At 38.5% G+C, this 144,179-nt stretch overlaps 1 protein-coding gene and 1 long non-coding RNA gene across 3 annotated transcripts; one reads left to right on the top strand and one right to left on the bottom strand.

Moving 5' to 3' along the window:
• Positions 1 to 46,934: 46,934 nt before the first annotated feature.
• On the bottom strand, positions 46,935 to 54,039 carry Bmp4 (bone morphogenetic protein 4). 2 transcript variants are annotated; one of them, XM_027929721.2, is made up of 4 exons: positions 53,979 to 54,039; positions 50,478 to 50,602; positions 49,027 to 49,353; positions 46,935 to 48,056 (listed from the first exon to the last, which is right to left on the bottom strand). In XM_027929721.2, the coding sequence occupies exons 1-4, from the start codon at positions 54,026 to 54,028 to the stop codon at positions 47,200 to 47,202; spliced, it is 1,359 nt and encodes a 452-aa protein (XP_027785522.1). In that variant the 5' UTR covers positions 54,029 to 54,039; the 3' UTR covers positions 46,935 to 47,199. The 2 variants fall into 2 exon arrangements, with proteins under 2 accessions (XP_027785522.1, XP_027785518.1); XM_027929717.2 differs by lacking the exon at positions 53,979 to 54,039 and adding an exon at positions 53,769 to 53,959 and having other exon boundaries at positions 49,027 to 49,406.
• A 169-nt stretch (positions 54,040 to 54,208) lies between these two features.
• On the top strand, positions 54,209 to 105,420 carry LOC139704475 (uncharacterized). The gene is made up of 5 exons (XR_011706363.1): positions 54,209 to 54,309; positions 74,204 to 74,378; positions 77,444 to 77,558; positions 79,655 to 79,836; positions 104,875 to 105,420. It is a non-coding gene; the product is annotated as an uncharacterized lncRNA (long non-coding RNA).
• The last annotated feature ends 38,759 nt before the right edge of the window (positions 105,421 to 144,179 follow it).

The raw sequence follows: 144,179 nt of genomic DNA, 5'->3' as shown, positions 1-144,179 counted from the left end.
ATAATTTGTAGTGATTTTTCTATAGAGGAAACAAAAGAAAATTAATGTTTTCTCTGACATCTTTGAATTTTTTAAATTTTTTGATAATTTAGAAGAGTTACTTTCAGTGTTACAATTCATTATTTGTAGTGTCCTATACCACATAATTAAGATTGTCAAACATGGGAAAATTTCTACCAAGTGTCCTATATATGTGAGCTCTATAATCATAGAATTCTTTCTTTTTTTAACAAAAAACTTCTGACTTCATGCATTTCACACTTTGTTTCTCTTCCCCATGTATGTCCAGTTCCAGTTTCAGAGGACAGCTTTTGCTAGCATTTGACATCTGGTCCTGTGTCTTCATGACACTTGAGTCAGTACAGAGGTGGTGGGAGTGCTTCTGGAAACCATTCCCACCTGAGGACACCTAGTAATAGTTTATATAGAAGCCACTGAAATAATTCTGTGTGTGTGTGTGTGTGTGTGTGTGTGTGTTCATATTTATATAACCCACTATACCATGATTAAATGTGTTTATAAATCAGTTTCTCCTCAGCTTTATCCCCAAATGTCCTGAGTCTCAACAGAAGAGGAAAGGTGATGGAAAAGAAATCAAGAGTGGAAAAGTACAGCTGGCTTATCTGGTGAAGTTAAAATATCTTGCTTTGTAAATTTTACATAAAAATGTGACTATGTGAAATACTGCTTGGTCCCTTCTCAATTCTTTGGAAGGGGATCACACTACTGAGGGGTCCTAACACATAAGTTTCATGATAAATCTACATCTATCTGCCCAAAGAGGGTGATCTTTCCCCCTAATTTGCACACTCCACATAGTTGAGCAGTGTGATCTTCATCAATCTTAAAAAACATGAAAATTTACTACATAGATGGCTACTTAAAAATTGGAATTTACCCTTGCGATTCAGTGACTATAACTCTAGGAGTAAATCCTGGCATTTCTCCTGGTTAAAGCAAAACAAACAAACAAACAAAACATCTAAGCAATTACTGTATAAACCACCATTTTTGCAACAACTTCTAAAACCAATTATGCAAATTTTGCAAGAAAATTACCAGAACTTGTTTAAATAAAAAGAGATGACTTGATTATAAATGATATATAATGACAATGACTAATGAAAGAAGCATGTAGATAATTGCTTAAGTTTTCCCTCAAAGTCCATTTTGATTTTGGAGTCACTTTAGAAGGAAAGCTTGCATAGTAGATAAGAACTCCACAAACCCCTGACATAGCCATGGCCAAATCTGATTTTTAATCAAAAAGAATATTTATGAGTGAATTGACAAGATGTTCTGACATTAAGCCCTTTCATCAAGATAAGATGAAAAAGAAAAAATGGCAGGAATTACAGATGAAATGATTGTTTTCAATCTATATTTGCCAATACAGATTGGCAAAATGTTGATAATTACTGAAGCTGGGTGATGGATTCATAAAGGTACATCATTTTTTTTATATTTTTTGTTTATTCATAATAAAAATTGCTTTTTTTCAAAAAAAAAATCCCTTGTTGAATTGGTTGTGGTGGCACACGCCTGTAATCCCAGCAGCTCTGGAGGCCCAGACAGGAAGATTACAAGTTCAGAGCCAGCCTCAGCAACTTAGCAAGACCATAGCAATTTAAACAAGACACTGTCTCAAAATAAAAACAGGTTGGGGATTGCAGAACCCCTGAGCTCAATTCCCAGTATGGACCAAAAAAAAAAAAAAAACTTTGTCGCTTTGTTGAAAAGATTTTAATAAAGTACACATTGTAATGTGCCCAAAAAAGTAGATTTAGGATTCAGAGGATGTGAATAATCTTGTTCTTGACTTTACAATTGAGGAAAGAATAGTCATTACAGACTTGATCAGTGCATTGTCCTTCACAATGTATACAATATCTAGTAGTAATATCTAAAATGATGATGAGGATGAGGATGGTGATGATATTTTGTTGTTTTTTTTTTTAAGGGGGATACTAGGGATTAAACTCAGGGGCACTCAATCATTGAGCCATATCCTCAGCCCTATTTTGTATTTTATTTAGAGATAGGGTCTCATTGAGTGGCTTAGTGCCTTGCTTTTACTGAGGCTGACTTTAAACTTGTGATCCAGCCTCAGCCTCCCAAGCCACTGGGATTACACTTAGGGGCCACTGCACCTGGCTTGATATTTTGTTCTTCTTATGTTAGCAAAATTATATTAACTTTCAGCAAAATTATATTAAATTTTAACAAGATTAGTAACAAATACCTGATTTTTGCTACTTCTTCCAGCCATTCCCCATCTGCCTTATAGTTACCACCTAGTAGTCCATTCATTTATCAATGGATTAATCCAGCAACTGGATCAATCCACTAATGAGGTCAGAACCCTAATCATTGCCTAAAACCCTGTCCTCTGAACTGGAAACCCTGATTCCACTACATGAGCTTTTGGGGACATTCCAAATTCAAACCATAACATCTACTTGTTTGTATTACTCTGTTCAAATTGAAATCTCTAGTGGGAAGATCCTATTTCCAAGTTTGTATAATGTGTTCATGTCTTAGCTGGTTAGATTTAGCTTCCAGGATAGGAGATAAGGCTAAAAACTTACATAGTAGTGACTGCCTATTTGCATAAAATGGGTTTAGATAGTGGGCAATCAAAAGCAAAGAGCCAACACCTACTACTTTGCTTTTATTACACAAATGTATAATAATCTTACATGCAATTCTGAAGGTATATTGCACTATACATGAGTTAGTTAAGCCAGAAGATGCTCATTAGAAAACTGAAACAAACACAACAACAAGAAAGCTACCACTCAGGTTGAATTGTCATTTTTCGTCATGAAGGATAGTGAAGGAAGACACTTTAAGAAGACTAAAAAATCTAAACTAGAAGAATAAATTCCATACTCATTTTAATGACTGGGTGCTTACATGGGTGATTTACTTAGCAACATTTTTCTATGCTAGATGCTCTCAATCAACAAGAGCAAGGCACAAACAAATACAGTACTTCATATGTACCTGATTGATAAAATGGTTGAGAACTGCATGAACAGAGATGATTAGAAGGAGTATCATTATGTATGTTATTAAAAGTCAATGTTAGCAGGACTGCTCCCACTGACTCATACCAGAACCCAGGCCTAGATCAGGTCCTGCTGAACTCTGTGAGAACCCAGGCCCAGGATCACCCCTGCACAGAGTAGAGGATCATGCTGGGGCCCCCATTATCAACACATTGCTCCTCCAGCCTGCCTCCATCTCGGGACACTGCAGCCATTATCATAGCCCTCTCCACATAGTAACCAGCACCTTGGGACAATAAGCAAGGCCTGGAGGCAGCTGCATCTCCAAACAGGCAGCCCAAAGCCATTGTAAGGCCCACCATTTTGGCCCCATCTCTGAAAGTGATTGCATCCGTCTTGGGACACCCACACTGCTATCTTGAGTTGCCTCCTCTATTGCTTCCACCACCTTTATTTGTAGTAGCACCCATCTTGGGACACTAGCTGGGGACTGGAAGCCCAACATCAAGGTGAGGTACAGGTAATCTGCATGGAAACTACAAGATTATAGGGTAGAAACTGTAATATATCATATCCACCCTGCGAGAAAGGAAGACACATAGCCATCCTGAAAAAACAAGGAAAGAAAATGCCCCCCCAAACAAACCAAGATACTACAATAATAGAATACATTGACAATGCAGTTGATGAAATGTCAGAGAAGGAGTTCAGAATGTACATAATTAAAATGATCTGCAAATTAAAGAATGACATAAAAGAGCAAATACAGGCAAAAATTAATCACTCCAACAAAGAGATAAGAGCATCCATTAATCATATCAACAGAGATAAGGGACCAAATACAGGTAGCAAAAGATTACTTCAAGAAAGAGAGAGAGATTCTGGAAAAAAAAAAAAAAAAAAACAGAAATCCCTGAAATGAAGGAAACAATAAACCAAATAAAAAATGCAATAGAAAGCATCACCAACAGACTAGATCACTTGAAAAACAGAACATTAGATAATGAAGACAAAATATACAATCCTGAAAATTAAGCTGACCACACAGTGAAGATGGTAAGAAACCATGAACAGAACATCCAAGATTTATGAGATAGCATCAAAAGACCAAATCTAATGTTGAGTCTGTGGGTCAGAATGAAGCCTGGCATTTGCCAGAGGGAATGTTTGAAAGGTGATGCCAGCGAACCATTGAGATGATGATTTGAGTTAAGCTGTATATAATTGCTGTGATGCTGGATTGATTGTATTGTATATTTGATCTTTACTGTCGGGCAATGGGGCGGCTCTTGCTGCCTGGGGCGCCCGCTACTTTGGAGTTCTCACGAGGATTCCTGGAGAGTTCCCATTGGTTGGGGAAGTGCCGGAGGAGGGATTTCCGGTGTGGGGTTTTGCTGGAAGGGCCGCGTGGGTGGCGTTGGCGGAAAAGCGCGCATGCAGTGCCTGTGAGAGTTGAAATAAAGTAGTTGCTGTTTAAACCTACAAGGCTTTGTGGCGGCTCGGTTATTCGTGCCCAGCCAGACTGCGGCATTTGGTGGCCCATACGGGGAACGAACCCGCGACCTAGACTGCGGCAATCTAAGATTTCTTGGGATAGAGGGAGCCACAGAGATTCAAACCAAAGGAATGCACGATTTCTTCAATGAAATAATATCAGAAAATTTCCCAAACATGAAGAATGAATTGGAAAATCAAATATAAGAGGCTTAGAGGACACCAAATGTACAAAATTACAACAGATCTAAACCAAGGCACATTATAATTGAAATGTCTAGCATACAAAATAAGGAGAGAATCTTAAAGGCCACAAGAGAGAGGAATCAGATTACATATAGGGGGAAACCAATTCATATCTCAGCAGATTTTTCAACCCAGAACCTCAAAGCCAGGAGATCCTGGAACAGCATATAGCAAGCTCTGAAAGAAAATGAATGCCAACCAAGAATCTTATATCCAGAAAAATTAAGCTTTAGATTTGATGATGACATAAGAAACTTTCATGATAAACAAAAAAGAATTTACAGCAAGAAAGTCTGCACTACAGAGAATTCTCAGCAAAATATACCATGAGGAGGAAACAAAAAACAACTATGAAAATCAGAAAAGGGAGGAACTACACAAAAGAAAAGGCCAATCAAAGAAGAAACCATGTCAAGTTAAGAAACAAAAATAAGCCAAAATATCTGGAATACAAATCATATTTCAATAATAACTCTGAATGTGAATGGCCTAAACTCATCAATCAAAAAACATAGGCTGACATATTGGATTAAGAATAAAGACCCAACAATATGCTGCCCTCAAGAGACTCATCTCACAGGAAAACATCCACAAACTGAAGAGGAAAGGGTGGGAAAACCCATACCACTCACATGGACTGCATAAACAAACAGGGGTTTCCATCCTCATATCAGATAAAGTGAACTTCAAACCAAAGCTAGTGAAAAGGGATAAAGAAGGATATTTCATACTGCTTAAGAGATTCATATATCAACCAGATATAACAATCATAAATATCTACACCCCAAACAATGGGGCATCTATATATATCAAACAAACCCTTCTCAACAAGAATAAAACAGACCACAACACAATAATACTGGGTGACTTTATTTCACCTCTCTTACCACTGGATAGATCTTTCAAGCAAAAAATAAACAAAGTAACTATAGAACTCAATAAAACAATCAGTAATTTAGTCTTAACAGACATATATAGAATATTTCATCCATCAACAACTGAATATACTTTGTTCTCACCAGCACATGGACCCATTTCTAAAAAGACCATATGTTATGCCAGTCTTAGCAAAGCAAGTCTTAGCAAAGCAAGTCTTAGCAAATACCAAAAAAATAGAGATACTGCCCTGCATTCTATCTGACCATATGGAATAAAATTAGAAATCAATGATAAAATAAAAACTAGAAGCTACTCCAACACCTTGAGACTAAATAATATGCTATTGAAAGATGCATGGATAACAGAAGACATCAGGAAGGAGATTAAAAAAAATTCTTAAAGGTAAATGAGGACTCCGATACAATATATCAAAAATCTCTGGGACACTATGAAGACAGTACTAAGAGGAAAGTTCATTGCATTAATCTCATTCATTAAAAGAAAAAAAGTCAAAAATAAATAACCTGACATTATATCTCAAAGCCCTAGAAAAAAAGGAACAAACCAACACCAAAAGAAAAAGAAGACAAGAAGTAACTAAAATTAGGCCTGAAAACAATGAAATTGAAACAAAAGAAACAATTCAAAAAATTGACCAAATAAAAAGCTGGTTCTTTGAAAAAATAAATAAAATTGACAAACCAATAGCCACCCTAATGAAAAGAAGGAAAGAGAAAACTCAAATTACCAAAATTCATGATGAAAAAGGAAATATCAAGACAGACACTAGTGAAATACAGAAGATAATTAGAAATTATTTTGAAAATTTATACTCCAGTAAATAGAAAACTTTGAAGATATTGACAAATTTCTAGAGGCATATGATCAACCCAAGCTGAGTCAAGAGGACATACACAATTTAAACAGATCAATTTCAAGCAAGAAAATACAAGACACCATCAAAAGCCTACCAACCAAGAAAAGCCCAGAACCAGACGGATTCACAGCTGAGTTCTACAAGACGTACAAAGGAGAATTAATACCAATAATCCTCAAAGTATTTCATGAAACAGAAAAGGAGAGAACCCTTCCAACTCATTCTATGAAGCTAGTATCATCCTGATACCAAAACCAGGCAGAGATAAATCAAGGAAAGAAAATTTCAGACCAATATTTCTGATGAACATAGATGCAAAAATTCTCATTAAAATTCTGGAAAATTGCATACATAAACACAGTTAAAAAAAATAGTGCACCATGATCAAGTGGGATTCATTCCAGGCATGCAAGTTTGGTTCAACACACAGACATCAATAAATGTAATTCATCACATCAATAGACTTAAAGACAAGAATCATATGATTATATCAATTCATTTAAAGAAAGCATTTGACAAAATGCAGCACCCTTTCATTTTCAAAACACTAGAAAAACTGGAGATTTTAAGAACACACCTCAACATTGTAAAAGCTATCTATGCTAAACCCAAGGCCAACTGCTGGGAGCCATTAGCCAAGTAGGTATGACAATTTCCTTGCCAGCGTACCCCATGTTGCTGACATGTTGCAGCGACATTGAATGTAGGTGACCTTGCTCAAGGACCAAGGCAGATTAGGGTGTTCCCGGTTTTAAGATAATCCTGTTTAGGGCGTTCCCAGTTTAGGTTCCAGGTTTAAGGTTTAAGATTATTCCTCCCGGGAATAGGGCGTATCCTGCTGCCTGAGTTCCCCTTGAGTTCTCACGGGATTCAGACAGTATATTTTGGAGATAGAAGCCCAGTGGAGGGGATTTGGGCAGAGAACGTGGATTTGGGCAGAGAACGTGGATTTCCCCAGAACGTGATTGTAGACGGCTGGTGTGAGTTCGGGAATAAAGAGTTGCTGTTTGAATCTACAAGCTGTGTGGTGGCTCGTGATTGTGTGCCCAGCCAGACTGCGGCATTTGTGCCCAGCCAGACTGCGGCATTTGTGCCCAGCCAGACTGCGGCAGCCAACATCTTTCTAAATGGAGAAAATTGGAAGCATTACCTCTAAAAACTGGAACAAGAGAGGGATGCCCTCTTTCACCACTTCTATTCAACATAGTCCTTGAAACCCTAGCCAGAGCAATTAGATAGATGAAAGAAATTAAAGAGATGTGGATAGGAAAAGAAGGACTCAAACTATTATTATTTGCTGATGTCATAATTCTATACTTAGAGGATCCAATGAACTCTACCAGAAAACTTCTAGAATTAATAAATGAATTCAGCAAAGTAGCAGGATATAAAATCAATACCCATAAATCAAATGCATTTCTATACATCAGTGATGAATCCTCTGAAAGGGAAATTAGGAAAATTACCCCATTCACAATAACCTCGAATAAAATAAGATACTCGGGAATCAATTTAACAAAGGAGGTGAAAGACCTCTACAATTAAAACTATAGAACACTAAAAAAAGAAATTGAAGAAGCCTTAGAAGATGGAAAGATCTCTCATGCTCTTGGATAGGCAAAATTAATATAGTGAAAATGGCCATACTACCAAAGTCTATAAAGATTCAATTCGATTCCAATTAAAATACAAACAACTCAATCAATAAGTGGGCTAAGGATCTGAACAGACACTTCTCAGAAGATATACAATCAATCAACAAATATATGAAAAAATGTTCAACATAATCAAAACTACCTTAAGATTTTATCTCGTACAGTCAGAATGGCAGTTACCATGAATACAAACAACAATAAATATTGGCAAAGATGTGAGGGGAAAGGCATTGCTGGTAGCACTGTAAATTGGTTCAATCACTCTGGAAAGATGTTTGGATATTCCTTAGAAAACTTGGAATGGAACCACCATTTGACCCAGCTATTCCACTCCTTGGTCTATACCCAAAGGGCTTAAAATCAGTGTTCTATAGTAACGCAGCCACATCAATGTTTATAGCAGCTCAATTCACAATAGGTAAACTGTGGAACCAACCTAGAAGCCCTTTAATAGTTGAATTGATAAAGAAATTGTGGTATATATACACAATGGAATATTACTCAGCATTAAAAGAAAATAAAATCATGACATATGCAAGTAAATGGATGGAGTGAGACAATATCATGCTAAGCAAAGTAAGCCAATACCCAAAACACCAAAGGCCAAATGTTCTCTCAGATAAGTGGATGCTGATCCGTAATGGGGGAGAGGGTGCATGGGAAAAGTGGAGGAACTGTGATTGGACAAAGGGGAGAAAGTAAGGGGGCATGGGGACAGGAAATATGATGGAATGACATGGACATCATTACCCTAGGTACATGTATGACTGCACATAAGGTTCAATGCTACATTGCATACAACCAGAGAAATGAAAATTTGGGCTGCAATTGTATACAATGAATCAAAATGCATTCTGCTGTCACATATACCTAATTAGAATAAATAAATATATAAATTTTTTTAAAAGAGAAAGGGAAAGAGAAAAACATGTATCAAAACCTTAACAATCAGTGAGTAGTATTAAAAAAATTGATTATACTATTCCTGTAATTTTCTGTAGAGATTTTTTTTCCAAATAAAAATTAAACTAAAAATAAAAGAAAACTTAAAAAAAAAGTCAATGCTATCCAGGCTCAGTGGTGCAGGCCTGTAATCCCAGCAGTTAAGGAGGCTGAAGCAGGAGGATCACAAGTTCAAAGCTAGCCTCAGCAAAAGTGAAGTGCTAAGCAACTCAGTGAGACCCTGTCTCTAAGTAAAATACAAAATAGAGCTGGGAATGTGGCTCAGTGGTTAAGTGCCCATGAGTTCAATCCCTGGTAGCACTCCCCCTCCCCCCAAAAAAAAAAAAAGCAGTCAGTGCTAGTATAAAAATAAAGACATCCACAATCATAATTCATCATGAAAAGCAGTGCTCAGAGAAGCATTTTCCTGAAACCATTATTGAGACAGACCAGTGGTTCAGATAATCTTGCAATTCACCACTTTACATAGGAAACAAGCAGTTGGCATTAAAATACATTTATCAAAATTCCATATGAAAGTAACAAAAGAATGTTCAGTGTCATTAATACTTTGGCAACATTCTAGTGAACTCTCATATTAATACTTCCCTAAAGTAGTAAGTATATTTTGAAATTTATATCCATTTGTTCATGTGAGTTATTGAAAAATTGTGACACCAAGAGAAAGGAGAAAAAGTGTCCAGAGACTGAATCTGATGCTCCATGTTTGCTCCCTTTTTACCAATGCAAAATTTAAAACTCAGGACATTCAAAGCGGGAGGATTTTATCTATTGGCTGGAAAATAGAAAAAGCTTCCTGAAAGAATTTAAAACAGTGTTTGATATTAAAGCAGGTACACAGGTACTATGGAACAGAATGCAAATAATTTTCTTACTCTGATGAGCCTGGGAGATTTCTTCTGCTGTTAAGAATATGGTAGTGGGAAACATACTTTGGAGGAAGCATTGCTCCCCATAATCATCAGAAAACTTGATCAACATGAGATTAATTCACTAACACAAAACTAAAAATGACAGGCTAGCAGGACTCAGGAGCTGGGTTGGATGAGAAGGTCATATCCAAAACAGAAAATGTACATTCTGACACAGGTTAGGAGAGAAAACTACATCTTAATTAATATTCTTGCTGAAATGGACTCAGGCAACCTGTCATGCTCACCTCATCTTGAAGGTGAGATCATAGAGTTCGTTGTAAGTTGGATGGAGCCCCAGTTTGGAAATTATCATCCCAATTCTGTATAACCATGGATAGGTCACTTACTCTTCTGAGATACTGAGGTGTTGTACTCCCCGCCACCAAAACCCTGTTGAAATCCATGATCACCAAAATTGGCTCTTGCTCCAATATCCATGGTCCTATGGTCATGTCTGTTTTTTAAATTTTTCTCTTATTCATCTGATTCCTGGTAGATGATCATTCATACTGTAGATGTAGGGTTGACCCTTCAAAAACAAGTAGGTAAAATGTGTTGGCATGTCTTTTTTTCCCACTGAGATTGTAAACTCTTTCACAGTTAGCAAAGTGTTGATCCCCTGGTTTTGAACAAATATCTAATTGTTTAAGTGAATCTGTGAGTATCCATAAGTGAATCTTGCCTCCTGATCAGATTTCTTTTTACATATTTCTTATATTAAAAATCTAGGCTAGGGGTGGAGTAATAGAATGCTTAGCATGCATGAGGCCCTGGGTTCAATCCTCAGCAATAAAATATAATAATATATTGTGTTATATAATATATACAGTGTTGTCCTGTAAATTAATTTTAATATATTATTTGTAATATATTATATTATATATATTATATGCTGAAATAATATTTTGGAAACATTGGGTTATATATTAAATATATAATATATCAATATATTATATATTTAATATATAACCAATATTATTAAATATATTATATATTATATGTATTTTATATATATATTATATATTATAATATATTTAATATATTATTAAATATATTATAATATGTAAATATTTAATATATAACCCAAGTTTCCAAAATATTATTTCAGCATATAATTCACATAAAAATTCATAATGAGACATTTTTACATTTTTTACCCTAAATATTTGAAATTGAGAGTGCATTTTATAATTATAGCACATTTCTGTTTGGTCTGGCTATAATTCAAGTACTCAATACACAAGTAGCTAGTGGCTACTGTTTTGGCTAGCAGAAATTAGAAGGTATAAGGTCAGTAGATGCATAATGAAAGATGTATGTTATCTTATAATTTCACAGATATTTCTTGGGGGAAAAAAGCATAGGTTTAAAAGGCACATTTAAAGAAAAAAGATCAAAGGCAAAGAGCCATGAAATTCTGACCTAAATATAGAATCCTGCAGAGGTAAAAAAGTAATGCCTGATTTGTCTCTACTGGGTGTTGGTAAAGCGCCCCAGCACCCAGGCTTTGGACTTGCTGAAACTGTGTTCCTATTTGAATAGACAGTTTCTCAGGAGGTGCCCGCACGTGTCTATCAATATAGGTCATCCTTTTTTCAAATAAGTATCCGAAGATCCATACATTGGTGATGGCGTTTATAAGGAGTTGCTGATTATCTTAGAGATAACTGGGACATCTAGTAACAAAAAAAAATTTTGAGCCAAATTGATTTCAAATCTTCTCAACTGTCACCATCACCACTTCCTTACACATACAGAGTAGGCTGTGTCTTGCCCTCAGGACCCTCTTTCCCTTCAAGCTTGCCTCCGCCCTAAAAGTTTGCCCTGGAGAGGCAGAGCAGGACTTCCCAGAACTACATACCTTCCAAGTGAAGTTTTGTCATTTTCTGCCCCTAATAGCCTATAGGTCAGCTTCTCAGTAACCTTTACAATGAGGCTGTTCTCCCTCCTCTGGTCTGGTTTCTTTCCCATCCTTCTTCCTGGAATTCAATCTCCGAAGGACTGTTTGTAAAATATGGAGGTAGTTCTGAAAATCGACAAGCAGTTGAGACTAGGGGACCGGGATGGAAAGGATCTGAAAGAGAGGGGCAAAGTGGGAACAACTCCCAGCACTTCACACTGCAGAGAGGTCAAAATGTGGGCTACAAATCAAATTTGTCCTTGGCTGGATCCACAATTATAAGATACCTGAGCCCAAGGGCTTTAGAGCATCTGTCTGCCATTTGAGCCCAGAACAAGCTGCCTGGATATGGAGACTGGTCCTCCAATTAGCTACAACTGAGCTCAGGATGAGAGCTGTGCTCTCCTTTTTCCTCTCCTCAATTTTGTTATTCTAGCAGCTGTCATCACCATTCACATCCACTCACAGACTGTACATAGTAAAGGAGCTCCATTCAAGTCTCATATCCAGATTAGCTTTGCAGCCCAGCTAATGTGAATTTATGGGAACCAATGGTAAATAGAAATGCTAGCTGCGCTCCCACTCACCGTGGGATGTTAGGAGATATTTACATTTAGAAGTTTAACACATCCTGGCTTTAATCCAATATTCTCTAACATTTTCTAAACAGCCCCAGTTTTCTAAACCCTATGGTTAGCAAATATAAAGAAAAGACCAAAGGTGGTGGGGGACATTAGGAAGCAGTTATAAATATAAACCACCTTTTAAGATTTACACAGAGATTTTGTTAGTAAATTTAAAGAGTTGTGTATTCTGGAACTAAATTTTTGCCTATACACTTTGAAACGAACAGAAGCACACAGGGCAATAATGTGTTTCTTTGGCTTCCCCCACCACTTGCCACCCATCTTTTGCTTTTGAATCAGAATGAGAAAGAGGCAACCAAGAACCAAAGACAGTCATAACTGCATTAGTTTTCAAACTTAACCACCAGTGAAATACACATGGAGAGTAAAAACCAAAAAAAAAAAAAAAAAACCTCCTGGGCATATCAGTATTTTAACTTTTTCCCCAAATGAGCTTAAATCATTAAACTAAATAACAGCAGCCTAGTCAACTTAAGTCATATAAAACACTCTCTCTTCAAGATTGTTTTAGCCATTCAAGGGCCTGTGCTTTTCTATATACAGTTTATAACCATCATGCCAATTTTTATTAAAAAAAATAAAAATAAGAAGAAGAAGAGGAGAAGGAGGAGGAGGAGGAGGAGGAAGAGGAAGAGGAGGAGGAAAAAGAGGAGGAGGAGGAAGAAGAAGAGGAGGAGGAGGAGGAGGAGGAGGAGGAGAAAGAAAGTCCTGTTGGAGCTTTGGGCTTATGTGGACTCTAGATCAATGTGAGAATTGACATCTGGATAATACTAAGCTTTGGACCCACAAACACATGTGTATTTCTGTTTAGTTAGGTCTTCTTTTATGTCATTTTTGTAGTAAAAGCCTGATGCCCCTTTTGTTAAACTTATTCCTGAGTATTTTATGGTTGGGGTGAATGGAATATTTAGACTATTTGAAGTTTCCTATTCAAATTTTTGCCTCAGAAAAAGTCCTCAAGACCCTCTGAGCCCTTTTGCAGTCACTGAGCTGGACACCTTCTCTGCTATGACCCTTATCCCCTCCTGATGACCTTGAAGGCCACTTTCTGCCTAGCCTCTTTGGCCCTATTTTCTCCCCATCTGTAACTAAATCACTCCAGGGTACAAAATTTTGCTGATCCAATCTCCTACCTCCAGTTTGCTGCCAGCTGCTTGGGTTTTTGTTTGGTTTGGTTTTTGTTTGGCGGGAGGGCATGCACAGGCATCCTCAGGTCAGATGAGAAAGATTCAGAGCACTGCTGTAAGAAAACAGCAGTCAAGTAAACATATTCAGCTACATTTAACAGATGCATGCTGGAAGCCCATAATCAAAGAAGAAAATGTCCTTTCATAGTCATTGAGTGTGTTGTGGACACAGCCCACTCCCCACAGCATGTGTGCCCCCAGCATACCTCTTGGCTACCTCTGTTCTCAGGAACCATGATGCAGCTACACCTTTGGGTAGCAGGCACTAGACAGATAGAACAGAGCAAATCATGAAAGATGACATAGCGTTGCTGGGGTCTTGAGTTTACATTTCAAAGGCCAAAATAAGGTTTGTTCATCTTTTTCCAGGCAGATCATTTTTCTCCAAGGTCTCAATAAGAGTCAACTGAGAACCAAGACAGAGGCCCCTGGTCAATGGCATCGTCTTACATGGCACACATTGATACAGATGGCTTCATTCACCCAGTGCTGATGTAGAAAGGACCCTCCTTCCACCTCTCCCCTCTATCCACACACACACTCATACTCACACACATTCACACACACACACACACACACACACACACACTCACACACATTCACACACTCTCATAGACACTTCTCACACACACATGAGAAACTGGACAGGAGTAAGTAGCTTCTCAGCTCCTGCTCTTCCCAGTCCCACCTGGATCAAAGCTGTCAGTGATACCACTCTGTCAGGGATGCTGCTTGAAGTTTTGAATCCTCAGGGAAGGCTCCATCTACCTTTCAGTACTCTGGGTTCTGAGCCTTGACAGCATTCATCTAACATCACAGAGAATCCTCTTCTGGAAACTGGCTCAATCTCCAACTTACATTTGAGATTTGAAAGTAATGCTTATTACCACCATCAGCATCTTCATGGCCCCCAGAGGTAAAATTATTCCACAATGAGAAAAACTAGCATTTATGAAGTACTTATGGTGTACCAGGCCCCACTCCAGAAACTACTTATAAAGCCAGCTTAATGCTCACAGCTGCACCAGGAGACAGAGACCATGAAAATCCTTATTTTATAGATGTGCAAATTGAGGCACAGAGAAGTAACTCACTCAGGGTGCCATATCTAAAATGTAGCACAGTATCAAATTCAAGTTCTCTGCTTTAGAGTGTCCATTCCTAAACACTATATGACCTTGGCTCTCATGATATGCAAAAACAAACAAACAAATAAATAAATAAATAAAAGCCTATAAAGTTAAACCATTTAACTTTCCCTTTATGTACTTCATACTTACATTCATAAGCAATACTGTCACTGACATTTGGCACCAAATGTAGAATCACTGCAAATATTTTGACCATGAAGAATCAGAATGAGGACTGTCTCTCCAATTTCTCTGTTCAATGCCCGGGGTCAACATGGAAAAGAGAACACAGGAGAGTGAGAGAAAGGGACTCCCTTTGGTCAAGAGGGAGGCAGAGACATAGAGTAGATGTTTAGAGACGCGCAGAAAAGTGCGGACCCCTGTCACTACCACCTTCATGGTCTCCAAGGCCTTGGCCCAATTGGGAAGGGTCAGGGGCTTCCTTCTTTGCCTACAATATCATCTTGATGAAAAACCAGTTTGTTAGTTTCTTTAAATAATAAATATGCAATTATCACATGACTTAACAACTGTACTTTGGGTCATCTGTCCCAGAGAAACAGAAGTTTATGTTTACATAAAAACTTAATTGAAAATACAGGAGTTTTATTCATAATACCCCAGACTGGAAAAAATAAGATGTCCTACAATGTGTGGATGATCAGATGTCCTACAATGTGTGGATGATCAGACAAATTGTGGCAGGTCTATACCAGCAAATACCTCTCAGTAACAAAAGGAACCAACTCTTGATACATACAGAAATTTAGATGATTGATCCTCCAGAGAATTATGCTGAGCACTGTGTTAATTACAGTAGTTTTACAATGTCTTAAAATCAGGTAGTATGCATTCTCCAATTTCCTTATTCTTTCTTAAAATTGTGATTTCCCCCTTGAAATTCTAGTTATTTTCATATCAAGTATAAATCAGAATATAAGTTTCTATAAAATTTTTAGTTTTTTATAAAATCAAAACCCAACTGAACTTTTGATTGATAATCTATGGATCAACCTGAGGACAATTAAAATTTGAAAATATAAAGTTTTTCAATTTATGAATGTGATTTCTCTCTCTCTCTCTCTCTCTCTCTCTCTCTCTCTCTCTCTCTCTCTCCATTTATTTAGGTCTTCTTTTTCCATTAGTGTTTGATATACAAATCCTGCACATATTTTGTTAGATTTTTGACCTAAGTAGTTTGTGCTGTGGGTGCTAATTTAAAAGGCACTCATATTTTTTAATATTTTTTAGTTGTCAATGGACCTTTATTTATTTTTATTTATTTATATGCAGTGCTGAGAATCAAGCCCAGTGCCTCACACATGCTAAGCAAGCTTTTTCTACCACTGAGCCACAACCCCAGCCCCATAAAAGGCACTCATTTTTAAGTTTCAATTTTCAATTACTTTTGGCTGCTACATATAAATACTACTCATTTCTATATATTTATCTTTTTTGATCTTGCTAAACACATTTATGAATTCTACCAGAAATCTGTTGTTGTAGATTCCTTTGGATTTCCCATATATGATCATCTCATCTACCAAGGAAGAGAGAGATTTCCAATTTTGTTTCATACTCTTCTCAACCACAAGGTGGAATTCAGACATCTACCTGAGGATAGACATGACTTTCAGAGCCTTAATAGGACTGGGCTTAAACATAACATTCCTATTTTGTAGAAAATCCCTTGTTCCCTACCTCCAGCTCCAGCTTAGTCTCTTTGTGCCTTTATAAAAAGATACCTGAGACTAGATAATTTACAAACAACAAAAATTTTCTCCTCACAGTTTAGTAGACCAGGAAGTCCAAGATCAATGAGTTTGTAGGTGCAGTGTCTGGAGAAGGTCCATTTCTCATAAGTGGTGCCATCTAAGTTTCCTCACATGGCAGAGGGAGAGAAGGGCAAAAGAGGCCTAGCTAGTTCCCTTCGTTGCTTCTTTTTTTTTTTTTTTTTTGGATTGAACTCAGGGGCACTCAACCACTGAACCATGTCCCCAGCCCTACATTGTATTTTATTTAGAGACAGGGTCTCACTGAGTTGCTTAGCACCTCACCATTGCTGAGGCTGGCTTTGAACTCGTGATCCTCCTGTCTTGGCCTCCCAAGCTGCTGGGACTACAGCACAGTGCCTGGCTCCTTCATTGTTTTTATAAGGCTGCTCATTTCATTCATGATGGTGCCTTCATGATAATCATATCCCAATGGCTCCCCCTCTTAGTACTTTTGCATTGAGAATTACATTTCAACATGAACTTTGAAAGAGACACAAACATTCGAACCACAGTGCCCCCTCACTGAAAGACTTTTACAACTCCCATATTAGTGCAGGAAGTGGAGAGGGATGGTCAGTTGTCAACTCTCACTGGAATCTCTGACTTCTGGTTTTTACCTCTAACTACCAGTTCAGTCTATGAATCATTTAGAGGGTTGATGCATGTTATCATTCCTCCATAAAACATGAAAATATGTAAATCACATAAAATACGATGCATGTTATCATTCCTCTGTAAAACACTCCTCCATAAAAGCTCTGTTGGATTTCAAATAAAAGAGTAATTTTTAAAAAAATCACATGGATTTACTTAAGTTTTGGTAAAATGAAGAAGATTTAAGTTGGAAATTTGCAAAACAACATAAAATTAGAAATCAGTCACCCTTACTCCTAAAAGTTCTCTTGGTTGCCACCATTGTTAATGCCCAGGCTACTCCAACAGAACATGCCAGGTTTCCTCCTTCATTGTCCTACATCTGTCCTCCACCATCTTTCACTCCCCACCAAATGACTCCAATTAAAATCTCCTGTGTGATAGGGTAAGTCTAGCATCACAGACTTACCTTTAAGCACCAAATAGTCCTGTCCTGCATATGAACATGACTAGACACTTCTTCAAAACAAGTTTTGGGATGCCAGTTGAACTACTATAACCCCTAAGTTAAAAGAGAAAAACACGACCTGTGATTCCTCCTTGACCATGATGTTTCGGTTCTTCCAAGAATCAAAATTTGTATTTCCATTTAACCCCTGTGTCATAGACTGGGATTTTCCAAATAGTGGTCCATGTTTGAAAAGGTACACTATAGTCCTAAGGAGCAAAAGAACAACTGGACTTTAAAAATTGGAATCAATGTTTGTATCAGCCTGTAAATTAAAAATAGGTTTTATTTATTTATTTATTTATTTATTTATTTATTTATTTATTTATTTATTACAGAACTAGGTACTAAACCCAGGTCTTCATACATGCTAAGCAAGCACTCTACCACTGAGCTACATCCAAAGGCCTTTTTAATTTATTTTGAGACAGGATTTTCCTAAATTGCTGAGGCTAGCAATGCCTCAGCCTCCCAAGAAGTTGATATTATAGGCTTCACCATCATGCCCAGCAAGAGGTTACTTTTATTTCTCTCTCTCTCTCTTCTCATTTTTAATGAATATAAGATAATGTTAAGAAAAAAGTAGAATTTGACTGATGGAAGGAGTGGGGAGAGAGAAAAAATATTAGAGTGAAAGTGTTTATCAGACTTAGTATTTGCACAGAGATGATTCTTTTTTCAGCAGTAACATGTTTCAGGGTCATTTTCTTCAAAAGGCTACAGGCCAGATTTCTGTGGGCTATTGAAACCATGAATTAAAGTGATTAAACCTATAACTACTACCAACCATAACAATCAAAATGTCAACTAATGATTCTCTAGCTGAAAGTCAGAGCTCAGGGGTATAAAATAATTTTCCATTAAATAATAATCATTTTTCCCCTGAAGTCTTAGTCTCATGTTCCTTGAAATTAAGTTCTTTCCTAAGTTTTCTTTAAAAGATTTCCTACCAATTTCAGTTCCCAGAACCAAAATGCTTGTCTAGTAATTGGGAGTCTTAATAAAGATAATACAGGACTGTTTACACCCTGTTTTTCATATTTTTTTTCAAAAAAATGTTGGAATTGCATAGGTCCTATTATCATCCTTCATCCATCGTAACAAAGGGAAATATTAAAGATGTTCTCAGTCTCATAGAGCTGAATTATGTTGCATACCTGATTATTATTTCTTTCCATTTCACCAGCAACAAAATTGTTTGGTCTAACACACATGTAAAGTCTGCTTATTAAGCTCAACCACAACTAAATAAATATAAATAACAACAGTAGTCAAAAACTTTCCTTTTCATCCAATGGATCAGGTGTATGAGAAGGTATGGCAATAGCCAGTAAAAGCGATGGTTCCAGGATGTGAACAGGTGCGCACACTGTTCATGGGAATACAAAGTGGTGTATCTTCTTTGGAGTATAATTTCAGGATCTGTAACATTTTAAATACTCATTTATAGTGATCCCACTTCTAGAAATCTGACTTATGTGCTTAATAGGGATACATGAACTCATACATTCTTTGCAGGATTGTTGCTTTAAAAATTAAAGATTGGATAAAATCTATGTGTACCTTAATGGAAGAATGGATGAAGAAGCTACAATAACCCTATGCAATGGAATAGCCTGTGAATACTAAAAGAATGAGACATCTATGTGAACTGAATTGCCTGGAAACTTTTCATGACTTGGTTACATTAAAATTTTCAATACAAAATTAAAGCAATGTTTTTGAAAAACTAACCAGAGGAAACTTATCAATGGATATACAGGAATAATTGACAATTTATATTTTGGCCCCCAGAGTCATGTGTTGGTGAAGATCAAGTTCTTTGTGGGGCAGTGCTGCCTTCTACTCTGTGTTAGTAACATTGTTGCATTTTATAACAAGTTCACAGAAAGTGTCTGATCTAGAAGAAAATATCACTTATTTGAAAAGCCAGATCTGTACCATAGATTAATTCAGAAGTAATTGTCTATTTCACAATAGTTCAGTTTACTTTCAAATGGATTCAAATCAAGAATCTTTTAAAGGGCTATTTTTGTTGGTGCTTTAAAAATATGCTCCGTTTACATAAACTTTAGAAGAATATATCTGTTATGTAAATCAAGGAATGCAAACAATCTAAGATCCCTGGCATTCCCTTTTTAAAAAAGTATCCTGAACAACCTTTGGATCTGTCTCTCTTCAGTTTGCAAGTACAAATGGAACTACCCTCATCATCCCTGCTCTCTCTGTTTACAATTCATCATTTTGCACAATGCAGGTCAAGTGCCGTGTCTAAAGACCTAAGTTTTATCACCAGAAGCCACACAGGCCCTCAGTTATCATTCACTCAAATGCTGGTGCATCAGAATTTGCTGGTATATCATATTTTTACATAAGAAAATAAGTTTCTATGAACTGCATTTTGGCAGGGGTTGGGGAGGTAAGTCACAAAACAGGAATGACAAAACACATTCGATTCAACTGTCTAGCCAGTGAACGACAAAGACAAAGATCCCTTTAATCAGAGGTACTATTCAAAACACAATTCAGCTGGATTAGACATCAGAAGTAGCCAGGTTCTGGGCCAACACAAAACATCCCCTCTGTGGCTTCGGCAAGGCATTTAGCAACTAACTTCAGTTTCTTCTCACCTGTAGCAGATCCTCATCGTTTTTCTCAGAGACATGTATAAATTAATTGATATTCAGAAAGGGATGTGGGAAAAAAATGATACTTGAAAACGCTAAATATTCAGTGCTTTTCTTTTTGGCTTTCGTGGTTTTATTTTGGCATCATAGATCACATTACATACGCTGAGAAGCAGGGAATATCACCAACGTGCATCTGATTATTCTTTCTTAAATGACATAAGGCTTAGCCTCAGGAACTAAAAATAATTCCAAAGAACTCATAAGTCATCATACATTATTAATAAAAAACTTGTCATTTCCAAGGCATCTTATTGTCCTAGTAACACAGCTTGTTATTTTTATTAGCTATGTTCCACAAACAGAGGTATTGTAGTTTTGTCACCATCTCACTGCTTAGGAAATAGGTGAAGATTGAACAAGGCCCTTGCACAGACAACTTCCCAAAATTAGACATCTTGGTTTCTAAATTCCTAATACTCTCTCCCAAGAATCACATCTTGTATATAAAATAAAGTATCCATACACGCACCCATAAGCATCTAAACAAAAAAGAAGTATGGTTTTTAGAGACTTTGCAAATGTCAGAAACAGCTTTATCCTGTCAAGAAAAAGTTCTATAAGCTCAAAAATTCCTTCTGAAATTTTTTCATTGAGACAAATCATGTACTGAAAATTGACTTTGTTGTTGTTGTTGTTGTTGTTAGATACACATGACAGCAGAATGAATTTTGACATATTATACATACAGGGAGTATAACATTCTAATTAGGACCCTTTCTTGTGGTTGAACATGATGTGGAGTTTTCCTGGTGAGGTATTCATTTATGGACATAGGAAAATTACTGTCTTTTAAAAAAATATTTCTTAATACCAGAGATTTCATTAACCTGTATTACTACTATTTTGCTAAAAGATGATCTGTTATCTGCTCCCCAAGCTAAGCAAAGGCCAGACCAGGACCAGCTCTGGATGCCACATCTGGGGTGGGTGTTTGAACCCTACTAACAACCAAGGGGAACCCAGGGTGGAGGGAGAAGAGGAAGTTATGTGAAATGCTCAGGTTTACAATCTGGAAAATTCACTCCGACTTCCTGAGGAAGGATGGTCTAGAAAAAGGCAGTGCTACATATAGGGAGTCAAATTAGGGAACAGAGGGATTGTGAGAGATTGTGATGGTTTGAATTAAGACAGAGGCAGTGAAGATGGAAATACAAAAAAAAAAAAAAATCTAAAATGTAAGGTAGGCAAAATCAGTGAGGCCAGAGGGAATGGAATCCTGAGCCCAGGAATAAGAATTGATCTTAGGCAGAAAGAGGAAGATCTTTTCAATCATGACAGGGAAAAGAACAAATGATGAAGAAGAAATGTGCCAAAGCCAGCAATGGATGTCAGAGGAAGATGAGGGAACGTGGCCAGAAGATGGTGGTCAGGAGAAGACAGCAAAGGATGGAGATGACCTCAGAGGATCAGCGCTTTCAGCAACCATGTAAGGAGAAGCAGGGGAACAGGAACCTGGGCAAGCAGCCTGAACTGTGGAGTCCCCAGTAGAAGGACCCCTGGAGAGCAGCCATATCTGCAGGAGGCAGAGAGAAGCTCTGTGAACCTGGGAATGCGTTTGCCATAGAATAAATTTTGCTCTGCTAATTCCTCAGCTTCTATCAAAAAATTTCTGAAGTCTAATTCTGACCTCAAATGTATGCTTTTAGGCTTTTGCTTCCAAGAAAGTGTCATCTATAAATTAAAAGGGTCATGTTTTCTAGTTCTACTCACCAAAGGAAATACTGAAATACCGGGCCATGGGGAATGTGCCGACTGCTATCAACCCAAGGGTGGGCAACCTTGGTTCCAAAGCTCCATGCACTCTGGGACATACGGTCCCCATGCACTGATTACTAGGCATGATGAATAGTCTCAAAAGTCTTCTAAAGTCATACAAAATAAGACAAATTTCAGAGATGAGAACATGAGTATGCACATGAACACACATACACCAGGAATGGTGTTATTCAGGCCAGATATGAAACAAAAACATGTTTTAAAATACTAATAAAATACCAAATAAATGTCCCCGTGATGATATGAAGTGCTTCATAATTGAAATATAAATTTAGAAAAATAAAATAATCATCTAGGGAAATTTTGTAATGTAGCCTACAGAAAACGAACATTAAAAGCCCTGAGTTCATCTCAAACATCGTGCTTGTCAAAATATCTCCCAAGTTTACTAATAAAGACCATGACACAAGATAATGTCAAGGACTCTTTAAAGTAACATATAGTACTCTGTCAGAAAAAAAAATTATGTGTTTTTTCCATTCCATAAAAACCACAAAAGGTTATCAATTCAACCCAAATATTCATATAGAGGTTCTTCCAAGCTGTGGAGTCTTATGCAGCGGAAAACACCGGCTAGGCAGGTGTCTTTTGCAGAAACCCTTCTATCTGGGGACTTCCTTTTAATGCTTATCTCCTTTCACTTAATCTCATTAATTCCAATTTCTCAAAGCCAAAAATGACACAAGCAGAAGATGCTATTTATGGAATTTTTTAAAAGCTTAATCTCTATCCTAGCTGAAATAGTAATGATACACATGTTCTATTGCAACCACAAAATAATTATCTCTATTCCCTACCACATCCGTCCATGGTTTTGTGCTTCTGGAAAACTTTCTATCCCGGGACACATAGTTTATATACACAGGGCCAGATACAGAAGCTCAGCCATTGTGCAGGAGAAACTGTGTAGGGCCATGTCGCCTTGTTTGTTTTTTCTGGCAAGCTTCCCTGGAGGACCCTGCTGGAGGGAAAATGCATACCTCTTACAGACAAAGCCAAATAACCACCCCTAGAATTGTCCTTCCTCCTTCAATTATTATTATTATTTTAATCTTGAAGAGTAAATTCAAGAAAAAAGGTGAAAATGGTGGCCCTTCTCTTTCTAGGGTAGTAGAGAAAACTCCAGGACTTCTCTGTAAAGAAAAGGAAGCAAATTGCATGCAGCCATGTGATTAGAAAAGGAGCTTTTACTCTCGTGTCCTTCTCCATATAGATTTATGAGGGTTTCTGCTGACATGAAGTATGTTCTTTACTGAATTCCTCAAGTGAAGCAAAACCACACATATCTGGTTCTGAAGCAACACACTGAGTCACTAGTTTACATAGTAAATGTGAAATAGTCATTTGCAAGCCTGTGGCGTACCTGTGAAGTAGACTGAACCATAACTGCTGTCTGGGAAGAGAACAAAAAAAATTTTTTTTAATTAAAAAAAAAACACATTTTAAAATTACCATTCCAAAAATCAGCTTACAAACCACTCTCCACAGCTACTCGCTAATAGAACTTTTCCAACAGAGAGGATGCTGAACAGAAAGCAGGGTATCCTGGTGAATAGATTTTCCTAGTGAGTGAACTCTCACAGCTTTCGCAGAACAGACACACCTGATGCAACCTAGTTTCCTCCCTTGAAATTCAAAGTAGTGGCTGCTCTGAAACCCTCTGCTAGGAGACTACCTTTCTTGTAGTCTTTGGACCTCAGGGTCACATCTTGGTCTGATCTCCTACTGTGGCCATGCATGGCATAAGTTACCCAACACCTCTCAATGCTACTTCTGTCATCTTTCCTTTCTCTCCCACTGCAACGACCTGGGTTTTGGCTCTGGTGATCATTGGTAACTGGTGATCATTGGTAACTGGTGATCATTCCTAATGATCCTAACTGGTGTTAAGATGCCCCGAGCTTTCCCTGCATACTAAGGCCAGATTAGTTCTCTCAGAACACTATTCATCTAATGGCTAGAAATGAAAAATTTTAAATCCTTAGGAGCTCCATCCTCTGCCCCCTTCCCATCTATAGCATAGCTTTATCACCCACTCATACCCTAGCACATGCCTTACCCTCAAGCTACCTGACTCAGTTGCTATTCCTCAAGTTGACCCTTTTTTTTTTCTTGTCTTTATTTTTATGCCCTTTCCATCCATGGAAAGCCTCACCATCTCTGAAGGGCAAAAACAAATATCTCCTTCTGTGCAAAATTTTCTATGAAAATCTAGGATATATTTTCTTTTTCTTTCTTTTTCTCTCTCTTTCTTCTCTGAACTTCATTCATTCTACATAAGATGCTTCCAAAATTTTCCTGGCATTTTTTAAAATATATGCTTGTGTTTTAATTCCCACCTTATTTATACATTCAAGGTATGGATATTAAGAATTTATTGGGGTAGAAGGCAGAACTCAGGGACAGAGCATTTGCTTAGAGGCCCTGGGTCCAAGCTCTGGCACCAAAAGAATAACAAAAGAATTTATCAAATTTCAGGCACTGTGCTAAAAGTTGAAGATACTGGAGAATATGAGATGAACATAGTCCCTGCTCTTGTAGAACATTAGTCTCACAGACAAACTAGTGAATACATTATTTCTTGGATAAATAATTACAGAATGAGTTTCATAATGAATAACAATGGCAATTAGTATTCTAATTTCAGCCTTCATAATAGGGTCCCTCAACCTAGTAGGGAGCATCAGGCAGAGTTTCCCAGAGGATGTGATGTTTAGACTGAGATGTGAGGGATTTACTATTCAAAGAAAACTTTGATGAAGAACTAGGGCTATGGTTGAGTGGGAGAACGCTTGCCTCATATGTGCAAGGCACTGGGCTCACTCCATAGCACTGCAAGCAAAAATCAGATGACAAGCATACCAGGCCAAGGAAATTGCAAACCAGAGGAAACCTAAAGAAACCAGTAAGATTTGACCATAGAAGGAAGTGGAAAGAAAAAAAAATTACTCAGAACAATGATGCATAGGAAAAACGAACTAGATGATACAGGGAATTCCAAGCCATTTAAGAATTTTATACTTTATTCAAGTTCACTGAGAGCCTGTTGAAGGTTATTAAGTGAAGGTAAGAGGTAATTAGATATACATTTTAAAAAATCACTCTGGAAACAGCGTAAATACTGGAAGGAAAGGACAAGAGAAGATGTAGAGAGGCCTGTAAGGAAGGTATTTCAGCCATCCAAAGAACCAGTGTTTGGACAAAAATTATATCACAAAAATAGAAAAAAAATTGAACACAGTTGATAAATATTGAGTTTAATAATTTGAAATGGTGTGCTTTTTTTGTAGTAAAAAGGGATTGCTTGCAGTTGTATTTTTAGAAGGCAGGTGTAGCAGGACTTGTACTTCAAGGGGTACAGGAGATACAGGAGACAGTGTTAAGGAGAATGTCCCATTTTCTGAATGTAGAAATGATAATGCCACTTACTGGAAGGAGAAAGGTAGGAAGAGGAAAAGATTTGGAGAAATAAATCATGATTTACGTTGAGTTTTATGAGAAGCCTCTGTGCTACCCAAGAATGCATTTGTACATTGTGATCTGGAATTAAAAGCAAGATCTGGGGATGAAATTTAGATTTGGAAGTCACCAGCATATGGAAGCCATAGGAGAGGATGAGATCACCTAGAGGAAGGGAAAAAGAGACAGACAGACAGAGGGAAATGGAGCCAGAGTGCTTAACAAGCAATGTTACTAAAAAATCACCTGTGGAATCGTCTTTTTTCAAAACACAAACACCAGAGGCCCAATAAATCAGATTTTCTGGGGTTTGGATATGTGTGCCTTAAAAAATACAACTCCCCAGGTGCTTCCAATGTACATCTGTGATTAAAATACCCAGAGGAGTAACATGAAAAAAAGACCCCAAGATAGATCTCAAAAGAAAAGCCAACACTTGAATTTAGGGAGAGATGGCAAAGGAGACTGGGAAGGAGCAGTAAGAAAGGTAGAAAAGGAGTGGAGAGTAGAAAATGAGGAAGTGGCCACATGTGTCCAGTGCTCCCAGAGGTGAAATTAATAGTTCAGAGAGCTAAAAAGTGAACTCCCAAGATGATGACCTCAGATAGAGCAGATTCCATGGAGTGATGGGTAAGAACATAGAAGAAAAAGGGCTAAAGGTGATTAGGAGGTGGGGAAGGAGAACTAAGAAGCTTAGCAAGGAGTGTAGAAATGAGCAGGGGTGAAGGCCGGCAGGGTCAAGGGGACATGTGGTTTCCACTGGTCCATAGTTTCTTTCCTGGGAAGGGGAATTAATCCTATCTGGGACTTCTCTGCCACTATCTCTAATGCTCAGCACATTACCATATACACAGCTCATAATGAAAAGCATCTTAATTTAAAATCTTGGTAAAGTATCTTTTAGAAGTTGAATCCCCACAGAGACATATACTTCAAACCAACTTGATTTCATTACTTTCATTGATTCCAAAGACTCACTGTGTGACCCAATGATGTGCCACACACCCTGCTCACCACCAAGTGTACAGAGATGGCATGGTCTATCATTTACACACTTTTTAATGGGCTTATGCCCAATGGGGACCATATAGGACAGAAGAATGGGTTCTGAGGGAAAACAGGAGATTTCTCAAGGGTCTTCACTGTAAAGCCTAAATTGAGAAGTCATTTGAATTTACAGCATGTCACTCAAGTCACGTGAGTATAACTATATGAACTATATTTTTGAACTTCCTAAAGGTTTCTATGAGAAGGTCAAGAGAACTGGACTCCATCCTCTCCTTCTGAAGCTGTGCAGGAAGGATAAGACACCCAAAGCCAGGAAGCTACCCCCAGGGAGCCCCAGATCACAGCTTTGGTGCCTTACTGAGATCTTCTGTCTGCACTGCCACGCTGAAGAACACTTTTTGGCTTTTGTGACCTATCTTCTGCTCAGCTGGCCTCTCTCTTGGAAAGCCTGCTGAGGTAAAGGCCAGAACTCCCTGAAACATTTTGAAACCAGGGAATCAGACTATACCCAAGAGCCAAGTTCAGAGAAATCTGAAGAAAGGAAGAGCTAGGACTTCAATTTAGGATAAGCTCCCCAAAAGAGGGGGCACCCAGCACCTGATTGGGGTAACCTGGCCACTAGGGGGCTTTAGCGACACACTGGAAGACGACAAGATTCAGGTCAAAAACATTACACCTGTTCTCCAGTACACTGTAGCGCTCTTGACCAGTTCTTGAGAATATATTCATATTTTCTCCACCTAATCAGATCTTCCCAATTCTTAAAGGTCTCATACTATCTACTACAAGACGTCAGTCAAACCCCAGGGTCAGAATGAGCATAGAGCTTTTAAGCAGTATTGTCATAAATGATTCATGATTAGCAACTTCTGCAAGGATCTAGGAAAGTAAAATCACAGACTGTCCATGAACAAAATAAGAGGTTGTGGAGGGACAGCCACCAACTGAATCCATTGACTACTTTCAAGGAAGAAAAAAACAGAAGAAAAAGAAACTTAGGAAGAAATCGACTGGAAGATGCTTTGGTCATCTCTGGGGAATTCGCTACTCCAGGGCATAGTTTGATTTCAGAGGCATTTGGAGTTAAGACCCTTGCTTTATAAATGAAATCCAGGCAAATCTAAGTGCTTACTTTAAAAACATCCTTTCCTAGCTGTTCAAAAGAGAACAAACTTAGGCCCTGTCATAAAATGTGCCTGGAAACTATTAATGTATCAATGGCCTTAAATGGAAACATTTCCTGTAAATACACAAGATCCAACACAAGTTAAGTAAAAGTCACTTTTTTTCCACAGGATTTCATACTTTGTAACTATCAAGTAGCTTTGGTAAAATTAAACCCTTCATTTACTAATATGCCTTTACATTCCAAAATCTTAAAAGCTTCATCTAAAATTTTTAGATATTGGTAAATAAAAAGTACTGTATGGACTTCATTCGTCTCTGCAAGTTTTAAAAGGCCCACCAATTTAAGAGCAGTTTAGCTTCTTCACGTTTTTTTTTTTTTTTAATTCTCTAGATTGTGGGTTTTTCCTTCCCCCAAGAAAAGTCTATGAAAAGTCATATACATAAAAAAGCAATGAATGGAACAAAGCAGTAGGTTCTTTAATTTTGCAAGATGTAGCCCTGATTAAAGTCACATTTCTGTTCCAAATACTTTTATCTAAATAAATTACAGAATTCTACACCTATGTGTATAAATAACTTTGCTAAAACAGCTCAATCTAAGGATTATATTGTTTCATTTCTTTGGTATCAATTTTAGGTTTCTAAAATGGATTTTTGATGATATTTTAGGTGCAATATCATGAAGTTGGTATTCATATTTTTTGCTAACTTAAGCAGTTTAAAAATTTTTTCAAGACCATGTATGTACAATAGAGTTAAATAAACTTTGAAATATTGCAAAACAAAAACAAGACTCTCAGAAGAGATGAAGTGGGCTTACTTGTTGTAATAGTTTGCAAGGACTTCCAAAGCAAAGTACCACAGACCGGGCACCTTCAACAACAGAAATCTATTTTTCACAATTCTAGAAGCCAGCAGTCCAGGATTTAAGTGTCTGCAGGACTGATTTCTTGAAGCTTCTCTCTGTGTCTTATTGATGGCCCTCTCCCTGAGTCCTCAAGTGGGTTTCCCTCTGTATGTGTCTAGGTCCAGATTTCCTGTTCTATAAGGACTCCAGTCAGATTGGGTTGGGCTGGGCTAAGAACTTTATTTTCAATTATGTCTTCAAAGATCCTATGTCCAAATACAGTCATATTCTGGGTTATTGGGGGTTAGTAACTTCAGCATATGAATTTAGGGAGACATAATTCTGGGAGACACTTGTCTTGGATGAATTTGTGACATGTTCCTAATTTATTTGGCCTGTTGAAATACTTCATGCATGTTAAAACAAAAATTCACAATATACTGTAAATACTTTTAGTAATATTCTGCACATAGAAATTATTTCTATAAATTAAATCAAAATATTTGAGCAAGCCAGCAGTTTATGGAATAAATATTAAATGGAGCTCATTTGGTAAATATCTTAGGAAACACAATTTTATTCAAAAAATTTTAATTTACTCTTTTTCTAATTAAAAGGATGTCACAAAGAAAATATTTAGAATTTGTAAAATCTAAAGAAAATTTTTAATTCATTAGATAATTAAAATAATCTCAAATCTTATCCCCCAAATTGTCATTGTGAACATGATGAACAGTCTGCCAAATTAGCTCTTTCTCTATACACACACACACACACACACACACACACAATTTTAAGACTGAAGGGATTGTCCTACATAGTTATTTTCAAAATTGTCTTTTTTTAACTAAACAATATGCTATTGAAGTATATTTCTATGCCAGTGAATACAGTTATGACTCATTCTTTTTAAAGGCAACATACAGTTTCCTTATATGAATGCACAATAATTATTTTAATCTATTCCTTATTGTTGGAAAGTTAAGACTCTAGCCATCTTTTTTCTACAATTATTTCCAATGCTGTGTTGATTCATGTATACATGTTGGTATATCTGAGATAAATTCCTAGAAGTAGAATTTTCAATTTTGATATTCAGTAACAGACTGCCCTCCAGAACATTGTACCAATTTACACCCCATTAATAATTTGTAAGTTCTGATCTTCCCTCATTCTTGCAAATATAGAACATCACCAATCCTTAAATCTTTACCAAACTAAGTTCAAATATGATACCTCATATTTTCTTTACTTGCATGTGTTTGGTTACTACTGAAAGCCTCCACCTTTTTTACATTTTACTTAAAATGTTTTTATTTTCATTGAATTTATTTGGTGAAAAATGCTATTTTTAAACCATCACAGAAAAATACAAAATAACAAGATTATAAAGTATTGCAAACACCCACATACATCTTGTCCATTCACTCTTCCTTTACAGTGAATTCACCAGCCTCATCCATAGCTGAAATGGTGATAACTTGTGACCTGGCCCTAAAAAATGAATTGACCAATGACTTCTAACCTCCTGCTCCTCTCACCAGGATATCCCAGGAAAGGCTGCTGGTTTGCCAAGCTGAATGTTGAAGGATCACATGGAGGTAGGTCTTTGTTATCATCAGCCACTACCATGAGCAATTTAAAATTAGAAAAAAAGGGGTCTGGGATGTAGCTCAGTGGTAGACCCTGGGCTTAGCATGTATGAGACCCTGAGTTCAACCCCTAGCACACCAAAAACACAATGAATAAGCAAATAAAATTAGAAGAGAGAAGATATGACAGAGTTTTATGGAAGTGGCGGGGAAAGTCTTACTTAAGAAAAACAAGTCCTGAAGCAAAAGTTCAAAACTTTGGCTAAATCTTTATGTAGCTAAAGAAGCGTTTGGTTCAAGTGTGATACCATTTCTTATTCTTGGTTGAGGGAGGAAGTAAATGAAAATGGGTAGACAGAGAGGAATGGACAAATAAATAATATTTGAACAACTTAATAATAATTAGGTGTATAATGATGTACTTTACTGACTGCACGTGGGCTGGCAAATTATGGGATGGTGAGGAAAATGTTTCTCTTTCTCCTTATGAGTTTAGCCAGAGATTGCAAACCTGAATATTTCTAAGGACCAAACTGATATTGTAATTGTAAAGCAAGTGTTTGTCCACCTTAAAGGATTCAGACTTAGGATTATTCAACATGATGTTGATCAAACAGATCATGTTCATAGGCCTAACGCTATCTATGACTTGCCAAAGTGAAACCTGCTCTAGAATATACAGAGAATTTGTGTTTTTCCTGGTCCAAAAACAATATCTGAGCTCACATAAAACTTTCCATACCTCTGTTATCACTCACCTCACCCTCATGCCATTCTCATGAACTAGATTCATATGAATCCCAAGAGTCCTGTGTTGAATCCCTGACCCCAGGATCTCAGACTGTAACTCTGTTTAGAGATAGGACTTCTAATGAGGTAATTATGTTAAAATGAGGCCTTTGGAGTGAGTGCCAATCAAATCTGGCTGGCATTCTTTTAAGAAGAAGGAATTTGGGCACACAAAGAAACACCAGAGATTCTCACACACAGAGCAAAGACCACATGAGGACACAATAAGAAGGTGGCCATCTGCAAGCCAGACAGAAGCCTCTGGAGAAAACAAACCTGCTAACACCTTGATCTTGTACTTTTGGTCTCCAGAAGTATGAGAAAATATACTTCTGTTGTTTAAGCCACCATGTCTGTAGTATTTTGTTATGTAGACTCTAGGAAACTTCTGCAGTTGTTATGTATGCATGTGTGTGTGTACACATAAATATTATATTTGATATCTAATATACATACACATACATATGCACTCGTATACTATATATGACATATAATAAATAAATGTGTGTGTGCGTGTGTGTGTGTGTAATGCCAGTGTTTTCAAATAGACTACATTCCTCTGGACCAATAGTTAGTACACCTACTGCCTGGTATAGTGAAGCACATGGAAGTAGTTAGTCAGCAATTTATTGAATTAATGAGGGAGTTTTACAAATTGTGTAGATTTTTGCACTTAGCAGCCATTAGGTTTTTAATGCACTTTACTTTGTGACTTAAGAGAGTTACCAGTTGAACAGGTTGAGGGGGAAAAAAAAAGCCAAGGATTTCCACTTGATCTGACAGCAACCATGAGCCAAATGAGGGGTGCAAAGGGAGAATTTGAGCTGTAGGAGAAATGGAGAAATGCTACAGCGAGCATCAGCGTTCCTCATAACAACCCTGACCACCCAACACACTTGGAACTGGGTTTTCTCTATTATGGAAGAGGAGGCCTTGTCCTCCCAGGTCCTTTCTGGGATGATGGGAGGGAATGGCCCAAAGCTTCAGCACCCCTCCATTCCCTATATACGATGAAACTGAGTACACCAAGCCATAAAACTAACGCTGCGGGCCTCGGCCATTGATCTGCCGTTGTGCAATTACCTAGACTCTAGGCCATATTTTCCCAATTTGTTGAGAACTATATCATGTGGGAAAGAATTAAAAGGTTTACTAAGGTCAATACAAACATAATTTATTGCTTCCCCTCAGTCAACCAAGCTCATCTACTTAGGTCTGTGACTAGTTAGCTAAGTTGGTTTTAGCATTGTCCGCTCAGGGGCAAGGTCAAGGTATCAATTTACAAAATCTGTTACTTTCCCTCTGTGGCACAGTCACAGACTACGGCCCTAATAATTCAGTATTATTTTGGTCCCAGGAGGAACCAGAAGGGAAAAAAAATCTATATGGAAAAGCTATGCAACTCAAAGACTAATGAAAAACCACCTCAAATCCATGCTGGGTATGACAGGCCAAGAACTCCTGAAGGAATCTTAGTGAACTAGCATTGCGGTAACAAACTACCATAGACTAGGTGGCATAAACTACATTTCTCACAGTTCTGGAGGCTGAGAAATCCAAGATCAAGGCAGCAGCAGATTCAATATCTGGAGAGGGCACTTCCTGGTTTATAGACTACCATCTTTCTATTGAGTCCTCACCTGGCCAAACGTGTGGGGTGTGTTCTACTGTCTTTCTCTTCTTATTTTAAAGATACTAACGTCATTATGGGGACTCCATACTCATATGACTTCCTCTAAACCTAATTACCTCCCAAAAGCCCTAGGAAAAACACAAATTCTCTATATTCTCTGTATAATGGCATTTCACTGGAGATTAGGGTTCAGACACATATGAATTGGGGAGGGGAGGTGATACAGGCACAAACATGCAGTCCATAACAAGACCTTAATTCTAAATTTTTAGAAACTAGTTCAAGTTGTATTTGCTCCATAAAAGCTTTGATTTCAGGCAATTTGTGATAAACATGAGAATTTAGAATCAGACTGATTGGTTCCCATTTTAAAATACATTTATTAGTCATTTAAACATCTTGTCAGTCAACTCTGAATTCCTCAGAATGTTTGTTTCACATTTTATGGTAACTTCACCTGAGTCTTCTTTGACCCTAGGACATTAATTATCAGTACCTACAGATTTGAATACTGCCGGATTGATTTCTCACAAGTTCTTCTTCATGCCAAGTTTAGTTTTCTTTTCTCCTATCATATTTATTATCTGTTCTTGTTTCCATCTCATAATGAACAAATGTAAAAAATCTAAAATTAAAATGAATAGCCTTGTTATCAGCTATAAATGATCTCTCTTCATCAAATTAAAGGAAACACTTCAGTTTCTCTTCTTGATCTTTACATTTGTTGCAACATTCCAAATTCACACCCAACATAACCATGAGCTTTCCTGTACCTCCTTGATAATACAACTTAATTTCTCATTTTGAGACCCTGCAGTGATAGTGCTCAAAAGCACACTTTATTTTTTGAAGTATAAGTACTATAGATTAATCCAGTACTAAATAATGCAACAGGGCTAGGGGTATAGTTCAGTGGTAGAGCATTTGCCTAGCATGTTCAAGATGCTGGGTTCAAATTCCACCATGCCAAAATAATTACAGTGAAGTGAATTCTATTTAAAAGTAATGCAATAAAATTAGTTTTCAAATATTCTTTGCCTTTCTCCAAATCAATCACTTTGTAAATGAATGACATATAATTCTCATTAATGATTTCATATTTCCTTAGCTCAACAGGCAAACTAAAGTTTTTATTGAAAATGAAATTTAAAGAAGAGAATAATTTGCATGCCTGAAAAAGTATAAAGAGCTATTGAGAAATTCAATACAATGTAAGTGAAATTGCAAATCAGCACTAAAATATTTGAAAACAATGTTTTCAGTACCACAGTAAGTTTCTTTATTTTGCAAGCTCACTACTAAATGTGTTTAGCCTATTTAAATGTTTATAAATAAATGAACTGCTGAGTTAAGCATCTTTTACAAGAAATTACAACATGATATTAAAGATATTTTAAGCATCTCCTTTAATTACAAAGAAAGGTTATTCTCAAGTATTTAAAAAACAATTATTCTAAATTAATAGGTTGTACTTCTTTGTTTGCCTAATAGCATTCATTAAAGCACTGGAAATGCTGCTCAATGCCTGACAATTGTGTTAATTCTGTGTTTTATACCAACAACTAAAGCACAGGTTGAGAAACTATAGAAGCACATGTCAATTTTATAATGTCCCAAAATACACTTTATTTTTTAAATTATAAATTTAAAAATATATTATTTTTATGCTGTTACATTTAAAATTACTAAATAAATGTTTTTATATCAAATGTCATTGGTAAGCCATTAGTATTATAAATACTGTGTGCAATTGATTTTAACTTTACAACTGTGTTTATTTTCTGCCTTAAGTGTTCAAATAATCTTATAAATAGCACACAAAAATTGTCTAGCTTGCAACATTAAAATTATTTTTTAAATTTCATTGAAGTTGGTTGTGGTAGAATACACCTGTAATCCCAGCTACTCAAGAGGCTGAGGCAGGAGGATCACAAGTTCTAGGGCAACCTGCTGAACAACTTATCAAGACCCTATTTCAAGAGAAAATATAAAATGTGTTGAGGATATAGCTCAGTGATAAGAGTACTTACCTCATGCTTACTATGCATGAGGCCCTGAATTTGATCCCTAATACTACAAAAATTTTTTTAAAAAGTTAATTTTATAGCATTTAAAATGTATCGTGATTTAAATTTTTAAGCCTAGATAAAAATTATGTTTGCATGAATCAAATATACATTTCTAGCCACTATGTTTCTTTATACACAAGTTTTCCTGGACTATAAACTACTAGTATGTTTTACAGAAATTAAATTTGCTTAGTGTGCACACTGTAAAGAAGTGGTACAAAGCATATATGAACTGGATAATTAATTATATGTGTTCACTAATGAAAATGATGATGATGATATTTCACTTACATTAAGCCCAGTCAAATCTCAGTTCTTCAAGTTTGTATGGTGGCAAAATATTGACATACTCTACATCAGACTCATAAAATCAGAAATTTGCCAAAAGTTTCAAAAGAACCCAAATGAAGGTTCACTTTCAAATGACAATGATGACAAGAGATGCCCAAGCATCTCTTCCAGTTTAAGAAAAGAAGACATCATTTCCCAAATGACTTAACAGGTTGTCTTTACAGAGTGCTTTTCTCCCATGAATCTGGACAAGTCTTCATAAACATTAATTAATTCTCACTATCCTTATGACTCCCACTTCCCAGTACAAACTATTAGGCTAGGCCGGGTGTCGCGTCAGACGCTACAGATGCTATAATTACATAACAGTTCTCCTTTGACCAGTGTTCATCCACGGAGCTCACGTACACACCAATGGATTCTTACACTGCAGATCAAACAGCCTTGTCTGCAAATACTAAGGTGGGCACTCTGGCATTCATACCTTTCTGGAACAGGGCTACAGAGCACCTCTAAATCTCTTACCTTTTAGTGAATCTTAGCAGGGCCAGGCTTGGGAAAGTTTTTGTTGTTAAAAGTTTTAAACAGCAGGTGTATGTTAACCTTTTAAACCAACAGAACAAAGCTAATAAATTTAAGGTGTAGGAACTAAATGTCTTCCACGTAATTTATGCCTGAACACCCTGTTTAATGCAAATACTTCATAGTACACAGCAACCTTCTATTTCTCAAAGGACTTAGAGGACAGCAAAGTGAATTAACTGAGAAATAAGAATGCTTTGGGGATCATAGCTCAGACTTCTTGAGAGGCTGAATGGGACAAGTTTTGCCACCTTTTAATTCAGGATATTTAAGTCTTCTCTCTTTGACCTCAGACAAATTAAAGCATGTCCAGAACCGGTTTTCTCTCCTCAGCGTAGACAAGTGCCAATCTCTTTTCTTTTGTCAATTTTTTTCACTTTACAGAGGAAAGATTGCAACAAATAAAATTTAATTTGCTTTATTGCAATCTCTTTATTGCAATCTCTAGCTGTTTAGCAGATGAGTGCATGTTTTTATATGAGTAAAATCAAAGGCACAAATTTTGTTGTCGTGCTCTTTTAATTTAATATTGCTTGATAAACACAAATTCAGCTACTGATATAATTTTCATTATTGCCATTTTCAATAGCATAGAAATTTTTTTTCCAATTTATTGCTATTATAACCAGGATTGATATCAATTTACTGATAAAAAAAAACTGTTTTCCTCTTCAGATTATTCATATGACATATATTCCCCAAAATGTCAAAGATTATAAGGAACTTTTAGTTTTCATGCTCCAGAAAACAAATAAATGAAAGCATTTCCAGAAACTTCAATAATTGATGGGTGTGATTATGTGAGCTATTTAGAATAACCTTTGTTTGAGTTGCAATATAAACTTTAAGTTTTATTAATTTGCATTGTAACTACTAGTAACATTGTACATTTTTTCAAGTGATAATTTAACACTTGTGTTTTCTTTGTTATGATAGAGCATTTCTCCAAATGTGAAATATAATCTGTGAACTCTTTTCTCTCTTCTTCTCCTTCTCCCTCCCTTCCTTCTCTCTCATTCTCTGTCTCTTGCAATCTGTCTGAATAAAATTATATTACATTTATTTTATATGGCAGACACTTTTGCTAGGGACAGAATAATCTAGCAAAGACAAAAAAGAGCACTGTCCCCACCCTCATGGAACTTTCATTATAGAGATGATACATTATACATAAACAAACACAGATATAGAGAGGAAATTTCATAAACATTCAATGAAGAAAACAACTATAGGTAAGCAAGTGGGACATATCTGTCATTCCAGTGGCTCAAGCAACTGAGGCAGGAGGATCTCAAGTTCAAAGCCAGCCTTAGCAACTTAGCAAGGTTCTAAACAACTCAACGAGACTCTGTCTCTAAATAAAATATTAGAAAGGTCTGAATCCTGTGGTTGAACATGCTAGAAGGAGGGAACTGTTTTAGAATAGCACAGAGAAGGCTTCACAGAGGAGGAGACAATGGAGTTGAAACCTGATCACTAGGACAGCCACTTGTGAGGATCTTGCAAAGGAACATTTTATGCAGAGGAGACAGAAGACCATCCAAGACAAGAATGAATGTACAGGTTGGTTCAAGAACAAAAAGAAGGCCTGTGTGGCTGGAATGTAATTAACAAAGCAAAAAGAGACAGTACCATCAGAGAGATAGGCAAGGGCCAAACCATGCATAGGCCTTGCACAGTTAAAAATCTGTGGGACAAAAAGGGGTTACTGAGTCTAAATTGGATTGACCAAATTTAAGCAGGTTTCTCCCTGTGGAATTTCAGGACATCTTTAAAATGTGAAAGTTCTGTGTAAATTTTCAACTGGATGATACAGATCCCAGGGTTTCCCAAGCACATTTCCTCATAGCATCCTTTCACACAGGAGTTCTTAAGATGTGTTTCAAGGAAAATGCCTCAGGGAACAGAGATCCAAACAAGAGGTGGTGATCTATAGCTTGCTGGCCAAATCCAGCCCCCACCTGGTTTTGTATAGCCTACCAACTAAGAAATTTAAAATAGCCTTTTAAAATCAAAAGTAAAGTATTTTATAACATGTAAAAAACTGCATGAAATTCAAATGCTCATATCCATAAATAAAGTTTTATTGAGACACAGCCACCTGCATTCATCTACTATTTTCTGTGGCTGCTGTTATGCTATAACCAAAGAGTTAAGTAACTGAGAGAGAGAGAGAGACCTGTGATCCACAAACCCTAAAATATTTACCATCTGGCCCTGTATGGAAAAACTGTGCCAACCTCTGCTCTAAAGCATGTGTTCAGTAACTTTGACTATAAATTTTCATGTGACCTTGAATTATATTCATAATTTGTGTTTTGTAGTTAATATTGTAGTTAATATTTATCAAGAACTTATCGTAATTCATATTCTGGAGTTTGCTTTTTATATATGTTTTCTTACAATTTTTTAAAATTTCTGATTATAAAATCTAGTCTCTCTTTTTTTTAAAGAGAGAGAATTTAATATTTATTTTTTAGTTTTCGGCGGACACAACATCTTTATTTGTATGTGGTGCTGAGTATCGAACCCCGCACCACGCGCAATGCCAGGCCAGTGCGCTACGGCTTGAGCCACATCCCCAGCCCTAAAAATCTAGTCTCTTTACTGCTAATAATCCCCTCATTTCTTTCGTAGACTCAATACACACTTCTGCAATACATTGAAAAATAGGCAATTCTATTTTTTTCGTGTGTGTGTATGTGAGTATGTGTGAGTGTGTGTGTGTGTGTGTGTATGTGGGTGTGTGTTACTAGGAATTGAACCAGTGGTGCTCCACTGAGGTACATGGCCAGCCCTTTTGGTCTTTTGAGACAAGGTCTTGCTAAATTGCCTAGGTTGGCCTCAAATTTGCAATCCTCCTACCTCAGTCTCCTGAATTGGGCGATTCAATTTTCCTATTCCTAAAACTATGGTTTCCCATACTTTAAAATACAGTTAACTCTTTAATATGTTTAGACATTTCTGAAGTTTATTGTAAAGTTACTCATCTACATGAAATCACTTTTGCATGATATCCATTTAACAAAGTAGTATTTCTTGGTATTCCTATGCTGCATTTCTCCTAGCTTGTCAGATGTTAAGTGCTAATAATATTTTAAATATATCTCCTGGCTATTTGCTTATTCCACTGATATCTGCTCTGCCTCTCTCTCTAATAACCTAATAACAAAGATCTTTATAAAGTATCATTTTTATACATCGAAGGCTAATCTATTCTTTCCCATGTACTGGCTCATTTGAATATCTTCAAGTTCCATAAAGTATTTTTAAGGAGATTTTTAGTTGGCATTGTATTAAATTAGCCTAGGGGGCATTTTCATTTTCATTATAACAATTTTCCCATTAATGGTCAAACTCCTGTTTATCTATATATTTATATATAGATAAAAAAAAAAAAAAGAAAAAGAAAGGAAGGAAGGAAGGAAGGAAAGAAAGAAGGAAGGATCAGAACCAGTATCCCAGCATTACAACACAGGGGTAAAAACAATTTTTTATATATTCATGTTTATCTTAGTAGATACTATTCTGTTCTGTTCAAAATTCTGTTAAAAGTTTGCACTTAGTTATGGACAACCATAACTATAACTAAGTGTAAATTACCCTAGAGGAAATAGAAGCCTCTTCCTGACCCTCTCCCACCCTCAAGCCATGCATCTCCTAGAGAAATCCAGAAACTTTCTCAGTGGACTACAGGATAGGTCCAGGCCATTTTCTTCTGCCTGTCATTCTCTTCCTGCAACATTTTCCTAAATTAACTTTTTTCAGGCCACTATGACTTGAGCATGTGACATTAGTGATCATAGGGAGATATAGATGAAAGAGGATTCTCCTACAAATGCTTAAAAGGTAACAGTTTTCAAAAAATGCCATGAAAGTGGAAGGGAGAACTTTAGGGTGAAGTAAGGCAGTCTGGGGGAGGCCAGAGGGGAGGTTCTGGGGAGCTAAAATGGTCAAATTCATTTTTATGTATATTTGAGTATAGCACAATGAAACTCATCATTTTGTTTAATTAATATGCACCAATAAAAAAAGTAACAGTTTACTTAAGTCACAGCTCATCTTCTAACTGCAAACCTTTTATATTTTTGCAATTGCCCTACTTATCAACCGAGCTCATTAAAGGTTTGGTTTCTTCCTTCAGATTCCTGTGACTGATCTCCTGACTTGGAAATAATAGATGATAAAAAGACTACCAGTAGACCATGTACTAATTAGAAACCCAGAGTGTTCAATCTTCTAAAATGCTGAAAAGTCCCCTTTATTTATGTTGTTGGGTCTCTAAGGTGGGCCACATTTGGTTAAAATAAATTATGAGCAAGTTCTGGAGAATGGCTAAGTGACAACCAAATAAACAATAACCTACACATCGAGTAGGCCCTCAGAGACGGTGATTAAAGTGTATAGATGAGTTTAGGTAGAAGAAACAGTGGCAAACATAATATCAAGATAAGTTTGTATCATTCCCATGCAAAGTATCATCACCATTTTAGAAATCTCCTCCCTGATTTATTTGGGTTATGTATTTAAAAAATAAAAAGCACTGTCAGTGAAGAGGAAGAGGGATGTTGATGAAGTTTGCTGTCTCCTGCAGTTTTCACCTGTAAGTCTACACCAACTCGCCAAAGCAAACAATGTTAGCAAAACTGTGCTTTCAGCAGCTATTTGCTAAATCCTACAGCTCTTCGATCTGGAAAAGCTAGTCAATCTCAAGATAGATAATGAGCAAAATAGCCTGAAGTTTTGGGGTTTAGGGAGGGGAAAGATTGATCAAACCCACTTACCACACTGCTAAGTTTTGAAAGACTGTGGGAAAAGGGACTTTGCTGGTTAACAGTTCCCAGTCCCTCCTTTCCAGCTAAGTGGAATGCTTTGCTATGCAAATAACAAATCTGATTTCAAAGGAAGTAAAGGACTCAAGACAGTAAAAGGAACTCACCTTTTGGAGGTAAACTCTTTTAAGGTACCATTGAACAAATGACTTCTCCATGCTCTGAAAGTCCTCAGTGCCCTAAAAACCCCAAATCGCCTAAGATTAGCTTGCTTCTTCCAGGGTCAGGGTGAGTCCCATTGGAAAAACATCTTTTGTCTGCCCTGGTTAAGGTACACAAAGGAAGCATGTGGAAATCACTCAGCAACTCCACATTTGTGTCTGATACCAACCAACTGGAGTCTGAAGGTTGAAAGTGTCAAGGTCAGTCTGAGCCTAGTTAACTGAACCATTTAAATAGGTTTCAATTTGGTAATTATTGTGTTTAGATACTTCTGCCTTTCTTTCCCACCACCCTCAATTCCCAAGAAAACCAGGAGGAGAAATCAGAGCAAGAAAAGAAGGGACAGGGATGTGGTCCAGGGACCAAAGTGTGTATGAGGCAGAGATCCTTTGGTGTGTTTCTCCCTCTGTGGGTCAGTTGACTTTCTCCAGGGAAGGAACATATTACCAACATGACAAAATTATGTGGATACAAGTTGTCTGATATGCTTTGTTAACAAAAATGTCAGAGCATGGGATGGATGTTCAGGTTACTGTAGGCATACAAAGAAGCATTCTGTTTAGTACAGGGGCCACTGTGCATAGGCTAAACCATAAGAAGTCAATATGAATCTGAATAAGATTTGGACATGATGCACACACTCCTGATATGATAGTCAGGATGTTTAAAATTGCCTCAGATTAGTAATTTAAATTTTATGCCCAATCTACTTTCTTACAAAAGAGTGGACATGATCCACCTTAACATAAGTATAAACCAATACATTTAGGAGTCACAATATGTTAAGGTTATACTATTGATCTGAAATTAAGAAAAATAAAATATAAAATAATAGCTACATGAAAGAAACAGAAAGCCTAAGTAATTGTTTTAGGATGATGAGGCTATAAATGAATTTACTTTCTCATAAAGTTTTTTTCTTTATAATGTCATTTTGTTAAAGATTAGAAACAAAAGAAGAAAAGACAGAGTTGTGGAAACCAATTGGAATGAGGAATTGCAAATGGACATTAGATACTCAGGTCTGAGCTTTCTGGAGATGAAGTTAACACTTCAGGCTACATAACTTGCTGATCAATTAAAGGAAATTTTTAAGGTAGTTCTCAAAAGATAGCCATTCTTCTACTTTTGAATCATGTCTGGATTCCAAGAACTCTAATTATAGCCTTAACCGTACCTTTTGTTATCCTTTAAAAAGAATATTTTACTACTTTTGCATAATAATCAATAGAAAACTAAAGTAAGTACACTTGGAAAGTCAGTCAGTCTGTATTTCCAGACTTATCTGTGGGTTCTTCCCCCAGGCCCTATCTCAGACACAAACTGCTTTGAAAATGCAAATAACAAAGATTAAAAGATTAAATCAGCATGAAGCCTGAGTTGTATATTTTCTTAACTATATCTTGGGCAACTATGAGTGAGATTGAGTTGGTCCCTGGTCTCATAGGGAGAGTGAAATTACAGGAGTAAACAAGTCTAATGGTTTAAAATCAGTGTGATAATGTTTTGAACAACTAATAATAAAAAAAAGAAAAAAAATTAAAATAAAATCAGTGTGATTTGGACTTTTAGAGAATTATCTGGCTAAGGCTTCAATTAATACAACTGGAAAAATTGCTAAGTCTATAATGAAACTATGTAAAACTACAGTCTACTTGCAGCTTGGCTATGGAGTCCAAGGATTTGGGGCACAGAAGCTTTGTTGTAGTTTTAAAATATTTTTGCTAGAAATCAAGTTACAAAAAATTAAGAGCAATCGAGATCTCTTCTTGAGAAAATGTGGCAAAACTGACTGAAAGCTGGACTTCAGAAATTCTCATTAGTAATACAACTCAGCAAATTATTGTTCCATCTTGTCTTCCTCTTCTCACAGAAAACATTTTTCACATTTTTAAAGTAAACATTTCTGAATCCTATAGAATTATACTTTCTAAATTACTTGATCTCATCAGGATACTGTACAACATTTATATTTTCATCCAGGATTTTTAAAGAATGTTTTAGAGAGAAAAAGCAGAGACAATTGGAACTCACTACAGTTAGTACATTAAGTGACTTATGAATGATAATTTCAAATGGCTTCCTCAGTTTAAAAAAAAGAAATACTTTTCGAGAATTAACCTTGAACTTTTGACTTATTTTTTCAAAATTTGTGTATGTTGTGTCATGTTCTTTTGTTTTAACATTAGAGCATTCCAAATTTTCTCCTAATTTTCACCAGCCACTTTTCTCTACTGCAGAGCATCATACTTCTGAACTCTTTTAATGCATAATAAGGAAATGTGACCCTTGGTATCACACCTGGGTCACCCCTCTAACCACTTTTGAATTTATTTTCAGTTATACTTTTCTGAATTGTGCTAGTTTGTATCACATGGTAAGCCTGCATAACTCTGCATCAATTCTAACTTGGCATTCCATCAATTATCCTCAATTCCTCTGGAGAATACTAATAGCCTTCTGATTCTCAGGTAATGTAAGGTCACCAATGTTGCTTTAGTTGTTGTTGTTGCTTGTTTGTTTTGTTGTGTTGTGTTTGCATTTTTAAAAGATAATGTATGGGGCTGGTGGTATACTCAGTAACAGAGTACTTGCCTAGCATGCAGAGGCCCTGGGTTCCAATCCTGACACCACAATAATAATCATTTTTTAAATAAGTAAAAAATAATGTGTGAATAGTTTATAAAATTGCTCTCTGTGGAAGCAGAAGTATCATTGAAGACAGTCTGGAGAAGTAGGCCTCAGTAAAGCTTTATTCTCCTTGTCTGGGTTCACGTAGAAGGGGGTCTGGCACCCATGGAGTCCTTGGACCAGAGGCCAGAGGAGGTCAGCAGAAGTGCTATGGTTATGTATTATGGGCTTGGCACTTCTTTTCTGCAAGAAATCTGCCAACTCCTCTGGCACATTCTCAGCCTCTCCTGTTCCCCTCCTCCGGCAAAGTTTGGGGAAGGGGGTCAGGTAGCAGTTTAGCCAAGGCCTGGGGCTCTTCATGAACTCTGAGAGGCTAAGACCAGCTAGGCCTTAAAGCCTGTCTGCAGGTCAGACCCTCAGCCAGTAAGTAGGTCTGTCCCCTACTTGCTTATGCCATCCATGCCACGGTTCAATCACTCCAACAAGTGGGGCCACTATGCACTAGGTGACAAGAGAGGCTGGCTGCCGAATTCCCGCTCTCTGCCCCACAGAAGTCCCCTAAAGATGTCAACCCCTCTTACACCTCTCCACCCCAGAGAGTCTCCCTCCAGACTCCAGGATTCTGCGCGGCCGTTTGACCACATTTCATGTTAAATATGCCGAGCAACCGCCCTAAGGACCAGCGTGTGCTAATCAGATCCGTCTGTCTCCGTAGAGCTTCACCTGGGCCGCCGGGGCCCCGTGGGCGGCTGAGCTGGACTGGTCTTCACCTCGAGTGGGGGACCTGAAACTGCAGTTGGCAGTTTGGAAGGGTCCGCGGAGGACGCCCACGGCGGACAGCGCCGGACAGCCGCCAGGTGCATGATCCCCGCTAGTCCCCGGAGGGGAGGACGCCCCCTGGTGCCCCCGCCGCCGCCGCCGCCGCCGGCGGCCGGGGAGCGCCTGGAGCCGGCGAGAGGCGGGGCCTCAGGGCCGGATCTTGACGTCTGTCCAAGGCCGGGGGTGATTATTGGGGTCTGCCAGCGCCCCAGGACGTGCGGAGCATTCTCAGTGTGGCGCTGCCGGGCGGCTAGCGGGGGTGGTGGAATGAAGCATGGTCAAGACAGAGAAAACAAAGTCAGCAGGTCACCTGGCAGGTTCTGAGCAAATTATGCAACGAAAGCAAGGGAATGTTTGATGCGTTTCCCCCTCTTTTTGTTTTGTTTTGTTTTCGCTCTTAAGCTCCTAGGAAGCCGGTTCCAGTTTAAGGGTTGGGCAGGAATAGACCAAGCAGTGCCTCTGATGTGGTTACGTCTTTGCTGAAGTCCTCAAGGGCGATTCTCCCTCCCTGTCTTTCTTTAAGCAATGGGAACATTACTCCAGGGTGGGGGTAGGGGGTACGGTTGTAAAGGGGGAAGATGGGAAATGGCAGATCCCAAAGCAATGCCAAGGGCCACTCTACAACTTCCATAAGGTACTGGGCCCAATATAAGGCATAAATATAAACTAATAAAGCCTAGCTCAGCCTCCACACACTCCTTATCTCCCCAGACCCTAGGACTGTGCTTTCCAGCAGATTTTAAAGAGTTAAAGCTGGCCACAGCTCCTTGTTTTCCAGGCTAACATTTGTGGCATTAGGACTATTTTGTTAACTAGGTATATGCAATTCACAGAATTTCACGGTAAATTCCCAGACCAAATATTTGGCTGAACAAATAAACAACATTATCCATTCCTGAAAATAAGCCAGTAGGAATGAGAGGCCAGCGGGGAGGGGGAGGAGCGTTGCCGGTAGTGGTTGCTAGAAAGTGACCTGAGCTGGACAATCACCAGGCTCGGGACTCACCCCAGCATCATTGGTTCAAGGGCTGGAGATCTAGGGTTCCTTTTCAATGACAGGACATTTCAGAAAATTGCTGGAAATCGGGCAAAAGAAAACGAGGCCGCCTGAGGGAACCTGTAATGGGCTTCCCCTAAATGATTTATTCAAACTCTATACTATTAATCAAAGGGGCAGCGACCTGGGGGGCTGAAGGAGGGGGGAGGAACCCTCTTTGCGGGGAGTTTTGGAGGAACTGTGGAGTCTTGCTGCCTTTGCCTGGGGCTCTGATCTCCTCTCTCCACCTGCGCTCTCCGGGGAGCTGGAGCTTTGGCAACCACCCCACTTCTATTTTTATTGGTTTCCACTAAGCTGCTCCTTTTGGAGGATTGTAGGACTTCAGTAATTAAAAACAAAAATGAATCCTGCTTCACCCACCCCACCCCCAAGAGCATATGCAAGACTGTGTGTACAAGAATGCAGGGGGGGGGGGGCGTTGCTCACACAACACACACAAATATACAAATGCCAGGTACTTGCCTCATAGTTTCTCTTTGGGTGCACATACACCACCAGCAACAGCTGCCCTCCCACTGCCAAGCCCATCACATCTTCCTCATGGAGAAGTGCACTCCTACCAGTCCTTTCCCAAAGGACTATACAAAGACACTGACCGCTTCTTCCCACTAACCCTAACCCTATGCCTATGCAGAGAAAATGCTCACATAAGAAATGAGTCTGAGCAGGCTTCATTTCATTATTGGTTTTAAGAAAAAAATACCAAATACTTTTCTGGTTCTTTTAACTCCTATACCCCTATACTTCCAGAAAACCATTTCACTATCCTTGACTGAAGGAGTCCCCCACCCCCTCAGCACATTAGCATCATCCTTTTTTACTGTGGCCAAAAATTAAACTTTCTCCTTGAGGAAACCCTGGCTCAAACATCAAATCTACCAGGTGTATCACATTCTGCCCAGCTCCAGAGAAGGGTGTGTGGGGGAGGCAGCACAGAGAAAAGGAGGACTGGCATTTGACGCCAGAGTCCATGTAATAGCAGAACACTTTCACAGGGCCTACCTGATAATTCGGACCCTTCAGTACCTGACTCCATTACCAACTCTCTCCCATATCAGCTCAATCTGTTGGGATCTTGAACTAAATAAAAGCCTTCACATGGAGCTAAGGAGCAAGGAAAAAAGTCCAGAAACTCTGGCGAATCCTACCATATGATATATAACAGTGGTCACCAAACTTGTTGAAGGTAGAGGGCTTTCTTTCTTTCATTGGGTAAAATCCCCTCTCCAAAACAAAAGGAAAGACAAAAACAAAAAGACAACAAAAAAATATTCCTGTTGGGGGATGGGGAGGCACACATGTTAATATGTAAGTGTATAAATTAGTTTTGGTTTGAAAAATACAACACTGGTGCCCGTCATAACTGGAGACATCTGGAGTATCATAAAAGCAGAAGTGGGAATTGATTTCCTGGTTGAGACTTCTCCATCACAGTCAGATGTGACACACCTCTAACAGGTGACCAAAAACAGAAGATGTTCAAGAAGCCCAAAACTGAGTCTTTAATCTGACCTATTCCTTTCATCCCACTGTTCCCCAAGGCATGTGTCATCCAGATGGGAGAGGATGCTGCGTCCTTGTTAACATTAAATAGAAATGGAAAACAATTCATCCTGGCAATTACCATCTCTCTCTGCCATCAGTTTACTTCCTGTTCTTATAATTTAACCACCTCCAGTTACCACTTTCTGATTTCCATCATGATCCCAACCCCACCTCAACAAAAACCAATCTCATTCAAAAGGTCTGGGGCAGAAAAAAAGAGAAAAAGGCCATAGTTTACCTTTAAAATAATGACTCATTTTATTTTTCTTTTAATATGTAGTTATAAATATATTTTGTCAAAATATATGATCAATATGGTCAAAACATTTGCACGTAAAGTCATAAATAAGGTCAAGGTGAATGTTTAGGTTTTTTCTTTCTTTTTTTTTTTTTTTAAGATAAAAGTCCAGCTATAAGGAAGCAGTCTGTGTGGTATGTGAATGAGTGGATGGGATCGTGTGTGTTTGTGTGAATGTGTGTGTCTGTCTATCCTCAAGGACTACCTGATCTCAGCGGCACCCACATCCCTCTACCACCATCTCCTGATAATTTTTCAGCACCACCTTGTCATACTCATCCAGATATAGCATGGAGATGGCACTCAGTTCAGTGGGAACACAACAGGCCTTGGGGATACTGGAATTGACAGAGTTGACCAGGGTCTGCACAATGGCGTGGTTGGTTGAGTTGAGGTGGTCCGCCAGTGGAAAGGGGCAGTCCCCGTGGCAGTAGAAGGCCTGGTAGCCTGGTGGGGCCACAATCCAATCATTCCAGCCCACATCGCTGAAGTCCACATAAAGTGAGTGGCGACGGCAGTTCTTATTCTTCTTCCTGGACCGCTGTGGGTGATGCTTAGGGCTACGCTTGGCCCTCCGGCGTCGGGTCAAGGCATGGCCCCGGCCATCATGGCCAAAAGTGACCAGGAGGGGCCGGAGCTGGGCCCAATCCCTACTCCCTTGAGGTAACGATCGGCTAATCCTGACATGCTGGCCCTGGTGGGTCCGTGTATGATGGAGGTGAGTCACCTCAATGGCCAGCCCATAGTTTGGCTGCTTCTCCCGAGTCCAGCGAAGGACTGCAGGGCTCACATCAAAAGTTTCCCAACGTGTCACATTGTGGTGGACCAGTCTCGTGTCCAGTAGTCGTGTGATGAGATGCCCAGGCACCACTTCTGCCGGGGACTTCATAACCTCATAAATGTTTATTCGGTGGAATCCCTGCTCCCAATCAGGGCCCTGGTCCACCTGCTCACGAAAGAGCCTAAGCTCTGCAGAGGAGACCACCTCATTCTCTGGGATGCTGCTGAGGTTAAATAGGAAACGAAAAGCAGAGTTTTCACTGGTCCCGGGGATGTTCTCCAGATGTTCTAGGCACAGTTGGGAAAGAAAGGGAAAAGAAAAAGCTTATGAACTTTTTTGAGAGATGGAAAAGTCAAGAAATAGCTGTGTTGGGCGATGAGTGGTGAATTCTGCTTATATTGTAGAAGACTATTAAAGGGAAATAAGTGTACCTTTCAATTTGAAGGAGGCGAGAAGTAGGGCAGTTAGCAAACCATCAAAACTTAGATAGCATTTGTCAAACACCAAAGACAGAAAGTATCTCCCAACCTCCTTCATACGTCTAATAATTTCCATGTGTCAATTTCTTACTTCACCACCCTTAGACTCCCCTTTGAAGACCCTCTTTTGGCTTTTTGCACACAGTTTTCTTTACAAGTGGCTGTAAAGAAAGAGGGGCCAACAGCAGAGGCAGGGAGGAAACATGCTCACAGTCACCCTCTCCCTCTTCCACTTTCGAGTATGTTACTAAACATTTCCCCAGCGATCTTGGAAACACAGAGCATGCCTTGTTGATCATGTTACAGAGGGGAAAATAAATTCCAACACAGTAATGATGCTGGTGGATTAATAACTCAGATTTACTTTGGAAAAGAAACATCCGCTAGGAAACATTCAGATCAGATTACAAGGCCCCTATTGAATAAACCTGACAAACACACAGCTGTAATATTAAATTCAGTAGGTGCTTTGAAAAAAAAAAAAACGGGCAGAAAACTCGGCAGAAAAGGCTTTGATATAGCAAAAACACACCGCTGGGGCTAGCCCTAGTCTGAGCGGTGTCATTCCCCTTCTCCCCACCCCTCCCCCTCTGTCTCCAGAAAATAAGTCCAGCGGCAGCTCTGGAAATTCTTGGAGGTAAGGGGCTCTGTTCCTCAGCCTCCTGGATTGGGGCTTTGATGTAACCTGAACTCTTCTTCCCCAGGGTTTCCAAGGCTCCTCCAGCCTGCCCTACTAGCCCTCCCCCACCCCCCACCCGGACTGGGGGCAGGGACTGACCTTCGTGGTGGAAGCTCCTCACGGTGTTGGCACGACTGGCGGGGCGCTCCGGGTACTCCAAACCCATGCCGTGGATCTGCTCTTCCTCCTCCTCCTCCCCAGACTGGAGCCGATAAAGATCCCGCATGTAATCCGGGATGACTGCGCTCTTGCTTGGCTGCGGGCGGCGGCGCAGCCCGAACATCTGCAGAAGTGTCGCCTCGAAGTCCCGCAGGAGCTCATGGCTCTGCCCTGAGCGGCGTCCTCCCGCGTGGCCCTGAATCTCGGCGACTTTTTTCTTCCCCGTCTCAGGTATCAAACTAGCATGGCTCGCGCCTCCTAGCAGGACTTGGCATAATAAAACGACCATCAGCATTCGGTTACCAGGAATCATGGTGTCTCTGGGGAGGGGGAGGGGGTGGAAGGTTAAAGAATAAATAAACACCGATAAATAGAGAGAAATAGAGATGTCTCCGCATATGTATATAGGACTAGTAAAGGAGGGTCAGGATGCAAATCAGGTCAAGTTTGTGCTTTCTCCCTCACACCCCACCACCACCAGCAGCTGCAGCCATGCAAGGCCTGAAAGTAAGAATTGCCCTGTAATTACTTGGTCTAACTTGTTTACAGTCAAATAACCCCAAATCAGATAGCCTCCATCCTGTTAATCTTTTTTTGTCCCAACTGCTATCTGAGCCATGATCTCAGCGTGGCTTCTTCAAGGATAAACACTTAACATTGAGGGGGTAAAAAAGGGTGGGGGGAGGGAAAATTAAATTGCCATAGCTCTCCACTTCAGACCTTCAGCATCTCCCCCTCTTCCTTCACCCCCGCCCCCGTCTTTCTTCCTCCTCCCTCTGAGCCCAACTTCCACAACTTCCAGCTGTTTGGGAGCCGTTGGGAGGGGTAGCAGAGAAGCCGGGACAAGGCAAAGACTGGGAGGCACGGTCCAGTGACCGAGAAAGAGTTTGGGAGCTGCCCGGATGGCATGATGGTTTATTTTATTGTGGCCGATGAGCTGGAAATGCTCAGCAAAAAACATCTGATCGTGTCTGCTCACTCACTCCCCGGGAAGGGGTGGGGGATGATTCCGGAGCGGACTCTGAGTTTTGACAAGAGCCTAGGAACGCGTCACCCGGCATTGAGCGCTCCTAAGGCAAGTGAGGCAGAAGGGAGTGTTTAGTCCGCAAGGCACAACCCAGGGCTGCGGACCTTTCATCTCTTTAGTCCCCTCGCGCCCCCCTTTATTGCAACGCACCGGATCTGAGAGGGCGAGTGGGAGCAAGAAGCACTTTAAAAGGAACCGGTACGCTTCGAGCGCCCGGGCTGCAGGGCCAAGAGAGCGACAGCACTGCCAGAGAGCGGAGTGTGGACGCTGAAAGGCAGGTCCGACGTGAGGGACAGACGGCGATCAGGGATGGGGAGGGCAAAGTGAGTTCCCGAGAAGAGGGAAGGAAGAGGTGTCTACTCACTGACAGAAAACAAGGCATATAATAACAGTCCATGATTCTTGACAGCCAATCTTGAACAAACTTGCTGGAAAGGCTCAGAGAAGCTGCGGCAGTGCGTTGCTCGGAATGGCACTACGGAATGGCTCCTAAAATGAATATTTGAATATAATGAGACTCCGGCGCAGACAGGCTCTGTTTTTCTTCCAGCCCCTCCGAGTCACGTGACTAAGAGGCCCCGCCCCATTTACTCAAGAGCCCGCCCTCCTCTTCTCCACCCTCCCGCCCCCGCTAGGTCCCGCCTCTCCAGGCAAAGCCAACCTCCGCGCCAGCCCGCGGAGCCGCAGCGGTCTGGGAGGAGCTCCCGGCAGCGCTCAGAGGAGAACGTCAGCCCGGTGTCCGGCCGCTGGCGCGCTCTTCGGGCCGCGAGTGCAGTGGACCTGGTGCTCGCCTCTACCTGCGGTGCGCGGCGCGTCTGGCCAGACCCTATCACTAGCGGCCTGAAGCCCGAGGATCTGGGGCGCACTGTAGGGACTGCGATTTGGAGTGTGAACACCGTTCTCGTGAGGCCCGGAGCGGGGGCAGCCGAGTCTTAGCTGCCCACAGCCTCACCACTGAGAGGCACTTAAAGAGGAAAAGCGCTGAGGGACCCTACACACACACACACACACACACACACACACACACCGCCACCTCCTCCTCAGTCTTTGAGAGGCCAAGTAAGCTCCCAGCGACAGGCAGCCAACCCCTGGAGAATGCCTGCGAGTGCTCAGACGATCTGGGTAGCCGATTTAGCTCCGAGCCAAAAGTTGCTGACCCTGTCGCTCACCGGCCGGAAGGAGGAGAGTATCAGGGTGTGATCGGTGTGGGAAAGTTAGAGGGAGCGGCTGCTAGAGTAATTTCTCCCGTTCCATTACTTTGCCGAGAAGCCCCGCAACGGGTGGGCCGCGGCATTCGACCCCCGCCCCCTCGCGCGCGTGTACACACACATACACACACACCAAAGCAGATCCCCTTGAAACCCGGCAGCGAGGCCATTCAAGGCAGAGGGGCGGGTGCCTGGGGTCGTGGCTCCAGGCAAATTAAGAAAGAGGCGTCGCCAAAGGGCGCATCACATTTTTCAGATCTTAATATCGCCAAGTTTGTTTTTGTTTTTACAACTCCCGACTCGGCACAGAAAAGAAATCCCACCACATTTCCAGGAGTGGAGAAAACCGTGAACAGCTTTCGGCCTGCACTCGACCTCTGCGTTTGCGTCTCTCTCCCAGGCTTGGCTTATTTTTAAAACCACCATACTCCACCGCCCTCTACTTCCTTCCCCCACCCCCTTCCTTCTTTGCACCAGCTGCAGAGTCGCAGCAAATATTCCTTAAAGAATTTTACCAACCCACAACTCAAACAATTACTGGGTGACCTGACTCTAACCAAAGATGCCGCACGCGTGGCTCGCTTAGCGCAAGGGACTATTGGAAAACCTGAGCTGGCGTAACTCTGCGTTTAGCCATAGTGCGTGCGCCGGGTCACCCCCCGGGGCCCGAGTCCCTCTACTTGCACCCCAAAGCCTGCTTCACCCAGTCTCCTTTTTCTGGGGCTATTCCCAGTTTCTGTCCCGAGTCGCTTCGGAACTCGGGGACTCCGTGTGGCCGCCACCCTCTCTCCAAGAAACTCAATGTTATTTGGGGGAAAGCCTTTGAGGAAGAGGCATAAACGATAGAGCAGCTCTGTTCTTCCTCCAGGCCACTGCTACCCGGCGCCACCCTACACTGAGGAACGGAGTGCGGAGGCCGAGGGCGTCCCTGCTTGGCCATCTATGCCCAGCAAGAGCCGCTCAGCTTTTTGAGCAGCTTTCGCCTTTCTCAAGCCCGCGCCACAGCTGGGGAGAACTGGGAAAGGGCTTGAGAAAGCAAAGATTATTTTTGAGAAGTCAGGAGTTAAATAATAATAATGCCCCGTGATGGTGGGACCTCCAGAAGTGGGAAATATATAGAGAGAGCGGCCGCTGCCCGCGGGATGCGGTACAGTACAAGGGGAGGTATTTGAGATCCCGGTATAATCCTTGGTCCCTTAGGAGTCTCCCAGGGTGGCGGCAGAGCGCTCTCTGCGCTCAAACCGCGCGTCTGGGGGAAGACGCGTTTCAATTTTGGATTCACTAGGATTCTTCTCTAATCCTCTTTCTTCTCAAAATTTTTAATGAAAAAGATAAACGCCAAAAAGAACTTTCATCTCCAGAACTACTTCTTCGGGGCGGGAATGCAATTTGTGGCGATTGTCCTTCACTTCACTACATGAATCTTCTCCCATTGCCTAAATTTGTTTAGAGGTAGGCTCACTTGACCAACTGTGTGCCTTTAGGGGTTTTAAGATCTCGAAACCTGCAGCTCATAAATTACGATATTCGCAAACCAACAACCCAAGCGGTGCTCAAGGACGCGCCTGAGGCTCCAGGTCCAACTCCTGCGGGAACGGGGTCTGCTGGGACCTGGCAATTCCAGGGCATTTTCCCATGAGTTCGGGGCAGGGAGGGCCTGAAAAAGCTTCGCGTCCGCCGTGCGTCCCATCAGAGACTCCCCATAAGACACTAAATGCAAGGAAGAAGAGTCCCGGGAGCTCTTGGCATTTTGGCCATCGTTCCTGCGAACCTTAAACCATGAAATGAGAGAGGGAAGGCTCCTAAAAGTACCGCAAGTCTAAGAAAATAGCTCCTGGAAAAGGCGCATCCCGCAGTTGCAATTCACAAAGCACACCGAGCGCCTGCCAGCTGGGAGCAAGAATGGGTGACAGTCCCCTTGAGGCAGCCCCTCCAGCGGCGCGCTCGCTCCAGAGGACCACAGGACTGCACTTCCTATCACGGAACTAGCTTCTGCCAGGTGTTCTCTCCCCCATGCTGCGGTTCCTCAGCCTCCTCAGGGTCTCTGAAATTAACAGCCAGCTCTCTCCTACCTCTCTTGGCCCTAAACGTCCTGGAATTGCAACCGCCAGCCCACGGGCAAAGAGTTCAGCTCAAGACCCCACAGTCTTTCCCAACGACCTCCTACCAAGAATTTCTCTTACTTTCCGCCTCTCCTGCCTTGCACCTCCAAAAAAAAAAAGTGGAAATTGCCCGGGGCCACCTGACGGAGAAGAAGGTGCCTGGGTAAAGGCAGTAGCAGATAAGAAGGTGTCTTTCAGCTCCAGCATCCCCACTCCAGCACCACCGTTGGAGAGCAAAAATAGGCCACCTTTTGCCTTAGTTAAGGTCTCAGTTCCCAGCTTCTCCCCTAAGGATGCGCCCCGGACCCCTCTGACTAGCGCCCCTAGCCAGATAGCCTTGCTCACCATAGGTCCCTGCAGTAGCGGGCTCGCCAGCAGCAGCTCCTGGGGACCTCTGAAGGGCTGAAGTAAACCTGGGCGAGGGCCGGGGACTGGGGAGCTGCAGGCTCGAGACAGCTCGGACGGGAATCCCATCAGGGACAAGAGGCCAGATACTTAGGCCGGTCAGCAGCGGCGTCTTAGGCTCCTGTCCCTGGTCTGGGATACTCAACTCACCTAGCTTCCGCGATCCTTCCCTCCCACCTTCCTCTTCTGCCTTCCCGCATCTACTCCTTCCTTCTCTTTCCCTCCCTCTCTTTCTTTCTTTCCTTCCTCCTCCTCTTCCCCAGGAGCCCCTCCCTTCTTCCCTCCTCCCTGGCTCGCCTCCCTTTCTGAGGATAGGAGCCCCGCCCACATCCTCCCAACCAGCTGCCGGGCCTCGCCTCGCAGGCCCGAGTCCCGGAAGCCCGCGCAGCGCGCCCCAGCCCTCAGATGCGGCCAAGGCTGGGACACCGCTCTCTCCAGCTCCGGGAAGCAGCCGGGGCTCACCTGGGGACCACGTGCAGAGGTACTAGAAAGCATGCACCGACTAGTCGCGGTACCTTCCAAAAATACCCATGGGAGTCTGGGCTTCCCTGAGTTTAGAGTAACTGCTGCCCAAACTGATGATTAAAACACTGAGTAATCACCATTTACCCTGAGTAATTAGAGATAATGAAACACCTCTAAAATCAGGTTATGGAGAAAGGAGCTGTTGGATTGGTTTAAAGGGTGGCCTTCCATAAACTGTTAAAGAAGTTCCAAACGTTGAGAAACAGGCTGTGCACAGAGCTGCGTGCCTGAAAGATACTTCTTCAGTTCTTAAAAGGTGACTTTCCATCCAATTTTTTTTTTAAGTGTTACGTGTGGAAAGCCTTAGTGATGACCCTTAGAAACAGGATCCCATTAAAAGGGCTGCTTTCTCTCCTTTGCCGGGACCTTACCTTTGAGAGGACAGAAGTGCCTTTGCAGACAGATTGGGGCCATATTTTTACAGTTAGAAAAGTGTGTTTATAGTTCAGAAGCCCTCTTAAGCGCTGCCACAGCAGTTATTTTTGTTGTTGTTGATTGTTTATTTGTGGTGTAACTAAGAACACCTCATCTCAGCAATCTGACCTTCCAAGAGGGTAACAACCACAGAAGCTACCACCTTTTAGGCCACAAGGAGACAAGAAAAGATACCCTTTGGTCTGTTTTTATAAGAAGAAGGGGGATGCCGAATTGGCCCTTTTGTGCACCCCCCCCCCCATGCTAGTAATCATATTAGCAGGGAGGTGGAATGTGGCTTTTAAACCTTCCCAAACAGGAACTAATTTCACACACTGCCTCTGATGGAGCTGTGAGGGAGCTATCAGCCCCATCTCTGTTTTACAAACAAGGAAGGGGAAGGACAGCAAGGTTAAAGGGACTTGCCCAAAGCCCTGAAGTAAATCACAGCCTCTGCTCTGCAGTCTTGAGGTAATGCTTCAGGGCAGAGTTGAGGCTCACAGCCCTGAGCTCCAGGTAGCCAGGGAGGACTGACCATTTCCTGTCCTGGATTTCTTTCCCTGGATAGACTTTATACTTCCCTGTCTCAGCAAAGCATTGAGCTCTTAAACAGATAATGGCCTAGGGTAGCTCATCTATAAAACTTTACATTCACACACCTTCGATATTTAGAAAATAGAAACTATTTCCTGTAATCTGGGAGCATAGGTCACAAAAGGTGAGAAATGTGCATGGAGAGCAGAGAAACAACTATAGAGCAGGACCAAAGCATCCTGCCCTCTCTTCCAGGCTTGGTGAGATCTTTTGTCTGAACAACATATGCCTTTGGCCAAGTTTTTTCATTCTTGTGAAAAGATTAGGACAGATATTCTCCATGCTCCCCTTAAATCTGAAAATGATTTGATTATTTTATTGTAGTTTTAATGAACGTCCACCTTTTCATTTTAAACCACTCCTGAATCTCGCTCCTCTAAGAACCTCTGATTAAACAGGGCAGGGCCGTAACACCAGCCTGGAAAGATGACTGAAAATATACCTGCAGCTTCCAACACAGTCAAAATTACAATTAATTATTAAAACTAACAACACAAAATTAAAAGTCCATTAAATAGTTACTAATGTCTCTCCTGCGGCATCAGGGCAGTATGCTCCTTTAGCACACTGTAAAGACATTAAATGTTCACTGAGCCCCCTACATCAATCACTATTATTTTAATTATTAATAAAATGTGTCCTTTAATATTTAAATTCAGAAACAACAATGATATGATATACTTAAAAGCAGGACAATGTTATTTTATTCTAAAGCCCTATGTTGTTTGTTTTTCTAATCCCAAATGTTTTTGGATGACAGCTATTATCTCATTTTGCTGAAGCCCAGACAATAAAGTGGCAATCGCCCACCCATGAGTCTGTGAAACCCACAGTCTGGGAGTTCCCAATTAAGCCACCTAACATACCTTGTTTAGATACTGATATGGATCTTTAGGTATGTGATGGGAGAACAAGGCTGTAGTTCTCTTGGGACAGCTTTATTTCCTTCCCCACATTTTAGATGAGTGCAAACCACCTATTGTCCACTGCTTTTAACCCACTCTTCCCCCCCCCCCCAAGAACAAATAACTTGTTGGTTAAAGAGCCTATCAAACACAGACCAATGATCAGAGGTGGTGAGGGAAATCCATCTAGTTCTTTTCCCCCTCTCAACCTCCTCTTGAATCTTGATTGTTTTACAAAACATGATATAGATAGACCAAATAAAGCTCTACTTTAAAGCATATAAATTAAGAGAAGAAGCCCATATAATTCAGGAGCAACTATGGCTCCTGTGCTCCTCCTGCTCAATGAAAGGAATTTGTTTGTTAGGTTTTTTCCTAGAGAGCATCAAGAAAGAGTAGCTGGTCAACAAGCTCTTGGGACAGACTTTCTCAAGGTATGTTCTGAGGGTTATAAGTTTCACAATACAGGTGGGAGTGCTAATAAAATGCAGATTTCCTGCCCCTGACCCAGATCTGGATCTAGAAATCTGCATTTCATAAGGTTCCCTCATGATTCTGAGCACACAGAAGTTTGAGAACTACTGTTTTAAAAGTGATTTCACTTAGTTTCAAGACTGATACATACCATTAAAAATAGATACCAAGACATTATTGAATAAGCAAGGAAGTTGCTTGCTTAATACTTTATAAACTGTTAAATATGGCCCTTATAGTCTTACTATGCCCAGAACACACCAAAAAAGTCTACAGAGGTAAAAAAAATTTTCTAATTCTGTAGACATAGTAGTAGTTGCTTCTGGGTCCTAAACTAAGAACCACATGGAGTCTTCAAACTTTCTATTGAAGCAATAGGGGAATACTTTGAAGAATTCCCAGCACCATTGCTAACTGTTGAGAAGCAGTAAGATAGAGCAATTAAAAGTGGATTGGAAGGTGTTTTAGTCAGCTTTTTTGCTGCTGGGACCCAAAGACCTGATAAGAACAATTTTAGAGTGCTCATGGTTTTAGAGGTCTAAGTCCATAGATGGCTAATTCCATTGCTTTGTGCCCCAGGGATGGCAGAACATCATGGTGGAAGAGTGTGGTGGAAGAAAGTGGCTCAGGACATGGCCACCAAGGAGCAGGGAGAAAGAGACAGCTCCACTTTCCAGGGAAAAAATATATATCCCAAAGACATGCACCCAATAACTCACTGCCTCCAATTACACTGTACCTGTCTACATTACCACCCCATTAATCCCTATCAGTGGACCAATGCACTGACCAGGTTAGGGCTCTCATAACCCAATCATTTCATCTCTAAACTTTCTTGCATTGTTTTACAAATGAGCTTTTGGGAGATACCTCATTCTAAACCATAGCAGAAGGGATCTCTGAAACTGGCTTGGACCCTTAGTTTTTCTTTTATTAATATATACCATATGTTACATATCTGTTCTCTAGCCCTCACAACAACCCACATAAATCCCTCTTCTACAGATGAGAATCTGAAATTTACATAGGCTATATAAGTTGCTCAAGGTCACAGAGCTGTAGTGATGGACCAAAAGTCAGACCATGTCAGTCTGTCTCCTCCTCCACAGCCTGAACTGGGCCTGCAGGGAGATGGATGGATCCCCTGTGGGAATAGACCCTGTGGATCCCTGTGGATTCACCTAAAAAGTCCTGCCCTGAAGGCTTTTCCCAGGCCAAGGCATCCACTGATGTACCTTGCAGTGTGCTAGTACAGGGAATTTCAGGAGATTTTTCCCAAGTTCTCCAATGACGGAACAAAATCAAGACCCCATGTTTGTTTCTTCTTGACATAGAGCCCACCTTAGGGAAAGACTTTCTGTTCCCTCCTCTGAAAAAAAGGTTGTGATCTTGAAAAAAGATTCTAGTTACCTCTGCTAGGTCAAAGTTTCCACATTGTAAAATGTGATGACTTGTAAAATGTGATGACTGAACAGGTTTTTCACAGGTTTCTCAAGCCCCAGGATCTACAGACAGTAATCCTAGTAGTTAAGTCATAGTCAAATGGCTTATCCTTCAGTGTCTCAGTTTCTTCATTTATAACCTGAGAATCATTTTTTTATTTCATTATATTCCTGTAATCATTAAATGAATTGATATACTCAAATGGCAAGCACAAAGGGGGTCAATAAATATTAGTTAGTATTATTCCTTACAAGAGTAGTGATTAAATGAGCAAAGTAGAAGGTAAAGAAACACTTTGCTGTTGAGTTTTATTTAAAGGTCATGATAAATTTTTGAAAGGAAAAGGTTGTGTCTCACCTTTATTGCATACACCTCAAGTGTTTATTGAATACGGGCTGCTGTTTACATGAATAGCATTCATTGAATTACATTCATTATAGTTTTACTATGACTATACCTCTGCCAAAATAACCCATAACTGTCAAAGTCATACCTACTGAGATCAAAGAAATGATGGACTCACTGACACCTCCAATGCATTTTCCATCTCTGATTTTTCTGATTCCTAAGTCCTCTCACTTTAGAATTTTCTCTATCCATCTTGTTAAAATCTAAACCTGCCAGGCCCCGTGACACATGCCTGTAATATAAGCAAATCAGGAGACTCAGGCAGAAGGCCAGCCTCAGCAACTCAGCAAGACCTTGTATCAAAATAAAAAAATAAAACAAAAAGGGCAGGGTATGTAACTCAGTGGTAAAGCACCTATGGGTTCAATCCTCAGTATGAAAGCAAAAACAAAAAAAAACCCTAAACCACTTCCTTTATTCCTGGTCAAGAAGTTTTTGTTTTGTTTTTGGCAGTCCTGGGGATTGAATCCATGGCCTTGCATGTGCTAGACAAGCATTTGACCACCGAGCTGCACCTCCTAACCCCAAGAAGAATTTTTAACCCCGTTATACAAGTTGTTCCTTCTCTAAACATTCAAGACTGTTGTCCACTCTTGAGGCTATTAATACTGGATTTTAATATTTTCTCGTGAAAAAAAAAAAGAAAATACAATACTGTTTCAGTTCCCTGTGTCTTGAATTTTTGTCTTGCTACTCTCTAGAATATAATCCTTAAAAAATAATTCCTTCAAAGTATAACATGAAAAATGGGCAGATAATTCTAATTGAGATCCCAGTGATATCTGATGGATGAGAAGAGTGCTTACATGTTTAGCGCTTACATGTAACATGTATGATGGCAGACAGGGCACAGATGTAGACATTCTTTCTTTTCCAAGAAAGGTAAAGATGGGAGCAGCACACAATGAAGGATATTTAGCTTTGCCTATTTAAGTATTTAAGGCTTCCTTTCCTAAAAAAATGGTCAACTGTACCCACCTAATTCTGTGTAGCAGGTGTGCTATTTGGAAATAAATTCTTCTAGAATGTGTGAAAAAGGTTAAAACTTTGGAATGTCTTTGTTCTCAGTTCACATATCCTTCTCATTCACTATTTGTCTCCCTGGTGTGCATGAACAGTGTGACCTGGACAAGAATGCAGTGTCACTAGAGGATAGGTCTTGGAGGCAGGGTGCAGTACTACTCCAATGTCTGACTACCAAGTGATTATTGTGGTTTCCCAATCATATGTTAATTGGGTAGTAACAACTAACATTCTTTCCTCAATTCATGCTAAAAGCTTTCTATTCTTTTGCATGGAAACCTTTATTCACAGGAATATGTGATCCAAGAATTTTTTACCATATAAGTAAAGTTGGGTATTTTTACTCATAGTCCAAGTATGGGAACCCTTTCACTAATTTCCTGTTCAAGAATAATTACAAGTTGTTTGTAAGCCCCTCTAGGATTATATACAGATGAAATTAATGCTCACTATGTGGGAACTCATTAAGTTATGTACCTGAGATTTATGCACTTTCTATTTATGTTATATTTGAATAAAAAGTTTATGGAAAATATGACTTTGACCAACAATTGAAATACTTTCTTTGACCAACAATTGAAACCCCCAACAAGAGACAATGCTTAGAGCCAAAGGGATTTGCAGGGCAAAACTAGAAGTAGCTGATCTGTGATCTGCTGGTGGCCACAACCCCTGAAAAACAGAACTAAGGCCTCAGGAAATCCACTCTGGGTTCCTCTTCAAGGGTTGGCCATACCAACCAAAGCCTGGCCTCTTGGCATCAGAGAAACCCAAGGTGGAAGGCAAATGCCCAAAGATTCCTGTTACTTTTCTCAAATCTAGGGAGGGCCAGGAACCTCTAGGCCAAAACAAAGATTCCCAGAGGCATCTGTGACTGGCTGAGGGGTTTGAACTGAATATTATAGGCATCAGTCTGAGGGGAAATGCCAGGGTCCCCCAATTTTTTTTTCTATAAAAATGCATGAAAACAAAACACAGATAACAGCTTAAGAGAAAGAAATGGGCTCTATGTCCAGATTCTGGAAACTCAAGGCTTGGGAGATGGTCTGGGGAGAGAATAGTAATAAAGAAAATGGGACTCCAAAGAAGTGACTTGATCCTTCTTCAAAACTGAGTCCCAGCTTGATGCAAAGAGATAAATCTAGGTTCATGTGGCCAACATTTGGTCCTCTTCCGGGTCTTGAGTCCTCAGGGCCAGGTTCACAGATCAGCAAACTCAATTTCAAGGAAAATAGATTTGTTGAGAGAATGAGCTGCGAGTGGAGAAAGTAAGGTGCTGGTTTAATCCAAGGAAAGAGTCTTCCCCTTGGGAGGCAGCTAAGTTGCACCCTGAGCTCACCTCCTGCAAGCAGATGGAGTAGGTCCTGCCAGAGCTCATTCCATGCTGCACCTGGCCTTCCCTGATTGCAGGGGGGCTAGCATGCTAAGCTACGGACAACAGCTTCACCAGGTCCAGAGCCTTCCTATCCTCCCCAGACCAGCTGCGGGGGTGGGCACATTTTTTCTCAGCTCCTTATCCTCCTGCCCTCTCTGGTCAGATGCATAGCTGAACCTCCCCCATGTGCCCTCTCCTAAAGAAACTTCATGATTAGGCCTAGATGCCCAAGGGCCACAATGGCCTGGCAGATCGTGGCTGTTTCCAGAGGCTCAGGAGGCTGCCCGGTCCACTCCTTGGGCACTCCTAGCGGGTCCCTGCGGCGATGCCCTATTAACCTGTGCGTCTGTTCACCGTAGGCAGAGGGTTGGCGGGACCACGCCGCACAGCTCAGCCTGGGTGCTCTCACTGCATCCTCGCCTCTACAGTGCGGCCCCAGCCTCCACCGCGTGCCAGTCTTTCTCTTGCCCTCATTATTTTTAGCTTGGCGGCTGCACCCTCCTACCTGCAAGAGCTCGCCCCGCTCTCAAGACTCGTTTTGCAGGATTTGTGCCCCAGGTGGCTAACCTGACCCATACTTGAATAAACAGCAAGCACCCAACAACCCTGGTGAGCCACTCGCACGGAATTTGCATTCAGCCACTCCAGAGGCTCCTGACAGCAGAGCTTTCCCACCTTCTTTTTCATCTACCAGGACTTAGAAACTCTGAACCATTCTCCCAGTCATAAGTAAATAAATAAAATTTAGAAAAAGAAAGAGATGGGAGGTCCTGAACTGATACTCCTCTGGGAGGAAGTGAGAGGCTCCTGGTACAATTTTATCCTTGGCCCCTGGCATTCTCCCCCTGAAGTCCTAAGGATTCTGGGACAGAAGCCTCGATTATATTTGGAGAAAATTGAATTTGGAAAGTATTTGCAAGCTTGCTTCCCAAGCTAGACATGGGCTCCACTGCTGTTTCCAAGGACAGGTTGTCCAGGGGCTAGAGTGAGGCTTTTCATATCAGTTAAGGATAAGGGTGTGCTTCCCTCAGTGTCTGCTCTTGCCAAGTGCAGCAGTAGTAATTTCAAGTTTAAACAACACTGGCAAAGATCCTCTAGCCCACCAGGTGTGGGTGAAGGGACCTGATGTAGAGAAAAGGAGCAGGAGGTGGTGAGGTTCTAGCTTTGGGTTGCTGTTTCAGATGGGCCCTGGTGGGCTAGAGGATCTTTGCAGAGCAATCGCGGGCGGGGTGGGGGTGGGGGTCCTTGAGCCAATTAAACAACAGTTTCTCTCTTTTTTTAATATTTATTTTTTAGCCGTAGTTGGACACAATACCTTTAGTTAATTAATTTATTTTTATGTGGTGCTGAGAATCGAACCTAGGGCCTCAGACGTGTTAGGCGAGCGCTTTGCCAACTGAGCCACTATCCCAACCCCAAATTAAGCAAAAGTTTAACTGAATAAAGGAGTCTTCTTTATTCTTCTTCTTTCATAAGGGGGGGATGACTGATTAGATTTTGTAGCCTATGCTTCAGAATTCTGATTTTCATTTTGAAAATCTGACTTTTACTCTTTGTTCATTTCCTGCATGTTAGGGTGTCAACTACAAGTGACAGGTAAACATGACTTCAGCTTGAGCCAAATGACCTGTGTGGGTCCTGGAACACTTTGGATGATCCCATTTTATTTCTATAGTATTGGATAGAATGGTTTGGCCAGTATTGGATGATTGAAGGTCTAAGAGTCTTAAGGAGAAAAGTGAGTGTTGACTGTCTTTGTTATACTTAAATTTAAAAGTTAACCTGTTTAGATTAGAGATTCTTAAACCTCCTATAAAGCTTCACTGGATGGCTGTTAGGGGGATCTAAAAAACTGACATTCATGCATAACATGATTGGGGGCCATAACTTCATCAAATTTTCAAAGGTATTTGGGACCCAGAAAAAGCTGAAAGTCTTTCTCATACACACCATATATGATACCAGATTCCTTTTGGGATCTGTCTCTAAGTGGCCTGCAAAACAACTTTGATTCAGTGATACATAGATTTCACACTCAACAATGTTCTTAAGTTGTCACTGGGTTAACAGAAAGTCACTCTGTTAAGAGCTAGCACTAGCAGGCCAAAGGCCCCTAGCAGAATAATGACTTGGAGCCCAAATCCCTGCTCTGCCCATGTGAATTAAACCCACATTTACCCACCTAAGACTCTTGTGGCTCTTAGTGTAAGGAGTAAATGTTGAAGTGTATGTGAAATTACTTTACAGATCACAAAATATATGGCTGGTGGCATTTACAAAAATACTGATGGGTTTTCACATGCTAGTTATAATTAAATGAACAATTATGTAAATAATTATAATTAACTGAACATTTGCATATTTTCTTCAACCATATACTTGTAAGGAAAGTCAACATACTTTGAATCCCTAATAATTATTAAACATTTTCATGTTTCATTATCTCACCTAATCCTTGAGACAACCTATGGCTTATATGCTATAGTTATTACCCCTCCTCCCCCCCCACACACATTTTTTTTTTAAACATTTGAGGAAAGAAACATAGATTAAATTGCCTAAGGCCACCCTGCTAACAAGCACCAGGTTCCTACTCTAAACAAAATCCCTGCTTTAAAAAGTGGATATTACATAAAGTGCAAATTTTGCTCAGATTTAAGTAAATTATATTCCTTGTGAGTTTGTTATAAAAGTACAGGAGTTTAAAATAGAGCAGCCACACTTGAGATGTTCCGTCTTCTCATGGACTTTTTGCTAAAAATTTGTCTTTAACTTCCCTTCTATTTCCTCCACAGTTCAGGTGTATTAGCATCTTAACCGAAATTTATGCACATATTTCCTTATTAGTGGCATAGAGCTTCTTCAACTAATTAAGAAGGCTTAGGAAGGAAAGAGCACCTCTGTCCTCATCTCCTGCAATTCTTCCAGTGACCCTTTGTAGTAGAAACCATTATCTTCAACAACCAGTGGAGGCCCAAACTGTTATCTGTCCACATGGTTAAATATCTCACTCAAGGTTAAATAACCAAAACAGTGTGTGTGTGTATGAGTGCTATGTGCACACATAGCACCAAGTCATTGGCTAATGAAAATAAAACAGATTTATTTTGCTGCTCCTTGAGTTTGGGGCACATTAAAAGAACTACTACAGGCTCTGGTCCACTCTCTTTTAAATCATTTCTGAAGTAATTACCATGGCAGGTAGATTTGTTCAACAGATAGTTCTCCATTTTTGTTCCTCTTTAGCGTAAAATATATAATAGCCGAATCTGTACACAGTTTGTGGAAGATCCAGAGAGAGTAGGCAGACATCTATTCTTATCTTTAATAATTATGTTTTAATTATGTCTTGAGAACTGGTATCTCAGAAAATTAATAACAAGAGCAAAAACAAGTATGGATCATAGCAGGAGCTTTGTTCAAAAACTTATGAAGTATGCTGTGTTTCTGTATAGGACTCAGGTTGCTGAGTAGATGAAAACGTTTTAATAACACTTTGGTATTTATACAAGGAAGAATTGATGAAATGATTATTAAAAGTAAAGTAGTGTGGTATGATCTTTTTTTTTTTTTAATAGACTTGAAGACAGCCTGTCTTGGGCATAGCTAAAACCAGTTCATACTATATATCTTACTCTGTTCTGTGCTGCTGTGCCAGAAGACCATGAACAAGGTCATTTATAAACAACATAAGTTCATCTGAGGCTGGGAATCTCAAGATGGAAGGGCCACATTTGGTGAGGACCTTTTTGCTGTGTCATAATGTGGAAGAAGGTATCACATGGAAAAACAGAGCATATGAGAGAGAAGGGGCCAAACTCCTCTTTTATAAGGATGCCATTTCTTCAGTAACCAATTTGCTTCCTTCATAATGGCATTAATCCATTAATGAGAGCAGAGACCTCATGGCCTAATCACCTATTGTAGGTCCCACCTCTAAATATTGCTGCATTGGAAATTAATTGTCTAACACATGAACTCCGGGCAACACATTCAAGCCATAGTACTGTTGTCTGAACTTGGACATTTCCCAAGTTACATGAGATATATGACCTCTAAATTTTAGGTATTGACAAGTTTTACCTGTAAAGGGCCAGATAGTAAATATTTCAGGCTTTTGGGGCCACTACCATCTCTGTCATTATTTCTTCCTCCTTTCTCTTTCTTTTCCTTTCCTCCTTTCCCTCTTCCTCTTCCTTCCTCCTTCCCTTCTACAGTTATTTACAAACATATAATCAATTTGTATTGCCTTTTTAGGGCTAGCATAGCAAAATACCACAATTGGGTGGCTTCACGAGCAGAAATTTCATTATCTTTCAGTTCTGGAAGGTAGACATTTGAGTTCAAGATGTCAGCAGGGTTGATTCTTTCTCTTTCTTTTTTTTTTTTTTTAGTTATGTATATTATTTATTTATTACATACATGACAATAGTGGAGTGTATTACATTCATAATTATCTATTCACAGCACAATTTTTTGTAACTCTGTATATAAAAGGTTGATTCTTTCTGAGAGCTGTGAAGAAGAATCTGTTCAAGCCTCTTTCCTAATCTTCAGTGGTTTGCTGACCATCTTTGGAGTTCCTTGGTGCTGTGGTTTGAATGTGTCCATATGTTGGAGACTTAATCCACAATGCAACAGTGTTGAGAGGTAGGACTTTAAAGAGGTGCTTAGGTCATGAGAGTTCTGCCCTCATGAGTGGATTAATGTCATCATCCCAAGAATGGGTTTCTGATAGATGGGTGAGTTTGGTTCCCTTCCCCTCCTCTGGCTCAAGCTCTCTCGCCCTCGCCTTGTCTTGCCCGTCTGTCTTCTGCTGTGGGGTGATATAACAAGAAGGAAAGCCCTCACCAGATGTCAACATGTTGATACTGAGAGCAGAGACCTCATGGCCCAATCACCTATTATAGGTCTTATAATAGGTTTCCAGTTCCCAGAACTAGGACTTCCCATTGCCTGTGAATTACTTAGTCTGTAGTATCCTGTTATAGCAGGGCAAAATGGGCTAAGACACTTGCCTTATAGAAGCGACACCCTGATCTTGGAATTTAAATTTACGTAGTGTTCTCCCTATACATATGTCTACATCCAAATTTACCCTTTTTATATAAGGTCACTGTCAGATTAGGGGCCTACACTATTCTAGTATTATTTCAAGTTAACTAAGTATATTGACAATGACCCTATTTCCAATCAAGTCACATTCTGAAGTTCTGGATATTATTTTAACAAATGAAATTTGGGGGAGACACAGTTCAATCCATAAGACCATTCCTAGCTCATCTAGATAGGTCATGGAGTGTATGTACTTTGTTGATCCCTTTAGTAAAATTCTCATTTATTCTAAAATCCTATAATTTTCTATTCCACATGACTTTATGGGACAATTTTTTTTTTTTTTTTGAGATGGGGGCCTCACTACTTTGCGAAGGCTAGCCTTAAACTTGTGATCTTTCTGCCTCAGCCACCTGAGTAGCTGGGAACAAGCAACCATGCCCTGTTGTATGGGACAAATTGTCTATTGTATTTATTCAATTAACAAATTTTATTGAGCACTTACATATGCTCAAGCACTATTCGTGGTGCCAGGACACAGAAGTGAAAACCTGATAAAAATTCTTTTCCTCCCAAGTCTTAATGTCTAATATGAAAAGCAGACCCCCAACAAAATAAACAAAAACAACCCAAATACATAAGATGGCAGTAGGTTCTAAGAATAAAATTTCAGGGGCAAGAGAAAGATAGCTATTCAATTGAATTTTAATAGGGTAGTCAGGGAATATTTCAAAGAAAAAGTAACATTTGAGCAGAGAAGAGACCTGAATGAGGTGAGGAATTAGCACATGATATCAGGTGCTATGGTTTGGATATGATTTGATTATGTTCCCCAAGGATTCATGTGTGGAAAGTGTGGTCCTCAGTGTGGTGATATTGGGAGGTAGTAGAACCTTTAGAATGTAGGTTAAGTGTGAGGTAAGTAGGTCACTGGGACCACTGCTCTCAGAAGAGATTAACGTAGTTCTCAGGGGACCCCAGTTAGTTCTGTGAAAGTGGGTTGTTATTTTATAATAGGGAAGATTCAGCCATCACTGGGGTATTTTAGAATCCCAGGTCATCAGAGTGAAATTATCAGTTGTCAGTGTTTGCTTTAACATCTGAAAAAAGCTTCCTGTTCTACATCCCTGCAGACCACTGGGTGCTGTGGGTGAGGCGACGCCCTCCTCTGCCATGGCCCCCTAGGAAGCTGTCCTTCTGTTGAATACTGTACCTTTGTTTGCTCTCAATTCGAGTGGACTGTGCTTTAGTGTATTTATAAATGATGGATTCAGTTTCTGAAATTAAACTTTTTATTTGCGGTTTTCCAAAAAAAAAAAAAAATGTGAGTTGTTATAAAAGATCATGTGAATCATTATAAAAGAGCTCTCTCTACTCTCTGGCTTTCTATCTCACCATGTAATCCCTCTGACATGTACCTCTACCACAATACTATATGCCAGGAGGTCTTCACCAGAAACCGAAAAAAAAAGGGTTTGCCCAACCTTAGACTTTCATTCTTCAAAACTGTAAGTTAAATGAACTTCTTTTCTATATATGTTATCCAGCCTCAGATGTTTCATTATGGCTAGTACATTTAGGGAAGTCATGTTTCTGTCAAATGAAAGAGCAATCTAAGGTAGAAGTGAGGGCCAGAACAGCAAGAGGAAAGTGTGCTTGAGTAAAAAGGAGGCAGGAGAGAATATGAAGAGATGAAATCAGAGATAATGTGGGGTGTGAGGTGTTCAATGGTGAATAGTCTTGAATTACCACCTTAGATAAGGGTCAGTGTCAGGATGAGGGTGGGGCAAGCAAAGCACACAGTTTAAGGAGGCAGTCATTCTCAGAACTCTGCAAGTACAGGGTGGGCACCTAAGAGTGAGTTCCTCCTTAAATTATGCACCCCGGGAATCTCCCAAGCCTCACCCTAGTTCTGGTCCAGGTAAAAGCTTTGGATTCAATAACAAGTGGGACAGGAAGCCTCTGGATGGTTTTTAGGAGAGGGGCATGAATAACATTAACTTTTATCAGAATTACTCTGACTGCTGTATTTAGGACAAGGATAGGAAAAATGAGACAAGTTAAAAGCTCACTGAACTAGCTTCCCAAGAAAAAGTGAATCAAGGCTTTATACCCAATAATCCACCTAGGGGTGGGCCACCCTAAAAAGCTGTCATGCATATAACCAGTGTAACTTGTGTTGTCTTTTTATTTTCACATGACTTTCTTTGGAGGTCATCTGAATACTAGACTCTATGGCAGTTACTGGGATTCCATTCAAAGAATCAACAAGAAATGGTCCCTATCTCAAAGAATTAATATTTTCCTTTCTTCTTTTTTTCCTTCCTTCTTTTCTTTTATATTTTGAAATTTTGCAAAAGCAAAAGCAAGCAAACACCAAAAAGTCTAAGTCCCCACTCTTACCTTCTTAGGAATTCACTATGCTTATTTTCTGATGCATGTATCTATGCCCATTCCATTTAGAATAGTAAATAAATGATGATAAGAATTAGGGTACAACTTAGGAAATTGGCCATGATTTATTATGAATTCTCATGAAAATATTAGACCTCCCTTTCACTCATAGGATCAGGAATTTGGGGGACTTAAATGTTAGAGGTCCTCACACTCAACCCTCTCATTTGTCTGATGATGAGACTGAGACCCAGAAAGACAAACCTCTAATTATCCACCTACTTAGTGGTTGAGTGTGGCAGATTGCATTTTTAAAAGCTGTCTACAATAATCTGTTTTGTTCCACATGCTCTTGAATGCAACTTTGACACTGATCACTGAGAAGATGGGAGTCTATGTTCCCTGCCTTGAATCTGGGTATATCAGTTTCCTGTAGCTGCTGTAAACAAATCACCAAAAACTTGTGGCATAAAACAACACATATCTATTATTTTACAGTTCGAGAGATCAGAATTCCAAAATATGTCTTAGTAGGATAAAATCAAGATATTGGCAGGGCCAGATCCTTCTTGAAGCTCTAGGGAGAATCTGTTTCCATGCCTTTTCAAGCTTCTAAAGGCTGCTTGCATTCCTTGGCTCATGGCCAGCATCCCTCTGCCCTCTGCTTCTGTATCATATCTCCTTTTCTGATTCTGAACCTTCTGGATTCCTGTTATAAGGACGTTTGGGATTATATTGTAGCCACCTGGATCATCCAGGATAATCTTCCTATCTCTGGGTCCTTAACTTAATCACATCTGCAAAGCCCCTTTTGCCAGGTCAGCTAACAAATTTACAGGTTCAGGGATTAAAATGTGAACATTTTAGAGTGCTCTTTGTTCTGCTTAACAAACCAGGTCAATTTATGACTACAGGAGAATTGAGGTTATGTGATATCCAAGGCAAGGTCATGAAAGTGATATTGTCAATTGTCTTGAATCCCTTGCTTTTAGAACCCAGTTGTCCTTGCCATGCCTTGAGGAGGCCCAAACTAACCCAAGCAGAAAGGCTACAGGAGAAACCATGTGTCAGTGTCCTGAAGAACAGCCAGCTGTGGCCTCAGCTGATACCAGCATCAGTCGGCACCCATATGAATGAAGATGCCCCCAGATGATTCCAGAACATAGCTGTCACTTCACTTAGCTTTCAAGTCTTCCCACCTGAGGCTCTAGATATCACAAAGGGGAGATAAGTATCTCCACTACACTCTGTTGAAATCTTGATCCACAGATAATATGAGAGATAATAAAACAATTGCTGTTGTTGTAAGCCACGAATTTGGAGGTAATTTGTTACAAAGCCATACGGAACTAATATGGAGAGCCACACAGCAGAACCTAGGTCTTCAGTTTCTCAGCTTTAGTGCTTTTTTCCACCTCAATTATTACCTTTCAGTCAAGCAAGAAAACCAGTGGTTGTTGAGCAGCTATTAGGAACAATGCCCTCTGGAAAATGTAAAGAATATAAAACTTGCTCTTCATTCTCAAAAAACATTCCCTTCTCCAGTGAGAAAGACATCCAGGTGCAGAGTTGGGAGGCTCGTAGGCAAGGCATGGTAAGAGATGGGAAGAACCCCAAGTATGTCACAGGAAAAGGAGAGAAAAGAGAGTCCAAGGAATATTCTGAAAGTTAGTTGACAAGACTTCCAGGTGAGGAATGCACAGAAAGAAGAGGTAAGGATTCTATTGTTTCTAGCTATTAATATACATAGGAAATCTAGGGGGAGACCCAGGCCTGAGGAAACTTTATGGTGTGCAATCTGGTCATCAGTGGAGCTAATATCTGTTCTCGAAAGCATTTTCATCACTAAACAATGCATGGTTCCCAATGATGGAGCTGTTAGAGAACTAACTGGGATCACCCTTGGGGGTATCTGTACTATTTATTTAAGGAATTAGACTTCTTAGTACTCATTCCCAGTGCGTATCTGGTTTTCAGTACCATATATGGCAGATGCTACAGTTTCACATAAACTAGTAGCAGTTGTTCATCCCAGTAAGTCAGAGAAGGGTGTGTGGAATAGGTGTTGTCATCACTATTTTACTTCTAAGAATATATTCAGAATGTGGAGTGCTCCTTCCCCATGTGTGCATCCTCTTAAGCAGAAAGCTTTTCTCGTCCCAGAGATGAAGCAATTTTCTCTCCATTGTCTGTTGAATTCTGAGACATTTTCATATGAATTACAGAAATACACAGACACAACCCTAACCCTAACCTCTAACCCTAACCCCCATGAACATATTCTGTTTTATTTTTACAATGGGTCACTTTCACAATGAGCTAGAAAGTTTGCTTCCACACATTTATAAACATGGTATTTCTGTCTGAAGTTGGGAAAATGTTTCTTTTTCAACAATGTCCATGACTCCATGGAAAATCAGTGTCTTAATGATCTGATTTGCAGAAAATGCTATTTGAATTTACTTGAGCCACAGAGGAATTATTTCTACCTTTTATTTCATTCTTCCTACAGGCAGAGATGGTATGTTTGACTCTATGGGAAGTTAGAAAAGCCCATGACTATAATAATACACATGAAACATTCAAATGGTTGAGAAAAAATTAAAGGACTTTAAGTTTTATGGTTTTAGATGGGATATGCATAAAAATAGGCATATCAATTCTCCATTTTTAAAGAAATAATATTTTCCTGATTATAAAATACATAAAACTTTACTTTTAAAGTTTCAGAAATTATTATATTGCTGGTGGGACTGCAAATTGGTGTAACCACTATGGAAAGCAGCATGGAGATTCCTCAGAAAATTTGAGATGGAACCACCATTTGACCCGGCTATTCCATTCCTTGTTTATACCCAAAGGACTTAAAATCAGCATACTACAGTAATGCAGCCAATGTTTATAGCACAATGCAGTCAATGTTTATAGCAGCTCAATTCACAATAGCTAAACTATGGAACCAACCTAGGTGTCCTTCAGTAGAGGAATGGATAAAGAAAATGTGGTATATATATTCAGTGGAATATTATTCAGCTTTAAAGAAGAGTGAAAGTATGACATTTGCCAGTTAAATGGATGGAGTTTGAGAATATCATGCTAAGTGAAATAAGCCAGTCCCAACAAACCAAAGGCATAATGTTTTCTCTAATATATGTATGTTAATTCACAATAAGGCAGGAAGCACTAGAGAAGAATAGCATTACCTTAGATTAGGTAGAGGGAAATGAAGGGAGGGCAGGGGAGGAGATGTGGGGATAGGAAGGATAGTAAAAGGAAACAGACATTATTACTTTATGTATATATGTGACTGCATGACCAATGTAATTCTACAACATGTACACTCAGAGAAATAAGAAATTATATCCCATCTATATATGATATAGCAAAGTGCATAAATGCATTCTATTGTCATGTCTAACTAATTAAAATTAAATTAAAATAAAAAATTAGAAAATATGTTAAAGGCAATAAGAAAAAAAAAATCTCTTGTGAATCTTTACCCAGAGATAACTACTGTCTATAGTTTGGAAAAAAAAATACTTTGGGCCTCATGCTTTGCAGAAAAACCCTTGGAAATTCTTAATGAAATTATGCATCACTTGCTGAGTTACAAGTGATTTTTTTAGCCAGGGTGTGTTTTTTTTTTTTTGACTTTACCATATCACAAACAATTTTATGTCAAATTTTATTTAGGAAGTCAATGTGACAGGTTTTCGATGGACTGGATATACTTATTACATTAATGTTGGACTATACATTGATTTTATTTATATTACATTTATCTTCTTTATCCTTAGTCAATACATATTTACTGCAGACCCACTATAAGCCTAGCATTGTTCTAGGCAGTGAGGACAAGGAGAAGAATGAAACAGACAAAATCATTACCACCTGTGAATTTGCATTCAAAAAGGGAAGACAGGTGACAATCAAATAGACAAACACGCAGTGTGATAGGTGGTGTAGTAGTTCTCTGCCTATTATTTAATAAAAGCTTTGCATATGGACTTCCACGGATTCTGACTTGTATTTTCAGAATAAAATCTTATTTAATAAAAACTGAAAAAGTCAGGCACAGTGGTGCACCCCTGTAATCCCAGTAACTCAAAAGATTGAGGTAGGAGGATTTTAAGTTCAAAGCCAGCCTCAGCCATTTAGCAAGACCTTTTCTCAAAATAAAAAATAAAATGTGTCAGGGGTGAAGCTCAGTGGAGCTCTCTTAGGCTCAATCCCAAGTACCATCCAAACAAACAAACAAACAAAAACGAAAAGAAAAAAAATAAAAGAAACAGTTTACAATCCTTATCTACAGTTTGGGTTTGGATGTATTATAACTGCACCCAAAACTCCAGAGAATCAAGAGTGCTCAATTGTCCAGTACTTCAAAATAAATAATCTCAAATAGGCTTAAAATAACAATTATTATATCTCTTATTGCTCTGTAGATTGACTGGGCTCAGTTGGGCATTTCTTACTTGGGGTATCCTACACATGCAGTTGGAGATAGCTGGGGCTCAGACATCCACGGGTCTTATGGTATTTGAACTTTTAATATAATATGTAACATCCCCTTGAGAGAGCTTTCCAAGTGCATAAGGTAGAGGCTACTCTACTTTTAGCCTCTCGCCAGAAATCACAAAAAATCCCTTATACCATACTCTACAGAGAGGACCAAGACTCTAGATTCAATATACTAGAGGTCTTCACAAAGTTGTGTGCATACCAACAGGCATGGTTCATCAGGGAACCTTTGAAGAGACTGGATACCATAGCAGGAAATGTGGCTTAGACAAAATGAAATTACACAATCATAGATCACCCCACAGAGCTCAGCATAAACTAGGTAAAGATCCCTTTCTAAAACAATTTCAAAGACACAAGCCTGCTAACTCTCTGGATCAAGTAAAGCTGGCAGAGGGAAGAATTGCTGATAGAGCCATTGTCTCCATAGGCAGGACTCTGATGGGTGGGGCTGGTAAACCTAGACATCCTTTTGTTGGGGAGAGAGGACTCCTGCCACTGGGAGTACGAAAGCAGTATTTGTTTCTTTTCTCCAGAAGGAGCTAAGCACATCTGAATACCCAATTCTGCTCTGTTCAGCGCACCGGGTATACTGTGCTATCGCTGCCCTACGATACACACAGTGGCAATCTGGTCCTATAACTCCTAAATGCATTTTGGACCTGATGCTAGTCTCTTTAAGTGCATTTCATTCCCACTGTTTCACAAGAACCTCATTTTTCAGATTAGGATACTGAGGCACAGAAATGAAACAGTTTGCGCCAACACATAGATAAGTGGTATCCCAGGATTCAAACCCTAACAATCCAATACCACACCCCATTCTCTTGATGGTTGCACTCCTCTGCTTGGAGAATATCACTTCAATTCTCTGGGTTGCAGGTTCCTCATCTGTAAGAGAGTTAACACCCCTTCCCTTACACACTTGTGCTAAGAAGTGAGAGTCTGCCCAGTTTTGCCACCTAGAAGCTATGGAACCTTGCACAAATTGTTCAACCTTTCTGAGCCGTGGTTTACTTATCTAATCAATGAGTACATTATATTCTTATGAGAAGCTGATGGCACGATGCATATAAAGTACAGTGTATGGCATAAGGGGCTTGATAAATGCTATTAATTGGCATTAATATTATTGCTGTAAGACAGTTTTGAGATTCTTTACTTAAATCTAATACCCTTACAAGTCTTGCTGAAATTTCTGTTATTTTGTCTGATTTTTACTGTTCTCTTATTTTCCCACCCAGGAAACAGCTGCACATTTGGGCAGAGGGACATAGAAAGCATTGGTAGATAGTCACGTTGCCACCACAGATGTCCCTGCCTTGGCTGAGGACAGAAGACAGCAGCCAATATTCACAGAGGACTGCAGATGTTCTCCTTTAACTTGGATCAGAAGGGCTATTATGGACAACACAATGTGTGGGTATTGCAGACTTTTCTGTTCGAAATGGAATATTGCAGAATATGCACACATTCATCCAAAGCTTATTGAATACCTACTCTGTGATGATTGTCTTGGAAATACAAAGATGAATGGGACATACTCCCTGTCCCCTAGGACCACAAAATACAGACAAGGAGACAAAACACACATAATTAACTATAGTGCAGTGTGAGGAGTTCTATGTATAGCAGAAATACAAACAGTGGTTGATCTCAGAAGGAGACATTTTGTCAGAAGAGGCTTAGAAGGAGACAAGGGAGGCTTCTTGGAGGATGTGGTATTTTATCAGTTCTATAAATAATGAAAGGACTTTAATAAGAGATAGGGTAGGACAAAGATCACGGAGGTGGAGGAAATGATATGAAGACAGATGGAAAGGAAGGACAGGGAGCTACCTGTTAGAGCAGGGGGTGTGACAAGTGCTACAGATGGCTGGGCCACCTCCATCCATGACTTCACCTTCCCTGGTCATCTTCCATAATGTGACACCTTCTGGTCATTGAGTCATAAGCAGAAGATTGCTGGGTTAGGATTCGGGGAGAGTGTTTCCCTTACCCGTAAAAACAGGACAGGCTCAATTAGCAGGCACTTTCCTTCAACTTTTGCCCTTCACAGTCTCTCCTTTCTCCTCCTGGGAATGGTGGGTGAGATTCCTGGAGGGGTATCTTGAGGTCATGGGGTGATAAGCAGAAGAAACCATAGAGAGACAGGAGCTTGGGCCATCATCAGGCACTTTACCAGCCCTTGGGTGGTAGACCTCTTAATTTCTTATTTGGTGAGAAAAATAGCTCTCTGTTTGTTTAAACCAGAGTACACTGGATGTTCTGTTAATTCCAAAGGAATTAATAGAGGGGGTAATAATGACTTAAGGAATATAAGGCCAAAAATAAATAAATAAATAAATAAATAAAAGAGGGGGATCTATATTGTGAAGGGCCATAGAGTCCACATGTGGAATGACTGTTCCTTATGTAGTAAGCAGAGGTGAAGTGTAGCCAGGTGGTAGAACTCAGCATGCAAGAGGTCCTCGATTTTATCCCAGCACATTAAACAAAAGCAAAAAACACTTGTTATTTACTGGGCAATGGGAAACCAGAGAAGGTTTGTGAATAGTAATAATACTGAAACTGTGCTGTAGGAGAAATTATTTGACAACAAAAGAGAAAGTGCTTGGAATCAAAGAAACTGAGTAAGAAGAAGTTCTAATGGTTGCTGTACAAAGTAGTGCCTCCTATTACAATCTCCATCACTAGCAGGTATATCTGTATCATCAGATATATGCAATTGATCATTTCTATATTTAGGTAAAGTGTACTTATAAAACTTGGTCCTGTTACTAATTTGTAAGTCTAACTAAGATGATATTTTGCTCTACAAATCAGTTCCTTAAGCGTCCTTTGCAACCAGACTATAATTCTTCCCCTCATTCTTTCCCATTTCCTACTTAAAATTTTTCCTTTCCCACCACCCTTAGTAGGAGGGTAGTAATAAACAATGAAGGGAGGGAGACAGGTGAAGGCATTTCACGGGAAGAACTAACCAGTCTTGCGAATTGTTTAAATGTGGCAGGTCAAGAAGCAGGATGAATGAGAAATGACTCCAAGCTAAGGCCTATGTGGCTCAAAGTCAGGAAAGAGAATGAAAGGCATGCAGAAGGGGTGGGAAATAGTGGGTTCCTCAGGCCAGTGACTGCCAGAAACTGTCTACATTGGGTGGATCCCTTCAGGGAGACCTCCTGGTGCTGCACCTTGGTTTAGGGGATATAAAGATCAGTGAGACCCTTGAGGATCTCACACTTCATCCATTTGTAAACATTCATTGAGTTGTCTACTGGTAACCAGGCTTTGTGTAAGTGAACACAAATACAATATGCTAAGTTCCAGGGCTCATGGTGTTTGATAATAGAGAAAAACAGATAAACTAACAATGGCAAAGCAAGACATGCCACAGGTGTGTGGCGGAAATGTTGGGATAAGCAGAAAATTGGAGGGATGTCTGGGATGCCTTCACAATGGAGAGGACCTGTCTGAATGCTAAGTAGGCAAAAGTATTCCAGACAGAATAGACAGTATGTGACCAAGGTGTCACCACACCTAGTACATCCTGCCATTGGGTTGCTGCAGCAGTGGTGGGGGAGGAGTATGTGTAATTAAGTGGATGAATGAAGCCCAAAATGTAATCTGCAATTTACTTGCACAATTTTCTTAACCACTCTGAGCCTCCTTTGCTTCTCTGTTAAATGGGAATAATTCCGTGGGACTTTTACGAGGATTAAATGGGATAATGAATGCTTAACACAGTGCCAAGCATAGTAAATGCTCAATAAATGTTAGTTGTTGTTATCCAGTAGGTCACAAGCTGGATTAGATGGGCATTTTAGAAAGACAGAAGTAGTGTGTGCGAGCAGACTGTGGATACAGGAAGTCCACCTGGGAGCAAGAAGACGGAGCTCAGGGTGGTCAGTGGTAGTGGACAGCCCTGGAAGATGATCAGAACATAAATATCCAGTTAGCCCAAATAAAGTTTCTTAAATTAGGCTGGCATAGTAAATTGTAAATTCAAATGCTGCAAAATGAAAACAATCAGACTACTAGTAAGCTGGGAAAAATGTTTAATTTATGGAATCGATCCTGAAGGTACTGGCATTTCCTTTAATTCTAGAGGGTCAGGTAGCTTCATTCAATGTAATATGTTTTGCACGTTTCCATCAGATTCTATTACACCATGGCCTTTATTCAGGCAATGGAGTATTTAATCAGATACAAAAAGTATGTCTTGAATATTTACTGTGCGCAAAGTATTAGTAAAAGTGTCATAATCTTTAGCACAAGATCCAAGTTTGTTCGACAAGGTTGTTCTTGTGCCAAAGAGCCCTGGGGGAAAAGAATGTATGATTTTTAAAATTTGAAGATGTAGAAGCAAAAAAAAAAATAGTTATAAACAACTCTGAAAATTCAATCACTGATTCTTTCTAAACTAGTATAATACTCAAAATAAGAAAAAAAAATAACCTCAAAATTTTCTCATGGAATTTGTTCAGGTCCCAAACAATAACATGATTCTACGGTGCTGTCCTGAGCTGCATCAGCAGGGGAAACCAAGACACCTCCTCAGCTGTCTGTGGACCTCAAGAGGGTTTGTTCTCATGGATACACGTGAGTCTGAATGTTCACCAGGGTTTCCCCACAGTTCTCTCAATCCAATGGTGGGTGGTGTAGTAAACAAAATCACCACAGACACTAGGACCATTGATCTAGAACCTACCATGTGCACATTGCTTATCACTAATCTGTATAGTAGCCATGACACAGGCATCGCCATCCCCATTTAACAGAAGAAAAGAATGAGTGCCCAAAGGTTCAGGATGAGGAGGCAAGCTGAGGCTAAACTGGGGTTGGCTGACTGTAGCTAAGTTCTTTCCACTTCTTTGGTGCCTTCTGAAACTACCTGGTGGTTGATCTGACTGACTCTTCAATAGACTTTATGTTTATTGTTCAGACAGACACATAGTTTGATTTGCCTTCTAGATTTTTTTTTCTTAACATTTTCCCTTCCAGATTATAAGAACAATAAACACTCATTGGAGAAAATAGAAACACATAGAAGCATTATACCTACAATTTTTTGGTTAGGTTGCCAAGGTGAAATTTCATTGTCCTCATTTCAAAAGGAGTGCTCACTTTCTCTCTCTCTCTCTCTCTCTCTCTCTCTCTCTCACACACACACACACACACACACACACACACACACCACCTTTCTTCCCCCTCCCTCTTTATCTTTTGGTACCAGTGATTGAACTCAGGGGCACTCAGTCACTGAGCCACATCCCCGGCCCTATTTTGTATTTTATTTAGAGACAGGGTCTCACTGAGTTGCTCAGTGCCTCGCTTATGCTGAGGTTGGCTTTGACCTTGCAATCCTCCTGCCTCAGCCTCTGCAGGGTGCACCACCATGTCCAGCAGGCGTGCTCTCCCTTATGCGTTGAATTGAAAAGAAAATGCTTTCAATCTTTGTTCTGTCAAATTTCAATTATATCAAATGAATAGGTTCTGTGGTGAGGAAAGGATTTTCTTTCTTTTTCTTTTTTTTTCTAAATGAGAGTCAGAGGTAGAGGGTGGCGTATATAAGCAGTTTCTTGGACATGGCAAGAAGGATGTCCTTCTATGGTCACCGTGGTACAGGCTCAGGCTCACATGTTTTAGGAATCCATGTGTGTTACATACAAGTTTCAACAAGTAGATCCCAATCCATTGCCACAGCTTTCTACCAGGGCTGAAGGAGGGTCTGTGTGTTGGTTGTAAGCCAGTGATGCAACAATGATAATCTTGTTTCTATGTTAAAAAAAAAAAAGACACAGAAAGCCAGATGTCATATGAAAAGCACAGGAAGAGCAGTTGCCCAGTGCCAGTGCCCCGCTATATCCATGTGCCCAGCCTATGTATTAATGCTACTAAACTCTGAGATTACCCATCGGCACTTGAGATAACTGCTGCCTTTCCCTTTTTCACTAAGGCTCCAAGAACATGTATATTCTAAGATTTTGAGGCAACTCTGCCCCATTTTTCATATTTTTTATTAGTGCTTGAAACTTTTCTGGCTCCCAGCTGGAGTAATTTCTCTAGCTTGAAATGTGCTTTTCAAAGTGATTTGACCTCAATATATTGAAATTAGCAAAGTTCACACAAAAATCTTAATTCCTCACTTCTCTTGTCAAATCAGAAGATCTGGCTGTATGGGCTAGAGTTCATAGATGACAACAACTGGCTGAGACGGTGGCCCCCTTGAGATGTGGTGGCCACTGCTCCTGAGTGCCCTACTGCTCTGGATACTGGAGTTGCAGTCGCTGGTTTCATTGCTTTAGCACCTTGTGCTTCTTACAAGAGGGGGGCATTTCTCAGTGCTCATAGCTCTATATCTAAGGCAGGGAGATGAAAAAAAAAGGCAGAGGGGGAGGGTGTTGGGCTGCCAGCCAGCTTCAGGCATGAAATGTGTGCCTTGTGTCTTAAACATATCTGATGGTCAGCATTCAGGACTCTTGGCTCCATCATAGGTTCAATTTGTAAGTACTGGTCCTGGGTTCTAATCCCACTTTGTTGCAAGTTGGTGGTATGACCTTGAACAAGTCACCCTCTCACTTTCCTTCCCTTGTCTGTAAAATGAGGCTTTAGCCCTGACTTCCTGTGGCCTCTTATCTCAGAAGCTTCCCCGGTATAGCACACAGTCTTCTTTTTCTCTTTCATCTCTTTGTCAGGGTTACCCTAGGCACTTAGCTCTAGGGCAGGTGATCCTGACTGAGGAAGGAGAAAGAACACCGAGGGAGGGGCATGAGAGGAGGAAAAAACCAATGTAAGGAGAAATTCAACCCAGAGATGAGCAGAGAAGTGGTGAAGAGAAGGAGTTCCAAAGCTGGTGTTTAAAACATCCAACAATGAGGTAAGTATGACCCGTATCGTCTTATAATTTACACAAAATTGCATGACATTTTAAGAGAAATATTTATTATAGAAAACATGAGAACTGAGAAATTTAAAAAGTAAAGGAAAAAAATCAACTATAATTGTACCACTTAAAGTCAAGGACTGTTTAACTTTGGGAATATGGTTTTCCCTAAGCTTTTCTTTAAAATTCTTTTTATAAATGATATAGGATACAACTTTGATTTGAAAACAAAATATCATTAACTGTTCAAGTTAAAACATGGTATAGGTATACTGGTACACTTTTGTTTGCTTGCTTGCTTTTTACATAGGCAGAACTTCAAGCAAAATGCAAAACAAACTTTTTTGTTATTACAAAAAAAAGTCGAACAAAATTTTTTGTTATTACCCTTTCTATTTACCAGTATAGCTTAAGGGTTTTTACATCATACTGAAATATGAAGTAGTGGTTTTATAATTAAAGAGTTTTAAATAAGACCGATTTGCAAAGTTTTTAATGAAGGAATAATTGCATTCTGACTTTTAGGACTTAAAAGCATGTTCCTACAATCATTTTTCTTTTCTTTATTCTTTTTTTTTCTTCTTCTTCTTTTTAAAGTAAAGGTTTTCCTTTGGGAAGGCCTGAGGTGTCATTTCAAAGGTCAAGCATTCCTTATGTCTATTATATCATGAGAAAGCCCCCTTAAAATTAATGATTGTACCAGTTTTCTCAGCATAGCCTAGAGACAGTTACATTCGGGCTTAGATAACCTCTTTTTGATGCACAAAGGTAAGAAGACGTGATTAAAAATGTTTATAAAAGTGAAAGAATAGCTGAGAAAGAGCATATCTATAACTTTTCTTGTCATTTAGTAGACTCAGACACAGGAAAGAGGAGAGGCCACCTCTGCCCAAGTAGGGGCACTTGTTTGCAGTTCAGCTTACCTGATTTGCAGAAGATCTCTAATCTTATCAGAATTGAACTACCTGCCTTATTCATTTTCTGCTTTGCTGATACCCAAGCTGGCCTTTTAAAAAAAAAATCAAGAATGCTAAAGCCTGGGGCATACTTCTGGGTGTTCTTAAGACTTAAATGCCACTGCTTAAAGAGTTAAAGATCTCTGAGGATGCGGTGTAAGGACGATATGGCAAATCACCCACTGGAGATGCTCCCCTTGTCCTTTACCAAAACAAAGTCTGAGGAACATGGAATGCATCCAACAATTTAGGGAAATTCTACCATGCCAAGCCAAAGATTAGTATTAGATTTTTTTTTAAGGTAGAGAAAGTTCTCATTGTAATAATTTATCTTTGAAAACAAGAGTTTATTTTTCATTTATCAAAAGTTCAACATTTCCCTCTTAGGAAAAATGCTTTGAGGGATACATTATATCCAGGAAAACACTCACTAACAACATATTTGTGTTTTTCAGTTTAAACTAAAAACCCTTCTTAAGAGATTAAAAAAAAGAAAAGAAAAGAAAAGAAATTTCATCATTAGGACCATCCCATTGGAACTGGCTGTTAAGAGTTTGGTGATTTTGGCTTTGTTTACGGCCTCAGTAATTGTTTTAGTATACAGCAAGGGGAAAGTTGCCCCCCAAAGGTATTTTTAAATAAAAGGAAAGACTCTCTACAGTACCTGTTCTGTTGCCAAGAGGAATTCAGTTCTGTACCTGAATGAAAGCTTAGTATTTGGAAACTAGGTGAGATAAGGCAATTCAATTGAATTGTAAAGGGGACAACTTTAAAATTTTGTATCAGTTACACTTATTAGAAAAAGAAAGAGAATAAAGGAGAAGAAGTAAAAGAAAAATACCCTTTTTAGTCAATATGGTCAGAAAGAAAGATACACTTAAGTGAGTTGCATTCTGATAAAATAAAAAATTTAGCTCTTAAAGCCCTAAATTCTACTCCCTATACCAAAGTCTCAAATTATAAGTAGGTTGACTCAAGATTGGGGATGAATGTGTTTTGGTACAGGTTGATTTTTAAATTAAAGACGGTTCCTTTACTTAGAATTCTCTCTTTCAGAATTTGTCATGCTGAATCCTTCTAGATTTTATGATGCTTACTCAAATTTTAAATGAAAACCTTTTTTTTTCTAGTGAAGCTCACTATATGTGATTGACATGTTGGTGGGAGGCACAGGGCCTCTGCAAAAACATTTGAAAATGAAACACTCCTAGTGCATAATCCCTTCCTCAGCTATGAAGGTTTTCAAATAAGTGAAAAAGAGAAAAATGCACGTGAGATTTTTGCCTACAAGAAGAGGGTATGTGCATATGAATCTCACTGTGAAGTGCTGACATTTGACACCGTTTTGAACCCTGAATGCAGCTGGTCATGGGCCTCTGAATTCTCTCTCACCTTGTTCCTTGTGGCCTCTCACTTATCCCTCTGGCCAGGTGCCCTGTGCCTTTCCAGATTCTTGTTCTGCAGAGGCTGAAAGCAGGGCAGAGGCTATGCCCGCAATGTTAAAGCAGGGTTCAGCAACAGTTATCACCGGTTATCATTCCAAAGAGACCTCAACCTGAGCTAGTGGAAATTATCTGTTGGGGTACAACAGCTTTGGTGGGTTTATAAATAGCCATAATTGAATAAGTACCAGACACAGTGCTTTGGGAGAGCTCCTTTCCTGAAGGAGCTGCTCTAGATATGTTGTTGGGACTTCTGTGGTGCGGTCGCCATGGAAGCATTAGGGTGTGGTGAGAGATTAGGCGGCTGCAAAGTCATTGTGCCTTGCCAGATAGAATTATCCTTTGATGTATACTGGGGTCTAAATTGTTTTCTTTCCTTTGATACATTTAAAATTAAGATTCCGTGTTAATCCCTAATTAATTCCAAGATCAAGCTTCTATTTTAGCTACTTCAATGAGTGATGTTGGAATGCTTTTAGGGAAGTGAAGCCATAATAAAATAATTTCCAATTACCTTAAATACCTTGTGGGCATGGTTATTAGGCATGGCTGTATTAAGTATGGGATTTTTACATCAGAATGGCATGATTTTAAATCAGAAGTCATTTAAAGTCATAAGTGGAGTACTTATGACAAGAGTCCAAAAGAGAAAAACAGGAGAGTTAGAAACTGCTATCAAAAATGAAAGTTCAGGGCTAGGGATGTGGCTCAAGCAGTAGCGCACTCGCCTGGCATGCTCCAGGGTGCTGGGTTCGATCCTCAGCACCACATAAAAATAAAATAAAGATGTTGTGTCCGCCGAAAACTAAAAAATAAATATTAAAAAATTCTCTCTCTCTCTCTCTCTTAAAAAAAAAAAAAGAAAGTTCACCTTAGTATGAAAATGCTAAGCGCTGAAGTTGTGGCTCAGTGGTAGAGCGCTTGCCTAGCCCACGTAAGGCACTGGGTTCGATCCTCAGAATCTCATATAAATAAATAAGTAAATAAAAATTCTATTAATAAAGGTAATTCTGTCCATCTATAACTAAAAATATATTTTAAAAATACTGAATCATGAGTTGTAAGACTTATATGGATTAAATATTAAGTCTAAAAACTCAGTTTAAAACAGCTGGAAAAGATGAAGAAAGATGGAAGGAGGTATGGAGAAAGAAGGGAACCTATGGTTGATCAGAGCTTTTTCTAATCTGAAATCTGCAAAGTCAACCCCTGCTCCTGCAGGGCATCATGCAGGCCCTGACAGGGTCACAGACAGCTGACCTGGGCTGGATCCAGGCAAAACTGTGAGGGACTTAATGAGTCACCCTTTCAGACATTCCCAGCATTCTCATCTCAGGTGTTTGCACCTGAGCCCTAGAAGGAGACGAATTCTTTATAGCAAGGAAATTAAAGAGCATGGTAATGACCACCAAATAATGTTGACATTTGGTAATCATTTGTTACTGATTTGCAGGAGGGTCACAATTTAAAACACTTAGATTCCTCATCTTCATAAATGCAGAATACTTGTCAGAGTATGAGTTTGAGATATTGTTTTGGGGGCGGGGGTTGTCACAATTTCTATTTTTTTAATTCAGCCCTCTACCCTGTCTCAAGGAAAGAGTGAACTTGCATTGTTTGGTCATCATTTTCTGTTTGCTCTCATTTGCTCTGGAAGTTGGGTGGAAGCAGGTGATTTCCTGCTTCTTTTTCTCACCCCTAATTAGGGGCTTGATTATGATAATATCTTGAAGGACACTATGCCATTTTCAGAGGGTGGGGCAGGGAGTGAGCAGGACACTCTCCTTCTGCACTCAGGCAACAACCTCAGGGCCCACATATCTGCATCAGTCCTGAAAAGGCCTGTACCTGCTCTACTGGTTGCTAAGTACTTTAATATCACCTGCTATGAAGATTTCATTTGATGAGACTCTGGGTCAGCCAGTGAAGACAACTGAGGTCCAGCCAGACACATGTTAGGTGTGGCATCATCACAAAAATTGGGTTTGCAAGGAGCAGTGGTGCTCACAGCCTATAATCCCAGCCTCAGCAACTTAGTAAGACCCTGTCTCAAAATAAAAAGTCAAAAGCACCGAGGATGTAGCTCAGTGGTAGAGCACCCCTGATTTCAATCTCTAGTACCAAAACAATAAAAAATAAATAGAAAGAAGGTTGCATTGGGTTTGAGTGCCCACTCTGCGGAGATAAAATGAGACACAGGTTGAGCATCTCTCATCTCAAACTCCAAAATCCAAAAGGCTCCAAAATCCAGAACTTGTTCCAAGCATTTCAGAGGCGGGGTGCGCAGTCTGTGCTATATATATTCATGAACAGCTACAACAAGGGAATGAGCTGTCTGCTCTCATTTCACACACAAATGTGTAGGATGATCCTGTTTTGTTTTTTGTTTGTTTGTTTGTTTTCCTAAATTGCTGAGGCTGATCTCAAACTTGCGATCCTACTGCCTCAACTTCTATAGTGGATGGGATTATGGGCATGTGTGCCATGACACCCAGCTATGACCCATTCTTAAACAAGGCCCTTATGATGCCAATGTGGGAAGCACACTAGGGCCTTCCAGGTGAAGATGGCCAGGCTGCAGTTAGACTTCAAAGTTTGATGTTTGAGGTTTTATTGGTACAATGATAAAACGTAGGTGGATATAGTAGTCCTCAAAACAGAGCCATGTCATTAGATCCAAAGGGTTTTAGATCGGCTATTATTGATCTGGCTGACAAATGCAGACCTGCTGAGCCAAACCCTCAGAAGGTGCAGGGCTAGGAATTTTCATTTTGCAGGAGATCCTGACAGACTAATATGAAGATGAGAACAAGTCCAGAGGCCAAACACAAAGCCCTGAGTACTGGTACTATTATATGCAGAACAGAAGCCAGTTTCTAGATATTCATGATTACTGCTCAAAAGATCTGTTCGTGCAATTTCTGAAGTGATTATTAGAAAAGTGTGTGTGTCTGTGTGTATGTGGGTTGTGAGTACCTGTGTATCAATGTTTGAGATGATAAATCTGAGAGTGTGTTTGAGAATGTGTATGTGTTAACGACTTGTGTGTGTTTGAGAGTATGTGTGTGTGCATATGTGTACGTGTGTGTTTATACTGCAGGACAAACAGGACTCTCCTAACTGACCCTTGGGATTTATGCCAGCACCACTGATTGCATTTGATTTCCATGACTTTGGTCAAGCTTCCAGAGACCAAAACTCCACAAGTCCTTACCGAATTTAACCCCTATGAATTTTATGCACTGGGGAATCACAGTAGAGTCACTTGAAAAGTTACCTTTAGTTCACACTAATTTGCAGAAGGAAAGCTGCACAAGCTACAGCTTTATCAAAAATTTCTCTGAGATCTCAGTTTGGCATGGACTGAAATTGGGGGCCAAGATTCCTACAAGTCAGAAGGCTGGCCAGTACATATTTCATAAAGGATTGTTTGCACCTCAATAGCCTCAATAAGCTTTTGTTGTCTTTCAACCACAAACTCCACAGTGTCAAGAGCCTTTCATTCAATGCATGTAAGTGAGATAACACTGTTTCTGAATGACAAATGCCAGCTCTGAGTTTTCCTCTTGCTCTCTCATTCTCTTTTCTCCTGGGTTGGGCCCAGACTTTGCATGTCAATTCAGTTCAGTTCCATTTAACAAACATTTATTCTACACTCTGTAAGCTCCAAGCTCTAGCCAAGGGCCATGCATTTGTATTTGCAGGCCAGGGGGAAGGGAGGAGGGTCAAGAAAGAAAGATGAATAAGACCTTATTTCTGCCCTCCAAAGAGTTTCCAAGACACTCTAGATAACAATATAATAAAGGCTAAAATAGGAATTTACCCAAAGTTTAGGAAGAAGGAAGGATTATTCTTTCAGAAGTTTTGGAAAGTACACTTGATCAGAGTCTTAAAAAAGGATAAATATTTCATACATGTTTTTAATTCTATCATGGTACTGGACATGTATTATAATAACTAAAAATGTTTTGAACACTTATTACACTTATTATGTATGTATAATCCCCATAATAATCTTGAATAGTAATAAACACAGCTGTTACCCATATTTCTCAGACGAGGAAACAGAGGCACAGAGCAATTGAAGTAACATACCCAAGCTCATTCTGAAATGTACATAAATATTTTGTTAGTATTTATATTTGTTCTAATGATAACTTCTGTGGTAATTGACATTTTAAAAATTTTGAATCTTTGAATTCATAAACATAAATCTCAATTTAAAATTGTTACAATTATTAATACATATTTATTATACAAATCAATGCATTTCACTGGACATTTTATATATATATACATATGTGTATATATGCATATATATATATGTGTGTGTATGTGTGTGTATCTTGCTTTGATCATGTCCACCCTCCCTTCTACCATCTCTTGCCACCTGTTTTATCCCCCAACACCCAGGCACCATCTTCTTCTTTATTGGTCCCTTTTCTACTTCTAGGTGAGGTCATTGTTTCTTTTATTTCTCTATTTGAAGATTCCATGTATGAGAGGAATTTGCCATTGATATTTGCCTTTCTGTGTCTGGCTTATTTCACTTAACATGATGACCTCCAGTTCCATCCATTTTCCTGCATATGACATGGTTTCATTCTTCTTTATGGCTGACTAGTACTCCATTGTCTATGTATAAATTAGACCAAAAACTATGCAACTCCAGGAAAACGTAGGGTCAACACTCCAACATGTAGGCACAAGCAACAGCGTTCTTAATAAGACCACTAAAGTTCAGGAAATAATGCCAAGAGTTAATAAGTGGGATGGCATCAAATGAAAAACTTATGCATAGCAAAGGAAACAATTAAGAATGTGAAAAGTGAGCCAAGAGAGTGGGAGAAAATCTTTATTAACTACTCTCCTGAGAGAGGATTAATACCCAGAATATATAAATAACTAAAAAAAACTTAACACCCAAAAAACAAACAACTCAATTAATAAATAAACAGACACTACCCCAAAGAAGATGTACAAATGACCAACAAATATATGAAAAACTGTTCAACATCTTTAGCAATTAGGGTAATGCAAATCGAAATTACACAGAGATTTCATCTCATTCTAGTTAGAATGACAGCCATCAGGAATACAAATATTTGGTTTTTAAAATCCTCAATGACATGACTCTTTATTCATTCAAAAGTTCAATCTCCATGAGTCTATATAATTTCTATAGTTTTGCCTGTTGCTGATTTCTTATTTTAGTCCATTGTGATTTATTAGGATGCAAGAAATTATTTTAATTTTTTGAATGTGTTAAGACTTGCTTTTGAACTATGAGATTTAATAATATGAGATCTATTCTGGGAAATGTTCCATGTGCTGATGAAAAGAGTGTGTATTCTGAAGCTATTAGATAGAATATCCTGTAGATATCTGTTAAATCCATTTGGTCTATAGTGTAATTCAATTTTTGTCTGGATGATCTATCTATTGGTGAGAGTGGGGTATTGAAGTCACACACTATTATTGTATTGGGGCCTCTCTCTCCCTTTATGCCTCTAGTGCTTATTTTATAAATTTGGGTGCTTTGATGTTAGGTGCATATATATTTATAATTGTTGTTGCTGTTGTTATTATTATTTTTATTAGGTACTTGGGATTGAACTCAGGGGTGTTTTATTACCAAGATAGATCCCTAGTACTTTTTATTTCGAGACAGATAGGGTTTCACTAAGTTGTCGGGCCTAAATTACTGAGACTGGTCTTGAACGTGGCAAGCCTCCTGCCTCGGCCTCCCAAACTGCTAATTGCAGACATGCATCCCACTCTGTTATATATTCTTGATGAAATATTTCCTTTATTCATGTGTAGTGACCTTCTGTCTTTTTTAACTGATTTTGGCTTAAAGTCTGTTTTGTTGGATATGAGCATAACTACTCCTGCTGGCTTTTGGCTTCTGTTTGCTTGGAGTATCAATTTCATCCTTTCACTTTCAACAAATATATGCCTTTGCTGGTGAGGTGAACTTCTTTCAGGCAGCATATTGTGGGGGTCTTATTTTTTAATCTAGCTTTTATTTGGAGAATTAAGACCATTTACATTTTGGGTTGTTATAGAAAAATGTGTACTTATTCTTGTCATCTTGTAGCTGTTCTTGTTGTTTTGAATATTTCATGCTTGTTTCTTCCTCTCTTATTCATTTTAGAGGTGTGATGCTTTTCTGTATTAATAATATTTGATTCTTGCCTAATTTTAATCACTTTCTTGTTCCTAATTGCTTATGTACTCTTCTAGTGTTCTCTTCTACTCTTCTTTATTATTTCATAATTAGTTTCATAATTATGTTTATATTTCTTCCTCTTCTGAGTGTATTCACTTAAGTGTCTTCTGTAATGCTTTTTCAGTAGTGATGGATTCCCTTGCCCTAATGCTTATTATGAAAGGTCTTCATTTCTCCTTCAATTCTGAAGTATAACTTTACTGGGTATCATAATCTAGGTCAGGAATTATTTTCTTACAGGACTTGAAATACATCATTCCATGTCTTCTGACCTTTAGAGTTTCTCTTGAGAAATCTGTTGTTATTCTGATGGGTTTGCTATTAAATGTGACTTCCCTCTTGCAGCATTTAGTATTTGTTCAATAATTTTAGCAGTTTGATATGTTGTAGAGAAGTTCTTTTCTATTGCAACTATTTTGGATTCTAAATGTATTCTGTAAGTGTATGTCCAAGTCTTTTCCATGATTTGAGAAACTTTCTGCTATTATTTTTCTGAGTAGCTTTTTTTGGGCCTTAGGCTTTTTTCTGAGTAGCTTTTTTGGGGGCTCTTCTTCCCTGTCTAGTCCTCTTACACATGTTTATTCTTTTTTGTATGTTCTATTTATTCATTCTTTTTTCTCTCTTTATTACTATCGGTGGTAATTCCTCAAACTTGTCTTTAAGCCTTGATATTCTTTTTTTCTACTTGATCTATCAGTTAGATTTCAAATTGAGTTTTTAATCTGATTCATTGAACTTGTCATTTTCAAGATTTGTTTGTTTGTTTTGAAAAATCTCTATCTCTTTATTAATTGTTCATCACACTCTACATTGCCTTCCTTCATTCTTTCAGTTGTTCATTCGTATCCTCTTGGAAACCATTGAATTTTAAAAAATAATTCTTTTGAATTCTTTGTTTAGCATTTCATTCACTTTGATATCTTTAGAATAAGTCATTTAGATAGCTATGAACTTTGGGAAATGTCATATTGTCTTGTTTTTCATATTTCTTGTTTATATGTGGAGATTTATGCATCTATTGGAATAGATATCCTTTTCACTTTTATGTGAGGGTCTTAATACATGGCCTTCTCTTCATGATAAGCCCTGGGATACTGGTTTATTGTATACTGTTAAGTTTAATTCCAAATGGAAGTCATAGCACAGTTTTCCCGTGTCTCCTTCAGATTTAATTAGTGGGTTTTGATCCAATGCATACGGTGCTGGAAGCTGGGAGACTTGCTTTCTCTGTAGGTCTTGCAAGAGCAGGGTCCCTCTGGTAGTTCAAGAAGTTTTAGTGTAGATAACAGCATGTGTTCAAGGTTGGGGTTTATTCACCCCTCTTTTCTTTCCTTTGTGGTGTTCATCATATGACTAGTAGGAGTGATTTGCAACTGGAGTCAGTTGGAATATCTCTCAGCTGCTTTGCATGCTGGAATGAGCTCAATGATCAGCTACATTCCAATTATTTTAATTCTACCTTCTTGAGACATACACAAGTGCTGGGTGCCTCTAATTCACCATCTTGAGAAGGTCAAAATTTTATATTACATACCATCAACCACCTACCTTATATTTTACCTCTGGCTACATAAACATTTTTCTGCAGTCTAGCATCCTTGTGATTTTCCTTCAATATTTCTACTGTGTGATGAAAAGAATACATATTTTTTTTTTCATTTTGCTTTTAATCTCAATATTTTCTGGTAGTCACAAAAGACCCCACTTGAAGATTGCATACCTGAAGTGAGTTTCTTCCCCATGCTGCTTGCTTTGCTCCAGAGGTCCACTGAGCAAGAGGCCAACAGGAAGGGCTGCTGACAGTATATGGATTGTTCAACCTAGACCTACCCTAGTGGAGATGTGTTTCAGTGGTCCTGCTTTAATATAATTGCAGCACCAAATCCTGCTAAGTCCCTCTGTGGGCACTCTTAACCACCTAGACTTCTGCCCAAGGAAAACAAAAGCTTCTCCCTCAGATCCTTTCAGTCTTTTGTGCTTTAAGACACTAAGGAGTGCAAAGTTAATAACCACCGGAGCACTCTCAGTGGGGAGCATTGCATCATGGGTACTGACAGTCTTAAAATCAGACAAAATCGGAGTCAAATCCAGACTTTGTTACTTACCAGTTTTATCCCTGTTTAATCTTTTTGTAACTCAGTTTATACCCCAGTGAAATGGAGATAAAGAATTTCTCCCTGACAGGTGTTTTTTTTTTTTTTTTTTTTTTTATGAGGACTGAACAAAATGACATTTACAAAATGCTTAGCATAGTGTCTGCCTCATAGTAAGCAAGTCATAGTTATGATTTTTACAATTTGAATATAATGGGAAAAGCTTAGTATGGGATATTTTAAGGGTGGGAAGGAAGTGATCAAAAGCAAAGAGCTGAAAATTGAGTACTCTACTGAAAACTAGACTGTATCTTTTGACTCTGTTTCCCCATCTGGCCCAAAGAAATGTGATTTGCTGTGTTCATTAAAGCAGAACATTTAGAAGAAGAAAGCCTGGACAGCTGTACTGGGAACATATCTCAGTGGCCCTGAATGTCCTCCATGCACTGTTTCCCCACCCTAGTGCTCCAACCCACACCCACAACTCCAACCTTGCTTAACCTCATCCCATATCTCATGTGTTTGTACTTCCCTAAGGGGCCTGAGGGCCTGGCTCCTGTTTCCATTTCACAGGTAGGCCATGCCAGCATCCCTTGTACCACACACTGTCTTAGCTTTAATTTCTCTTGGGACTTCCTCTTTGACCTATCGGTTATGTAGGAGTGTGTTGTTTAATTCCCAAACATTTGGGATTTTCCAGATGTATTTCTGTTGTATATTTGCCTTTAATTCCATTATGGTCTGGGAACATATTTTATGTGATTTCTTTTTTAATTTCGGTAAGATTTGCTTTATAGCTCTGAATATGGTTTAAGTTAGTGAATGTTCCATGTGTGCTTGAGAAGAATATGTAACCTGCTGCCGCTAGGTGGGGTGGTTTATGAAAGTCGATTAGTCAAGTTGCTGAATAATGCTGTTTAGGTGATCAATACTCTTATTTATTTTGTGCCTACTTATTTTACCAATCACTGAGGAAGAGGTGTTGAAATCTTCCATTCTAATTGTGTATTTGTCTGTCTTTATTTGCTTCTGTCAGTTTTTTGCCTCACCTGTTTTGAAGCTCTATTGTTAGGTGCATACACATTTAGGATTGTTATGTGTCCTTGGAAAATAGACTCTTGAATCACTGTGTAAACACTCTCTTTATCCCTGACAAACTTGTTATTCTGAGGTCTGCTTCTTCTAAAATTAGCATAGTTACTCCAGTTTTCACTTAAGTGTTTCATGTTATATCTTTCTCTAGCCTTTTATTTTTAATCGAAGTCTTTGTATTTCAAGTGAGTTTGTTGTAACAGCATGTAATTGGGTCTTGCTAGTTTACCCAGTCTAGCAATCTCTTTTAACTGATGTGTTTAAATCATTCACACTTAAATTATTGGTATCACAGGATTAAATTCTACCTTTTTGCTATTTTCTATTTATTGTACTTGTTTTGGTTTTCATTTTCCTCTTTATCTGTCTTCACTGGGTTGAATTTGTCGTTTTTTTTGTTTCCTTTTATCTTTTTCCATTGACTATTTACCCTACTTTAAAAAATTTTTAATTGGTTAACTAGAATTCTTATGTACTTTTAAGTGAGAAAAGGTTTTATCTATTATATTTCCTTCAGGATAGACAGGGAGAGACCTGTGGTTTTGTTTCCTTCTGAGAAGGAGTTTGAAATATTTTGGTTAAAATAACTAGAATTCAAATTGAATGTTGAAGTATGAAGTGGCATTTCCTTTTAAATAAGCATTTCATTTGTAATGAATAAACCAACTCATACACCTGTTGTTTTTTTTTAACATGGAAGATTAAATCTGGGTGAACTAAAATACTTTCTATATTTTTAAGCAACAAAAATTGTGCAAAAAGAAAAATGCAGTGAAGTTTTCAATTGTTTAACTTAATTCTCCTGAAGAAGAGGCTGGAAATTATAGACTATTTCTCTTTGGGAAAATCCTAGAGAATTTTTCCCCTCTAGAAAAGTCATTCTCACTTTTATTTTGAGATTGTAACATGTGCTCATCTACACAACAAATTTTGCTTATAATTTCAAGAAATTCACTGACTTCCTCAAAAGTATTCAGATCTCAATTAGTAACACCTGGCCCAGAATAAGCACTAAAAGTATTTTGATGTTAACATATATCTTGGTATGTAGATCAGTGTCAGAAGTTTCAGGTCCGACCTGAGTTCCTTGGGTAGGGCAATGGAAACTCTTGTCCTTCCCTTGTCTAAGCAGCCCCAGTTCAGGTCACACCCAGGCCCAGTTCTGAGTTTTGTCACCTGCCCAGTCACTACGCCTTGGTGTGACAACATTGTAGCCTCTTCAGCGTCCCAAAGAAGCCCCGATGGTGAGAGCCAACTGGCTAGTCTGAATGGCCAACATGCCTAGAATGCATTTGTCATTTATTTTGTATAAGATAAAGTTCTTCCACACACAACAAAACAATCATTTAAATTATTCTTACAAACACCAAGACAAAGTTTCTCATTAGCACACTTTTACACTAATATAAAATCCATTTTAAGTATATATAGAGAGAGTCAAGCAAAACATGTTTGCAGATTTAAGTCTGGCCTCTCATGTAAGCTTTAGAAAGTTAGAGCTACAAAGTATTTAACAGCAATGAATCCCAAAGGAGCCACCATCTACTCTTCCCTAATTCTTCTGTTAAGTTCCAAAATCTCTCTCCAACTATGGTCACCTCCTACATCAATGAAAGGAGTGTTATTTGACTCTTTTCAGGAAGTAAAATTTATATAGGTAAGTAACTCTACTCATTCCTCAACTAATGCACTTCTCCTTGTCTTGTATTCCATTTTTTTCTATGATCACTCCTTTTAATGATTCAGTTAATTATATACCTTTAAATATTCATCTTATTTTCAGAAGTACAAATCCTTACACAGTAGAAATTAGTTCTGCCATGCTCTGATTTAAAGTAGGAGTGAACTCCTCAAAGGACCCATGCTCTTGTCATCTGGCTCTACTCTATTGGATATAGTGTGGCTGACTGACCTTCAGAGGAAAAGAAGCCTCTTCTCATTTGTGTATCATGATTCCTGCTTTCCATTCAACTAACAGAACATCATATTGAGGTATTTTTAAATAAAGATGATGGATCATCTTTGAAATTTTTATTACCAAATTATAAAAATAATTGAATGTTTACATTAACCAAATCAAATGGAACCCTCTGGACATAATCAGTAATCTGTGGCCTAGAAACTCATTTTAGCAGTGGAAAAACTGCCTTGGATTTAATACGGTCAATGCAGAGTCTACTTGAGAATCACTATAACTTATCATGTTTGTGTCTCTTTTTCAGCATATTGGAATTTTATTGTTTTTAAAGCTTCTACATCCTTGAATAAAATGTATCATGTACATATTAACTTTATTGTTGCTTACAGGCATGGAAATAAATGATATTTCTGTGGGGGCAAAATAGGCTTTTCCAAATTTCCTAAATAAAAACGGTTTGAGAAAACATCACTTTCCAGAATACACTGAAGGAGCCCCAGAGGAAAACAAAAGGTATTCATATTTGTACACTGATGTCTATTCAGTGCTCTTTTAAATAGTCAGAATGTCACAACTTCGGCATTTCTAAGGGAACATTCGGGTATTCTAACCTGATAGTTTCAATTCCTTTTTAGTCTTTGTAATAGTTTATACTCTATAAAAGATTAGCTTCTCTCTATCAACTCTTCTTTCCTCTTGCTAAACAATGATGCTTTTTAATGTGGTCCCAAAGAAACAACTTAACTTAGATCCATTTCAATGACTTACTTATTTATACAACAAACTCACTAACAATGTTCTCAAAAATACCCTCTAGCAGAGCTCATGTATGCACTTCTGTATCTTCCTCCAATTTGAGCATCTTCTGTATAAACAATAGCCCTTTTCAACTGCTTGGCAACATTAGGAAGATGAGTTTTCTCCTAGTGATAAGGAAAAAAAAATAGTCTTAGTTTGATTCTGTTGTTCTGGGGGGGCGGGAAATGGTATTAGAAACCAAACAAACATTTAAAACTTGATACATGATTTTTCTCCTTCTTAAATATGTTTTAGTTTTCATCCTTAGATGAAGTACTGCATGAAATTTCTGATGTTCCCAGTTTTCCAAGACTATATGCCATAACATTATAGTGAAAGCCTTTGTCTATAATGCACTTAATGGTCTTCCACTTGTCTGATCAATTCTTGGAAAATTTCACAAAGTGGATTGAAGCATCTGGGTGCTACTTCTTATGCTTCTCCCGGCAAGCTTGCAAAATTAATGCATATGAGCTTATGGCAAAGCACATCATTCAAAAATTTATCCACCTAAGATTTAGACAATGATGTCATTGACAGTGACTATGGAATGTCCTCTAAACACCCATGTTTTAAGGCTTAGTCCCTAGTCTGGTGCTACTGGAGGTGGTAGAAACATTTTTTAATTAGTGATAGAGCGCTTGCCTAGCAGGCATGAAGCACTGGGTTTGATCCCCAGCACCACATAAAAAAATTTATGTAAACAAATAAAATAAAGGTATTGTGTCCATCTACAACTAAAAAATAAAAATAAAAAATTGTATTTACTTAGAAGCATTCAGAATGTCATCAAAAGAGTTGGAACTTTTTTTCCTGAAATTACAGTTGGTATTCAGTAATTAACAGAACAACCCTTTTGTATACACTGCATCAGAAACAACTAAAGATGAAAAAGCTACCACCCCCACATATGACTAATTTGTGCTGTGCACTGACAAAAACCCAATTTAAATTTCCAAACTAATTTACGACCTCCATACTGTACCAGGCAAGTAACCTTGCCTGGTAAAGGTTAAAACTTGATACATGATTTTAGCTCCTGAAAATACCACCAGGACAGGGTTATTCAAAGACACATTCAGTAGTGTGTCAGCTATTAAAAAAAAAAAAAAAAAGACACTGTATAGTTTAAACACAAATCTCACACAGTTTTACATTTTGGTTTTATTTCTTTTAAAAAGAATGAGTTGTAAAGGGGAGTGGGAAGGTTAAATGCTTTACAGACAAGAAAAAACTTATTCATCTCGAACCAACTTATTCATCATCATCTTCTTCTTCATCTTCCTCATCTTCCTCTTCTTTCTTCTTCTTCTTGCTTTCCTCGCCCTGACTACTCCCTTCTTGTTGCATCAGGTTTTCCATTAACTTGGTAAGCAGCAAGATCCTTTTTGTATTTTTCCTTCAGGTAGCAAGAAAGCACTTATCATCGGCAGCACTGTTATTCCACATTGCTCCCAGTTTCTTTGCAACATCACCAGTGGACAGGCTGGGGCACTCTTTGGTTTTTAGGTGATGCTCAGAAAAGAGCAAGAAGGCTGATGGAGGCCTCTTGGGTGCATTAGGATCCTTGAACTTCTTTTTTGCTTCCCTTTGAAGAGAGATACAGGATTTTACCTCTCTTTCATAACAGGCCATGTCTGCCTGTGCTTTGCCTTCAAGTCTTCCTTGCTCATTAGCACATGTGGTCTTCCACCTGTCTGATCAATTCTCCAAAATTCCACAAAGTGGACTGAAGCATCTGGGTGCTGCTTCTTGTGCTTCTCCTGGCAAGCTTGCAAAAATAATGCATATGATGACATTTGCCTCTCTGCTTCTTAGGATCTCCTTTTTTCATTTTTAGTTTGTTTTTCCTCAGTAAGAGGTGCAGAGGCTCCCAGTGCCCATCTGGCTCTCAGTTGATCTGGTGCTGTCTATGGAGCTAATGTACTGTAGAGGTGGTGGACACTGCAAGAGGTGGTGCTTAGTGGGAGGTTGTAGGCATGGCCTGCATGCCTTCAAAGGGGACTATGGAACCTTTGTCTCCTGTTCTCATTCTCATTCACATTCCACTAGGAGGCAGATCCACTTCCCCACAACCCTACCCTCAGCCCAAATTCTAAAAGTTGTAAAGTATGGAAAACTTATCTTCCTTAATATAATTTTGTTTCACACCAAAATGTACTGCCCTGCCACAGGTCCAAGAACAACAGGGCCAACTCACCATGGACTGAAACCTCTCAAACTATGAGCCCAAATAAACTTTCCCTTTTCAAGTTGGTTGATATCTCATGTATTTTGTCACAGTAACAGAAAGCTGACTAACACAACTTTGTGATATTTGGCTCAAATTGTGATATTCTGCTCACTCTGAAACATCCATGACATGAGAGGCCAGTGTACCCACTAAGAATCACTTGCAGCAAGTTCAAAGAAAGCCATTCCTTTCCTAAAGTGCTACTACAAAGCCCCTTTACTTTCTGCATATTGAAAAATCAGAGTATAATGAACCATTGAGAGAGGTGGGAAAAAAGATGGAGATTTACCTAGGGAGACAGAATTCAAAGGGAAGCAAGATCAAGATCTTCAGTAAAGGCAAAAGATTCTTCATACATGAGTGAAGAACCAAGACCAGAAAGAAAAAATGCAGTCAGTTTCTATCCTTTGCAATTTGGGTTGAGGGGAGGGTTGTTTATCATCTTCTTGACTTGTACAATTTACTCATAAATTTAAAAAAGTCTTTGCCACAGAGAAGTTTAAACCTTTTTTTATTATTGAATTTATCTACCTTTTATTTCTTATGGATTTCCGTGCTTATATCCTGCTTGGAAAGGCTGGACTTATTTCATTTGCTCCATGGTTATAAACATATTAACCCATATTTTGTTTTAGTAATTATTTGATTTTTAAATACTTTATATGCTTCATATTGGAATTAGTTTGTGAAAGTTATAAAGTTTGGAAGATTGGACTGGGGCTGGGCTCAGTGGTAGAGCACCTGCCTTGCACGTGTGAGGTACTGAGTTCGATCCTCAGCACAACATAAAAATAAATAACGATAGTGTGTCCATCTATAACTAAAAAAATGTTTTAAAAAAGTTTGGAAAACTTATCTTCCTTAATATAATTTTGTTTCAAAGCAATATCATGCAGCTTGTACTTGTATCAATTGACAGATCTTTGACTTTTTCCTAAAGACCTACAACGTGCCCAGCCAGTGAGGGATCCAAAAGAAATATGATATGATGATTGATTTCAAAGAACTTACAGTATGGTTGGGGGAACCACTAACACCGGAGACAATTCTAGAACAAGACAGCATATAATTAAGCATTAAATGCTGTGGCTCTCCCTAGAGCTGTTGTGGGAGCTCAGAGGAAGGAGAGATCCACCTGAGTTGAAGATGTCAGGGAATACTTTGTAGACAAGTTGGAACTTGAGATGGATATGTATTTCCCCAAAGGCTCAAAAAAAAAAAAAAAGTTATGGCTGTGTGTATGAGTGTGTGTGTGTATAGTTCAGGTGGACAGCATATTTCATAAAGCAACCCATCTATTGGGAAAACATACCTGATACCAACTATATAGGATTTAGATATGTGCTTACAAATTTGAGACAGGGTTTTAGGGATAAAGTATGTGGCAGAGCGACAAGGGTGACATTAAGAGGGGGATGGTCTGCAGAAGGGTATTTGCCTGAAAGTCGTCTTAACATTCTGCTCAGTCCCCAGGCACGTGCTAAGATTCTCCCACCCACTCCACAGAGCATCCCTGGGGTTTCACCTCTGGTTCTACCAGAGGGTTCTGTCAAGTGTGAGTGGGCATCCCGTGAATGCTGTCTGTGAGAACTGGCTGCTGTCTCCCTTCTCTCACTACCTGAGAAAGCCACACCTCTCCCATCACACAGCCTCAGGTAACTGATGAGCAGTGAACACCTGAGGACATCACCTGTTTTATTGCTGCTGGTAGGAATAAAAGTGAGCACGACTTATTTTCAGTGGTTGGAGAGAGAGTAATGAGTGTCATTTACCAATAAGGTTTGGAAGCCTTATGTTTTTATATACCCTTTGATATAACTATTTGACTGCCAGGAAAGTCCTACTTGTTTATGTTAAAAAAAAAAAAAACGTATTTTGTTTGTTATGTAGCAGGTACTCCTTTAAGTATTTTTTGAAAAAATAATTCATTTAATCTTCATCATAATTCTGTGAGTTAAGTACTATTATTATCTTCATTTTACAGGTGAGGAAAATGAGGTAGGGCGCGATTAAGTAACTTGCCTATGGTCACCAACTAGCATGTGACAAAACCAGCATTTAAACCACACTGACTCCGGAGTCATTAGAGTCTACTTTGCACCACGCACACTGCTTGAAGCAGGCATCTTGGGTGTGCACGATGACTTGACGACACGCTTGCCACTCGACACGCAGGTGCATTCATTCTCCCTTGTGCCAAGCACAGCCCCGTTCCCTAGAACCCCGACTTAAACCATGATTTTCAAAATGAGGGTAAAACTCATTTGTGGAGGAGGGGAGGTGTGGAACAAATTTATTGGACAATGACCAGAATTTCTTTTAAATGTGATATGAAAAAGGACAGATAAGAAATTACCAGAGTGGGTTTTGTTCCAACATTTTTTCCACTTATAAGTGTGTCACATGTGGATGTCACATGCACAGGTCACTGTTGAGTCAAGATCACCCTGTACTTCTTATTGTGAACTGCAGTCAGAACAGAAAGGCTTGACAGAAGTCCATCAGGAAAGGCAAATATGAAGTTAGCAATTATACTTGTACAAAGTAGCTTTTAAAAATAATGGCCAAGTTGTTTTAAAAGAGATCATTAAATATATTATGATATAGCAATATCATGGAATTCTACCCAGAAACTAAAATTGTATTATAGCTAAATATTTAGCAACATAGTAATGTATAAGATACATAGGTAACGACAATATCAGATTATAAAACATTTGTAATGTAGTATTTTTGTGTAAAGCCCACACATATATTTATATAGGAAAAGGACTAAAAAGTAGCCATTAAATGTTCCTAGAGCAATCCCAGTTTTTCAGGAGGCTGAGGCAGGAGGATTATGAGTCCAAGGCCAGCCTGGGCAATATAGTGAGACCCAGTCTCAAAACAAAACAAACAAAAGTAAATAAACAATAGGTTTCTAATTGAGTAGGATAGACTCAGCCTATCAACAGATGAATGGTTAAAGAAAATGTGGGATACATATACACAATGGAGTATAATTCAGCCATAAAGAAGAACAAAAGCCTATCATTTGCAGCAAAAGGGATGGAACTGGAGCCATTAAGTGAAATAAGTCAGCCACAGAAAGACAAGTACCACATGTTCTCTTTCATATGTAGAAGCTAAAAAATGTTGACTTGAAAGTAGAATGTGTCTACTAGAGATTGGGAAGAGTGTTGCCAGGGACATTCGAAAAAGATAGGTTGGATTTGGTCAATGAATATTATATGCATGTGGAAACATCACACTGAACCTCATGAATATGTACAATTAATATGTATTAATAAAATTTAAAAATATATATATATAGAACTCAAAAAATGTTCCTAGCTGTGGGAACTATACAAAAATATTTTCTTCTTTTGTTTCTCTGCATAATTATTTTTATAAGATAGATTTTATACAAAATACAATGTATCCTTATAGATATGATTATCTAATAAATATCATATATATGTAAAGAATTCGTGTAAATAACAATAATAATAAAATAATATTAAAAATAAAATATTTAAAATTATAGAAACATAAAAGTATGAAGTGTATAAGAATAATAAAATGGTAATGCATTAAAGTAAATTATTAAATAATATTGAAAAGAATAAAATATCCAGTAAAAGAGAGAAGGATGATAACAGATCTTTCATGCAAGAGCAACCTTTCTTGCCAAATACAACAAATGATGCTCATCCACAATCAGATACAAAATGAACCAACAATGAGATAAAAATGCCAGTTTTGCAAACTGCTAATCCTTCCCTTTAAAAAAATCACTTTAAGAAAATCCATCATATGGGGCTGGGGTTGTGGCTCAGTGGTACAGTACTTGCCTAGCATGAGTGAGACCCTGGGTTTGATCCTCAGCTCCACATAAAGATAAATAAATAAAGGTATTGTGTGCAACTACAACTAAAAAATATATAAAAAAAGAAAATCCATTATATGATAATCTGGCTTTTCAGAATGGAAATAAATGTGTATTCACCTTAAAAGCAATAGGTTTACTCTAAATACCAAATATCAGACTGGCCTGGAGCACTTAATATGGATTTTTATTTCTGCCTCAGCTTGCAAGGGTCAAGAGAATGAAACATTGGCATTGATTAATAGTCTCACAATATCACAAAATAAATCATCAAATGAGGTACAAATGTTTCCCCAAAAAGTACAATAAAGTTTAAGGCAGGAAAATGGTGTTGATAATCAATTACTGATACTTTTTTCAGTGCTCACTCCACACACACACACCCCACAGGTACTATGATAACCTTTTAACCCACATTATCCATTTAACCCTCACATCAGCTTTATGGGTTGCAGTTCCTATATTAGCCCCATTTTTACTATAAGACAACTAAAGCTACAAAGGTGAAGTAACCAGCCCCACAGACAGGTATAAAAGGATTTGAGCCCAGGTCTCAACACCTCTACAGTTTACAATCCCAGTCTCTTGGGAAATTCAACACATATTGAAACCTGACAGTTAGTTATGCATGATGCTAATTAGAATGTAATTTTTGAGATCAGAAAATTTCAAAGACTGGCCAAGAAATCGTTGGCAATGGATACACATTCTCTTGAGTTTCCATGTGATAGATTCTTAGAGGACACATTCACAATATGGTTATGACTGAATTTTTTCCTTGTGAAAATTTGAGTGTCATAAAAAAGCCCCTGGCACTGCAAGAAACAAATCCACACACTGATACAAATTCAGGAAAGAAGTGCATCGATCACTACCAGGAGTGTTGCTGAGATGAGGAACAGTGCTTTTAAAGTTACCTTTAAAATAATTTCTTGTCAATTTTCAAATAATCTACAGCAGGAAGAAATCTTTCTTTTATAAACTAAGAGAATGGGTTGCATCATGCACCTCCCCATTTCAGGGTCCCCACTGGGCTCACAGAGGTGCAGCTGATCAGGGGTGGGGGACTCCAGCCTGACCCTGGCCCCACCAGGTCCCAGGGGACAACCAGGCTCTCCACACTGCCAGGGGCTAGGTAGCCAGGTGACGGTCCCCCTTGGGTCAGGAGCAGAGGATGAACAGGAGCAAGGCGACACTCCAGAGCCAGGGCTGGAGGACAGGAGACCATCCTTCCCAGCAGCCCCGACAACTTGTGACATCACCGGGCACCTCCCAGCTCCTTGGAGATGGCGTGTAATTAGATTAATGCCAGGGCCTGCAGTCACGAGGACTGGAGCCACAGGGAGGGAAGCAGCATTTCCCAGAGTGGCCACTTCTAGGCAAAATGAGAAGGTGACCACAGGAGGGACCCTGGGCTGAGCTGGCCAAGGCGTCCCCTTAGAAACACCCCCAACCCCTCCTGGGGTCACTAGGACCAGTCCTGGGGGGTTCCATCCAGATCCAGCTCTCAGCTCACCAGCTTCCTGGGAGTAGAAGACAGCACATCTTGTTCTGGAGAAAATGTTCTGTGAGTATATATGGTAACAAGAAAAACTATCGTGATCTTTTTCTATGCTAATGTGATTCAAATAAGGAAAGACTGAAATCATTGTCTCAGGTTCTTTCTGCAGTATTATAAAACAAGATTTTTACAATACACTTGGCCAAGAGACTTCTTATCATCATAGTGTTACACCATAGTCATTGGAGTTATGACAACAAAAATAATAATGAAAATTAACAATAGTATAATAGCAGTAATGCACTAAGGGAAATGATAAATAAAAGCAAGTGTAAAGGCTGTCTATTGTGAATGGAAAATGAACTGTAAGTTTTTTCCTTTTTAATTTCTGGGAGATGGGGCCTATCTCTGCAGGATTTGGCAACTAGAAAATATGCATCACTTGGAATGTGATACAAGCTATAATTATCCATTCTTTTTTTTTTCTTTTTCTTTTTCTTGTTTTTTTTTTGGTACTAGAGTTTGAACCCAGGGGTACTTGACCACTAAGCCACATCCATAGCCTTTTTTTTTTTTTTAGAGAGAGAGAGAGAATTTTAATATTTATTTTTTAGTTTTCGGTGGACACAGCATCTTTGTTTGTATGTGGTGCTGAGGATCGAACCCGGGCCGCATGCATGCCAGGTGAGCGCGCTACCGCTTGAGCCACATCCCCAGCCCCATCCATAGCCTTATATATATATTTTTTTTACTTACAGACTGGGTCTCTGTAAGTTCCTTAAGGCCTTGCTAAGTTGCTGAGGCTGGCTTTGAACTCACAATCCTCCTGCATCAGCCTCCAGAGCCAATGGAATTACAGGTGTGCATCAGCATACCTGGCCCATTCTTGGTTTTTTAAAATAGAAATAGCATTCAATAATTGTATTCTTTAAACATACTATATTGGCTGGGTATTGTGGTGCACACCTGTCATCCCATAGACTTGGGAGGCTGAGACAGGAGGATTGCAAGTTTGAAGCCAACCCCATCAATTAAGCAGGCCTTAAGCAATTTAGTGAGACCCTGTCTCAAAATGAAAAAAAATGATGTGGCTTAGTGGTTAGGTGCCCCTGGGTTGAATCTCTAGTACCAAAAAAAAAAAAAAAAATTAAATATATATATACACCATTTTAGCAGTAGCTAGATGGCAGTAGTGGCAGTGACAGATGATTGTTTTACTTTACAGCTGGTTAATGTCTTTCATGGCTGCTTATTACTCTGATGTTGTCTTATTTCTACTACCCTCATTTTACCTTTGGCCCCAATTTCTTCATCATTTTATCTATTTTATAAACTACATAATTTAGGAAATAAAATCAAGATAAATACAGTCCAAAGAGTCCAACTTCTGATCTCATAAGTCTCTGTGATTTTTTTTTCCTTGTAGACGCAGAGTTCCAGGTTAAAGGACTTAGCTAATGGCTGTTAAGTGGCCTTAGAGTGGGAGTTGAGGATTAAGGTCTGCAGAGCTGATATGATCAAACTAGGTCACATCTTCATACTGGCAGAGAATTGAGCATAGTTGTCTTTGCTTCCTACTTAATTCTCTCCCTAGTGTCAAGTTGCAGTCATTTACAATCAAGCCTAGTATGGTCACTGGGGACAAAGTGCGAGAGTAAGAAAAGTGGGGAACAGTGGAACAGAGCGGAGGATGAATTTAGTGTTCCACATAGACAACTTCTGAAAATAATAATGGCAACTTACCTGACAGATTATCACACGGGATATATTCATTTCTAGATTTTAAACATACATACACACAATCATATGGAATAGGCCATGTATCAAGATTTACTTAAAGGTTCTCTGAATAATTACTTAACAGCAGTTGTTAAATATAATTTAAGTGAAACTACGAGGGTAAATGAAATATTTTTAACCAACAATACCATAGCAGCTAAATATATATATATATATATATATATATATATATATATATATATATATATATATAAAAAATAAGATAAATTACTAAGATGATATCCCCCCACACCCCCATGGCTTTATCAAACCCACTACTCACAGGGTACTGCTGGCTGAGGTGGAACTATGGTTTCTGGGAACTGCTGAGTCCCCAGGGCAGGGGCCATGGCTGATAATATAAAATAGAACTGAGTTAGTCCAGGATGAGGTTCTGATTTGCCATCCAAACAACTGTGTGGGGACAGCAGTGAACAGTAGGTAGGGAAGGGGATGTCTTTGTCTTCTGGACCAGCGACTGGATCCACAGGGGAAAGCGTAAGAAGGGCAAGAGCCAAGTCTCCCTTCAACATTGCTGCTGCTCCAGCTCATTTTCTGTCTTTTCATCCTGCTCTCAGAGTCCTTAGAGCTGGGGCTCAAATTCAGTTTTGAGCTAACAGAGAAAGGGAAGGCGGGAGGTTAAACCAAACTGTTAACTGTGTCTCTTCAAAACTGACATTTAATACAGGGTGTAAATCACTAGGGGGGCCTGTTATTCCTTCAGGAATGCAATTACATAGGGTCAAATAAAACATGAAAGAAACCAACAAGTTTTAAAATGTAGTACGTTCTCAAAAGTAGGCAAGAAGGAATGTGAAGCAGTCCAAAAATGCTAACACTCCCGCTGTCCTATAGGAGAGGATTAGCAGAGGTTTCTGCTCTGTAATGCTTATGTGGTAAGCATGGCATGAGAGCACATCAGGACTCTGAGCTTCCCCGGGGCTCAGGCTTGGTGGAGACCCCTGCAGTCATTCATTCAGAAGGGGTGCAGGCCACCTGCCACTATGGTCCCCTTACCAGCACTGACTCCTCTTAGCACTTTTCAAAAGTGTTTATGGGGCTGTGCAGAATAGATACTGTGGGAAAGTTTTCTTTTTTTTTTTCTCTCATTCACACATAGACACAGAAGAAGAAGGAAAAGGAGAAGACGGAGAAGGAGAAGACGGAGAAGGAGAAGGAGAAGGAGAAGAAGAAGAATCCTTATTCTGTGACTTTGAAGATAAAAGGAAAAAAATTTGGATTTCTGATATTTATGGTTACTTGTCAATTGTGTAGTGCTAATTTATCCCATAGGGTAGGGTGGAGGGTAGTCTTACATTTGTATCTTGAGAAGTGTCAGTTCATAGTTTGGTGTGTTTTAAACTTGATGCCTTAAAAGCTTGAGTTGGATCTCTTTTAGTTTAACATCTTCACCAAGTAGGGTGATCAACTTGCCCTGGTTTGCTTGGGCTTTTCTGGAGTTTAGCACTGAAAGTCCTGCAGCCCAAGAAAGACCTCAGTCCTCAGCAAACAAGGATGATCAGTCACGCTACCATAAACACAAGACTATTCTACACACACAACACGTATTCTCTCTTTCCTGCTGTGCATCTTGCCTTGTATGCACCCAATATGTTTGTAAGGGTGTGTGTGCGCGCATACACAAACACACACACACACACACACACACTCACAATCCAAGTATGTGGAATCTGAACTAAACCAAGAGAAACTATTTGTAATCAATTGTTCTTTTGCTTTTGAAATGAAATAAACTACATTGTTTCAAACTCCTGGACTCAAGCAATCCTGCCTCAGCCTCCTGAAGTAGCTGGGACTAAAGGCACATACCACCACACCCAACTGTAATCAGGTCTTTAAAGTCTTGCTTTTAAGCATATGGCAACAACATGGTAGGAACTGTGTGTAGATCGTGTAAGGAGAGGAGGTGGCTGGGAAACAGCACTAGGATTACAACTAAACTAATTATAAAAGAATTCCAACACAACAGACAAGTCAGCTGGGTTCAGATTCTTGTATAAGCACTAATTTTTATAAGCCAGCACTCACTGCTCCAAGAAAAACACAGTGTCAAATAAGTTGTGATTAAAATTTGGTTTTTCTTATCTTACTCACAAAATGAACCAAACTACAAAGCCAACTTCTCAGTCTAATTTTAAAGGGTGTAGATTCTATCTCTTCTGGTTTCACTGACTGAATCTTGGGGGCTCCTACCTGCACCCCCACTCTACCCTATGGCTTGTCCTTATGAACCAGCTCCAGGAGCCACTGCAGAGGCTCAGCCAAACCATCTCCTGATCATTGAGTAGGCTGCCCTGCTATATGTCTGAGGTGAACCCTGTCCCAAGTGCTTCCCACTTCAGCAATTCTACGCACTCCCAGATCTTTCCAGCAACACTCTGGCAACTCCACAGATAGTATGGCTTCTCCCAGCCTGTGAGATACACCACTCTGACTGAAAGCTGAACTGTGAAAGAGCTCGGCTCACTTCCTGAAAGACTCTGAAGAATCTGAAGACTAAAAGAAAATGAAATTCATCTTGCACTTTCAGTTCTTTGGATTTTCCTTTGACTCTTCTGACAGTGCACTTGGTAAGAGATCTACCCCAGGAGAATCCAAATTCTCTCTTTGTGGCTATTTCTTTGTTCTATTTAAAGATGCCATGCTGACACACTCACCAGAAATAACATGAAGTGAAGAAAAATGATAATAATTAAAGTTTTTGCTCCTGACTTAGCATACATACTTCTAAATTTAATGGTCACCTTTTCTCATGCTTAGAACTTGTCTGTCCTGATTAGACATTTTGTTTCAGTCCCTAAATTTTGTCAAAGGCAAAGAAATTGATGGTAGACAGCTAGGATAAATAAGGGTTCAAAGTCTAAAGGAAGAGATGTGAATGGGTAGAAAGGTGCCTCCCTGCAGTCTTCAAATGAGCATGCGTGTGAGCTGGGGAAAAGGACACACACAATCTTGGGAGGCAGACCCATCTGGGTTTGAATTCCAGCCCAGGCACTTATTACCTATGTGATCTTGGACAGGAGGGTACATCTCTATAAATTTCAGTCGCCCCCTCCAGCACCCCCAGACCACAGGGATAATTCCAGTTTCAACATAAGGAAAGGACATAATATATACTTTAAAGCACCCAAGACATAATAGATGCTTAATAAGTCATAGCAATTATTACCATGGTGATAGATCTAATAGGAAAAGGTAACCCTCAACAACACCCAACATGCTGCAGGCCTTAGCACCCATTGTGTTTGGGCTGCTGGGTCTCTTCCTAATGCACATCTCTAGGAACTCTGAGCTCAGAATCTCAGCCCTCCACCCACACTCTCTCACTGGCTGCAGGCAAATCACTTATCTGACTCAATTGCTTCATCTGTAAAGGGGAGGATAATAATATTTACCTTCCTCAGAGGAATGTTGGGAGAATTAATGAATGCTTGCAAAGTACCTGGAGATCTACAGATGAAAGGCAGTGAGAATTGCAAAGTATTATTATAAATATTAGTGTTATTTTGATTTGCATGCATACGTGTGTGAGTGAATTTGCACCTGAGCGCACTGGATAAAAATATGTGGTTTTCAAGTATGATCCTAGGAATATCTCTGGCAGTTCATAGACCTTAATGTGCAATTTATACATAATAAAACAGTCTTGTAAATGAAAAGTTGCCCAGACAGGGAAACACTGAATTGGATAGCTGGTCTAAAATCAACCAAAGACCATGCTTATGTCCTTTCTAGAAGCCTTTTTGCCCAGTGCCATGATACTTCCAGATGCCTTTGGGGGCTAGGACCTGACTATGCCATAGCTCCTTCTAAAAAGCAGTGAAGCATAAGTCTTCCTCAGACTTCTCTATTTGCCAAGTTGAAAAAACCACCTTGAGCCTTGAAAAGTTTATTCCTAAATTAACCGTGTCCACTTGCAAAGCAGAGACATAAAATCAGATTGCAACGAAATACTTTTTGTGAGTTATCAAACGATCTCCCAGCCATGTTCCCCCTACTTTCACATCAGTGCCAAATTCTAGCTCTTACTGCTCACCTCCTCTTCCCAACAAGGCCCCTGGTCCTCCCTGCTCCCTGCCCCAACTCAATCCCCTCCTCACTAGGTAGTATGAGGTAATATTATTACAACACCATCCACGGCAATATCACATACTTAATTCCCAGGAGACACATTCTGTGGCCTGTGCTTCTAGGAATAAAAGAATAAGAGCAAATGGAAATTACATGAGGAAGTAAAAATCTCTCCTGCTCAGGACTGACCCCACAGCAGCTGTCCCTGCCTGTGTGAGCATGTGGCCTCCTCCTCTGATTCTGGAACAGAGTAGCACATGGGTGCGAACAAGACATGTCTGTTCTCCACTGTAAACCTTCACAGGCTGGCAAGAAACAGAAAGGCTTATTCCAGACCTAAATTCTCATTCCTGCTACAACCATCATAAACGCCTGCTGACACCAGAGAAGAACAAGCCTGTAATCCCCATAAAAGAACATTCTCGAGCCTTGGAAACCAGAATAAACGCCAGCTTTTAAGTTGCTGTCTTCACTGCTTCTGAGCTAGATGGGACATTGAGGAAGCAGGTGACCACTTCTCTGTACACTGGCCTCCTGTTCCTAATGTCTCCTCCCCCTGGGCTGGGCAGAGGGCCTGAAGTTCCCACAACTTGTGGTTAAGACATTGTCTCCAGAAGGCCCTGTTCAGAATGGAAATATGCTACATGAAAATCAACGTTTTAAATCATTCCAGCAGAGTGCTGGAAGCAGCTCACAGCAGCTCGTGAGAGCCAGCTGTGTGCATCTCTTCCCAACTCCAGAGTCACATCACACTGATGGCTTGAAATCAACACTGGTGACTTGAAACCGCCAAACACTACAAATCAGAAAGACGGATGTTAAACCTTTATGGCAGGGGTCAGGGATGTAGCTCAGTGGTAGAGCGCTTGCCCAGCATGTGCAAGGCCCTAGGCTAAATCTCCAGCCCTACAAAAACCCTCTACTGCACAATGCCAATTAGCACCCACTTTTACCTGTTACCATTTGATCATTTTATGCCATTGAGAAGGAATGAGGCCCAGGCTGGTGTTGAGTATAGGATGCAAATGAAAAACTTGGAGGCATTAGGACCTGACCAGAAAGGCAGGTAAAGAGGAAGGGAAAGGAGAATCATTGGGAGGTGATGGGGCAGCCACAGCACCCTGGATACTGGGGAGGAATGAGCAGAACACCTGCCTGGACCTCTCACCTGTGGTTGTGGGCCTCTTGCTCCCTAACAAACCTTATAAACTCTCTGAGCCTCAGTTTTCCTCATTATGAAATGGAGACAACAGTACTCATTTGATGGCATTTTGGGAAACATAGTGAGACATTTGTCAAATAATTGCTCCTGACCATGTTTCTAATACTGATAGATTGTGGACACCACTGCTTTCTTCTTCATTCTATTTCTCAACAGTATTTTCCATGATTAATCAATCTCGATGGGGAACCCTGAACTCCCTGGCTTTTGAAACCCCATATTCTCCTGGTTTTCTTCTGCCTCTGCTTGGCCTTTCTTCTCTCTCTCTCTCCCCTTTCTCATTTCTCTGAACAGCCTCATTAGGCAATCTCATCTAGTCCCACGGATTTAAACATTATCTTTACGTTGATGACTCCTAGAATTATCCTCTGTCTAGACCAGTGGTTCTTCAAGTGGGAACCCTGGGCCAGCGGCATCGGCATCAGCTGGGAACTTGTTAGAAATGCAAATTCCAGGCTCCACCCAGAACTTCTTAATCTGAAACTTTGGAGGTGGGACTCAGCCACCTCTGTTATTTCTCTGGGTGATTCTGTCACACATTGGCTATTCTGTCGCACATTGGATATGGATGGAGTGTGTCCCCCAAGGGTTCATGTGCTGGAAACTAGACCACAGGGTGGTGACGTTGAGAGGTGGTGGAGCCTTTAAGCAGGGAAGCCTAGTGGGACATAATTAGGCCACTGGGGGCTTCACCCTCAAAAAAGATTAATGTAGTTTTTGCAGGACTGGGTCTAGTTCTCTGGGAGCTAGTTGTTATAAAAAGACCAAGCCTGCCCCCTGCATCTCCTTGTCTTCCTGTCTTGCCTTATGACTGCCCTCTTTCTCACACACATTTTGCTGCCACAGTGATCCCTCCCATAATGTGATATGGCCAAGGGGGATGTTACCAGAGGTCAAATAGTTGGGGTCTCTAATTTTGAACTTTCAAATTCCAAAATGGTAAGTCTAGATAATACTTTTTTATTTATAAAGTTTCCAATCTTGAGTATTTTGTTACAGCAACAGAAAATTGACTAATGCAACATTGACCTTTAAGAACTGCTACTTCAGACAACATACTAAGTGACCTCATGTACATCTACTTGGATGTCTCACAGAGTTATCAAACTTAACAAGTCTTCTTTAAATCCTTTCTCACCCCATATTTAACTCATTTTCAAGTATAAGTAATCAATAAATGCTAAATAATTCTCTGTTTTCACCTGGACAACTAGAACACAATTGGTAAATCATGAAGGAGCAAGATGGCATTATGTCCCCTTCTTTATTCCACCCTCTAATCAGGACATAGTCAAATGTGTTTTTGTTAGCTTTGCTTTGTTTTTGTTTAATTATTGTTATGATTTGGATATGGTTTTGAACGTGTACCCCAAGAGTTCATGTGTTGGAATTTAATCCCCCCTGTGAGGTTGTTAAAAGGGGGAAATGTCAGCTTATGACATCAGGAGTCAAAAAAGAACTTTCCTAGCCCCATGCCTTTCTTCCTCCTGCTTGGGACCCAGACAGTAAGCTGGGGCAGGAAGAGAGACACTAGGCAGTAAAAAGGGACAGTCATCTCTCTTCTACTCCAAAGGGCCAGCCTGAAGCAGGACTCAACTAGGAGAAAAGACTGGATTTAATGTTGCACAAGTTCAAAGTTTGATTATTATGTAGGACTAGACAGTTAATTACTGCACTGAGGCTATGGTTATGACTCAGGAGACTTAGGATCCCCCTCCCCAATACTCTGTGATCAGTAAAGTAAGGGACCTGCCTAGATTTCCATCCAGAGTGTGCGGGTGGTAGGGCTAGCTCTGATGGATCAATGTCAACACTCTACCTGTTCAGCTCAATGAACACACTGTTTACAGAAGAAAGGAATGACAAATCTCTGAATGACTAAACCAAAACCCAACAATCCCCAAATTGAGAATGTCTAAGATGGGAATACATTTGAAACATTGTATCTTCCCTCTTGCCTGTTACAACTGCTAAGGATAAAGAGGAGAAATGTCAAGAAAAGTATGGATTTTTATTTTCTTAATTATTTGGCCAAAAACTATGATGGTGGAAAAATTTTGAAGTAAAGGAGCCAGATAACTATAAAAAATATCCTCTTATCCAATATTACAACCCAACTTCCCTCCCAAATATGACCCAGAATCAATAATATGGTCTGTAACCATCTAGCACTTTATCCACATATTGACAGAAATATATGGGCATATATTTTTGAGGTTGTTTACATTTTAACGAGTTTGTAATATATATGTTATCCAATTACATTTTTTTGATTAAACATGTGTTTTGATTTTTCTTGAGGGCACATTATTCCAAAATAGTTCATAATTTATCCAACCACATTCTGATGGTGGACATTTAAGTCTTAAAATTTAACTTTTTACCAGTGTGATGCAGTAGAATATTTATAATGCTTCTGTTTACATGTTCAAATATTTCTTCAATGTAGGTTCCTAAAACTGAAAACTTTGGGTCTATGGTCTATTTTAAATTTAGGCAGGTACTGCCAGAAAAATATTTTCAATTTACATTCCTACCAAGACTGTATTAGGGCACTCATTTCCCTCACAGAATTGCTAATGGTGGAATATTAAGTTACAAAGTTTTTCCAATATGCTGAGCAAAATTGGTATCTTAATTGTTTTTATTTGTTTTTCCCTCATTAGAAGACAGCCTGACCATCTGTTCATGTTTGTGGATGCTTGTCCCCTTTTTTCTCCTGTTCATATTCTATTTCCATTTATCCACTGAATTGTTCACTTTTTGTATTCATGGATAGGTTATCTTATTTGGTGGACATAAATTATGAGTTATATATATGGCAAATAATTTTTCTAAGTCTATCATTTGTGTTATATTTTTAACTTTTAAAATACTGTCTTTTATTTTTATGGGAAAATATCTTTTCCTTTAAGTATTCTTATATTTCCTCATCTTGCCTTCTAATACTCTTGAGAATTTTTCTTTTTCAAGTTGAAGTTTTTAATTCATTTGGAGTTAATTGTGGTATAAAGAAGATATCTGTATTTTTCCAAAAACATTTACTGGATAGTTCACACCTTTTTCTTTGGTTAGAAATGCCAATTTTATTATAAAATAAATATCCATTGACTTATTAGTTTGAAGAGTTTCTATTCTGCTCAGCTGATCTCCTTAGGAGCTCATATTAATTACTATAGTATAATAAAATACTTTGATATTGGATAAGTTAAGTTCCACTTCATTTTTTTTATTCGTTTGAAAAAAAAATCTCATGCATTTGAAAACTGTTTTCTCAAATTTCATAAAAATGTGGCTTGGGAATCATGTGACAGCTTTACAATGTTAAGCCTCCCTACCTTATGTCCTGGCATAGAGTTCCCAAGCATTCTTTGTACAGGTTTTGCACATTTCTTGATAGATTTATTCCTGATATTTTATGGTTTTCATTGCCTTTGCTTTTATATTTCTTTATGGCTGGTGTAGAGATTCTACAAATATCTTATATCCAGACATTTTATTAAACACTCTTTTGATTGATTTTTTTCTGCTTCTCTAGGTAGACTCTCATTTGTGTGACTTTGACATTTTGACCTCAGAGCCAAAGGTATGAGAGATAGGCAGATGTCCTTTAAATATCTATAAAATTTTACGCACAACTGGGGAAAAAAGAATATGTAAAGAAAACAATTCAATCAAGCAATTAAGAGATTAGTTGAATAGACCTATCAGCAACCTCCTTGGAAGGATGTACACTTAAATCAGATGAAGAACAGGGTAACGTGTAACTTGAACCCGGGAGAAGTGAACCCCAAGGGTTTTACTTGGAGTCCTCATCATAATAGCAACTCTATGCATTAATAATTTATTTTTGAATTAGGGCTTTATTTTGAAATGCATAAGAGAATTTGACCAAATTTGTAAACCAATAATACTGGAATGTTTAAATAATGTGAACTACACTCTACTTACAGTTTTAATTTATTGGATTTATGAGAGTCGTGTCAGTAATGGAAAGGTTTTGCTTATAATGATAAGCATTGTTTAAAGCTTTGGAAAAAAATAAACATAAAATTTATAAATGCATTTTGTAGAGGGCTTGCCTAGCATATTTGAGGTCCTGGGTTCAATGCCCAGTACTAAAATTTTGGGTTTTGTTTTTTATTTAAGAGAATGAGTTGTAAATAAGGGCTACTTTCTAAAGAGTTTAGCCTATAAAATTTTACTCAAATATTATTTCTTAAAAAGAAAATAAAATATGCTTTATAAATTGAAGTTAAAAACTAAGAGCTAAAGTTCAAAATGTGTTATCTTTATAAGTTAATATTAATTTTCAAATGGATTTAGTTTTCCTGTGCATAAAAGTTGCTTATGGCTATCACTAAATTCATGCTGATTATTTCCACTGATTTGCTAGGTAGGTGATCACTTCTCTGAAATGAGTTTTGCCATCTCTTTCCCTATATGCCTCAAATTCCTTCTCGTTTATACATTTTCCAAAATCTTATTAGTGATGGTGGTTAGCCATGTTTTTTTCTGATCACTATGGTAATAGTTCACTTTTAAGCCTTAGGCTTACTGTCAGTTCTTGAACATAGGTTTAACTTAATTGAGGACATTTCCTTATAGCCCTAGCTTAAAAGCTTTTTAATTTTAAATGTTATCACTTTTTTCAGTTTTGAGAAGATCAAGCTTTTTCACTTTGACCTATTAATGTAGAAAATTAAATTAATACACTTTCTGATACTGAAACTTTCTTGCAATACTATTATAAATCCTATTTGGTCATTATATATTAACCTACTCTTGGATTTTACTTGGTAGAAATTTTTAAAGATACATTCATAAATCAAATTGGTTTATAATTTGCACATTATCATAGATATAACTCATGTTATGATTATTAGTGAGTAATTTATATGTTTTTGTCTGTTTCATTTTTCTCTTTCACTTTCAACTCTATTATTTAGAACAGGTTAAGGTTCACAGCAAAATTGAGGAGAACATATAGAAAGTTCCTGTGGGCTCCCTGTCCCTACATATGCAATACCCCAGCCATTTAATTGACATCCTTCACCACATTGGTTCATTTGTTACAATCAGCAAACCAACAGAATCCATAGTTTACATTAGCCTACAGGCTTGGTTTGCACATTCCATGGGTTCTGAAAAATGTATAATACATGGATCTACAGTCATAGTATCACACTTTTGCCCTAAAAATCCCCTGTCCTCTGCCTATGTAGTCCTCTCTCCCTCCTAATCCATCCCAATAAGTAATCTCTTTACTATCTCCACGCTTGTATTTTCCAGAACATCATACAGTTGGAATCATGTAGTATGTAGCCTTTCTTTATTGGTTTCTTTTATTTGGAAGTATGCATTTAAGTTTTTCATGGCTTAGTAGCTTCATTAGTCAACTTTCAAATCATTGTGACAAAACACTTGAGATAAACAATGTACAAGGAGGAAAAGTTTATTTTGACTGACAGTTTCAGAGGTTTCAGTCCTTTCAGAGTTTTCAGCTGGCTCCATTGCTTTGGGCCTATGGGAAGTTGAACATCATGGTGGAAGGATATGGCAGAGTAATGCTGTGCTCCTCAGGGCAGCTAGAAAGCAAAAAGAGAGAAGGGGCACCAGGCCCCAACATCCCCTTGAAGGGCACACCCTCAATGACCTAATTCCTCCAGTAGGCCCTCATTTCCTAATAGTTCCACCACCTTCCAATAACTCCAGGCTTTCAACCTTCAACCTTCAACATATGACCCTCTGGGAGCTTAAGATCCAAATCATAATAACTCATTCCTTTTAGTGCTCAAAAATATTCCATTGTCTAGTTGTACCATCATTTATTCATTCACCTAGTGAAAGACATTAATTATGGTTGCTTCCAAATTTTTGGCAATTATGAATAAATGTTTCCTGCTATAAACAATAACTTTACTGATATATATAAAATATATAAAACTGGTGTGTGTGTGTGTGTGTGCGCGCGCGCTTACTCTTATAAACATCTGATGCAGGGTTTTTGTTTGGATATAAGTTTTCAACTCATTTGTGTAAATACCAAATTTTCTTCTAAAAGTGACTGTACCATTTTGCATTCCCACCAGCAATGAATGAGAGTTCCTATTACTCCACATTCTAAGCAGCATTTGGTATTGTCTCAGTTTTTCCTTTCATCCCTTGTATTATTACTGTTATTCACTCCACTTATAAAAGCTTATGTATATATACATACATACTTATGTTTAGATAAACATGTATATATATGAATATACATATACATAGAAAATTGAATATGTTACTGCTATTATTATTTTGAAAAAAATTTAATTGATCTAGTGGATCATTTAAGAATAAAAAACAGACATTTTTAATTTTACTTATTCCTTCTCTGATGTTCTTTCTTTCTATATGTAGATTTGCATTTCTGATGTGTATTGTTTCCCTTTTCTCTGAAGAACTGCTTTTAACATTTTTTGTAAATCAGGTAAACTGGCAATTCAGTTCCCTCAATTTTTATTTGTTTTAGAAGTCCTTTATTTCTTCTCTACTTTTGAAAGTTACTTTCATAGGTTACAGAACTCTAGGGTCAGTAGTTCACACTTTAACTATTTCACTCTATTCTCTTCTCGCTTGCATGATTTCTGAGGAAAAGTTGGTATAATTATTTTTAATTTTTTAAATTATGATTATTGACTCTTATTAATTGCATAGATTAATGGGTTTCTCTGTTACATTTCATGCATTGCATATATTGAGCATTGTTCCAATCCACCCTCCTTAATGTCCTCCTTTTCCTTCCACCCTCCCCCTGACCCCTTCCCTTTTAGTTCCTCTTCTATTTTCAGGACATCGTTTCTTCCCCTCACCCCTGCTTTTTTTTTTTTTTTTAACTTTCCACATATGAGAGAAAACTTGTGATACTGACCTTATTTTGCTTAACATAATGACCTCTGGTTACATCTGTTACCTTGCAAATGATATGATTTCATTTTACTTTATGGTTGAGTAATATTCCATTGTGTATATACACCATATTTTCTTTATCCATTCATCTGTTGACAGGTACCTAAACTGATTCCATATCTTGGCTATTGTGAATAGGGCTTCAGTAAACATGGGATGGTAGGTATCTCTTTTATATGCTAACTTCATTGCCTTCAAAATATATGCCCAGTAGGGGTATAGATGGATCACATGGTAATTCTATTTTTAGAGTTTCCCCCCCTCCATGTTCTTGCCAGCACTTGTATTATTTTTGTTGTGATTTGGGGGATTTTTTGCTTTTTTTATTATTTTTTATAATAGCTATTTTTTAAATTATTTTTTTATAATAGCTATTCTGACTGGGTTGAGATGGAATCTCAATGTAGTTTTGATTTGCCTTTCCAAGACAGCTAAAGATATTGCATTATTTCCTATACTTATTGGCACTGGTATTTCTTTGTGAGAAGTGTCTTTTAGATCTATATCCCAGGTATTGATTGAATTATTTGTTCTTTTGTTGTTGACTTTTTATATTCTTCAAAATGTTTACATATTCCATATACCAATGCTCCATCAGATGATTAGCTAGTAGATTTTCTCCTGTTCTGTGGATTGCCTTTTCACTCTGTTGATTGTTTCCTTTGCTGAACAGAAACTTTTAAATTTGGTATAATACCATTTATCAATTATTGCTTTTATGTTCTCAGCTATTGGAGTCCTAGTTAGGAAATCTTCACTTGTGCCAATGCTTAAAGTGTTTCCTCTAGGTTTTCCTCTAGTACTTTTAAAGTTTCAGGCCCCACATTAAGGTCTTTGATCCATTTTGAGTTGATTTTTGTACAGAGTGAGAGATAAAGATCTTGTATGTAATTTTTATCTTTGCTCTTCTATGGGTAAGGTGTTCATTTCCTCTGGCTTCTTTCAAGTTTTCTTTATCTCAGATTTTATGAAGTTTGAATATGATATGCCTAGGTGTGGCTCTTTTTGTGGGAGTGAGGGTACTCACCCTGTTTGATGTTCTCTTCCTGGATCTGGATTTAGTGCCTGACATTAACTAGGAGAAACTCTTGGTCACTATTGCTTCAACTATTATTTCTGTTTCTTCTTTGGTATTCACATTACACATAGTTAGCAACTTTTGTAGTTGCTTGGATATTTTGTTCTATTTAAGTCTTTTTCTCCATTACTTTTCAGTTTGTCTTGTCATATCCTCAAGCTCAGAGATTCTTTCAACAGATTAATAATGGGCCCATCAAAGGAATTCTTTGTCAACAGTATTTTGATCTCTGACATTTATTTTTTAATTCTTTCTTAGATTTCCATACTTCTGCTCATATTTGTTATTTTTGCTTATTGACTATTTTTCCATCAGAGCCTGTAGCATAGTAATGTTATATAACATTATATAACATTGTATGTATATAATACATATATTACATATAATATAATATAATATATATGTATATAACATATATATTACATATAATGTAATGTATATGTATTATATTATATTATATGTATATATATTAATACATATATTATAATACATATATAATACATATATTATATGTATTAATATATACATATAATATATATTAATATATATTAATGTTACATATATATATATATATATTTTTTTTTTTAAGTTCCTGGTCTGTTAACGTAAATGTTTCTACTCTAACCTACTCTGACTCTTATATATGCTGCTTCTTCAAATTGTAGATTTTTGTTTTGCTTTGTGTTTTCTTTTCATATGCCTTGTAATTTTTTTTCTTTTTTTGAAAGGTGGAGATACTATATTGGCAAAAGGAATTGCAGCAGATAGGTCTTTAGTATTATAGAGGCAAGATGTGGGGGAAACATGCTACAATCTTGTAACAACTAGGTCTCAGTCTGTGCCCTTGGACTGTGAATTTCACCAGTACTTCTCGATTTTGTTATTTCCCCCATATAGGTGAATAGGATAGCTGGAGGAGGCTGGAGTTAGATATTTTCATTCCTTCATGAGTACGACTTAGAGTTGGGTGTTTCTATTCCTCCAGGTTAGTGAGGCTCTGATAAAATCCCAGGAGGCTAGGCCCTGGTAATATAGCTCCTCCTGAGGGGAGACCTTACAAGTAAGAATAGAATGCTCTGGTATGTTCAAAGTGGTTCTGTGCCTCACATGGAAACATGAGGGAATTTTTCTCCAATATTCAGTGTGAGGACCTTGTAGATTTAATGGAATTAAAATTCACAAAAGTGTGGGGACCTCCCTATGACTAGATCCCTGTGGAATTTTTAACTCCCAAGAGTTGCCCACATTGAGCCTCTAGCAATTTGTCATTTGGAGTTTGTAGCCAGTTTCCTACTCTAGCACTGGCTCTCACGGAGGTTACTTTTCATGAGTTTCTGCTCTAATGAGTTGTGATTCTCTGCATTCTTTATCAGTCTCTCCAATTTTGGGGGCAGCAGTTTGCTCTGTGACCTCACCTCTATAATAGATCTAAGAGAGTTGTTGACTTTTCCATTTGTTCAGTGGTTTACTTGATCTTAGGACAGAGCAGTTGACTTCTAAGCTCCTATACTAGACTATAAACTAAAAGTTCCTTGACTGGTATATCAGAGTTTTGCCAGCCACATAGCATCTTTTCATTTACTTTATGTAACCTAGGAAACACTTCCTAGTGTTTAATATTAAGAATGAGATAGATTTTCTCCCAATCAGTAGGCTCTCTCCTCACATTATTGATTGTTTCCTTTGTTGAGAACAAGCTTTTTAGTTTGAATCCATCCCATTTATTGATTCTTGATTTTACTTCTTGTGCTTTAGGGACCTTGTTAAGGAGGTAAGATCCTAGGCCAACATGGTAAAGATTTAGGCCTACTTTTTCTTCTATTAGGCACAGGGTCTCTGTTTTAGTGTCTAAGTCTTTGATCCACTTAGAGTTGGTTTCTGTACAGGGTGAGAGAGAAGGGTTTAATTTCATTTTGCTATATATGGATTTCCAGTTTTGCCAGCACCATTTGTTGAATAGGTATCTTTTCTCTAGTGAATGTTTTGGCACCTTTATCTAGAATGAGATTACTGTATTTATGTGGGTTTGTCTTTGTGTCTTCTATTCTGTACCATTGGTCTATGTGTCTGTTTTAGTACCAACACCATGCCATTTTTGTTATTAAAGCTCTGTAATATAGTTCAAGATCTGGTATTGTGATGTTTCCTGTTTCACTTTTCTTGGTAAGGACTACTTTGGCTATTCTGGATCTGTTATTTTTCCAAGCAAGTTTCATGATTGCTTTTCTTATTTCTATGAAGAATGTCATTGAGATTTTAATAGGAATTGCATTAAATCTGTCTAACACTTTTGGTAGTATGGCCATTTTGACAATATTAGTTCTGCTTCTCCAGGAGCATGGGAGATCTTTCTATTTTCTAAGGTTTTTTTCAATTTCTTTCTTTAGTGTTCTGTAGTTTTGATTGAAAATCTTTACCACATGCACCTCAGATAAAGCATTGATCTTTAGGATATATAAAGAACTCAAAAAAACTTAACACCAAAAAAACAAATAATGAATAAATTAGCTAAGGAACTGAACAAACACTTCATAGAAGAAGAAACATAAATGGCCAACAAATATATGAAAAAAAATGTTCAACATATCTAGCAATAAGAGAAATGCAAATCAAAACCACACTAAGATTTCATCTCACTCCAGTCAGAATGGCAATAATTAAGAATAGAGGCAACAATAAATGTTGGTGAGGATATGGGGGAAAAGGTACACTCATACATTGCTAGTGGGACTGCAAACTGGTGCAACCACTAGGGAAAGCAGTATGGAGATTCCTCAGAAAACTCAGAATGGAACCACCATTTTACCTAGCTATCCCATTCCTCAGTTCATACACCAAGGACTTTAAATCAGTATACTATAGTGACGCAGTCACATCACATCAATGTTTATAGCAGCTCAATTCATGATAGCTAAACTGTGGAACCAACCTAGGTGTCCTTTATTAATGGGTAAAGAAAATGTGGTGTATATATTCAATGGAATATTTCTCAGCTTTAAAGAGGAGTGAAATTATGACATTTGCTAGTAAATGGATGGAATTGGAAAATACCATGCTAAGTGAAATAAGCCAATCCCCACGCCCCCCCCAAAAAAACCAAAGGCCAAATGTTTTTTCTAATATGTGGATACTGATTCACAATGGGGGGAGCACCGGGGAAGAACAGAGGGGAGTGAAATGAGGGGAGGGGAGGAGATGTGGGGATAGGAAAGATAGTAGAATGAAACAGATATTATTATTATATATATATATATATATATATATATATATATATATATATATATACGTGAACAATGTGATTCTACAACATGTACAATCAGAAAAATGAGAAATTACACCCCATCTATGTATGATATATCAAAGTACATAAACGCATTATACTGTCATGTAAAACTAATTAAAACAAATAATACAATTTTTTTAAAAAAGAAAATGTGGTAGAATTTACAAGTCAAACGATCTGTACCTGATGCCTTTTTTTCCCCACCATTATAGATCTTTTACTACATTTTAAGATTTTATTCCTTTTATTAGCCTAATTCATATTTTTTTACCTACTTTGGTAAATTTTGGTAATGTACAGTACCTAAAACATCACCCATTTCATTAAGATTTTCAAGTTGATATTCATTTGTAGATAGAATTCTTAAATAATTTTTTTTCTTTCTGAAATTTTGTTACCTTTCTGAATATTTATTTGGCGTTCTTTCTTTCTTTTTATTTACAAAATTTTTTGTCTCTTTCATGGGGTCTTTTTAACTTATGGTCTTTTTATTTTATTATTGGAATCTTTCTGTGGTTGTTGTAACTTAAAAATATTTGTTTCCATCTTTATTGTGCCTTTCATTTTTTTGTGCATTTATTTATCTTCTCTAGTTTCATAAGCTGAACATTTAAGACTACTTCATATATTTTTTCTGGGGGGAGGGGAGGAGAATGAAGTTAACTCCTGTCCCTACAACAATAGGGTTCAAAATCATTATTCAGCCACCAGGTGGCTGGCTAATGATACAGAGATGTGGTGATATGCAAGGCTTAGTGTTGATTTCTGCTATTGGCAGTGGTGGCACTCAGCAGTGGAAGGAGGCCATGTCCCATACTTAACTTCCATCCTTACCACCATGCTTTCAAGAGATCATTGGGCAATCAATGGAGTGACCAAGGAAAGTGACTGTTGACTGATATCCATGAATCTGATCATCTGGCCTTTTCTTTAGCATCGAATTGAGAAAGACCTTAACTGTGAGGGCTCTTGGTCAGCATTCATGAAGCACAGACATTGTCACGCTGTGGACCGAAGGCAAGGCAATGATAGCAATTCAACACCTTCAGTGATAAGAAGTCCAGGATTCACAGAAAAATTAAAAATAATTTAAAAACCAACAACAAATTAGTCGTCTTTTAATTAGTACCATGTGCTGACAATTGTAAACAAGGTCACAGATATAATATTCCTCAAAAAAAATCTTTTATTGGTCTAAATCTAAAAAATTGCTTGCTCCTGAGGCTAAACACTCCTACTACTCATCTTTGATATGACAGAAGTTTCCATCCACCTGTCCTGGCCCTAGACCTTCTTATTGTTAATCTTCCAGTATTATTCTATTCTATTCCATTACCATCCAGACAACCATGAGTCAATGACTATGAATCATTTCAGATTCATAATGCAGAACATCTTTCTTTCTAGGAATGTGAACAAAAAGATGTACCACTTGTAATTCCACCTACAGGAAGGATTTCTCTTCATCATCGTCCTTATCATCACATGTAATTTGAGGTTAATAAATTCAAAGGTCCATATATAGCACAGAATCATCCACAAATCAAATTTAATGTTTTGTTTCCCTAACCACTGGTCATGGTGTATTCCTCCTACCCATGAAGCTATATAAGTAGGTTGAAGGAGATGAGAATATGCAAGAAATGAAGGAACACTGAGAATTTGAGCCATTTGCTCACATGGCTTACTGGTACATTTAGAGCCTACTCAAGCTCAGTGTCATGTGACCCACATACCCAGAAGTGCTGCTGGACACATCCAGGTTTATGAATTGATATGGAAGATAACACCCAATTCATGACAAGTAATCTATAGCTAACTAAGTTATACTCCACAGGTAGGATTGAAGCTGATTAGAATTCTACCTAATTTTACAATAATCCATTGGCATTCTCCAAAATTATTTGTCATTTGCTCAAGTCAAATATAATGGTTTTAAGGGGCTGGGAAATTTCACCATTACTGTATCTTTAAAGTGTTTGATATGTTAATAATCTCTGCAAAGGTATTTTCAATTTACTTTTAAACCATGTTTTTGAAGTTACTGCATAAAATTTTTATAATATACCTAGAGTCCATTTAATGCTTCCAGGATCTATTGTGATGGCTTCACTTTCATTCTTGACAACAGTGATTTGTACTTTATTTCTGATTTTTTCATTGTCATGTACATATAAATTTAAAAAAATATTTTCATAACTGACTTTTGACTTTGTTACTTACCTTCATTGCCCATTTTCTATATAATGATTTTCATCTTTATCTCTATCATTTTAATTTTCCTTCTGAATTTTGTTTCAATTTTATTTTTTTTCTGTTACCTCACGATAGAGGTATAGATTATTGATTTTAAGCCTTTCTTTTATAATATAAACATTTGAGAGTATAAATTTCCCACTATGTCCTGCTTTAACTGTTCCCTAGAAATTTAAAATATTTTCACTTTTGTTTAGCTCAAAATATTTTCTAATTTCCACTACAATATTTTCTTTGATCTATAAGTTATTAAAAGTATATTGTTTAATTTCCAAGTATGTGAGGATTTTCTAGACAGTTTTTTTAATTGTTCACTGGTTTATTTTTCCAAATGAACAATAGGCTATTTAAAATAAGCAGATCTTCAATGATGTGGATTTCAATGGCAAGTCTATTCTAGACAGTTTTATGCTATTCACTACTCATTTACTGTTATTTTCAGAGAACATATTCTGAATAATTTAAAGCCTCTGAAATTTATGAGACTTATTCCATGGCCTACTTTGTGGACTCTCTTGGTGAATGTTTCATATGCATTTTAAAAGGACACGTAATCTGCTTTTGTGTGAAAAGTTCTATAAACACCAATTGAATCAAGTTGGTTGATACTATTATTCAAGTCTTCTGTATCCTTATTGAATTTTTGTCTGTTTTTCTATCAATTACTGAGGGAGGGCTTTTGAAATCTCTAAGTATAACTCCGAATTTGCCTATTTTCCCTTTTACTTCTGTTAAATTTTGCTTTATGTATTTTAAACTTTGTTATTAGAGACATACTCTTTAGAACTTTGATTACACATATAGTATTGTATGTTTGTTTTAATTTTGATATGAGGTGTCCCCTAAAAGCTCACATGTAGAAAATGCAAGAAGTTTAGAGGTGAAATGATTGATTGGGTTATGACAGCCTTGACTTAGTGTATGGATTAACTGAGTTGTGACTGCAGGCAGGGAGGGTGTGTGGCTGAAGGTGGGGGGTCATTGAGGGTGGGCTTTTGCACATATATTTTGTCCATGGGGAGGGGAGTCTTTCTTTATCGGCTTCCTGGTGCAGTGTTTCTGTCTGCTTTCCTCCACTACACACTTCTTCCCTGATGTTCTGCCTCACATCAGGCCCAGAGCAATGAAGTTGGCCATCTATGGACTGAGACCTCTGAAACCTTGAGCCCCTAAATAAACTTTTTCTCCTCTAATTGTTCTTGTCAGTTCTTTTGATCCTTGCAGCAAAAAGCTGACTAAAAGAATGTCCCACAGCTCTCAGGTGCTCCATTCTGGTCCTCTCCTCCCTGATTTTGTCCCTTTTAGTTAACTAATTTCTATGGATCTATCTTTAAGATTATTCATCCTTTTCATGACACTGTTGGATTTACAGATTTTATGCTTTCTTTATGCCTGTTCCTTTAGTTTTCATTTCTAGCATTTCTATTTAATCCTTTCTCAGAGTTTTGATCTTTCTGCTGAATTTTCCGTTTGACCTTGCATGTTGTTCACCTTCTACATCATGGCCTTTAATATATTATCATAGTTTTTCTAGAGTTTTGAACATAAAGGGATGCTGTACTTTGTCGAATGCTTTTTCCACATCTATCGAGATGATCATATGGTTCTTATTTTTAAGTCTATTGATGTGGTGAATAAAATTTATTGATTTCCGTATATTGAACCAGCCTTGCATCCCAGGGATGAATCCTACTTGATCATGGTGTACAATTTTTTTGATATGTTTTTGTATCCGATTCGCCAGAATTTTATTGAGGATTTTTGCATCTAGGTTCATTAGAGATATTGGTCTGTAGTTTTCTTTCTTTGAAGTGTCTTTGTCTGGTTTAGGTATCAGGGTGATGTTGGCCTCATAGAATGAATTTGGAAGTTCTCCCTCCTTTTCTATTTCCTGAAGTAGCTTGAAAAGTATTGGTATTAGTTCTTCTTTAAAGGTTTTGTAAAATTCTGCTGTATACCCATCCGGTCCTGGGCTTTTCTTAGTTGGTAGTCTTTTTATGGTTTCTTCTATTTCCTCAATTGATATTGGTCTGTTTAGGTTTTCTATATCCTCCTGACTCAATCTGGGCAGATCATATGACTTAAGAAATTTATCTATGCCTTCACTATCTTCTAATTTATTGGAGTATAAGGATTCAAAATAGTTTTTGATTATCTTCTGTATTTCTGAAGTGTCTGTTGTGATATTGCCTTTTTCATCCCGTATGCTAGTAATTTGAGTTCTCTCTCTTCTTCTCTTCGCTAGCATCGCTAAGGGTCTGTCGATTTTGTTTATTTTTTCAAAGAACCAACTTTTAGTTTTGTCAATTTTTTCAATTGTTTCTTTTGTTTCGATTTCATTAATTTCAGCTCTGATTTTAATTATTTCTTGCCTTCTACTTCTTTTGCTGTTGTTTTGCTCTTCTTTTTCAAGGATTTTGAGATGAAGTATGAGATCATTTATTTCTTGGTTTTTTCTTTTTTTAAGGAATGAACTCCAAGCAATGAATTTTCCTCTTAGAACTGCTTTCAATGTGTCCCACAGATTCCGATATGTTGTGTCTGTGTTTTCATTTATCTCTAAGAATTTTTTAATTTCCTCCTTGATGTCTTCTAAACCCATTGATCATTCAGTAACCTATTGTTCATTCTCCAAGTGATGTATGCTTTTTCCTTCCTTCTTTTATCGTTGATTTTCAGTTTCATTCCATTATGATCAGATAAGATGCATGGTATTATCTCTACTCCTTTATATTGTCTAAGAGTTGCCCTGTGACATAATATATGATCTATTTTTGAGAAGGATCCATGTGCTGCTGAGAAAAAAGTGTAACTGCTTGATGTTGGGTGGTATACTCTATATATGTCAATTAGGTCTAGGTTATTAATAGTGTTATTGAGTTCTATAGTTTCCTTATTCAACTTTTGTTTGGAAGATCTGTCCAGTGGCGAGAGAGGTGTGTTGAAGTCTCCCATGATTATGGTATGGTGGTCTATTAGACTCTTGAACTTGAGAAGAGTTTGTTTGACGAACATAGCTGCACCATTGTTTGGGGCATAAATATTTATGATTGTTATGTCTTGTTGGTGTATGGTTCCCTTAAGCAGTATGTAGTGTCCCTCTTTATCCCTTTTGATTAACTTTGGCTTGAAATCTATTTTATTTGATATGAGTATGGACACTCCTGCTTGTTTCCGAAGTCCATATGAGTGATATGATTTTTCCCAACCTTTCACCTTCAGCCTATGTATGTCTTTTCCTATCAAATGCGTCTCCTGTAGGCAGCATATTGTTGGGTCTTGTTTACTCTTGGGGGACAGGCAGGAGCGGCCAATTGGCACCCACCAGCCTCCTCCCAAAGAGCCAGAGCAGCAGGACACTGGCAGGGATTTCCTCCACACTGCCACTTTGCTCAGGCCTTTGGTCTGAATGACAGTACCAAGTATCAACGCTGCCCCACTCTACCCACAGGTACAGATACCCAGTGCTGCTGGTTCTGACGCCCTGGGCTTGGTAGACAGGAGCAAACACCCAAGGCCCCTCCCTGCACACAGTTGCTGTGCTTGTAAAAGCAATCTATGCTAAGCCTCAGGCTAGCATCATTCTGAATGGAGAAAAACTGAAGGCATTCCCTCTAAAATCTGGAACAAGACAGGGATGCCCTCTCTCTCCACTTCTGTTCAACATAGTTCTCGAAACACTGGCCAGAGCAATTAGACAGATGAAAGAAATTAAAGGCATAAAAATAGGAAAAGAAGAACTTAAATTATCACTATTTGCAGATGATATGATTCTATACCTAGCAGACCCAAAAGGCTCTACAAAGAAACTATTAGAGCTAATAAATGAATTCAGCAAAGTGGCAGGATATAAAATCAACACGCATAAATCAAAGGCATTCCTGTATATCAGCGACAAATCCTCTGAAATGGAAATGAGGACAACCACTCCATTCAAAATATCTTCAAAAAAAATAAAATACTTGGGAATCAACCTAACAAAAGAGGTGAAAGACTTATACAATGAAAACTACAGAACCCTAAAGAGAGAAATAGAAGAAGATCTTAGAAGATGGAAAAATATACCCTGTTCATGGATAGGCAGAACTAACATCATCAAAATGGCGATATTACCAAAAGTTCTCTATAGGTTTAATGCAATGCCAATCAAAATCCCAACGGCATTTCTTGTAGAAATAGAGAAAGCAATCATGAAATTCATATGGAAAAATAAAAGACCCAGAATAGCAAAAACAATGCTAAGCAGGAAGTGTGAATCAGGCGGTATAGCGATACCAGACTTCAAACTATACTACAGAGCAATAGTAACAAAAACAGCATGGTACTGGTACCAAAACAGGCGGGTGGACCAATGGTACAGAATAGAGGACACAGAAACCAATCCACAAAACTACAACTATCTTATATTTGATAAAGGGGCTAAAAGCATGCAATGGAGGAAGGATAGCATCTTCAACAAATGGTGCTGGGAAAACTGGAAATCCATATGCAACAAAATGAAACTGAATCCCTTTCTCTCGCCATGCACAAAAGTGAATTCAAAATGGATCAAGGAGCTTGATATCAAATCAGAGACGCGCCGTCTGATAGAAGAAAAAGTTGGCTACGATCTACAGTCGGTGGGGTCGGGCTCCAAATTCCTCAATAGGACACCCATAGCACAAAAGTTAATAACTAGAATCAACAAATGGGACTTACTCAAACTAAAAAGTTTTTTCTCAGCAAAAGAAACAATAAGAGAGGTAAATAGGGAGCCTACACCCTGGGAACAAATCTTTACTCCTCACACTTCAGATAGAGCCCTAATATCCAGAGTATACAAAGAACTCAAAAAATTAGACAATAAGAGAACAAACAACCCAATCAACAAATGGGCCAAGGACCTGAACAGACACTTCTCAGAGGAGGACATACAGTCAATCAACAAGTACATGAAAAAATGCTCACCATCTCTAGCTGTCAGAGAAATGCAAATCAAAACCACCCTAAGATACCATCTCACTCCAGTAAGATTGGCAGCCATTATGAAGTCAAACAACAACAAGTGCTGGCAAGGATGTGGGGAAAAGAGTACACTTGTACATTGCTGGTGGGACTGCAGATTGGTGCAGCCAATTTGGAAAGCAGTATGGAGATTTCTTGGAAAGCTGGGAATGGAGCCACCATTTGACCCAGCTATTCCCCTTCTTGGTCTAGTCCCTAAAGACCTAAAAAGAGCATGCTACAGGGACACTGCTACATCGATGTTCATAGCAGCACAGTTCACAATAGCAAGACTGTGGAACCAACCTAGATGCCCTTCAATAGACGAATGAATAAAAAAAATGTGGCATTTATACACAATGGAGTATTACTCTGCATTAAAAAATGACAAAATCATAGAATTTACAGGGAAATGGATGGCATTAGAGCAGATTATGCTAAGTGAAGCTAGCCAATCCCTAAAAAACAAATGCCAAATATCTTCTTTGATATAAGGAGAGTAACTAAGATCAGAGTAGGGACGAAGAGCAGGAGAAGAAGATTAACATTTAGCAGGGATGAGAGGTGGGAGGGAAAGGGAGAGAGAAGGGAAATTGCATGGTAATGGAAGGAGACCCTCAGGGTTATACAGTGGAGGGGGTAGAGAGAGAGGAGGGGAGGGGAGGGGAGAGGTGGGGAGGGGGGAGGGGGGAGGATGGGAAAGGCAGCGGAGCACAACAGACACTAGTATGGCAATATGTAAATCAATGGATGTGTAACTGATGTGATTCTGCAATCTGTGTATGGGGTGAAGGTGGGAGTTCATAACCCACTTGAATCAAAGTGTGGAATATGATATGTCAAGAAATTTGTAATGTTTTGAACAACCCACAATTAAAAAATTAAAAATAAAAAAAATATATTATCATAGCTAGTTTTAAGTTTCCTATAACACAATTCCAATTTATCTTGTAATATCTGTTCCTGGTTCTAAGATTGTTTTGTCTCTTAGGAATTCCTTCTTTTTTCCTGAACTTCATATTTTGTTGAAAACCAATATCTTGTATAGGACAGTGGAGTCAACAGTTCTTATCCCTAGAAATGGGCATAATTTTCCTTCTTTCAGAACTTGGAGGGGTAAGAAGGGGAAAGTCCATTGAATTAGGAATTAGGCTGAACTTGAGGTTTATTGTCATTTTGTTACCATTAGCTTTAAGCCCAACATGCTTCAAAATCCTCTAGTGATACATTTTTCTCAATGTGGAAACTGGTTTACCAGATGGTTTCTTTCAAGGTGTGCTTCACCCTCAGGTTTTTGCACTAACTATCCCTGAGAGAAGGTGTGTCTCTTGTAAGTTACTTTGTACTTAATGCTGTTAGTCTAACCATCTCTGGACTGAGATGGGGGATGGGGCATTCTCAGCTATTGGGATTAACCCTCTCTATGTGACTAAATCTGTGTCTCAGAAACCATATTCCTCGATCTCAGAGGACAGACTTTCTCTGTAATCTGCAGCCAAACTTGTCATTTTTGCCTATACCACAGAGGTAAGTTTTCATTTATTCATGTTTATTTTTGTTTCCTGTTCTCTTCCCAAAGCTGCATTGGGTTTTCAACCAATACTCTAAAGGAAATAGTATTTGTTGTTTTTCCTACTACAGAACAAGGCTTCTGCTCCATGAAAAGAATAAAGAAGGGTTTTGGGAGCGTTTAGTAGCCTCTTACAGTGGTTGCTGGTTTCCTTCCTCACCTCTGCACCATAAGGAGATTTTCCCCCAGTTTTTCCTATGAGTACCCAAAGGGCTCTTCATTGCATTTATAGTTCACCAGGGTTTTCACCTTATTTCACAGTGTACATTCAGTCAGTTGCACTCAATCCCTACTAGGATACCAGTTGCCTGGTTGGACTTATCTTCCTGATACCTAGCAACATCTTGACTCAGGAAGTCAATGCTCATATCAATTATCCTTGTCTCGCCTTAGATTTTGGTCCAGCTGGTCCTTTGCACTTTAATGTGTCCAGGAAATGTAGTGAACTTGTTTGTCTGGATTTTTAATACAACAAATTTGGGTGTGATGGTCTTTCTCTGCCTATGTACATAAATATGTGAAAAATCAACGTCTTAATTTTAATATATGTGTCTTTATGTTTAAGATATATCTCTTTAAACAGTATATATATGAGTTTTGTTTTTAATCCATTCTTCTAATTTATTCATTTTAATCAAAGTTTTTAATGCATTTATATGTAAAGCAATTATTAATATATTTGTGTTCAATTTACCAGCTTGATTTCTCTTTTCTTGTCATTTGCACCATTTCTCTTTGTTACCTTGTCTCTCTTTTCATATCTTCTTTTGTGTTAATTATTATTATTTAGTATTCCCATTTATATCCCCTATAATGTGTTGTGTTTTCCTCTGTCCTTAGATTTTCTCTTTAGTTTTTGGTTTTCAACAATTTGACTATGATGTGTACACATATAGTTTTCTTTATATTTCTCATCTTAGGGTTTATTAATATTGAAAAAAATGCCAAGAACTATTTCTTTAAAGAATTCTTCTGCTTCATTCTCTCCCTTCTAATTTCTTCATTTTTCTAAAACACTAATTGCATATATTTTAGACTTTTTTATTTTTATTTTTTGAGATACTAGGGATGGAACCTAGGGATGTTCCACCATTGAGCTACATAACCACATACCCAGTCCTTTTTATTTTGAGATAGGGTATTGCTAAATTGCCCAGGATGGCCTCACACTTGCAATCCTTCTACCTTAGTCTCACCAGTTGCTGAGATTATAGCATGTGCCTCTTCTCCCAGTCAAGAATTCTTGATATTTTCTACATTTGTCTGATGATCTGATTTTTGTTTTTTTCAGTCTTTCTTTCCCCTACTTCGGTTTCCACAAACCATATGTAATTTCACTCTATATTTTTTCTGTGCTGTCTAATATAGTATTCATATTTTCCAAAGACCAGATTGGGACATTTTTATTTAAAAAAAAATTTTAAAGAATTCTACAAATGATACACTCATCCACTATATTCTGTAATTAACATTTTATTACACATACTTTATTGTATGTTTTCATTTAATTTTTCTATCTGTCCACTAACCCATCTTATTCCTTAATGCATTTTACAGTTGCAGATATCGGTACATGTCCCCCACCATGTACACCAGGATTCATATCATTTACGACAGTTTAACATTTGTGTGAACTTCATCTCTCTTAGCTTACCTATCCTCATCCTTTAGAATGCCATTCAGGCCTCTCTTTCTCTGCCCTGGTTAAGTGTTACTCTTCTGTGTTCCAGATATACCCTATGCATGTCTTTATCCTTATACTTACTACTTTCTATTAAAATTATAGTATAGATTTCTGCTTGTCTTGCTGGGATATAAAGTGCCTAAAAACACAAACCAAATCTTATTCTTTTTACAGTAGAACCTGTCACAAAGTAGATGCTCCAGAAAAAATATGAAGAATAAATGAATGAATGAAGAATTGCTATACTCCCCTGTAAGTGACATAATGCACAATTTGTAGAGGTCAAAGAGAATAGTGAAATCATGGTAGCAGCAACAGCAGCATATACTTTTCTATAGCTAAGAGTGCAAAATTCTTGTTCTGTAACAATTGTTTCTTGAGAAAGCACAGAGAGGATGTGAGAAATTCTGTAGCCAGAAAATAAGAACCAAGGATAGTCTAAGAAACAGATAGCAAATGTTAGAGACAGGAAAAAATAAGCCACAATTTGAAGTAAGACTTCATTTCTCTTGATATCCAAGAGTTGACTAGCTTATAAATTATTAACTATTGATGATTTAAGAAGGCCTCATTTGCTTTGTGTATATTACAATAATTGACATACAGGCAAAGATAACTTCCAGCAAATATATATATATATATATATATATATATATATATATATATATATATATATATATATATATATATTCTTTTTTGTTTCCAAACCACTACTTGTTCTTCTAAAGGCCCTGGATCAAGTATCCCATAAGATAAAGTCACTAGCAAGATACCCTGGTAGATGCTAAACTTAGTGTCTTTTATGACCCAGCCACACAGAATAATTATGTCCAGCTATTGGTGAGTCCTACAAACACTGGGGAAACAATCTCTTATTTGGGAACCCCAGCTGGACTTTTTGCAGCATATAATTTCTTTACCTGGAAGGACTTAAAATAAAAAAGAAATAAGGCATTTTATGATTAATTCTTTCCCTTTTAAAACTACTTCCTGAAAGCCATGTTTTAGAGCTTCTGACCTATGCCATCTCATCCAATTGAAAATTAAAACATAAACAACAAATTTCCACAGGATGTTCTTTAAAAGTGGATATACAATTCTTTCTGTGTACATACAACAATTTATTTAGCAAATCCCATATTTATAGACATTCAGGCTGTGGTATCCACATTGTACTATTAAAATAAATGCTACAATGAACATCCACCTATCATTATTATTGCATTCATGCTATTTCTCATTTAAAATGAGTTCCAAAATATTGGATTTAATTTTTGTAGTATTCACACCCAGAAAAAATCCATGACTTAAACATTACAATGAATTGGCACTATTCAAAGAAAATACTTTTTGGTTTTATAAGATTTCTGAGTTCCTACATAAATTTCCTTAAGGCTAAAAATGTGGATTACCATTTTTGGGGAAAAATTATAGACTTATATTTGCAGCATCTAGAAGATATTGAGAGAAACTCTTGGGTCTAGGACTGCCTAGTGCAATGTGGTTATGTCACTGTAGGAACTCCCCTTGGAAGAAATTAATGTAGTTCTCCAGGGGCTCAGTTAGTTTCTGTAGAGCAAGTTGTTATAAAACCAGCTCCTGAATCTCTTTGGCTCCTTGTCATGACACTTGACCAACCTATCCTTTCACATATGCTCCTGCCATGATGGCATCTGCAACGTAATGATACAGCCATGAAGCCCTCATCAGAGCCAAGCCAAGCAGAAGCCAGCATCATGCTCTCAGACCTCATGAACTAAGAGCAAAATAAGTTTCCTTTCTTTATAAAAAACATAGCCTCACATATCTTGTTGTAGAAACAGAAATTGAACTGATATGTTCTGTTTTCCTCTCATTAAAGATCAGCTTTCTCCTTTGAAGTGCAACAAGGAGAGGTCTTCTTTAAATGTTTGTTTCTGGGGGTTGGTTACCCAGGGTGTTTGCCACATCCTGAGGTGATCTTTGAGCAAGTTTTTCATGTCTGACAGGCTTAATTTCATTAATTAGAACACAACTAACCTGAAGTAAAGATAAAATGGTGTCTAGGCTGCACTAGAATTCTACATATATAAATATGGAGGATAATTAGAATAGATTCCTTGCAACACATACAGAACATTTTAAAGTGCATATTAAACAAAAAATATTTTATGCGAATGTATGTTAATGGTATTCCTTAAACATTACATTGTAAAAGATTAAATAGGAAAAAAGCTTTTTTATAATAATTATTGTTGCTGTTTTTGGAAAGTGGTTGGGAAGTAGAAAGACAGAAAATATATTTAGCTCAATTAAGCACTCAAATAGTAGTTTCATTTTACTTAGATGTTTAAATTAACATTAATATTAGCTGGGCATGGTTGTGCATGCGTGTAATCTCAGGAGGCTGAGGCAGGAGGATCGCAAGTTTGAAGCCAGTCGCAGTAACTAAGCAAAGCCCTAAGCAACTTAGCAAGAGCTTATCTCAAAAAATAAGGTGGGCTGAGGATGTGGCTCAGTTGTTAAGTGCCCCTGTATTCAATCCCTGGTATCATAAATAAATAAATATAAACTTCAGATTAATTATAAAATTATACCTTGGAATTGTTTCTTATTTGCCATCAAACTTCAAAATCAAAATTCAGACTTATAAGAAAAAATTAATTTCAAGGGACATTATGGAAGGATCCATAATAGATCCTTGCCCAAGATTACATACAGTCAATTAATGTTCCTGGGTCTTGGGTTTATCAAAAAAATGTTGAACTAACCAGTTTATAAATAACCTTCTCACAACAAATTCCATGACTTCATGAATTTAAAATGGAATTATTCATTGTACTACAGATTACATATCTCTGAAGATTATAAGGTATTAACAAAAAAAATCAAAATATTTATTTGGATGTTTTGCAGACTGCCAACAATCTATTCTTTATCTGCAAATATAACACATATAGTTTATTTGTGTGACTCTTTCCTACAAGAGCTTCAATTTAAGAAGAAATAACCGTCAGTATGTATTTAGCATAGCAGCAACTGAGAGAAAACTTCCATAATTTTTCTTTAAAATTCAACGGATAAAGAACAACAAGTTTGAAAGATAGAGAACTCTGGACTTCAAATAACTTGCATAAACCTCAATTTAGTCAAGTATGAGGTTATGTCTATCATGTTCTGATTTTCTTCTCACTAAAATATAATGCAATAGTTTTAAATGCTGAATTTTAATAAAATTGTTCACTCATTAATTTCCCTCTTCTCCATTATGCTAGTAAAATTTGAATATTATATCTAGTTTTTTTTATGATACAATCCTACTGTTTTAATACTAGTTTGAGTAAAGGTAGCACAGAGCAGAAAGAGTACCAGATAAAGCCAGAGACCTGAATTCCAGGTTTGATTCTGTGACCTTGGACAAATGGACTAAGATTTTTGGTCTCAGTTTCCTCTTTTAAAAATAAAAACAGTAAATTCGCTTAGGTTTCTTCCTCTTTCAAAATTCTATGGTTCCATGCATGGTATGGTAAATAGTTCATTTCATTGTCTACAAAATTCTAATTCTGTTAGACCAGAAACTCTGCAACTGCTAGAAGAGAATGTAGGCCAAACACTCCATATATTGGCACAGATACCAATTTCCTTAACAAGACTCCTGAAGTACAAGAAACAAAACCAAAAATCACGAAGTAAAATGGGCATCAAATTAATAAGCCTCTGCACAGCAAAGGAAAATAATTAAGAGTATGAAATGAGAACCTGCAGAATGGGAGAAAATCTTTGCCACCTGCTTCTCAGGGTATTAATTAGGTATATCTTAATGAAGGAATATAAATGACAATATCAGGGCTCCGTCTCTTTACCTGGTTCTTCAACAGGTTCCCTCCAAATCACCAAGATGATTGTTGGAACCTGAAGACTCAAATTTGATTGAAGCCAATAGCCCCAGAAGAGAAGAACACATTTTGTTTTATTTTAGTTCCCAAATAAATCCAGGAGAAAGTCCCAGGGGGAAAAATATATATTGTTCTGACCTATTCATATGCACTAATCAATGTGACCTCTGAGATAGATTCTCTGATTTATTGAGCAAGTCTAGGTGATGTTTCCATTCCTGTAGCCAGATATAGGAATGTATTCAGCCATTTCAAACCCATATAGGATGGGTTATTCATTGGAAAGAAGGATATTGTACTTTGACAAAGGCAGGAAGGATGCTAGAAAGATCACAAATAGATTTCATTTGAAATAGTGAAATGATAGATGATGGTTACCTGGGACATTGAGTTGTGATAAAATGATTCTAAAAGCTCAGTAAGAAAAAATGAGAAAATTGATTAGCAATGTTTGCAATGGATATGGGGATGGGATACAGAAATATGCAAACAATCCAATTGCTACCTATGTATAGGAAGAAATCATGATTCAGTTCCTACTTGGTACCATCAGATCAACCACTGAGTGTTCAGGATATCCTGACCATTGGCCTTTCTTTTGGAAGCTTTTATTTATTAAAGTTTATATAACTTCCCAGATTCTAAGAGATGGAGATCCCCTCCATGATTGAAAAGTTTAAATTCTATTTGAGGTCATGTTGGCATTGAAGACACAGAAAATGATCCTAGCTAGCAAGGGTTCTTAACTAATAACGTACATAAGAATCATTTAGGCAGCTCTTTCTGAATACATAAGCCTAGCCACTGGTCCCAAACTTTCTGATTCCCCAGATCTTAGGTAGGACCTAAAAAAGTGAATTCTGATTATTATACATGAAAACTGCATGTTTATGGTAAAAACAAACAAACCAAACAGGATAGAGGGATAAGTAAAAGTCCCTTTCCAAGGAGGGAACTGAGTGGCAGATGGGGAGAGAGAAATTTTTCTTTTGTCTTATATAAATTTCTATATTGTTTAAAAAATTTATAATGAACCTGAATTGTTTTTATAAGTTCTATGAGCCAATACGCTATTTTTACTCTTGAGATAACCCATTGACAGTTAATATATTCTGTCAAAAGTTTTCTATGTTTATATGTCTCTATCTCTATCTATGCATTTAAATCAAAAGGAGCCTAGACCCATAAGTATGGGTGTATCTCTACTTTATACATATTCTGTTCTATAATTTGCTTTATTCACTTGATTATCTTGGCCTCCTTCCCACATCTGCATTGGATCTATCCATATTTGCATGCGATGTACCTCCTTTGGTGACTTCAGAATATTCTAAGACTCTTAGACCTCTTTTGAAGTAAGAAGCCACACCAAAATGACCTTAAGTTCTATGGGTCATATCCATTTAAATCTCTTCGTATGTCTCTCATCAGTGGTACTAAAAGCTGGAGGTCTCTGAGACCTTTGGTGACAATTCCAAGACTTTGCTTGTGTTACATGTGTCAGAATATTTGGCCTTGGATGTCACAGGAGATACAATTCAGACACTGTAGGATAGATTCTCTCTCTGGATTTTTCTATGGCCTAGGAGTCACCATGTGATTCTGAGTGCTCACTGTTGCAGAAGCAAGGCTGAACACATTGAAACAAAGTGTTTAGAAATTTCTGGTAAAAAATTACCCCCTACCATAAACTACTGCTCCAAGTATTTTACACAGACATACATAACAGATCTAGACCCAATGCTGTGTATTCTTAACTGATGAAAATTTAGCAATTGACAAAGAAAAGTAATTTTCTTATATTTGTTTTAGGGTACCTGAATTAAAATCATGGCATTCTATGATTAACTCCTCCTCTATAGGAGGAAAGGAGAGGAAATGATAAATAAAATAATCTAAATAATCTAAAACACTTATTCTAATCAGTAACCACAATATCCATCCCTGTGACTATTTTGGTTGGCAGTAACAAAAACCAAATCCAACTTAAGCTAACTTAATAAACAAAACAAGATATAGGTAAATTATTATAAGGATAAGGAGTTTCTCACAGACACTTGAGGGCAAAAATTTTCAAAAGTTTCCAGAAATAAGGACTGAAAAGCCACAAGTTTCTCAGGCAGTACTTGTTCCACCTCTCAACCTCTTGCTTTGGCTTGGCTTCCCTTTATCTCCCCTTTCTCTTCCCTATAGGTCAGCATTCCATGCCTTTCCATCTCTTGTGGTACAATGGGTACCACTGCTTTAAATTTCTGTCAACTTGGTCACACTGACATACTGGGCCTACTGAACTATCTCTGGATATGAACTTCAAATTCTGCAAAGAGAACTCAACTGACTGATTGTGGGTTGGCTATCCACTGTGGGTGCATTCTACCTTAGCCAGAGAAAGTGGGTTTATATGATAACAATGCTGTAGCAACCCAAGTTTATTGGATGCTAACTATTCTTTTAAAGTATTATCTTTACATAGACTCTGAGGCTTATCCTTTCTTATCAGGATCCTGAAATAGTTATCAGAGAAAGAGGGTGTGAGTTATGCAGATGTTACCAGAGCACAAGAAAACTATATACAGAGAGATACATGTGCACATAAAAAGATCATTTAAGCTTTATAGTAATTCAGTAATGCCACAATGGGGAATAAGGTTGGGTTTTGAAATACAAAGCACCTAACTTCAGCAAGTTTTACTAATTATGTGGCTTGAACAAGTTTTCACTTCTCTGCTCAGTTTTATTTTCTTTCTGTGAAATTACGATAATAACAATATTGCAAGAAAGAGTATACATGCAGTGATTAATTATTCTACCCTGAAACACTTAAACATTAACAAGTATTTATGGGGACTGCCCCTGTGACAGGGAAATGTCCAAAAGGGTACACACCAGCAGGAAGGAAAAGATAGAGAAGCAAAATATCCACTTGCCCTTGTGGGTATTGCCATTATGTAATGTCATTCTATAATAACAGGAGATCATATTTATCAATTATTGTGTATATTGTGATAGAAAATTTTCTGTGCTTTTCGCATATTTACATGTTAGCTGAGTACTATTATTGACCCATTTGGAGGCACAGAGAGTTTAAGTAACTTGTCCTGGGTCACACAACAGAAAGCTGTAGACGTAGGACAGGAGCCTAGACAGCCTGGCTCCATAACTCATTCTGTACTGCTCTCAACTAACTTCATAGTATCATTAAAGCAAAGAGGTGTCTGAGAACATGCCACCACAGAGAGAAGATGGTACAGCATCAAGATTTCAAACTTGCTAGAATTCCCCCTGTTTATTCTACATGCCCTCTTTAACGAGGTTACCTCATCAGAATTAATGGATTGTTATTCTTCTTGATCAGTGTGTCAACCATAAACTTTGAGATAGTTTGCCTACCACACTTAGTTTAAGATTTGGAAAGTTTACTTGCAAAAGCTCTTAGAAGCACCCATGAATAAACAAGAGTGAAAAGTTAAACCAAGGACAGACGTTTCTATTTGCACTGTTTTCAAATCTATCCAAACAATAGGATTCAAAGCTTTTCCTGACACCACAAGCAAATGTATCTTCCCCAGGCACACAATAACCTGTTGGAGACAACACTATCATATTGCTGTGGTAATTGATGAAATTTATAAACAATGAACAACTTCATATTTTGGCTAGGTTTTAAGAGTTCCAAAGAGTGAGACATTGCTAAACAGTGTTAAAGGATGATGACTTCTGAGAGAATTAGATGACATGGTAACAGATGCCATTGGTTGCTTAAATCTCGTTCTCAAATCAACCTTCTTTGGCATCCTCCTTTAGAGAGGCCAAAAAGCCAAATATTTGCTTTTCTCCTCTTCTTCTGCTAGGGATGGCTATGTGAGATAGTTTTGGTTCCCCCATGAACTATAAGGAGAAGTCTCCAGGGATTTCTGGCAAAGCTTTGTTTTCCTGATATAAAAACAGATGTTATGGTACCATCCCTTTAGCTGTCCCTTCTTCATGCCTGGAAGAAGATACTAGTGTCTAGAGTCATGGCCACCATATTATATCCACAACAGAGGGCAAGAGAACTAGAGAAACTCTAGCCCTGGTACTTCAGAGTTCTTAACTGCAAACAGCTATTTACCTCTAGAATATTTGCTATGAGACTAAAAGAGTTTAAATCACTTTTAGTCAGATTTTCTATTGATACAGTGTGATGGCAGATATTTTAGCATAGCTGTATTTTGCCTTTTAATCACATACCTGTTTATCCCTCAGAACCCTGCTTCCAGAAGTTTGGTTAAAAAATTCATTATTTACTCCATGTATGTATGATATGTCAAAATACATTCTAGTATTATCTATAACTAAAAAGAACAAAAAATAAAATAAATCATTCTTTAATCAAATAACTGAAATGAATTATAGAGTATAGTATGATCAAAATAAATGTTATTTGTCATTATTCTTTAATCACAATAACCATTTCACTGCAGTGTCGCATCCCTAATTGCATAAGAAAGGGGTGATACATACCATTATTAACCAAACTTACAGTTTGCTTAACACATACATGGACTCCAAAATTAATGTTCAAAACCTTCTTTACCCTAGGCTTAAGCTGTATGTTTTAATTTTATGAGTCCATGGTTGAGGTCATTTGTCCTACCTCACCTTAAATAGGTACTAAAGGTCACCCATGTGGTCACCCCTTTCATGGGCTTTAGAAAATAAAACTCCTCCTCTTTGGACCCCCTCATCTCTTCCCCCATTTTAGAAGTGGGCAGAGGGACTGGATTTATGGAAGCAAAATAATTAAGATTTAATAATAATTTTAGAAGGAGTATCTTCCATAATGTAGGGCCTTCCAGAGAGGCTTTTTTGGAGCAGATGATCTAAACAGAGCCTTGAACATTGTGATTTAGCCAAGTAGAGCAACACTAAGGGGAGCAAGCTGTAAAGGACTGACAGCGTGAAACAAAGTGCCTTAGGTGCTCAAAAGAATGATGAGTTGGGAGGGAAACAAATATTTTAGTGCTGCAGAAGCATGGAGTATGGAGCAGTAAAGTTGGCAGAAATCATAACAGCATGGCTATTGGCAATGGGGAAATACTGAAGGGTTTTAAGAAGGAAATGGAGATGTCTTTATATTTAAAAAAAAATGACTTCAAGAGGTGGATTAAAGACAAGAGACTCGATGAGATACTCATTATGAATTTCTGGAAAAACAATAGGCCATGAGGTTTTAAAGTAGCTAATTCATTACCAAATATTCTAAGTACAGATTTCAACATTTCAAATTACTCTGTACCTTGACTTTAAGTCAACTGTATGTTGAGTTGCATTATCAGCCAGGCCTGCTCCATCATCTGTTAACAGGGAGGTGAGCCTGTGAGATGACAGCGAAGACCATGGAAGGGCCCAAATGCATGATGAAGCAGAACCCAATTCTGTGTCTAAGCCACTGGCCTCTGGTGCTCTTTAGGAGGATGCCTGGAACTCTCTCAACTGTTCATTCTTTATTGACAATGAATCTGAAGCCTAGAAGGTAAGGTCCTTTACCAAGTCCAAGAATAGCCCTAGTGACTCCTGGACCAAATTCCACGCCCTAAATACTAGATGACAAAAACCTGATGCATAGAAATAGTTCCATTAAAATTGAAAATAAAATGACCATTTGCTCTCAAAAAGAAAACAAGCCCTGTATTTCAGGAAAAATGTCATGAATTGAATGAAACTGTAATTTGGGAAGTTGTAAAAATATGGCTGCACAATTCTGCAGGCCAACGCCTGTCATGTGACCATAAACTTTGAGCTCCACCCTGCTGCTGCACTTGGTTTGAGTGAGGCTGCACCCCGGTGAAACTAGAGTGGGAGGTCAGCTACACAGGATGGTCCATTTAACAGCTGATCTGCTGGGTCCTGTGCCTAAGAAGTTAATTTCTAGCTTTGAGATGGTTTCTGGTAATTGTAGGTAATTTAAAATATAATTGCAATTTGGTTGAAAAAAAAAAAAACTCTGTTTGCAGTGTTTATGCTCATCACTCTAATTTAAGGTCTAGAATGTTGGATGAACAGCACTTCAGTACACGCCCATTTTGCATCTTCCTGACTTTACCACTAGTGATTATAAAAACAGCCTCAGCAAACCTCAGTCTGCATTGCAAGACATTGCAAAGCTCCGATATGATATAAAGTTTCACATTGCTGGAAGGTTAACTGGAGAGCATGTTAATGATTATCAAATAGATGAAGAAAACCACAAGGATCCAAAATGGAAAAGCCCTCAAAAATATCCAGCTTGTCCATGTTTATAATAAGGCCACTTTATTTATTTATTTATTTATTTATTTATTTATTTACACAAAGGATGACTATGGTTGAGCTCAGTGTGGTCTGCATGCAGTCTTAATAGGGGAATAATTATACAAGGCTGCTTGTGAGTGGGTCTATGAAACTTCCCCCTGGGTTGTGTGTTCTGAACTGCTCAGTGGTAAGCCAAAGCATCTACAGCTTTGCAGGGTTCCGATATGATTTCTTACCGCAGTGGGGTCCAGTGTTTTAAATACATGGGTTTATTTTAAGAGAAGAAAAAATTTAGGATCTATTGTGTGTGGATTTGTAGAATTTCTTTTTAAGTTGTCCAAAATGTGAATAGGAGAGCCACTCAATAGCAGGCACCTCAGTAGTTACTTAGATTACAAAGTATTATAACGGGCCAAATCAGCTCACTTAAACATACAGCAGCTAAATTCTGGAGAAACAGCTGAAATGAGCTCTAATAATCTCATATGCTCTCTCTATCAGCCTGCAAACTTCACAGAACTGTTAGGGCTGAAGCAGCACTGCCTGCCATGACAGTTAAACTGTGTTAACACTGGCCATGGAAGTCACATTCCGAGTCTGAGAACTGAAAATCAGGGGTTAGAATTTGCAGCCCTGGTATCTGAAACCTGTCTTTGAAAATGGAGACCCAAACTAATGCTGATTGTCAAACACTACTACTTAGCTGGTGGAGAGTGGCTGCATAGAAAGCTTTCAAATGGAGTGTAGAAGTTTAATCAATAGGAAAACATTTTTTTTCCAAATTCCTTTAGCTTTGCTGATATCATTCAGCACGTTAACCAGCTTTTTTCCTCTTAAATTATTTATTATACATATCTATTTTTAAAATTTCAAATATTATAGAAGCTAACATTAAATTTTTCTTGGTCTGGGGATGTAGCTCAGTGGATAGAGCCCTCACCCAGAATGCTCAAGACCCTGGGTTCAATCCCCAGCACCACAAAACAAAACTATGTTAGTGAAATTTTCTCAAACCCCCCTCCCTCTAGTCTCCTCTTAAGGTAGTCTCTGTGGTCACTTTTTGTGTGTGCAAAAAAATCTATGGATATGTAAGTATAACCATGTATGCCACATACACACAGCAGAGGTTCCAGAATATCTTCATGGGAAGGACTTGGGGGCTGCAATCTGATTGGATATGGGTAAACTGCACAAAGCTTGAATTTATTTGGTATTTTACATGAATAAGAATGTATAAATTTGAGCATGGAAAGAAATAAGGACAGCAATGAATTATAAATCATTAAAAATAGGAATTCATGAGTGCATATGAATGGGGGCAGAGGGAAGCTTGGTTGCCATGAAATGCAACAGCTGAATGTGTAGGGAATGCTGGAGCTGAAGGACCATTATTTTATTATCATGATAATAAAGACTAAATCAGACAAGACTGATCAATGGCTGCTGCACCCAAGGAAAATTTTCACGAGAACCAGGATACCTGCATCATCATAAGGTGTCTCCCATGGATAGCTTATTTGTTCCAAGAGTGAGTAGGGAAACCCTGCAATAATATAATTGAGAGCTTGGATAACACCTTGACCAAGCTATTAAAATCAACATTACCAGTAAAGAACAGACACATTACCCTGAGAAGGACACTCTATCACCTCTGCAGTTCTATGGCCTAAAATAAATAACTTCAACCACAAAGACTTTCAAACACAGTAAAAAAACAAGGAATGTTTTATTAAAAACAACGGTGATAAGAGGAGGTAGTGATGAGGAGCGTGTTCTTCAACAATGTCAGTGTCATAAAAGGCAAATAAATGCTGTGGACATGTTCCAGTTTAAAGGATCTGGGGAAAAAATCTTGGAATATTAGAAAATACAAATTGTGTTTGCAATACTAGACCCTAGGCTTGAACCTATTGTGGAAGGGGAGAAAAGTATTCTAAAGAAGATTTGGATCAAACGGTATCAGGGGAGGTGGATCCTATGAAAACAGAGGGAAGATCAGTGGAACAGAGGGAAGCAGATTGAGGGGGAGAGAGGAAGGAAAGGAAAGGGGAGGAAATGTGAAACTAAATTGACCAAATTCCACTTTGTACATATACGAATATGCCGCAGTGAATTCCATCCTTATGTATATGTATAAAGCATCAATTTTTTAATAAAATAATAAATATGTAGATGGAAAACAAGTAGAGTAGAAGAAGGAAGATAAGAGGAAGGTGGAGGAGGAAAGGGAAAGAGGAAGCACTGGGAACTGAAATGGAGCACATTATATTCCATGCATTTTATTCCATCTGTGTATGTTAAAATGAACCTCCTAGTGTATATAACTACAATGTGCTACTGAAAACATTAAAAAGCAAAATGAAACATTTAAAAAGGCAAAGAAACCCAGAAGATTTGGATCAACTCAAAGAATTGAAATAGAGTCAATTAGATTTAAAAAGCCAGTTGTTGGTAAACTGCACAAAAAATAGGCTGCATCTATTGCGCTTTCATGGCCCACCTACCAAGCTCTGAGTCGCCATGCTCTTAAGGAACACTTGAGCTTCTACCCCCCAAACCCGCTTCCTTGCCCAGGGAACCAGGAGGTGGGAAAGCTGTGGTGTCAGAGGGTAGGTTGTTTCTGCTGCTGGAAGAATGGGGCTATTTGAAGTTTTGCTTCAGGATTTGGAATTTTAGACCATGTCTATGACACAGGCCACAGTGAGGGTCTCCTCTAAACTGCAAACACACATTCCTTTCTAGTCCTGCCTGACCACCTTATGCTAATCTCACTGAAATTTTTGTTTTACTCTTCTTTCAAAGTACGTTTTGAAGCCTACAAGCTCCACTCAAGGAAAGGATAGTTCATGGCAAATGCAGGTGTCTAATAATGGTCTGATAATAAATAAAAAATGAATGAGTGAATGAACAAATAAATGTAAATCTGAGTAATGCTCTGATAATGGAGACTACCAGCACAATTTAAGAAGAAGCAAAAGGAAAACATGTTTCTTCTACTTTGGCTCTTCCTGACCTCTGCTTAGATAATATGTCATTTCCCAATATTTGCTTCAAATTTGAACACCTTTCTATTGGAGCCAGTATTAAGTCTGGGAATACAAAACAGCAAAAAGCAGGGGGAAAAATTCCTAAGGGACTCATGGCAAACCAACATTCTC

This window comes from Marmota flaviventris, chromosome 2, assembly GCF_047511675.1.
Source record: "Marmota flaviventris isolate mMarFla1 chromosome 2, mMarFla1.hap1, whole genome shotgun sequence".
Classification (NCBI taxonomy): domain Eukaryota; kingdom Metazoa; phylum Chordata; class Mammalia; order Rodentia; family Sciuridae; genus Marmota; species Marmota flaviventris.
Note: the sequence above shows the minus strand (reverse complement) of the source record. Positions and strands in the feature narration are given on the sequence as shown.

Coding starts and splice junctions, on each gene's coding strand:
- Bmp4 (XM_027929721.2), bottom strand. CDS start 54,028: ATGCGGGAAGGCAGAAGAGGAAGGTGGGAGGGAAGGATCGCGGAAGCT. Junction 49,354..50,477: donor ATATGCCTTGTTTTCTGTCA/GTGAGTAGACAC, acceptor TATTATGCCAAG/TCCTGCTAGGAGGCGCGAGC. Junction 48,057..49,026: donor GAGGAGCTTCCACCACGAAG/GTCAGTCCCTGC, acceptor AACTGTGCCTAG/AACATCTGGAGAACATCCCC.